The 144,179-nt window shown below is 44.7% G+C and overlaps 1 long non-coding RNA gene across 1 annotated transcript; it reads right to left on the bottom strand.

The window, feature by feature from the left end:
• Nucleotides 1–52,296: 52,296 nt before the first annotated feature.
• LOC138528592 (uncharacterized) lies at nucleotides 52,297–136,671 on the bottom strand. Its single transcript, XR_011284181.1, has 5 exons — nucleotides 136,492–136,671; nucleotides 60,297–60,679; nucleotides 55,653–55,712; nucleotides 55,328–55,381; nucleotides 52,297–54,680 (listed from the first exon to the last, which is right to left on the bottom strand). It is a non-coding gene; the product is annotated as an uncharacterized lncRNA (long non-coding RNA).
• Between the last annotated feature and the right edge of the window lie 7,508 nt (nucleotides 136,672–144,179).

Here is a 144,179-nt window from a genome sequence, read left to right as displayed (position 1 = left end):
AGAGCCTTATATGGAGGTGCAAAGGCGGTCATAACTGTCCATGGCAGTTCAGAGTGTTTTCGGATTCTGAAAGCAACTAGGCAGGGTTGCCCTTTGTCCCCGCTACTGTTTGATTTATTTATTGAACCTCTCGCCGTTATGCTTAGAAATCATCCAGATATAATGGGTATTCCATTTGGGGACTATATGTCAAAAGTCCTTTAATATGCAGAAGACCTCTTAGTCCCAATCTCAAACGCAGAGCAATCATACCCAGAGCTTCTATTGACATAACAGGAATTTGGTAAAGACCCTGATTTTTCCAATTTCCATTTCATGTCATAGGGGGTCATTTGATGTGGGTTGGGAAATGTGGGCTGATTCGGGTCTTAAATATTCGGGTATTGATGTAAATAGAGATATTGAGTCTCTGCTTGCATATAATATTCACCTGAAAATTACAGAAATAGATAGACTCTGCTGTAAATTAGAGAAGTTAAAATTGTCCTTATGGGGTAAAGTTAATGTAGTGAAGATGTTTCTTCTTCCAAAATTGTTACATGTTTTAGTATGCTCCCCCTGCCTCTTTCAAATAATCTATTATTGAGTATTAATAAGTCCATGAATACATTTGTGTGGGGGAAGGAAGCTGGGCACGAATCCCAAAAGATGTCCTTCATAAATCAGTGCATCTAGGTGGCTTTGGTTATCCCGACCTAAAACATTACCACACTGCATTTACGTTACGCACATTAGACCATTGATTGGCAGCTGATCAAATTAACTGAGCAGGTTGGATTAAAATTGAGAAATAATCAATTTCACCCACGCCCTAGAGTTCTTTTGTTCATGGATGAAAGGTTGACAGTTGGTACAACTCTGCCTTTTATAAAACATGTTGTGAAAGAATGGCGTAATGAAATGAGATTCGGGATGAGAAATATTTATTATGTGCAGATTCAAGTCTCTGGAAGAACCAGGCTATGAAACAGAATAACTATGTGTTGTCGTTGGCTTTAAATATAAGCTGAAAGCAACTGAGATTTGTCATTATAATGCTCTACGGGAACAGTTTGATGTACTTTTTCATCATTGAATGCTGCAATGCACGCTCCTCCTACAATTTTATTGATTTCCAAGGCAATGCCTTTGTCTGCATCTACTATATATAAATTGTTACACCTTCTACATCTCAATTAACATCAAAATAGAGGGAATTGGGATTTGGTTCGGAGTTGCTCATTGTCAGTTATTGAATGGAACCACATATGTACAGGTCCAATTAAATACAAAGTTGACTTGAGGTATACGCAACAAAGAATTAAACATTATACTGGTCGCCATGGAAGAGTTGGTTGTGCAAACTGTGTAATGCGGACATTTGTTGGAACTGTAAAAGAGAGGTGGGCACCACGCTCCATATGTTGTGGTTGTGTGGAAAGATACACTTATTCTGGGATGGTGTTTTCCAAAGAATGTAACTAGTTATGGATCTATCTATACCTAGAGATCTACTTCTTGGTGTGTTGGGTTTAATTCCGTTAAGTATTGGATTGTCTAACAGTAAAATGTTCTGGGCATATAGAGCCCTTCTCCTAGCTAATAAGCAAATTCTGAAATTTTAGAAAATTGACACTTCCCCCAGTGTTGATGATTGGTTGCAGAGTTTGTCCCTTCTGTCCAGGAGAGAGAAAGTATCCTTTAACGCAAAGGACCAACTTGATAAATATGAGAGGATTTGGGGTGCATTTAATGATCTTTATGCTTAGTTATTTATTCACATTCTAGGGTTCTTACTTTCTCTTGATTTTGTAATTTTACTCTTCTATTTTATTTGTTCCTTTCACTCTCTATTGCTTTTTCTCTAGCTTTTTTGTTCACATCGACTTCTGTCTTTCTCTATTATTCTTTTAAAGATTGAGCTACTATGTTGTTTTTTAATAGGTATAATGCTGAACATTTCTATTATTGTATTATGTTTTATTGTTTATCTAAAGTACTAAATTAATAAATAAAGTCTAGAAGAAAAAAAATGAAAGCACAATTCCTCCCATCATTTCCCTGCAATATCTGGGGATAGACACTAGAAGCGCTGAAGGAGAATGGAGGTCACAGGAGGGCATATAGTCCTCTGAATCTCTTTGTTTTAGATAAATACTTAGGCCATAGAATGCATATTGATTAATGCACAATGCTTTAAAAATAGTGTGCAGGTGCACAGGGAGCCAGATCAACCAATATCAGGGGAATATTGTCCCTACGACCACTCCCAGAAACTAGTCCTGCTGCAGAGTCTTAAACAATCCTCAGCCGATTAAGCAGGTACGCTGTTCAGGTCAAGGAAAGTGCAGTTGCCATAATCCATAGTCTGGAAGAAATCACAGCCCAAACCTCTTGTGTTCTATCGGCCGATGGGAGAAACGGGAGAATGTCTGAAGATCCATAAAGTGGAAAAACAACTTGTTGCCACTTTGTTTACATAAGAAACAATAGACAAATCCTTATCTAGATAAAATCTCAGATTTCTCACTACATTTGTATTTGTACTTGTTTATTATTTGTATTGCGCACCTAACCCTTAGGTAACTGGTCCAAAACGTCACAAACAGGCTCAGATGTGCTTTCCTTTGGTGCGCCCTGGGGACTCGAGGCGCACACGTGCGTGCCTGCTCCATGCCAAACAGAAATAAAGGTAGGGGGCGTAGTCCACCTTAGAGCCTAGAAAGTAGTTGCAATAGTGAAAGGAGAGCACGCTGCAGTATAATTCCAAAATGGCATTAAAAAATGTTCAGGTACCCTCTACACAGTCCTGACAACCCAGGGCAAAAATAGAGTATGTTTAAAATGTCAGGAATCAGATAAATTATATTATTCAACAAACTTCCATAAATCCATGCCCAACACTTAGAGCTGTGACCTTTAGCAGCGGAACTAACGGTTTGACTATTAAATATGAAATATTCTGTTTTAAAGAACCATATGAAGTTTGAATTTTCATACCTTTTGAAATACCAATGATGGCATACTTAGATGGTGGAACACCTGCAACATTATAGTGGCAGACACATGTTCCACATGTTCTGCGCCCTTCACTCTTTTGCACCTTCCCATCCTTTTATTTACACTGTAGTCCCGAATGTCTCCATTGTGTAGCTTCTCGCTTTCATGCCATCGATTACCCGCCTTCTTTTTCATCTATTTCTCTATTTTCTGCGCCTTCTGATCTTCATCAACGAAAAGGTGCTCATAGCTGCAATTGAAGCCTGCCCCGCGTTCACCATTTATCAGAGAACCGCACTAATCCGTATCTAACTTTAAAGCCTACCCTAAAAAGTAGGATGTTTGACAAGTTGTGGAAGTTTACCGGGATTTGGGTCATGATGCGAAAATCGGGACTGTCCACCAACACCGAGATGCCCAGTCACCCTAACTGCGGACCCCAAACTGTTGGAGCCTGGCAACGGTTTCTCTCTTTAGTGATGGGCTATCAAAGAGGACGCACCACTGACAACACAATGTAGGACTGACTGTGATCCCATTTGGGATTATTTGTATTTATTCATTTATTTAGCTACAAAGCAAAATGTATTCTGAGTTTTTCTACCGGCTTCATACGTTTTATAAGATGTGCAACTAGCGAAACATGAAATAAAAGCTTTACGAGTGCTCTGCAGTATTACTTTAAAGTATGATCATCTTCGTTTAAGCCTCGATGATAAGGTAACAGAATATGCTGTAGGATCATAAATTAGTGAGCGCTGCCTTTGCGAGCGAACCATACACCAATTAATGCCCTTCATGAGTACTTTTATCCTCTAAAAAACATGTATCTGTTATGGCGGCTAAGTGCAATTAGTCGTGCTTTGAGTCATTTCAGAGATGGTGGCAGCTGCATTTAGACCCAAAGAAGCTTCAGAAGACGGCGCACAGTGCGTGTTTGATGTGGAAAATGTCCAAGCGGCCTTTGAAGCTCTTATTTATGCCAAGAAGCTCGGCGCTCGCGCACATCCTTTGTCACTCTCAGCCTGCACAGCTCTCCACATCATGCTCGGAATGTTCCCGTGTACCATCGGATTCAAAGAGAGTGCTGCTTGTGCCATACTTAAGGGATGAGGAGCCATTTCCAAAGGATGCCAAGACACAAGCAAAGCGCATAAGAGGCGGCTGAAGAATGAAATTCCTTTTTAAGATGCAATCTCTGTCTTCTTGGAGAAAACGACAGTAGGACCGTGAATAACATTTGATCAAAAAAGTGACATTTCAAACATATAGGCTAAAGGGTGAAAACCAGCTTAGAAAGAAAACATCTCGCCCACCGAACATCATGCGCCCAATATACGTGGGACCGGTGTAACGTCACTTTTTGGTATCTGTCAGAAAATCCTATCGGTAGGAAAATCTGACAGGAATTGTAATGTCATTTTTTTCTACCCGTCAAAATCCTACCGATAGGAAAAAGTGATGGGGTAGGAAAATCTGGTAGCCTGGCCTGTCATTTTTTCCTACCCGTCAGAAAATCCTACCGACAGCAGGCATTGGGCAACCCACCCAGGGGTAGGAAAAAGTGACGGGGTAGGAAAATCTGACAGCCTGACCTGCCATTTTTTCTGTATCTCTACATATTATCCCCACCAAAAATATCACTGTATAGATGGTTGTTTGTCGTGCCATATGCAATATTTTTGGTGGGGATAATTTTTGGGAGCAGGGGTTGCGGGGGTGTCCCCCATACATTTAAAAATAATGCTGGGCTTGCGGGGGATGTCCCCCGCAGGGTCCATGGCTCAATATCACTGCAAAAATACAGTGATATTTTTGTATTGCGATATTTTTGCATGGATATTAACACATGGAACCATTTTTTCCTACCCGTCAGGAAATCCTACCGAGAGCAGGCATTTGCCCGTGTACCGGGAAAGTGGGGTAAGTGGAGTAAGAGGTTATGGAAACAACTCCTCTTTTTTCAGTTTGATGACATACCAAAGTGGATTGAAACTTTTTGGGTCACCGTACTGCCTCAAAGTGCATTTTTAAGGATGGCAGCTTGCGCAACCTCTATATGCCCCACCACTGCTTTACTATTTTGATCATTAGTATTGCGAAGACAGAATACAATGACATGATTGTTGACGGCGATAAGCTCAAACAATATTCAACTTAGAGATTTGCCAACAGGTTGAGCTTAGTCTCCACCTTTTCTGGCAACATGTCACAACAGTACTTTACATATTAAAATGTCCATATCACTGGAAATGTTATGTTAAAGGTACTTATATAGCGCACCGTTGACAACGGAATTGGTACCCAGGCACTCTGGCGGATCTGTAAAGAGGATGAGGGTGGGTAGGGTTAGTCGAGGAGGAGGGGAGTAGAAGAGTGGGAGAAGTGGTGTGCTGTTGGCAGCTTCAGCTCGGTATACACCGAGTGCTGGGCTTTGGTGCAAGTATCGGATCGGGTGAGGCCTTGTGTGCTGTAGGTTCGCTCTATGTGTTGTTGATGCGGTGTGGTAAAGTGTGTGGGGATTGCTGGGATAGAAATGGTTTTGTGAGTGGGTTGAGTATGCAAAAAATTGAGGGTTGTGTTAGTGGGGTCTTTATCCTGGTCCAGGTACTTCTGGTTCCATCTGGAAAAATGCCACGACCTCCGCACACATAGGGTACATATTTGAGGGAAATATTTACGTCCCTACAATTTCAAAAAATTCACTAGCCGCCAATGGTGCAGCAGGCGATACTGGGCCAAAAACGCCTGGATAAAGTCAGAAGCCTCAGTGAAGCATGTATCCCATTCCCTAGGACGCAGGCCCCATCTAGGGGAGGGGGGCGGAAGAGGGGGCGGAAGAGGGGTCTTAGATCTTGGAACCTGCACCAACATGAAAGATTACTAGTTCTCTTAGCCAGCACTTGTACAGTGCAACATTTGCCATTTTTACAGTCACTTGTCACGGACAGATTTCTCAAAAGGGCAATGGAAGGTTCTGCCCTAGGCAGATTAACCGTAGGGAAGACTTTAATACTGCTTCCCGAACACCATATACCAGATAGTATTGATTGCTGGCTCAAGGTAGCTGGGCTTTAGGCTTTTCACAACAGCTAGCTGTAGTGTTAGTAGCCAGTGGTTAAGAGTACACCCATAACAAAGCATCAGATAGGACAGTGCCAGCACCAAAATCATTTCTCCGATGGGCAACGTTAACATTCGGGTGAAGACATTTTAAATTTGCCAAGTGGAAAAGGAGAACAATGGTCCTCTGTTTTACTACCACTCACTTTCTGCAGGTAGTGTCCATCTCCTACAACTGGCCACTATAGAAAGTGCCAATGTTTGTACTCTCACATCCCCCAAAATAATTACAGAATGTACAACAAGTCAGGAAAAAGCAGGACACATCACAATTCCATACGCCCGCCCTCCCCACATCTCTCCTCGTCAAGCTTAGCCACTTCGCAATCACCAGCTGCACAAATGCCATTGAATTTCCCCCAAAAGTCCCATCCCCTCGTCCTTCACTACATGAACCCCCTCCAATACGAGATGCTACAATCCCCCTGGTCACACATACCCTGACCGCCTAGTCCTTCCAAGTCACACCATAGCTATCTACACACCTTCATAACCCTCCAACAATTCCCTTGATTACTTGTGAACTGATTCACCCATTACCCACCTACTTGGTGCTGGCAGCATGAGCACCTCTAAGACAACCCCCATTTCAGGGAAGCTTCTCTTCAAACCATTACTCCTACCAACCCTCTAGCTAGCAATCACAACTTACAACCATACATACAACCGAAGCTCTCCTCTTCTTCTCACCACCTCCTGCTGGTACCATCCTTCTTGAAATGCATCCACCTGGCCCCTCTTTGTACAACGCCTCCCCTGCCAAGACTGTCACTAACGAAAGGAACATATAAGCCACCTCTGTTCGTCTATCCACCTATACCCTCGGAACGTACCCTACTTTCCATCTCTTCCCTTCATTCACCCTTCCACTTACTCCTGCCAGCCAAGGTACATACAGGCCTCACCCATTCCCTCTTCTCCCCCCCGCTGCCCCCACCTCTGTTGCGCCCGTCTCGTATTCTTAAGCCCACTATTCCAGCCTCCTCACTCCCTACCCCCTCCCTTGTCCCCGGTACACCCCGGCCTTCTTCGCTCTGCTCTTCAGAATGAGAACGTCACCAGTGCAGATATCGCACTTTAAAACAGGGAAAATAAGTAGCGTTTAATGAAGGTAGTCATGGCCCTTTTTTGAATTTGTAACGTTCATGGTAAACCTCGCATATCTATTTAAAATGATATATAAAAGAATAAACTGTCAAGCACCAGCACACACAGGGTCAGCGACGATGCGGGCCCGATGCCACCGAGGTTCGGGGCAGCACCTGGCAGCCCTGTGAGGCCTTCGCCGAAGAGCCAGACGCTCTGCAGATAGCCAGATTTACAGCCCCCACAGAGGTTTTTGTTATGAGCGGGACGGGGGCTATCCAGAGGGCGCAATTAATGCAAAAGTTAGAGAGCAGACCAGACTTTTTGGAACACTTCCTTTAACTTTAATATTTCCAATATATCTTCTATCACACGCGACGCAGAACGGCACCACTGACTGCTTTCACAGGGGGAGCAGGACCTGTGCTTTATTTGGCTTTCAAAAATGCATATACATAGCACATCTGAGCGCCGTTTATTGAGGGGGCGAGCGGAGGAGACTCTGCTATTTTGGGGCCCCTGTCCCCAATGCTTCACTACACACAAACATCACAGAGGCAATATACCCTGGTCTTTCTACAGCACAATTCCAACCATGGAAGTGACTTTTGAATAAGTTGCCATAAGTAAGCAGAATGGGAAACAAAAGCAAATGTAAGTCATTTAATAACAAACTTACCTGGAAAGGCAGCAGCAGTACTACTCAGGGATTCTACACCTTTCACCGTCCAATTCAGCAAACAAAGAGGGCCACTACTCCCCAAACCTGTGCATATAAACATTTCCCTGCCTCCCACTGTCCAGCCTTGCCTCTGGACAGCCCCTCACACCTTGCCCCAGTATTTGGCCAATGTCCTTCTTCTATCCTCTTCACCCCAGCATGCCCTCCCTTTTATCACACTCTCCCCTTTGCCAGGCGCCCCTTCCCCTTGGAGCTGCCTGCATCCCTCCCCCCCAAGCCGGTGAATCTCCATGGCTGGTGGGGGGCTCACCACTAGGTGTTAGGTGTGGGGGCCACCAAGAGGCCAATGTGGACAGGTCTGCATACAGACTGGTGCAGCAGAGGTCCACTGCACACTTTACATAGCGCTACAGGCTTCTGCATTTTGGAGCTCTTAGTATTTATTATATGTCAAATATGAGGAGAAACTGTACGATTTGGTCGCAGAACAAGTGTGTTGATAATTGTCCAGTAATCAGGGTATCTGCAACAAAAAAAAGATGTTTTTGGAGGGGACACCATTGTGTTACCTGACTGGCATACTTTTGTGTTTGTGTTCAGTGGTTTGTGAAAAATGGCGGTAATTCTGCTACCGGCCAAAAAGATATGGCAGTAATGGAATTACCACTTTTTGCTGTGCCACTGAACTTGTAATGAGGCCCTTAAAGTGTGCTGCTTTCAGCTCAGTTGGGTGTGTGTTGTGCTCGGTCGAGCTTGTGTGAGCTATGGGATGCGTGTGTGAGCTATGGGATGCTTGTGTGAGCTAGGGGATGCTTGTGTGAGCTAGGGGATGCTTGTGTGAGCTATGGTTTGCTCAGTTGATGCAGTGGGCGGGCATCAAGAAGATGCAATCTAGGGTGGTGTTTATGTCTTGAGAGGAGCCTGTACTGGGATGTAATTGGGTGCTTGGCTATACAGTTCGGGTGAGCTTATGTGGGTGGGTGGGCTGCTGGCATGAGCTAGGCTGGGTGGGTGCTGTGCTGGGGTAAGTTACGGTGAGGTGCTTGGATGAGCCACGGTGACGTTGTTATTTGCTCTAATGTCCTAGGGTGGGTTGGTGATGTGCTGTGATAAGCTATGTAAGCTTCTTCAGCTGCTGGGTGGCTAGGTTAAGTGGGTTGGGTGTTGGTATGAGCTTAGGTCCAGTGGAATGATGAGGTGAATTAGGGTGGGGTTGGTGGGAATAGCTCTGATGGGTGTGGGGCTAGGGTGAACTAGGATGGATGGTTTGCTGGGGTGAATTAGGATCGGCGTGCTAATCTGTGTCATGCTAGGCTGGGGTGTTTTGCTGGTGGGAGCTACGGTTCGTGGATGTTGTACCTGATGAGCTAGGTGGGTGGGTGCTGTGTTGTGGTGAGCTAGAGTGAGTGGCTTGGGGCTGAGATGAGTTAAAATGTGCACAGTGTTGGGGGAGTTTATGGTGAATAGGATGCTTGGATGATGGGATGCTTTGGTGAGCTTGAGTTGACAGATGGGGTGCTATAGTGATCTTGTGCTGAAGTGATCTAGGGTGCAGGGGGTGTTGCTAAGAGCTAAAGGAGGGTGATTGTACTGCACAGGTGAGCTAGGGCAGGTAGATTATATGCTAGTAAGAGTTAGGGTGAGTGGAATGTTTTTTTGTGGTGAGCTATGTTGTGAGCTAGGGTGGGTGGGTGGTGAGCTGGACAGAGGAAAGGTCGGTAGTGTACTAATGCAAGCTGGGATTGGTGTATGGATGGGTTTGCTGAGGCAGCCTATGGTGCCCTGGGTGAGCTACAATAAGTATTGTGCCACGGCAAGCTAGGCTGGGAGGTTTATGTACTGGAGGGAGCTAGGGTGGATATGTATTGTGCGGGGATTAGTTGGGGTAGATGGGTGGCGTGCTGCGGAGAGCTAGGGTGGGTCATTTTATGCTGGGGAGCTAGGGCAGGGTGACGTTGTTGGGTAAGCTTATGTAGGATGAGGCAAAGTGGTTTGTTGAAGTTTGGTGGGGTGTGTGAGGTCGGGTGAAGTGTCGGGGAGGTTGTGTGACTGGGGAGAATGGGGCGCTGGGGTGAACTCATGTTTTCTGGGGTGCTTTGGCGGTGGTTGGATAGGTGGGCTGCTGGGATGAGCTATGTTGAATGAGTTGTGCTGGTTTATATTGCATTTGCATTGGGGTGCATGCTTAACTGAGCTAGGGTTTCTGGGTGTGGTAGGTTGTGCTGGGGTGAGGTAGGTTTGCTGGGGTGAGCTACAGTTTGCTAAGGTGCGCAAGGGTGGTTGGGTGCTGGGGTGAGCCGCATGTGTTGCAGTGATGTAGCCGATCTGGCAGTGATCCGGGAGTCATAGGGTGTGGTGTGGGGTGGGCTAGGGTATGGGAGTGAGCTTGGGTGGGTTCTTAGGGTGTGTGTTGGTGTGATGCTGCAGCCAGTGGGGGAATTCTAGGTGAGGAAGGGTGGGTAGAGGGTTAGGTGTGATCCTGGGGTAGCAAGTGTGGGTGAGCTATTGAGATGCTTGGGTGAGCTTGGGTGGGTGGACTCCTGGGGTGAGCTCTGGGTGGGTTGCTGGGGCACGCTGGGTTGGGTGGGTGGTGTGTTACTTTGAGGTGACCTAACATGTGTGAGTGGGGTGTTGGGGTGAGCTATGGTGTTCTGGGGCTAGTTATGAAAAATGGGCTGTTGTGCCTGGATGAGCTAGGGTAGGTGGGTATTGTGCTAGGGTAGGCTAGGGTCCTCAAGCTTATGTGCTATTGTTAGTCTAGGTGGGAGGGGTCCTGGGTTCAGTCAGGTGGTGGGGTGATATTATGTTGGATGAGGCGAGCTAATGTGATGAGGTTGGGTGAGCAGGTGACATGGTTGGGTGGGTGCTGTAGATGGGGTGATGTGAGGTAGTGGGGGGTTGGTTTGGTTGAGGAGAGGCGGTGGTTGGGTGGAATTAGGTGTATTAGTGGGGTGATTGTGGGCGGTCTGAGATTTCTGGGTGAGGGTTTAGGGTGAGGTTAGGTCGTTGGGACAGGCTGGGTGGATGAAGTGAAGTGGGGTGGGGTGGGGTTGGGTGTGGTGAGCTTTAGGTTGGCATGTGCTGGGGTACATGGATGGAGGAAGGGCAAAGCTGAGGCAGGTAAGTTGTTGACCAGAACTACGGTTCCCGAGGGCGTTCAACCTACCAGCGCTTTGAGGTCATACCAATGATATATAGAGCGCTATATAAATGGCAAGTAACATAACATAACATAGGACTGGGGTGTGCTCGGATGGTTGGGATTCACTATTGGGGTGATCTAAAGTGAGTGTGTTTCAGTGCTAAGGTAAACTAGGCTAGGTGTGTTTCGGGAGTAGGTAGGATGACCAGACGATCTAAAATGGGGTGCTAGGGTGAAGTAGGTGAGCTGGGGTAAACAAGGGTTGGTTGGTGGGCTAGTGAAAGTTTGGGATTCTGGGTGGGGCTCAGCTGGGTTAATGAGTGGCAGGCCAGGGCATGCTAGGGTGGGTGAGTAAAGGGGGTGCTGTTAGGTTTCACAGCCATTTGGAGCGCTGCAGTGAGTTAGGATGAAAGGGTGGGCGGTAGGGTGAGCGTATGGGCTGTGGTGAGTTAGGGTCGGTGCATGTTGGGTAAAGTGGTGCGGTAAGGATGTGTGGGATGAGGTAAGAGTTTAGCTTTGGTGAGTGGATGGAGTGGGCAAGGTGGTGGGTTAAGGGTGGCTGGGGTGATGTTGGTGAGGTGGTGAGGAAGTGGGCTGAGGTAGCATGGATGGGTTATGTGGGTGGTGTGGGGAGGTTGGGTGGCGTGAGCTGTTGTGCTGCGATGAGTTAGGGTTGTGGTGGGTTGCAAGAGTGCTTGGATAGTTCATTGATGAGGTGAGCTTGAGGGTGTGGGTTGTAGAGATGGAGCAAACCAGGGTGGGTGGTGTTCTGTGGTGAGGTGCACGATATGTGTTTAGGTGGGGTGCTGGAAGATGCTAGGGTGGGGTGGGCATGATTATTAGGGTGGGTGGCCATGTCTTTTAAGCGCTGCTTCCAGGGGAAAGCAAGGCATCAGCTTTCGCACACTCCACCCCACGCCTTCACATGGCAGCGTGAGGCCATTTGGTTTGAGTCTCTCTTAACACGGCTTCACTGTGTTCTGTTATTTTAGTGAGCATGGCTCACATCTAGTTACAGAAACTGCACCCCTGGGACCCCACAAACACAGGCACACTGCATTCCGGCTGTCAATAAATCCTATCCTTTAAGCCCTTGTGATAGTGTGATAGGCGCGCTCTCCCTGGAGCTGCTGCCAGTGCAGGTCCCCACTGTGTAGTGTACCCAGGCTTCAGCTCAATGGGATCACTAGAGCTGGAAGGGCTGGGGCTACTGCTGGGCTCAGTGTATCACTAGACCGGGGGGCTGGGCTACTGCTGTGCTCAATGCTATCACTAGAGCTGGGGGAGCTGGGGCTACTGCTGGGCTCAGTGTATCACTAGACCGGGGGGCTGGGCTACTGCTGTGCTCAATGCTATCACTAGAGCTGGGGGGGCTGGGGCTACTGCTGGGCTCAATGCTATCACTAGAGCTGGAAGGGCTGGGGCTACTGCTGGGCTCAGTGCATCACTAGAGCGGGGGGCTGGGGCTACTGCTGTGCTCAATGCTATCACTAGAGCTGGGGGGGCTGGGGCTACTGCTGGGCTCAGTGCATCACTAGAGTGGGGGGGCTGGGGCTACTGCTGTGCTCAATGCTATCACTAGAGCTGGGGGGCTGGGGCTACTTCTGTGCTCAGTGCATCACTAGAGTGGGGGGCTGGGGCTACTGCTGTGCTCAATGCTATCACTAGAGCTGGGGGATCTGGGGCTACTGCTGTGCTCAATGCATCACTAGAGCTGGGGGTGCTGGGGCTACTGCTGTGCTCAATGCTATCACTAGAGCTGGGGGGGCTGGGGCTACTGCTGGGCTCAATGCTATCACTAGAGCTGGGGGGGCTGGGGCTACTGCTGTGCTCAATGCTATCACTAGAGCTGGGGGGGCTGGGGCTACTGCTGGGCTCAGCCCGTGTGATAGGCGCGCTCTCCCTGGAGCTGCTGCCAGTGCAGGTCCCCAAATATGTATGTGTATGTGAACTAAGTGCATTATTATCATGTAAATAATGCACTTAGTTCAAATACACATACATATACATTTTAATATGTTTTGCACATTTAGTACCTGTGAACCTATAAAACAGTGTCCGCTGCGTTCAGGTTCCTCTGTCCACTGGGTTCGTGCTTTTTATGTCTGTTTTGGAGTTGCTAGTGACACGGCTTCACCATATTCTGTTATTTGAGAGAGCCTGGCTCTCATAAAGTTAACCGTATTGCACCCAGCAGGATAGGATTTTCTGACACATAGCAAAAAGTGATGTTACACCGGCTCTTCCAGAAGGTTCCACGATGCAGATTCTCTTTTGTGGTGGTTTACGAATTCTACGTGCAGTGCCAAACTGGCCACATGCCGGCTACTTTCAAAGCAAATGCCTTATCGGGTACACGGTTCTCGGTTTTGCGGTCAATGCATTGGCTATCCGTTGCCCATGGGGTGGGCACGGGTGTCTAGCAGTTTCGACAAGATAGACCTTACCGTGTACACGTGGGCCCACAAGTCCCTATACAATTAGGCGCATACGTTATGGCTTGCTCCATGCCCATGTTATAATTTGTTACTTTCTCTATTGCATTGTGAAGAATAGTTATTAACTGCTCCCCAATTAAATGGCCCATTTAATAGACAGCGTAAAGGATGAAAGACGGAAGGTTCACAAAAATACCGCAAAATACGAGTTTTTTTGACTGGATGATAGAAATCCCTGTCCTGGGTAAATAATTATTGTACTGCATAGCAGTGATCTACATACAACATTTTGAAAATTCTGAAGCTCCATTTCACGATCGTAAGTAAAAATAGGCTGAAAGGGAGCCATGGTATTGTTAGTTTGTCATTTTGCTTTCCTTTACCTATTCTAATAGAACTACAAGTACCAGAATGCAGTATAAGGGACTGGTGGGGTTTACTCCCAAAACGGACAACTTTAGATCATGCTCTATTGGTTGGACTTCTTAAAACCTTAACCGAATCCCAGAAAGCGTTGCCATAGGCCACCTGTTTATGTTCATTGTTTGACAGGCATGCAGGTTATGAAGGAGTTGCTACCTTTACCCTCTTGCTTTTTAATCTTTTTCCTTGACCTCACTACTGCAAACACTCAAAACCACGCGCACACACTCGAAAGACGTGTTATACATGCTTTGATTCGAACAAGAAGGCACCCTCCTCAGCGGTCAGGAAATCTGAACACACATGAGCTGTAGCCAAAATGGCAGGTTGGGGCATGGGAGGGATTCTTGCCCCTCCTCTACACCCAGTGTACACCAATGGGGGGGGGGGGGTGGATTAACTCAGCACAACAAAATAACCACCTGCCCTTACGCGAACAGTACAGCGCAACTATTAAAAAAACGCCATTGCCAAACTCAGTCTTCCACAGTCTGTAAGGCGCTGCGCTACTCTGAAACAAAGTTTGCGCTATACTTGAATCAAAAGGCAGTTTGCAGGTTTTCGGTGTTCAGTCTGGTATATTTTACTGAACCACGAAAAGGTGTTCAGAAACAAAAATAGCCATAGCACCTGCATCACTTATAAGAGCATTTTTCAATATTCACAATATATACGGTTCTATCATTTTCGTCACACTGTCACTCCATTAAGAGGTACCATGAGTTACAGTAAACTACCTTTTTTCCCCTATATTCTGAGCGGTCTCCGTTCTAAAACGGGCCATAATTCATTGCCCCCCCAACCTGGAAAATGGGGAGTGTACTTTTGGCCGAGCTGCAACTCATGTTACATGTCTAACCGTGGGGCTCGTCCTTGCATGGTCTGTTACCCGAACTGCTACCACGCCTACTAAATCGTATGGTCCCCACAAACAAAACCCACCTAAGATGACGCTGGACACCCACAACATTCTCTTGGTGTTGTGTGTTACACCTTTATTCATCGAATTATGTAGCTCTTGTTCCAGCTGGTTGTTTTGCTGTGCAGCCAGGGAGGAAGTAAATAAGCAACAACCCGTACATTTTCCATAGAGCGGGGTTGAATAAGAGACCCCCCCTAGGGCGCTGTGTGCCTTGATGCAGTGGAAATGGGGGGGCTGGGAAGGAGTTATCGAGTATGCCATCCATTTACCAGCTCCCCATGTCCCTCTCCTGTTGACGGCTGGCAGTGCAACGTCTCAAAGAGCTGCAAAATTACACCCCGGCGACCCCAGAAAGACAGGCACACCACATTCCTGGTGTCAAAAAATCCTATCGTTAAGTACGGACTGAGCATGCGCACGCATGCTCAGTCAGCAAGATAGGATTTTCTGACAGATAGGAAAAAGTGACGTTACACCGGCTGCTTTAAACTTCTGAGGACTCACTTTCCTCCACAGCGAGTCTGTCATGATAGGACAAAAAAAGCTGTGCCAGGTACTTTGGGCTGGGCACAGAACTCACTGCCCTGGCCCCCAAATCAGGATATATATATATATATATATATATATATATATATATATTTAGTAAAAAAAACTTTGTTAAAGGGACGTTATGGTTCAAAGTAAAACCGAAAAACCCCATAAATTCGCTAGTTATGGTAAGCTAAGCAACCATAACTTGCGCCACCAATGTGCATTGCTAAGACTAACACCCAGGACATCAAGGATGACATCACAAATGTAATTGATGACATCACTGATGACATCACATGTCTGACTCGCTCTTTTTTCCTTTAGTGATATATCTTGGCCAGTAATAGTTAGGAACAAAAAATTCAAAAAGTACTATATTTCTACACTTATATTTCTAAAATGTTCTTACAATAATTCACTTAGGGTGCACTCACAGCATATGAAACATATACCTAAGGAAAATACACACTTGAAAGACAGAAATACTTTCTGTGTATGAAGACAATCAGTAAGGTAATCAACACTTTCTTATTGTTTTGCTGTTTTTTTATTACTGTACTTTCTCGGGATAGGGTCATATTTGTATTCGCATTACTTTCTTTAGGGTGCAGTCAGATCATGTGATAGTTATACATAGGGAAGTAGTAGGTTTGAAGCAGCGCAAGCATTTCTGTGCATAAAGATAATCTGTTCGGTTATGAACACTTTCTGTTTCTACTGCTGCTTTTTTTGCGTACTTCACTTTCCCTTTATATACTCATATTTGTATGTATTGTTCTGTCTTTGGGTTTTATATGTAATAATGCAATTATGTAGTAAATGGGTTTTATTAGATACTTAGTTTTGCGTACTGTGCAACATGTAATAAGAAAGCATTTATCATTTCACTATTCAACATGGGAAGATTATGAATATTGCACTTCCATCATGTATGCTGCACACAATGCTTATGATTATACATGAGTAGCTTACTGTACAATAAAGAACTTCATAATAGAATGCTATTTATATCAATGCATTGCTTAATGCACTACATAGCTCATAATATTTATTCCAATGATCCTTGACCCTTTTTTGTCAATATTATAATATGGATCCCTTGTACAGACTTTCATGAAAAGTAAATGAACATGTGATGTCATCAGTGATGTCATCAATGACATTTGTGATGTCATTTTTGATGTCCTGGGTGTTAGTCTTAGCAATGCACGGTGGTGGCACGAGTTATGGTTGCTTAGCTTACCATAACTAACGAATTTCAGGGGTTTTCCGGTTTTACTTTGAAAAATAACATCCCTTTAACAAAGTTTTTTTACTGAATTTCATAGGTTTTTAGTAGCGCAACTTAACCATAATGTCTACGGACATCTGACTTCATTGCACACCTTCCGGAGAATGGCACATGACCATATGCTTGTGCACAGCATGATGACATGTCCGAGAACCCATACGCACTTCACAATAACATCTGTGCTTCATGGACAGTTTGGAACTACATTTTCTACTGATGTAGGAACTTGCAACTTCAACATTTCCCTTGCACAGCTCCAACACCTATTCGTACTCATCCATTAACAATCTAGTGCACAGTACACACTTTTGGAAAAACGGCTATTTACGTTAAAATGACATCAGCTAACGCCATCCCTCCTCCCCAAGAGACATCACCACTGCTGTAATCAAGCACCATGAGAAACACTGCCCCCTAGGCTGGCCAACCCTTTGATAGTCTGTCGCGGGACACTTGGCCACAAGGCTGTGATGATGTCACTTCATTCACGTTTGGGCCACCTCTTTTTGAATTTTTTTTTTTGTTTTAATGGCTCTTAATCCCTGGCTTAATTTAAATACAAATGTTTTGTCCTGGGGAGGTGATGGTCACGTTTTTTTAACTGCAAACATGACCATCACGACCCCAGGAACAAAGCATTAGCATTTGAATTAAGGCAGGTATCCGAGCGTTACAGTTCGACCTGTAGGCTCAAAAGGAGCCAGGGCTGCAGAGGCGCCCAGAGAAAGAAAGCAGCAGGCGGCAGCGCTGTGCTGAGCAGATGGCCACTTGAGTTTGCAGAGTGGGTGTTCTGGAGGCAGGTTGTCCGACGCAAGTAGTTCGTAATTGTGGGACAATCCCGCGAAATCGGGGACACTTGGCCACCCTACTACCCCCTACCTTAGAAATAACACACGCACAACATTTCCCCCTTTTCCATCTGCCCCCCCATATTAGTGTTTGGTGCCTCTTCCCTCATTTCCGTCCCCACTTTTCGTTCTTAGCTCTCCTGTCAAAAGAAATCCATCCAAAAACAAAATAAATGTTCCTTTAGGAACCACCTTTCACAGTTAAAAAATAGAAGTAAAAAAAAACTGCATAGACTCCATCTAATTTGTATTTCTCAGTAAAATACATAGACGCAATTAAGATTTTCCAACATTTCCATTTGCATTTTTTGTTATAGTAATGTGAATATTGTAGCGTTCATGCGCCAGCGACTGGAATGGTGGATAACGGCCCAGTAGCCCTAGTAATCAGCCCAAGCGAAGCCAGGTGGATAACGAGGTCTCTGGACCATTACCCCCATTTCAGCTCCTAAAATTGGGGATGAACCCCATTACCAGCCTAGGTTTCCAAAGTGGTAACCCATGCTGCTAAAAACTAGGATTTCTCGTCCTATATCGGGACACGGCATCCCTGTTTAGAAATAAAATCCTTTTCCAAGATGGCCACCATGGAAAGGGAAAGCGCCAGTTCCATACAGGGCCCATCTTCCCTTTCCATGGCAGCCTCCAAAAGGCGAAACAAATTTCTCAAACCATATTAACATAAGCACATTTTTCTTCCCTTTCAAATCTATCCTAATTGCGTATAACTTTACGACAAAGCCAGTCCCAGGTGGACATGACCACTTTAATACTATGTTTTGTCCCTTCTGGTCATGGCCAGTAGCCACATTGTCTGGATCATGACCTTATACCATGACCCCGACATTCGGGCCACTGCCCATGTCTACAGCCTACCCCTCAGGCACTAAAAAAACCATGCTTCTCGATCCTTGCCAATGAGCCTTACGCAAATTTGCTGTAAATCCACCCATGTTTTATTTTTTCAAAACTGTCAAATAATACACAAATCATTCGTCATATAAGCTGTGTACAAAATTCCAACAAACTTTGTAAAGTCATTCGAAATTACATCTGAAATATTCCAACCATGATCATCACCCCTCACCTCCCCAAACATTATTGCATAAGTTTCACAAGTGCAATGCTCACAAAATATTATTGTCCTGAGAGTTTGACCATGCATTTTTGTACATACGTTGATTTATTGCAAACATTTCCACATCAGCTTACCGCATTTCTCCTCTTTGAGAAACGTATGACATCTGGCCACAGGGCGCGTCCATCTTGTGCTATTGTTAACCATTGCTGCATCGGCCTAAGGTAAACTGGCCGTACGTCACTAAATCATATGCCCCGCCCCTGACCCTCACATAACCAACCCTAGTGATAATGAACACCTTTTTCGGTGACGTTCCTCTTGAGCGTAGCCAAATGCGCCCATAACCACCTACGTGATGTGACGCAGAACCCAAAAATCAACACCCAGCGACTAACAACATACCACATCACAATTCATATTATTAAACCGCTCTTTAAAAGAAAACAATAACAATATACAATTTGTAAAGTACTTTTATTTCACAATAAACTCTCCGAGAACATCCGACTGTTCCCATATTCAATCAAATTGCAAATTTGTTTCTTCGCTCGTGATCGAAAATGTTAATTGTGAGACACACGTTCTTCTTTTTCCATACACAAAGTGTTTGTTTTTGATGAAGGAACCGCTTGGCTCCCACAGTGAATTACAGGGCATCTGCATCAATTTACGCCTCGACCACCATAAAAGATGTTATGTTACTCCTAATCGCTAGTGCAGCGAACGGACACACATGCCCTGGCCGATCGTCCCTCAAAACAGTCACAGTAATCCACCCGTTCACGACTACGTGCACCTGACGAATGAAGAACCCATCAGTTGGCATCTAGAATCCATGGCAATCGCAGTAAGGCAGCATGTAGCTATTTGGAAAACATAACAGAAAATATGTATCGATACCCGACCTTTATTACACTTTATTGCAATATATGTATTATTTTCTTAATTCGGCATAGGGTTTAAACTAACGATTAGCACACACATCAAACAATCTCAAAAAAGACAAAAAGAACCTAGAAACTGATACACAATTTCATATAGTCATACATGATATATTAAAGAAATATTAGCATTGAACCTGGGTGAATCTAGTTATAATGGACATACGACTACATTTTGCACTTCCCATAACCACATAAAGACAACCACACAGAAAAATAGTACTTGAGTTACATTGCCACAATTAATCTTCAGATAATAATAGGTTAAACCTCGTTCCGGTATACAGTATTCAAAAGCAAACTTACATAATATTCACCGTCTCCATTGTATTTGGAAATCAGTCCGTAATGCTCAATCCGCTTGCATCAAAGAATCTTCATGAACTGAATTCACATGTTCCGTACACACTTTTGGAATGCATACCCTTATCAAATGTTCTTTATTACAAACCTCCTCTCTGTGACTCTTCACGAAAAAATTCCTTTCTCTCAATGTCAAAAAACAATTGAACCTTATACTTTCCTTCCCATGCGTGGGCTCCCTTAGCTTGCAACCAAAAAATCAAAGTTGCTGACCTTCACTCAGAATCTAAATACATTCTCACTTTGCAACAACACGGCTCAACGCACCCATGAGAACTCGTATTGTCATACACGTGCACGGCCGCTGTTTCCATCAAACACTGTAGGTGGCTGCCAAAGTCTAGGGGGCACCAATCTGACTCCAATATTATTTTACATACATTGTAACACAGACACATTACTCCTTCACCAGTATCTTACGCACAATATATTGAGGAATACCTCCAAATAGGGTGGCCAACTTTGTCACATTCCTTTGCGGGACAAAAGGTGGTGATGACGTCACAGCGTCATTCACCTGGCAGAATCAATGCATTGCACCCAAAGCTACTAACATGACCGGCCTGCAAGCCTGTCACGTCAGTAGCTGCGGTTGCAATGCAATACAATAGGACTCTTATTTACAGATTAATTGCCACTTGCCAGCCACTGTTATTCCCATTCGTGGAAAATGTATGTACATTACCCCCTCCTCACTCGGCCCCAACCCCCAGCATGACTAATTGTGACTCCTAACTTACTCTGTTAGATCACAAATTGTGCTCGAAACAGAGCAAGTCGGGAAAACCCACGTCCCGCAGAGCCACTCGGCAAACTGCGCAACACAGGCGCCAATTGCGGGACCATCCCGCAAATTACGGGACAGTTGCCCACCCTACCTCCATATAAACCGTATGACTTTTGTGACAAAAAAACACCACTTTTTTGCTTCTTGCTGCCACATCCCGTCCCATCCTCATCAACCCTCACCTCTCCAGACAATATTTGATAAGTTTAACAAGTGCAATGTGGTGTGTTTTTTATATGTTTTTGCAGCGATGTCCGCAGACACCAAAACACGGATCAAAGATGGTGGACGCATCAGAACAATCTGACGCACTTGACATCCTTCACCATCCATTGAGCGAACGCGTCACATGTCCGCGGACATGACGCGCCCAATTACCCAATCAGTGTCCTTGCTGCGGAGTGAACAGGGAAGTGTGTCTGCGGAGCGGACATAGATGTCACTAATTTTTTTTAGACCTACTTTTTGACTGTTTAAAAAAAAACTACTGGATGGATTTTTACCAGATTTACAAAAGCACGCCTTCGGGACCAACCCGCAAATTTGGTGAAAATCCGTCCAACGGTTTGATCTTTGGCTGCAAAAAAATTCAGAGTGGGCCATATACTTTTTTTGTAAAGTTTGGTGAGGATTCGTCCAGGGGGAGCACAGTTATAAGCCACCCAAAAAGTGCTCTTCCCGCAGAGCCACTCGGCAAACTGCGCAACACAGGCGCCAATTGCAGGACCATCCCGCAAATTACGGGACAGTTGCCCACCCTACCTCCATATAAACCGTATGACTTTCGTGACAAAAAAACACCACTTTTTTGCTTCTTGCTGCCACATCCCGTCCCATCCTCATCAACCCTCACCTCCCCAGACAATATTTGATAAGTTTAACAAGTGCAATGTGGTGTGTTTTTTATATGTTTTTGCAGCGATGTCCGCAGACACCAAAACACGGATCAAAGATGGTGGACGCATCAGAACAATCTGACGCACTTGACGTCCTTCACCATCCATTGAGCGAACGCGTCACATGTCTGCGGACATGACGCTCCCAATTACCCAATCGGTGTCCTTGCTGCGGAGCGAACAGGGAAGTGTGTCCGCGGAGCGGACATAGATATCACTAATTTTTTTTAGACCTACTTTTTGACTGTTTAAAAAAAAACTACTGGATGGATTTTTACCAGATTTACAAAAGCACGCCTTCGGGACCAACCCGTTGCTCCTGCCGCAAATTTGGTGAAAATCCATCCAACGGTTTGATCTTTGGCTGCAAAAAAATTCAGAGTGGGCCATATACTTTTTTTGCAAAGTTTGGTGAGGATTCGTCCAGGGGGAGCAGAGTTATAAGCCGCCCAAAAAGTGCTCTTCCTATGGAAACAGCAACTTAACCATAACTACACGGCCACTACCGTGGCCATGTAATATATATATATATATATATATATATATATATATATATATATATATATATATATATATATATATATATGTTGAAAAAGAGGAGAGGGGCGCACTCCAGTTCCCTGCACAGTAAACCTTCTCAGCCACAGGTGTTCTCCTCCGACCGGTTTCTGTGCCAATACACGTCATCAGGGAGGCTGTCTTAACTTGCAGCTCACAGCAAGTGCAGGTGTTAACACTTAGTGATAATTCTGCTGCAAGGACTTCTGGTAGCTGTAGTCATCAGGTTTGCAAGGAACAGACTCACACCCAATCCCATAAATGGGGAAAGGGGGGGAGTAGCCTACAGTGAGGCACTCCAAAGTTGGGCATATATTACCCCGGTGCAGCACCCTATAAGATTTCTGAAGATTCCACCCATATATATATATATGTCACTGAAAAAACGTTCCTAGAGGGGAGTTGTGGTTAAGTTGCACTAACAAAAACCTATGAAATTCATTAAATCTTTGTTAAAGGGACATTATGGTTACAAGTAAAACTGAAAAACCTCAGAAATTCGCAAGTTATGGTAAACTAAGCAACCATAACCCGCGCCACCACTGTGCACTCCTAAGACTAACAACCAGGACATCAAAGATGACATCACAAATGTCATTGATGGCATCACTGATGACACCATATGTGAAATTAATTTTCTATGGGTCTATAATCTTCCTGAAAACTTTATAAGCCATCTAAAAATGTTGACATCTCCCCTCTAATTTAGCCCCTCTTGACAGAATCCCACCAAACTTTGCAAAAACATGTATATCTTGATCCAAAATCTTTTTGCAAACTTCTGTGTAGATTCATCAAATGGCACCACATTTATAAGCCTTTACAATATTTTGGCACCCCCCTCTAATTTAGCCCCCTCTTGACAGAATCCAACCAAACTTTGCAAAAACATTTATATCTTGATCCAAAATCTTTTTGCAAACTTCTGTGTAGATTTGTCAAATGGCAGCACATTTATAAGCCTTTACAATATTTTGGCACCCCCCTCTAATTTTGCCCCCTCTTGACAGAATCCCACCAATTTTTTTCAAAAAATTCATATCTAGATTTAAATCATTTTGCAAACCTTTGTGCAAATTAGTCAAATGGTACCACATTTGTAATCCTTTACAATATTTGGTACCGCCCCTCGAATTTTGTTCCCTCTTGACAAAACAGCTCCACACGTTCCAAAACCATTCATAAATAAAATTCCCAAATTTCATGCAGTTTCATTGAGTGGTGCCAAAGTTATACGCCATCCAAAAACTGCTTTTCACCAACCCTGTAATGCAGAAATAGGCATAGATCCCCCCCGAACATCTGAAGTGTTCGCGAACATCACAGGACTGCACCTGAACATCCGGACTGTTTGCTGACTTTGGGAATGAAAAACACCTGTTTTTTGGCTTGTTATGGCCATATCCCATCCCATTCACCTCTCCAGAGATTGTTTGATAAGTTTTGCAGGTGCAATGTTGTGTTTTTTAATATATTTTTACTGCGATGTTCGCAGAAACCAGCGAAGTGAGTCTGCGGACCGAACCTAGATATCACTAATTTTTTTTACCTATTTTTGGGCAGTTTAAAAAAAAAACTACTGGATGGATTTACACCAAATCGATGAAAGCATCCTTTGGGGACCAAGCTGCAGCTCCTGCTGCACATTTTGTGAAAATCCATCCAGCGGTTTGGGCTGTAGACGTGAGCAACATTTTTTCCATAGCATCTATCGAAAAAACAGACATTTTTGGACCCCCCTACAACTTTGCCCCTCCCCTTAATGAAACCTCACCAAACTTGCGAGGAGAAAAATCAGACGGAGCCATATACTGCTTTTGCAAAGTTTGGTGAGGATTCGTACAGGGGGAGCAAAGTTATAAGCTGCCCAAAAAGTGCTCTTCCTATGGGTTGAGCAACTTAACCATAACTACAGGGCCGCTACCGCAGGACCTGTAATATATATGTATATATTCAAGGAAAAACTTTAGGTGCAGGGAGAACTTAATGCAACAAACCCCCTGAAATTCTGCTAAAGCCACCTTAACTTCACGCCCCCTGTTGCGCAGCCTATGACCACAATGATGACATCACAGACCACATCACTAATGACATAACTAATTACATTACAACAGTAACTTGCATTGACCATGGCCTTCGGCCACGGTCAGTGTGCATGGCCAAATATATTTGAACACATGAATGGGTACTAGTCATGGCCTTCAGTTATGGACAGTGGTCATAACCTTCACCCATGTAAACTGAATATTTGAAAACACTAACAGGCTACCAAACATAGATTTTGGCCTTTACCAGTGGATACAGCTTTCAAGTGCGTCCACTGTATATTATATACACTAATCGGTCACTAGCCATGGGCTTTAGCACAATACTGGCCAGTGGCTACAATCTTTGGCTGTGCCCACTATATATTCTAATACATAAATGGGCCACTAGCCGGGACTGACCCTGCTTAGCTTCAAAGTGAGGAAGCTAAGCAGGGATAGTCCCGGTTACTGCATAGATGGGTGACCGAATGGGCATTCAAATTATTTTATTTTTTTAAACCGTGCTTCTGTCAGTCCTTGAAAATGTTGCACTCAGAGAAAATGTTGTACCTTTTGCGGAATTGCATTCTGGTATTTGTAGTCTCCAAGTCAATAATTTAAAAAAAATAGATATTTTTGCAGCAACAGTGGACTTCCCATCCTGGCAGTAACTGGGACTGACCCTGCTTAGTTTCAAAGCAAGGAAGGTACCAGCCTCCTCCGGCCATGTTGCCTAATAAATGAGCCCACCTTACAAGACCAGTTAGAGCAGCATGACCTGAGAGTGCTAGATCCTTCCTGGCTTTAAAACTAAGCAAGGTCAGCCCTGGTTGCTACATGGAGGGGAGACAGTCCACAGTCCCGAATACCATGTGTTTTCCTAGATTTAAATATCTCATAGCACACAGCATCTGCATAATTCTTTTAAAACCGTGCTACTCTCAGTCCTTGAATGTTTTGCACTCAGACCATTTTTCTGCCCTTTGCTAAATTGGATTCTGGTAATTGTAGTCTCCCAGTCAAGAGGTACGGGGGGGTACATAAGGCCACGAGTGTACACTTCTTACCTTTTTCCGCACTGCTTAAATGATGTTGATTGGAGAACATAACAGAAATGGAACAGTATGGGATTTCATTAGTTATTTCACTGGGTCCCGAGGACATAGCAGGATGTGCTTGTGTATTATAGAAAATTGGATTTATTTTCAATGTCTCCTTGCTATCAATTCTGTTTGACCAGAATATTGTGAAATGCAAGGAAGAACCAAGCCGAATTCATAGTACCATTGTCTTTTGTCATGTTTTCACTTAACTTTGAATAAGGCTGTGATTTAAATAATTTGAAATGAATCATTCACATAACTTATGGTTGAATTGTGACTGAGAATTAACCTCACCTCAAGCAGTCCAGCCACATCACAAGACATGAGGTCACACAGAACTATTGGGATTTATTTTGTTCAAGTAGTTTTTACTTGGCTCCCCGTCAGTCAGAGGACTAGGACAGCTGGGCAGCTGGGAGAGGGCAACCGGCCACACCAGTTGTCTGTAAAAGGTTTCCAGCAGTTCCTGTGATTGCCTGAGGACAAGTGTACCAGATAGAGTGGTAGTGGAGGCAGACCGGTGACCGTTTGTGAGTAGATGGTGACTGTCTTCTGGGCTTCTTCTCACCATCACTGGGGTGTTTGAGTGGGGTTTCTCAATCCCTGCTCAGTTGTAACTCTGTTGGATTTATAATGGGAAAAGCAGACACATTCCCGAAGAAGCTCTCCTTTGAGGTGGGTTCAGCAGCCAAGGCCCCACGTGCCCCAAACCAGCAGACAGACCAGGAACCCTCAGGGGTGGGTCCGTGTGTGGTCGCCCAGGAGCTGGATCAGATATTCAAGCAAACTTGATGCAGCTATAGGTGGGAATAGGAGGCCTAGACTCTAAGTTGGACTCTCTTTCATCCAAGGTGGACATGTTACAACAGTGCTTGGACAAACACAATGACCGACTCAATGAAGTGGAACGCAGAGTGTCAGGCCTAGAGGTCAACACATCATCATTGGTAAACAGGTTGACTGCCTTAAAGGCCCAGCTTAATGTAGTCTCAACTAAGAATGAAGACCTTGAAGGCAGGGCCCGCAGGAACAACGTCGGGCTGGTCGGGATAAGGGTACAACAGGGTCAGTCCAAGATGGAGGAATTCATTGAATCCCTTTGCAAGACAGTCTTTGGCAAGAGTGACCTGTCTTCTCTGTTTGTGGTTGAAAGAGCGCATTGGGTCCCAGTGAAGAGCCCAACGGCGGCCCATCCTAGCACGTCTCCTGAACTAAAGAGATCAGGACACAATCCTCAGGCAGGCACGGCAGAAAGGTAATTTGTAATACGATGGAGACAAGTTTCAAGTCTTCCCTGATTTCTCGCAGAACATACAGGCATCCAGGAGATCCTTTGCAGGGGTGAAGCGTAGACTCAGTGAGAACGATATCCAGTACTCTATGCTTTTCCTTGCTAGACACGGCCAAGAGACGGAGCTCAGAAGTGTGGCAAGGAGGATCAGGTAGATGTCATGATGCCTACCTCCAAGGAGCCAGACCAGGCCCAGCTACCCCAGAGGCAGACATCATGTCCCCGAGGGAAGTCTCAGCAGCCCCAAGTAGGGGCCCTTTGGACTCAGTCGTGGCGCCTTTGGCGCCACGCTCATATTGGACAACAGTCCTGGCGCCATAGGCGCCAGGCTCATAAAAGATGACTTTGTGTTTAAAGGTGCTTGGTGTAAACTTACCTGATGCAGACCATGCTGCAACATCCGGGCCATCTAGAGGCCTGAATGGGACTACTTTCTCTTTGGCGACTACTTAACCACACGGGTGTGGCCGGAGGAAGAATACATACCTGAGAGGAAGGATACATACCTGGAACTACTTTGAAGGCTATTTAAGCCACGCCCAAGCAACAACTCACGCTTCGCGTTGTTCTGCATTTAGCAGCTGGACGTGTCTGCTCCTGCATCCTGACTTATGTCACGCCCGCCAGCATCCTGGAACACCTGCAAAGGGAGAAGAGAAGAGAATAGGAGAAAGAAGAGTCCTTACCTGCTAAATCCGCATTCCGGAGACATTTCGCTGACGATCCTGAAAAGGAAGACATTCATTTTAAAAGCACATCGCATCGATCGCTGCAGCGCCGTATTCCACTCACCTTTACTAGGCGCCTCCATGTTCATCAGCGACCATCTGGATCCGCAACCACATTTCAGCGCCTAGGGAGAAAAAGACAAGAACAAAGGTGAGCTAGGGAAGAGAATAAGAAAACCTTAATTTGCCATCATAAGACTTACCTGTTGGGTCCTTCCCACTTCATTTCGGGTCGGTGCCGCATCCTGGCATTTCCGGACCCCGGCCCCTAAGGGGAAAAAGAGACATCAGCGTTAGTGAGCGAATGCTAAAACATTACCTGAACGCTCATTAAAGACTTACCTGATATCTACTGGAACTGCACCTTTCACTTCGGGTCGGTGCCATATCTCCGGCATTTCCGAACCCCGGCCCCTATGGGGAAAAAAAGACACAAGCATTAGTGCATTAATGCAAGGACACTAAAGGAACCTCTCATCAAACAACTCACCTGAGTTTCCTTCGTCGGTTCCATTGCTCATCTCGGAATCTTTGTTCTGCACCTGAAATAGAGACAACAGACAATTATTATTTCGGGCTCATACTTATAAACAGAATTCTCACAGTACTTTACCGGGAAGGTCAAGCAAACTTGAACTCTCTACAATCCATGATCCAGTGAAGTAACTGGATTACAACGCGCCCCTGCATCAGAAGCAGGATGGAGAGCTCGTCCTTTCAGACCCTAAGGTGAGACTTCACGGGGAATCGCAGAAGGGTTTCATGGAGGGTGAGAAGGGAGTGGGAGGCTTACACATTATCCCGCAGATTGTTAATACTCCCTTTTCACACACAGAAGGATATTTCTGCGAGTCAGACGAGCCAGATTTGAAGGTCCGGTCCTGTCCATCTTCCGAGTCCTGCGCTTCACCATAGAAGAGGCAACGGCACTCCAAACCAGGCCTGCGCCTCCGTGGGAGTCAGGTGAGCGTAACAGTAGACCCCTGAGAGACTGGCAAAGCTGTAAGGAATCACAGGGATATTGCCACCTTGAGGGATCTGGTTGCCATCGTCTCGCCCAACCAACGTACATGGATCATTTTAGGCCACCACATTTCTAGGTCTATCCTTTGTTAGTTTGGGCTGGTCTACACTGGGTCTGGCACTAGCACCTGTGCACAGCTTTATCTCTGTAGTACAATCAAGGGTGGGGGTGGTCTGTACTGGGCATATTTGGGTTACCTGTGGGGGAGGGGTTGGAGGGATGTTTGTTGGGGTTAATGGCTGTTGTCTGTTGGTGTCCATGAGCAAAAGTGTTATATGGACGTTGCAGATGTGGAGACGGTTGTATACGAATTGTTCGTTTTACAACTGTTCGAATGACAATTGAGCTTTTCACAATTGACCGAATTGTGAAGGTCAATTGTACCATATATGTGGGGGAAACCCCCCACAACCCCCCACCCAACGCCAAACCCCCCAACACCCATATGTATGTATATGTGTATATATATATATATATATATATATTATATTCGGTCAATTGTGAAAAGGTCAATTGTGACACTTTAAATTCGGTCAATTGTTCATTCGAACAATTGTAAACGAACAATTTGGGTTATACCGTGGAGACCCCTCTGGACCATGCTGGGAGGAGGTCATAGTCATACACTGGGAATATTTAGCCCCATGAGAAGGCATTCAAAGTAGCAACCTGGAATATAAGGGGGGGGTGGAACCAACCCTCCAAAGCCAGACATGTGTTTCACTATTTGCGTAGACACAGAGGTGAGGTGGCATTCATTCAAGAGACACGCCTGATAGCTGGGACTGAATCTCGCTGGGCCTCTGAATGGGGCTGTCACAGATATTATTCATCATACTCGACATATGCCTGGGAAGTGGCAATATTGATCAGCAGGGCAGTCAAATTTCATATGGTAACAGCTAAACAGGATGGAGAGGGGAGGGCACTGAAAGTCTGTAGTGTTCTGTAGGGAGTGAAGATAACTTTGATTAATACCTAGGGGCCTAATGTAGATTATGCTGATAATTTCTTTGAATGGGTGTTTGTTAAACTGGACGATTGCCACAATTCAACAATTATATGGGGTGGGAGCATCAATACAGTGCTTGACCCTGCCCGAGATAGATCTGGTAATGGGGGCCATCGAACCAGGGCCAGAAAACGAATCCAGGACATCCTGTGTGGTGTTCGATTTGGTGGATATATGGAGGGTACAAAACTGGGAGCAGTGAGATTACACATTCCATTCATGGGTTCATGGATCAAGCTCCAGACTGGATTACTTGTTGATGCCCTGGATGGGGGGATCTCTTTGGGTGTGTGCACGATTGTTCCAAAAACCCTGTCTGACCATTCTCCAGTTGTGCTGGATTGTGGCATTGCAGGGGCACGGACCAGAGTGAGCTCCTGGTGTTTCAAACCTGATGCACTGGTAAACAGTGTTCAACCAGGAAATTGATGAAGAAATTGTGTCATTTTTTAACTGCAATGAGGGCTCGGTCAGGTCACAGGGGGTGCTCTGGGAAAACTTTAAGTGCTGTATCAGGGGTATATGCATGGCTAAGGAAAATGGAATACTTCAGTTAATTAGGAAGGACCGAGCAGTCGCGTATGAGAAACTGAAGGAAATGGAGGGTGACTACGTCACCTCAGCAGATCCTAAGGCACTGACATTGTTGCGGGCAGAGTTGACTAGGTTTCACGTTAACGCAAGTAGGCAGGCTACATTTTTAAGTCAGGTTCACTTGGTAAGTCAGTACGGGAGGGACAATAGCCAGGCGCTCTGTTGTCAAGGGTGATGGCAGCTGAAAAGAAACCCCTGCATACTGAGGATGATCAGGGATTCCCAAGGGACGTCATTTTACGCAGAGAAATATATCGTTGCAGCATTTCAGACATTCTACGGGCACCTTTACACCTCTAGGTATACACAGGACACTGCCAGTTTACAGCAATATCTTGACGTTACTGAACTGTACTCGGTAGACCTACCGCTTAGGGAAGCCCTTAATGCGGATGTGTCATTGGAAGAAATTCAAGGTGCTATTAGAGAACTTCCTGGAATCAGGGCTCCTGGCCCAGATGGCCTTTCAGACGAGATCTACAAAGTGTTTGCACACATTCTGGCCCCCTGGCTGCTGCTCATGTATACAGGGATCCCTGCCTCCCTCATTGTGTGAAGCCTCAATTATTTTACTACATTAGAAGGGGAAAACTCCCAAAGATTGTGCCTCGTACCAATCGATATCTTTGATAAATCTAGACAATAGGATTTTTGCTAAAATGTTGGCCGATCATCCATCCCGCTGATGCCTGACTTGGTGCAGGATTTATACTGGACAGGAATACGACATATGGCCTACACTGCTTCTTTGGGATCCTTCCGGCACTGCACCCCAAATGCAAGCACTGGTGGTACTGCTTGATGCCGAAAAGGCATTTGACTTTGTCGAATGGACCCGCCTTTTCTTTGTTCTCCGGAACCTTGGCCTGAGTGAATGCTTCATCTCACTGGTCTCACTTATTTACAGTGCTCCGGCAGCGGGGATCGTGGCGGGGTGCTCCCGCTCAGAAAACATAGCGATGGGGTGGGCGACTAGACAGGGGTAACCCCTGTCCCCCCTCCTTTTTGCACTCACAATCGAACCCCTGCCGTCAATATAGCATGATCAGCTCATTCGGCGAGGTATACAGCTGGGTCCGCACAGGCTCATAATTTTGATATATGCGAATGTGAAAGTAAAGGTTAGAAAACCTTTCTTTTTCACAGGAAATCTGGTTAAATAAACAAACGTATGACTGCAGGTTCCCAAGGGTTCTGTCTCCTAAATTGCACTCATCATCGTGCTTGCCTTCTTTTTTTCTGTGTTTATGTTTGTGAGTCTTTGTGAGCGCAATGAGGCCTATGGGTGAAAGGCGCTATATGAGAATTTCTAGATAGATATACCACATTGACTGAACCGTACAGTAAAGAGGGTCTGGTGCTCCTGGACCTGGAACAATACTACTGGGTGGCACAGGCACACTTCTTGGCGTTTTGGTATGCCACACATTTCATTTGATCAGATGTCCAGGTAGAGAGGGCACTGACTGTCTCTAACCTTCTATGGTTGCTTTTATAGGTGTACCAAGGGCGGGGCCAGGATCCATGGACATTGTCAGTATTACCTTTGCCATCTGGCACAAAATGGCACATACAGTTGGCACTGATATTTTATTTCTCCACTCCTTCCGTTAGACACATTGCTGATACAGCGATCACGGGGGAGAGAGCCTGCATTCAGTGGGTGGAGAAAGTGGGGATACAAATGTTTGGTGATTTTTTTGGAGAAGGACATGTGTATATCACTACAGCGGGCAAAGGACAAGGGTAGAACCACACCGCTGGATGTGCTCATGTATTTTCGAGTGCAGAATACTTTTGAAATCCGAATTGCCTTAATTCCTGAATCAACCACCTACCTGGATGCTGCTTCACAACCTGATACAATCACACAGGGAGGATTGTTTGGTTTCTCCCCTGTACCGCAGCTTTCAGGCAGATATTCCATGGGCCAGAGATGGCCCCAAGCGGCATTGGGAGGGGGCCGTGGGAAGGGCAATTTCAGAGAAAGACTGGAACTATGTGATGTTGCAGACTCAGAGAGTCTCTGAACTCTAGACTTAAGTTGATCCATTTCAACTTTATGTATCAGGTTTATCATACACCGGCGAGACTGCACAAGCACTTCCCAAATACACCTGTTACAGGTTTCAGATACGGCTGTAGCCTGTCCAACCTTCTACACCTGACGTGGGCCTGCCTGGTAATACGCCAGCACTGGGGGAGGTGGTGCCCAGAGCTTCACGCATTGTTGGGAAAGACTTCAGTTGGAACCTATAGTGGTGCTATTAGGATGCACAGTACCCCTGCCACAGGCAGCTCACCGGTCTCCTTTTGGTACTGGCCCTTAGGAGAGTGGCACTGCCATGTTGGAGGGGTCATTCACCCAGAATGCGGAAATGGCTGGAGGATGTAGCATATTGTTATGACATGGAGAAGGCCTTTATTCGTACTCTGCCTTTGCATCCTATGCCACCAGATATCTAGGCGCAATATGTTTAATACTTACTGAACGCTTGAGATTGTATTTTAAAGAATGAGTGTGTGACTGTAACTCCCAAGGTATGTGCTTCTCTTTGTATAATGCTTCAAGAACATTGTAACGCTGTTTGTTCTGGAGCTATGTTGTTGTTTCTGTAAAATCAATAAATACATTTCTTTTTAAAAAAGAGCAAGGGGCAGTGTTAGATAAAATGCTCTGTCTCCCATTTATATTTAATACCCAGCAAGGTGTCATTTCCTCAAAATCCAATGCATTTTGTATTGTGAGATGCAATTTAAAACAGACAGCATTTTGGTGCAGCTGTCAGGAAAGTCAGGGCTTACTGTTTTCATTAGCTATAAATAATATACAAGTATGAATTCGATAAATCATGTACACACCTACATGTGCACGGATGACACGTGCACATATCACAGCTGCATCTACAGCACATGCACCTACATGTGGCGGTACGACACATGCTCTTAGGGCACATGATCCAATCATACATACTCTTACGATGCACACTTAGCACACACTTTTATGACACCCACTCTGATTACACACACTCCTACAACACAAGCTCCTAAGACATGTGTAGCTACTACATGTCTCCCTACTACACACACACTCGCTACTATGATGCATGTTCCTACAACATGCACTCCTATGCATGTTGTAGGTGCACCGGTTGTACACGTGTGTGTGTGTGTGTGTGTGTGTGTGTGTGTGTGTGTGTGTGCGCACGTTGTAGGAGCGCGTGTAGTAGCTGCACATGTCGTAGCAGTCTGTGTCCTATGACATTAACTCCTACAACACACACTCTTACAACACATACTCCTACCACACGGGTGCCTACTACATGTGCTGCTACGATTCACACTCATATGACACACACTCCTGACACCTACGACAAGTGCACCTAGTACAGGTCCACCTAGAACCATTGCGCCTAGGACACATACACCTATGGCACATACTCCTGCAACATATGCTCCTACCACACACACTCTTACAACACACACTTACCACATACTCTTCTTGCACACTCAAATCACACACAAACTTCTACAGCACGTGCCAATATGACAAGTGCACCTACTACACCTGCCCCATGTACACATAACATGTGGATATACGACACATGCTCCTACGACACATGTTTCCACCATGAACACTCTTAGAGCACATACTCTTATGGCACACACGCTAACAAGGCACACATACCACACACTCTTCTGACACACACTCTGATGACACACACTCCTACAATACCTACTCCTATGACACATGCAACTACTACATGTTCTCCTACTACACACAAACATGCTCCTACAACACATGTTCCTATGACATGTGCTCCTACAACAATTGGTCCTACGATACACACTCTTACAACACATACTCCTACTACACGGCACTGCAATGACATACACAGAATGTATACGTTTTATAGTTTGTATATATTAGAAAAATAACTTCTTCTGAAAACTCACATCAAAGGCAAGTCAGGGCTAAGTTTAATGTCCGTTTTAAGGAGATGGAATAAATATACACTTTTCATACGAACTGTACGAAGAGACATTTCAGTGTCACAGTTCGTACATTACGCAGTTTAAATCTGAAAACTCACATTAAACTCATGGCTGAAATTGGTATTAGTTTTCAGGGGATATAATGAATCAAATGTGTCATAAATGTGTCATATGGACTGTACCATGGGTAGTATGAGTTTCACAGTTTGTAGATTACGTAATTTACATCTTTTTTAAACTGACAGGAAAGTCAGGGTTTACTTTGATGTAAGTTTTCAGGAGCTATAAATTACATACAAGTATGAACTGTAGAAGTCATATACACCTCAGTTTGTACAGTTCAAAGTTTACATCTGAAAACTGACGTTAAAGTCAGGGATGATTTTGCTATTGGCTTTGAGGGGATGTAATAAAAGTACTTTGTTGATATAAACTGTACATAATGACAGATGATTTTCACATTATGTACATTACAAAATGTACAACTTTTGAAAACTGCCAGGATAGTCAGGGTTTACTTTGATGTAGGTTTTCAGGAGCTATAAATTAAATTCAAGTAAGAATTGGAGAAAACATATACGCCTTTTGTGGTGAATAAACCTCCGGGACACCACTGGTCCAGGGATAAATATCAGTTTCTAAATCATCAATCAGCCTGACACCTCTTGTACACCATAAGTGATACAAACAGATTGGAAACACAAGCAAATTATAAACCTCCTTGTCCAATTTTGGTAACGTGGACAGAATGGCAGGCTTATCCCCGAAAGGTTGTAGATCATTGGTTAGTTGCAACACAGCGAAAATACAATTATTTCCCAATGATAAAATGGACTGTCCAGTCAAGGTTTTGTACAAATATCTACTTTATTATTATCACAGCAGACAGTTATAGCACACTACAAAATACAATCCACCTTGTAAAGGAATGCAGAGGACAGACAGTTTCAAAGAAGGAAAAGGGATGCACTCTGGATACTGACAGGAGGGTAGTCGGTATAGTAATTAATCACAATAGTTCAAGGAAACTTGATTTCAACACAAAGGGAGCAATGGGTCATAAAATGTCAGTAGGGGCCTTTGGAGAAGGACATAACTGCAATGTGCCTTGTTCTGTTGGAGGTCTTGGTGCTCGACGGGGTTGAGTCAGTTTCATGGTGCTTTGCAGCTTCTGTTACAGAGTTTAAGATGGTGGCAGGCTGTTCGGCAATGAAACTGGACGGACTGCTGCAGGCTGGCCTACACAGTGGCTCAGGACTCATTGTCCCAGTGCTAGTTGGTGGTGCTGAAGTACTGGTCAAGGCGTCTCAGGTGGCTTTAGCATCTGCAGCATAACGACAGTCAGCGGTGCAACCGGTTGCAGCTCGAGGGGCTCGAAATGGCCTTTAAGATGGATGTCGGTAGATGCTTGGCAATGCACTCTTCCTAGCTTCTTTACTGGGCTTGTGCTGTCTTTCAAGATGGATGGCCCACACATGAGGAGAGTGTTGCGGGCAGCTGCCCGTCCTTGGTTTGGTTCAGAGACTCTCTGGCACTTCCCACCTAGAAAGCTTGCTGAAGACCCTAGCAAGGCATACTGTGTGCTGTCTGGGTTCTGGTTCCAGAACTGCTGGAGGGTTCTCTGGATTCAGCATCTCCCTCTGATCCCTGGGAGATGTTTAGGTGAGGGACCTTGCTTCCCTCTTGGAGGTCCTGGCCTTCCTTCACTGGCAGAAGATGTAAGGCAGACTGTACCTTCAGCAAGGGTCCAATGATGAGTTCTCCCTTCTGCTTATGGTGAAGTCTTCAGATCTGCCAAAAGAGGGGGTCAGCCCTGTTTTAAAGCCAAATGGGGCACAGGGATTGGTGAAGGCTAACCTTACCTTAATTAACTAATCGTGGGTCCCCACCAAGAATCTCCTGAATGCATGAGGTCATAAGCAGAGCGATTTGCAACAGAAAAGGGAAAGGGATGAAAACATGTAATACTACCTCCTTCTTCTCTAACAACACTGCCAAACTCTTCGAAATCTGCCAGGAGCTGGCCAATCCGGCAGCTCTCTCCACCTCTCCTGTTCCCTCCCAGGCTATCTGCATGTCGCTGTCTTCTAACTTCACCAATAAAACTTAAGACATCATGTCCTCTCTCTCCTCTTCCCCCCCCCCCTCTCCTCTCTTGGCCCCTCTCTGGCTGCCTCTCCATCTCCTCCTCCATTCTCTTCTTTCCCCATGTTCACACCTGACAATGTTTCTAGGGAAGTCCAATCTATGAAAGTATCATCCAAGCAGGTGCTCCCCTGCTCCTTCAGAACCATCAAGGACCGCATCAAGACCCTCGCTCCAGCCTTGGCCGATTTCTGCAATCACTCTTTTGCCACGGGAACCTTCCCTCCCCCTAAAGCACCCCTTGTGCACCCCATCCTGAAGAAGCCTTCTGCCAATCCTTCCTCTCTGGCAAACTACCGCCCAATCTCTATCACTCCTTTCCTGGGCAAACTCCTGAAAAAGTTGGCATCTCCCAGTTTACCCTCCACACCAAATCTGTTGGTTGTCTGCATGACCATCAGTCTGGCTTTAGAGCAACCAGAAGCACGGAAACTGCTCTCAAATCTGAACTCCTACTTGATCTTCCTCTGCCTTCTACATGGTCAACCACGCCATCCTGTTCAATCGTCTCTGACAAACTGAGCATCACGGATCAGGCCCTAGCCTGGTTGTCCTAATTTCTCTTGGATGGACCCCCCTCCAGGTCCAACAGGCATCCTTTCTCTCCACCACCTCTCTCTCTCTACATGTGGTGTTCCCCAGAGCTCCAACCTCTCACCCTGGCTCTTCAACCTTTACTTGGCACCTCTGGCCCATCTTATCTCTAACATCTTTCCTAACTTTCAGTGTTATGCAGATGACACTCAGCTCTCTTTCAGTCCCCTCAAAGCCTCCTCTCCTCTCTCGCTCATTCCTGATTGTCTATCTGTGATTTAGGAATGGTGTGCCTCTAATGATCTCTGCCTGAATGCCAGTAAGACTGAGATACTTCTCATTGGGACCCCTGCTCCCGGTTTCACTCTTTCACTCTGGATGCCCTCCTTGGTTACTCTACCTGCTCTATACTGTGAGGCTAAAAACCTTGGTGTCATCTTCGACTCCACCCTCTCCTTCTCGCCTCACATCACAGACGTCTCTAAGAAGTCACACTACCAGCTGCACCTCCTCAGAGGAATTCTTCCTTTTCTCACTTTCCCCCGGAAGCTCACTGTCTCCAGAGCCCTGGTTCTTTCTGGGCTGGACTATTACAACAGCCTCTTTCTAAATCTGCCTGCCTCTACTCTTCGCCCTCTGCAACTAATCCAGAACAGGACTGCGAGAATTGTCCTTGGCCTCAAGCCCAGGGATCGTATCTCTCTAGTCCTGAAATCTCTCCACTGGCTCCCGGTGGCTGCAAGGATCAAGTTCAAGACTCTCTGCATTGTTCACAATGCATTCTGGGGCCGGGAACCACACCACATTCAAACCTCTCCTCCTAAGCACTTTCCTTCTCAAGCCCTCCGCTCATCAACCTCCAACTCTCTGAGGATCTTAGCTTCTCCAAGCTGAAAGTGGAGGGTAGATCTCTCTCCTGGGCTGGTGCCTCCATCTGGAACAGCCTATCTGCCTCTCTCAAACTTGAGCAGGACCACCTCGGGTTTTGGAAGCAACTCAAGATCTTCCTTTTCGCTTCTGCTTTCTCTCTCTCCACTGCTGATGTTCCTATCTGCTGCACTAACTGGTTACCTGGCCTGCCCTTGAACATTATGGGGAACAGGCTCCTTCACGACCAGTAGCCCCATGCACTGCCTCTGGCCTACCATGCACTAGGGATTGTATCTGCAACCCTACAGTCCCCTGCCTCCTTGCACTTACTTGGAACCGGCCACCCCGGCAGCACTTACTTGAGCTTTGCTATTGCACTCGCCATTTCCCTCCCCCTGGCACTTCTCCTCTCCCTTCCCCTGGCACTTGCATGATCTGAATGACACATGGCCTAGTAAAATCGCTTGTTTTGTTACGTTTCTCTTCCCCCTCCTTGTCTTGTTGCACCTAGAAACACTTGTGTACAGGTGCGTTATGAATGACATATCATATCATACTAAGTCCCACCCATCTTCATGTCTGTTGTGGATCAAAGGATGCCTATGGTTAATGGAGCTCTCTTTGGTTCCTGATCAAGGGAGACCTGCCGCTTTGAAACTGCAGCGAGACCAGACTTTCTGGCTCAGCCAAACCACATACTCATACTTTCTGAATGGGGTCCCCCTGCAGGGTGACTACTGTAAACATGGAGTCCCAGACATGGCATTTCACTCCATACAGGGGATGGGAGCTGGCATCAGGTTGTCACAGTGCATATATAAGGGTGTTGGGGTTTCCTGTCTCGTGTGTTAGCCTCTGCAGCCAGACCCCATGTGGATGTGTTTGAATTCAAGTCTGACTGGTATGTGAATGCTGCCACCAGCTACATGGCTCAACAAAAGGAAGGCCTTTTGTCACCAAAAGACATGGTGAGTCCTTGTCCGTCAGGTAAGGACAAATCCATGGAGTCTTTGTTAGATAATTAGGCTGGTCATGGCATGGGGATCGTTTGGCCCTCGTTTGGCCCTCCCCCTTCTGGAGATGCATTGTTTACTCCACCTGTTAGCTCCCAACTAAATAAGACATCCTGTATTATCATAAAGTTTTCATGACTTTACACCACACACTCATGCACTATTTATATGCTATACACTCACATATCAAACACTTATACACCAAGCCCCCAAAAGCCTTAAACCACAAAGTCTAACAACACACACTGTTGAGGCACACACTTCTACAACAGCTACTCCTATCACAACCCCTCCACCGATAGCCAATTTTTGCACACGTGCTCCTACAACACACTGTCTAAAAATGAACACTCTTATGGCACACATTGTTATGACATATGGCACACACTCCTATAACACAGTCCTGCATCACATGCTCCTAAGATGCACACAACACACAATCTTATGAGACACGCTCTTACAACCGAGAACCTCACAACATATGCACTTATGACACATACACTTATGCCATGTGTTGTTAGGCAAAATGCTGTTATGCTACAAATACACTGATAATACATTCTCTTACAACACACGTTAGTATTATGACAAACACTCAGAATCAATAATCATGTAACCATGAAAAAGTTGAAATTATTTAAAAAATTATTTTTTACAAAAAGGCTTAGGTTAAACCAGCAAAAACGTAACATCTACAAGCATCTGAAATAATAATGTTAAGGTAACAGCATAATCAACTTCATCAATAAATTAGAAACATATTATATTAATATCAACTATCATGGTACCCTTAACTGACACACACACTTAAATGCATACAATATTACCATAACATTATAACAATTTTACAAATAAAAGCAAGTAATAGTATAAAATGTAAAATCATACAAAAGTACATTAAATGTAGACCTATAATAAATGTTTAAAGTACAAAATTAATGCATAATAAACTATATACACACGCATAATTCCACCACAAAATTGCAATTAAAAAGATGTATATATTTTAACAAAATAAACCTACAAGAGCAAAATATACAAATGTATGCAAGTGTTTTACTTTACATATACAATCGTATCAATTAACAAGGTACATCTCATTGTAAACATATATTCGTTACTAAAGCAATAGACCCCAAGGAGGGGGGCATTAATGGTCGGGTAAGGCCCCCGGGGTAATAGTTACAAGCCTGAGTGAAGTGAGGGCTTTAACGTTGCCCTGGGGGCATTATCCACCAAGTAATGCCCCCCTCTGAGTTCTATTACCATTAGTACCCCGACACGTCATACCGGGTGTAACGCTCACCTTGAGCAATCCCAGACCAGGCACTGACTTAGTGGGAATGCTTGATTGGAGTCATTAACAAGACCGCTTGCTTACCTTTCTCCGATTTCTTCGTGCTCAGGAGTCCGGCGTGTGCGCGGTAACGCAGATGCGCGTGAACTTCTGAGCATTTCAAGATCTACATGGAAACGTGGGCAGGGCAACAAGCTACACCGCGATCGCCACTGCGTGTACACCTCCAGCCCCACCCTCCCGTGGAACCACGGGGTGGCGGGAATGTTTCCATGGAGATATCTCGTGCCCAACTGGCTGTTGCACCGTACGTGGCCAGTTTTGATTGTTAGGAGGGTTGTGAGGGGTACATCTAAGCCGTACATTCACACTTGTGAATGTGTAAGCAATTCTATTGGGTGATATACTTGTAGCATTATTATCCATCTCTCATATATATTATTACTGTTATTCACTAGGAGAAAATTGTGCATACAGGAAATCTTATTTCCACAAATCGGAAATTCTACGTGGTAATTAAACATACAAAAAATCATACTTAAACAAATCGGAATATCTCTGTGATAAGAAAAGAAAAACTTCCCATTAGCCCAAGTAATGCATTACTTCCAGGGGCTGTTAATGCATATCTATAGGTATCAATTCTATATAATGTCTTTGAACATATAGCTCACATACTGTCCACTTAGAGGAAACACATATAATTGATCTCTTCATTAATTCCTTTCGGTACTAAAGAACTCAGTTTGTCGATCCAGAATGTCTCTCTTTGATCCAGTTTTTTCTGCATATTTTCATGTTTTTCTCTTCTCTGGACTTTTTCCAAAACCACAAATTTGATTTGTGCCAGATTGTGCTTTTTTTCTTCCCAGTGTCTGGCCACTGCTGAATTCGTGGTTTTATTTCTAATGCAGGACCTATGTTCATTCCATCTTGTCTCGGCTGTGTGTTGTGTTTGGCCTACATAAAAGAGGCCGCATGGACCCTTAATCCCATAAATTATGCCTGATGTATCACAGGTTGCATAACTTCTTAATTTGATCTTCTCCCCAGTGTGCGGATGATTTACAGATTCATCTTTCATGATGTAGCTGCAATTTAGACATAGAAATGTCCCAATGCGTTCAGTGATTCTTTTTTTCAGTGGGGGTTTGGTGTTGACCAATTTGTCTTTCAAGTTTTGGCTGCGTTGGTATGCAAAAGTTGGAATGTCTCTGAACAGATGTTCTACTCTTTTATCGCATGTCATTGTGTTCCAATTATTTTTGATGATTCTCTTAATGCGGCTGCTTTGTTGTGAATATTTGGATACAAAGACCAAAGGTGGTGAGGTGTCTTTTTTTTATTCTTGGTTTCAGCAGGTCTTCCCTCTTTTGTGTGGCTATACGTAGCTCTGCTACCGTTACTTCGTCTTGTGAATACCCTTTTTCAAAAAACATTTTGCCCATCTCTTTTACTGCAGCTTGGTAGTCTGTTGGGTTACTGACTATTCTTTTGACTCGTAACATCTGACTATACAGCAAGTTTTTGATCAGACTGGGTTGGTGAAAACTAAGTCTTTGTAATAGATTGTTACGATCTGTACTCTTTCGAAAAACAGTTGTTTGGTATCCAGTTTCTGTGCTGTTGATTTCCACATCCAGGAAATGTAATGAGTTCCGTGAATATTCATATGTGAACTGGATCCTTGGGCCGATGTTGTTGAGATACTAAAAAACTCAAGTAATCGTGGTTCTGTGCTCTTCCATATCCTAAAAATATCATCAATATATCGGATCCAGATTACTAGATCTTGGTGCCAAAAATGATTAAGGAGTACGTGTTCAGTTTCAAATTTATGCATAAAAGCATTTTCATACGAAGGAGCCATGCTGGCCCCCATTGCTGTGCCTGCTACTTGTAGATAGTATGTATTTTGATATTAGAAATATGAGTTATTACTGATGAATTCTAAGCGTGCCATGATGAATTCTTTTCGTGCAGGTATATCTCCTTCCTGTAAAAGTACCCATTCCACTAGCTCTCTACGCAGGTTGTGTGGGATAGAGGTGTAAAGACTCTTGACGTCTATTGTGAAAAAAATGTTGTTGATGTCAAATGGTATGGCTTTTAAATGTTGTAAAAAATGTGTAGAGTCTTTGATGTAGGTACTGGTTTTTTGGATAAGTTGTTGCAAAAAATGATCGATGTATTTACTCTGGGGCTCCAAGATGCTGTTGATCCCTGCTACAATAGGTCTTCCATGTGGTTTTTGCAAGTCCTTGTGTATTTTCGGGAGAGTGTAAAAGTGTGGAATCTGTGGGTGTAAATTAGTTAAAAATGTTCTTGTGTGGTGGTTAATCCATTTTAGTTCATCAGCCCTCTCTAGGAGTTTCTCTAAATTACATTTGATTTCTTCTGTTGCGTCTGTGTCCAGTAGAGCATAGGTATTGGTGTCACTGAGTTGTCTGATACACTCCTGTTCGTAATCGCTGGTGTTCAGTAGTACTGGTCCTCCTCCCTTGTCAGCGGACCTTATTGTTATCGAATCATCCCCATAAACATTTTTGATCAATTTGAGTTTGTGTGGCTTCATTTTGCGGTTTCTTGGTTGTTTAAATTTGATTTTCTCCAGGTCTCTAGTCACCTGTTTTCGGAAGATGTCCACAGAAGGAACCATTATCGGTGGGATGAAGTTGCTCTTCCCTCTGAATTCTTTGAGATCTAAATTGTCTCTGTCTCTGGGATCTTCTTGTTCAAGTTCGCTAAAAAATACCTTCAATTTCATCTTGTGAAGCAATTTATACAGTTCGATCTTAGATTCAAATAAAGTACTGTGTTATGTAGGGACAAAACTTAAACCTTTTTGTAAAGTCTGTTTCTTTCGGGGTTAAGATTCTTGATGGCAGATTAATTACTATGTTTTCTTCTGTTGTAATCTCGTATTTGGCTTTCTCCTTTGTTTTTCTTTTCCCCCTTCATGTTCTCTTCTTCCCTCCCCTAAAAAAGGGACTCTGGCCCTGCTGGGTGTTTCTGTTGTATCTGCTGTTCTTGAAGTTCCTGAGGTGGCTTCTTCTTGATTGGTTGTTTCTCTCTGTGTCAGTGGGAACAAAGGGACACAAGCTCAATTACCCCTCTTTTTGTCCGCCTCGCAGTAGGGCAGGGACAGAGGGATTTTTGGATAGATATATTTCTTGTCTATCTGAGAGTCGCATAAAAATATTTCATTATTCAGAGGGTAGTCACAGTAAAAAACATATTTTAATAGTATAATTTATGCACTTTTGTAGGTGGTTGGTGCTGTCCACCAGGCACCTCCAGACTTAGAAAACAATACATACAACTAAAAAGTCCAAACTAACACATACATATTCTGCTTGTGGTGTCTAGGTTAGTAGAGTGACAATTCTAATGATGCACTTTGTCAATTTTAATTTGTTGACTTTCGAAAAATGGGGAAACTAAGACATTCAATGTACAGCATGCAATTTTAAACGCTGCAAGAAAACACAGTTGTTTCAGTGTTAGGATGTCTACATATGTTTCGGCACATAATATGCATCAACACCATCCCTGGTGTTCTGCTATTTTAGTTGTGGCCCTCTTCAGGACAGAATGTTGTTTTTCGGAATGACAAAAAGTTCAGAAAAAACCCCAGGTGTTCACGTTGTTTTTCAGTGCTGTAAAGGGTGGAAAATATGGAATTTGTGTTAGTGGTGTGTCTAGGACTCAACTTTGCATTAAAAACTCTTCTGATAGAAATTTATGCGACATGGATACAATCTTCTCCACATTCCCACTTCTTACTGACCTTTGTATGCTTTTGCGGTCGGACTTAAGATTATTATTTTTGTTCTAGGCAAGCGTCGAAATCGCTGTCATGCCCTGGATGTCATCATACAGTTGGTTGCCTATATCTTATTTGGGCTTAATGGTTGGTCCTTACGTCGAAGTAATTCAGACTTTCGAGCCTACGGACACAATTGAAAATTTAAAACAAACCGTTTGTTGCGTTTATGCGTGTTGGTATTTCAAACATAGAAGTTGTCTTCATTTTTTACTGACCTGAGAGTATCGTCAGAGGATATAATTTAATTTGGCGCTAGTTGTTTTTGCAGAGATGCATGTCCCCTGCATGTGGGTTCCCAGGGGTACCTTCTTTTCCAGTTTGACAGAACCTGTGGGGGCAGATGGAATAAAACCTGCGTTTAGGAGGCCAAATCTCCACATGAGCCGTAATATACTTTTTTTCCCTTTCGCTAGCGTGGTTTCGTAGTTGTTTTATGAAACATTAGCGTTTAGGTTTTGTTTACCTTCTATTTGATTCGATGAAACGATCTTTACGTATCGTAGTGCAGCTCCTCTCAGTTTCGACGTAGAGGTACCAACTTGTTTGAGTTTGGTGTTTCAAGAGATGAAATATATTACTTCCGTATTGCTTCCGTAGTTGCATATCATGTGACTGCCAAGTACGTCTTTCGAAAAACCCGTTCATTTCTTGGCGGCGCATGCGGCCATCTTGAAGTGTGTAAACTAAATGGTTGATCCTTTCTTTTTTGTAGGTTTTCACATAACGTAATTATGTTTTGTTCATTAAAATAAATATGGTGGTACATAGACACGCCTTGGCAGTGTTTTCATTGTTTACATACAGTATAGCCCGTGTATTTGTTATGGTAGAAACGAAGTCTGGGCTCCAGGGTCATATAGGCTCGAGATATTCTCTTCAGAAGAAAATTCCCCACTCTACTGATGAGTTAAGACCATTTTTTACTGTATCTAGGTCAAAAATCCATTTTTGTTCGCATTTGCGCAGAGCCAAATCACGGTCTCCGCCTCTGTTTGAAATTTGAACTGTTTGAATGATAAACCAAAAGATTTCCACCCTTTACAGCACTGAAAAACAACGTGAACACCTGGGGTTTTTTCTGAACTTTTTGTCATTCCGAAAAACAACATTCTGTCCTGAAGAGGGCCACAACTAAAATAGCAGAACACCAGGGATGGTGTTGATGCATATTATGTGCCGAAACATATGTAGACATCCTAACACTGAAACAACTGTGTTTTCTTGCAGCGTTTAAAATTGCATGCTGTACATTGAATGTCTTAGTTTCCCCATTTTTCGAAAGTCAACAAATTAAAATTGACAAAGTGCATCATTAGAATTGTCACTCTACTAACCTAGACACCACAAGCAGAATATGTATGTGTTAGTTTGGACTTTTTAGTTGTATGTATTGTTTTCTAAGTCTGGAGGTGCCTGGTGGACAGCACCAACCACCTACAAAAGTGCATAAATTATACTATTAAAATATGTTTTTTACTGTGACTACCCTCTGAATAATGAAATATTTTTATGCGACTCTCAGATAGACAAGAAATATATCTATCCAAAAATCCCTCTGTCCCTGCCCTACTGCGAGGCGGACAAAAAGAGGGGTAATTGAGCTTGTGTCCCTTTGTTCCCTCTGTAAGAACCAAGTCCCGTTTTCAGCTCAATCCCCCTTTACCAAAAAATTGGGACTTACCCTCCTTTATACACATCTCTGTGTCAGTGCCTGAGCTCGATGTTTCACTGGTGTAATTTGTCTTTGGTTTTCTTAAGGGAGATCCATATTTATCCATCCAACTGTACACTTCATCCTTCAGATATGTGTCTCTTTTAAATTTTCAGATTTTCTTTATCTCAAGTTCTGCCTTATATCCAGACAATTTATTATTGTCTTCTAAGATAGTGTGAACTTCTTCTCTATTCAAAGTTGCCACTAATTCTTTTTCTATTTCTCGAATTTCTTGTCCTAAATCTTTGAGATTTTTTGCCAGTTCCTGTATTGTGGGAAGTATAAGGTCTAAAGAACACTTGTTAAGAATAGCTTCCCACTTTTTCACAAACTCTTTACTCTCTTTGCACAGAGTGGGATGCAGTTGTATTAGCAGCCCCCTCGGAATTCTTTGACTCTTATCGTATCTTCCTAGTGTGATCGCATGGAGTTTGCGGTTAATTTCTTTCCGTATCAGATATTCCAATTGTTTGATTTGGCGAGTAGGATCTTGTTTGTTGGTACTAGTTGTACCGAATCCGGTATCAGTAATCAGACCAAGTATCTTGTCTGCCTCTTCAGCTGTAAAGCCTAATATTTCCGCTCTGTTTGTCGTCAAGCCTTCTATATCGGCAAATGACATGCTTCCTAGTAAGTTTCTCTGTAGAGTTTCGAAATATGTGCCTCCACCTTGAAAATGCCGAGACCAAGTTCAAGATACAAGTGGGCACCACAATGCTTAGTATTATTGATTTCCACAATAATGTTGTCCTCTTATATATTTGTGTGACTTTGTCCTGGAGCTCCTAGTCGAAAAAGGTACCATGGCATTTGGACCGGAAACTAACAAAACGAAAGAAAATAAGGTGGCTCCCCCTTATTAAGACTAGTGTTCTCAGTTGGCCCCTATTAAGGCTGCGCAAGTAAACAAAGTGATGTTGCTCAATAATAAAGTACTTCAAGTCTCCTTAAAAAGTCGCTCATAGGAAATGTTTATTCACATTCCTGTTGCTGCATACTAATGCCGTATATTTTCACTCTAAATTGCGAGGCAAAACACAAACACATAGGTCGGCTGTATTGCGTACATATGCCAATGCATTTCGGTCATGTACCATCTTCAGGGCAATACAATGTTACGTCAACCATACTTGCCGTCTTACTCCTCACAACTCACTTTGCCCTAGCCAATCAACAGCACACATGTGCTCTAAAAGCATTTCAATATAAACTTTATATTAAAATCATTTCAATATAAAATTGAGATTCATTTTATATCAAAACATATCAAAACACACAAACACACTTTATAACCATGTGAAGGACAGAAATGCATTGTTGAATTGTGCTTTAAAACCTGGGAGCCTTTGAATACATTTGTGTCTGGCGTGAATGCACAACAGTAATATATTCATAGCGGGTGGGCAGCACATCATTTATACTGTCGCACGACCCCCAGAAAAAGTGCTGGTCACCTTTGTGAATCTGTGGACCGGTATACATTACACAGAATCACACATCTGCACATGTGCCCACCTAGCTTTTTCAGTTTCGGTATTCTTTGAGAGTCAGGCCTACAGTGTGTAGCCCTGGTTGCTCCTGCTGCTGGCTTTCTCTCCCTAGGGCCCGTACAGAGTAATCTCCACTCACTGTTGTTAGTGATTTTTGGCCCAGAGTGCTCAGGACCATCGACATCACTCTTAAAAGCAAATACATAGGAACTGTCTTGCATAGCTCTCAACTCACACGCTTTTGGCGGGTGTCACCCGCCTTGTAAACAGCTGACTCACCCGCCGAGCCACCTTCACGCCCATTCGTTTCAATGGGCCTCTCACCCGCCAAAAAAAAAAAAACGGGTGTTTTCACCCGCCTTTGCAACATAAATGGTTGAGAGCTATGGTCTTGTCATTTTAAAGCAGTGTAACTTACAGAAGTTGGTAGCAAATCATTATAGACGGTTTTTGTTTTTGGCAATTTTAATATTACAAAAAAACCATACAAACACCAGTACTTCATACAGTGACGCTCTATGCAAATCCCTTTAAACTATGCCTGTCCTCGTGCCTGCCTTAACGAGACCACGTGTTCCTCCACCTTCTGGGAAGCACACGAAAGTACAATATATCAAATACCACCAATATTGTATGTATTAACAAATTGCAACTCAGTCTCGAAACTCGCTAACACAATATCAGATGTAACCATCTAAGCCTGGAGATTATACAGTTAGCAGGAAGCTTAGTCAAACACTCTTGAGCTGGACCATATAATAACTTAAAGTTAATCATGATTAATTACAATGAAGTCTCTGCTGGATCCTTGTTTTGGCATGGACGCTTCCCGGAGCGTGCTGCATCCTCTCTGCTTCCTGCCAAGGACGGCGGAGTTCCTCGATTAGATGATATAAAAGAGAAACATGATTAAAAAAGAACGATGTGTTACTTCACGTGCTCAGGCGAAAGTGAACATTTTCATTTCTCCTTCTGGAAAGCAGGCCATGGTGAGGATAGAGCATAATTGCATTTCCACAGCAAATGAGGCATTGTTGAGATAATGTACACAAAGTGAATGCCTGCTCATGACTATCTTTCATCCTAATATCAGAAGCGGCTCTGCCAATTAAAAAACGTTGTTATACATAAAAAAAGACCCACTTTAACCTTTAAACCGATGTTTCATTCAATAAACCGTTGTACTGCGGTTGTTGTGCCAAGGAAAAGCAAATAGCAATATGTTTAATCACAGCATAGTTCTGCTTCTTCATAAATGCTCATTAATATTCAAATGTCATAGCAGTATGATCTCCTATTTCTATATTTAAAATATATGCACAATAGATTGTTTGTCTTTCAGAAGCATAACTGTATGGGCTTGTCTCCCCGAGGAACCAGAGAACACCTGTCTATGTGCTGGATAGAGACATGAAAGTTTGCTGGATTCAGTGGAAAAGCACTGCGGGAAGATAAAGAAATAGGAGAACAGGGTGTGAGAGGCAGAGTGCCCTTGCATGGTGCCCTTTCATTTTCCTTCATGCAAGTCTCGGATTTGCTATGTGCACTTGCATCAGGAGGAGGGGTTGGCTGCAGGTGCATGGGACTTGCAGCCAGCCCACCAAGCAGGCTTGTTCACGACAACTGGCTATGCACTGGGTAACTGAGCCTGCATGGGTACGTGGCATCCCCCCCACGCCCTGTCTCCTGAGTCTCCTCCCCTACACAACTGTTCAGGAAGCACATTTATAGTGATGGGCCTTAAGAGATGATTGATTGCAAATTCTAGTTTCACGTTTACATTGTTTGCACAGGCCACCTCCATACATCTGTTATTGGGGTAACCTAGAGCCCTGGGGGTGTTGCTAGGTTTGTAAAAGATCCGGGGCTACTCTAATGTTGGGACTGTCAGGACTTGGGATTAGCTAGCCCTTTGGTTGTAGCCCCTGAGTTTCTATCCGGGGCAACAACCAAAAGACATGGGGCTACAGCCCCGTTAGCCTCCCCTTGCGATGCCTCTGCCTGGATCATAATTAAAGGGGTATTTCTGTCAGACATTTTACTGGCCCAATCGATCAGGCATGTGTCATTCTTAAAAATAATTCCAATGCAATTTCCAAGAGTTTTTCTCACTTTAACACTTGCGAAAATGATGGGTCCCACACCGCCATCTTGTGCTAATGTTATCTGTTGATCCATCGCCCTAAATTCAAGTGCCCTCACAGCCCTAATTCAGATCACCCGCCCATAAAGCTGACTTCACTAGACGCTCACAATGAGTTCCACCTATTTTAATGACGTTAGTGGACAGCGTAACCAAATGTACCCTGTCATCACCAACGTGATATCATTATGTAACGCAGAACCAGGAACATAAACACACACATCCACAACAGATGCAAAACTTTTGTTTCTTTTTACAAAAATTATAAAAAAAAGTGTTGATTTTTAAGAAAACAGCAATAGCCGATAGCATAACAAGTTCTTTTAATTTTGACGTAATGCTGGAAAGAGGTAAGCAAGTCCACGAAAAACATGGCCAACTTTTCCCATTCAAGTTTATAGCTAGCAAACATTGCATGGGTCTCATATTTTGTTTAAGTGTAAACAGTGATCTTATAATGCTGATTCCGTTCATCGATTGATCTCAGTCTGCATTCTTCACAGAAAGTTATTATCTTCCATTGCTGAATTCTAATCAGCGCACCTGTTGTTCCATTACAGAGAAGAAATTAGTGGTTTAAATTTCAAATGCAACACTGTCACATCTGCACGTTTTCACAATATAGACTGCCATGTTGCTGCTTATAACTGCAACCGCAAAAGGACAGATTGGTGTCTGGCGATCATCCCAGATAATAGTTATCACAGATGAGTTGTTGATGATTATTATCCAATTGCAGTTGAAGAAGCCTTCGACTGGTAAACTATACCCATGACAGACACACATCGGTATAATATACCTATGTAAAATCGAGAATGCAAAAATATATTTCAGTACCCAATTTATATTTGTATATACATAGTACATATTTATGTTAACTAGTAATTTAAGTTCCAAATAACATGTACGATGTCTCTTATTTGCGTCAAATTGAACATGCATCCGTCACAACGTTAATGTGCCTTGTGTTTCCATTCTCATTATGTGACGGTTGACCAACCGCTAAGAAAGACAGATCTCAGTAATAGAAAATTAACATTCCTAAGTAAGCTTTCAATATAGTGAATCCTATCACTTCTTTATTTTTCTTTATTTTACTGTGCATTTGTTAGGCGCTTATACAGTAAGTCAATTCTGTTTCAAATCGCCCTTTGTGGATTTTCAACTCATTTTGGTCCTCAAATTGTTAGTGCAGTGGATTCAAAGACATATAACAATGCAAACCTTCATCCAGCATTCACAGCGTGGCAGAGGAAGTTTCGTTTTGGGAACACATGCCACTGAATTGAACAATACTAATGACAAGCTGCGCAGTGAAAAACAACATTTTTCAAGTATCCCACATACCAAAATATTGACTTCCATTTGAACAGTATCAATGCCCATGGTCCCACAATATGTACGTATTCTTTCAATGATGACTCCAGGCGAGGCGCAGACAGGCTCAGATTACCCTATACTTCAAAAGGGCAATGCCTGAAAAACTATAATAATAATAGTGTGGGGCAGTTTTTTGTGCCAAAGTGTGCCACTTCTTTTCTGAAACAAACAGAATTTGAATACAAAAGCGGTGGGTTCATATATAGAGACGGCACAAATGAACTGGGAAGGGAGGGGCGATTTGGCACCAGGCTGGTTGAACTGTTGCAGCCATGGCAACATGTACAATGAGCAACAATAAAAAGAAAAAAGTTTAGCTCACTAAAATTCCAGCATGCTTCGAATGAGTGTAGTTTTGAAAGGCTTACTGGCTTCTGTGTATACCTGTTCCAGCAATCCTATTGATTTCTGATGGATTCATGTGCAGCTGGTTGTCCTCCACATGTGAGCCTCCACAGTAAGATGTAAATGTGCAAAGGCCATGGGCGCATGTTCATAGTGCACTTTGGCAAGACATATTCCTTTGCTCCTTATTTCGTTGTCGGCTAACACTGTGCCCCATACACCTTTGCTCTATTGTTATCTGCAGCCAGTTATCATGACTCCTACTTTCCAGCGAGGTTAGACTTCATTCATTTTATTTATTTAATGGTTATTCGTAAAGCGCATGTACATAAAATTGTGTTTCAAGGTGCCACAAGACAAGAAAAGGGGGGACAGAGTCTAAGTTGGGGCAGAAGGGAAATTGTTAGGATGGGAGGGAGGTGCGGGCAAGAGGAGGAATACAAGTGCAGGGGGAGAAGGAAGGGAAGAAGAGGGCCAAAGGAGCTAGGCAAGTACCAAGGGGAGGTCAGGTGGGCAGGTGACAGGGGAAGTAGGTAGTGAGAACCACATGCGAAGCAAGAGGACAGCGGTGGACCAGGCTTGGTAGGGATGCACAACCTGCCAGGCTTGTCAGGGGGATGCGACCCGGAAGGGCAAGTTTAGGTTGTGCGGGGGCAGGACAACAGGGTGCTGGGGTACACTGGGCCAGGAGGGCCTCGTACCCTGTGGAGCTCAGTAGGGACCAGACAGCCAGTCAATGCGACAGAGGTGGGCATTAGGACGGGGGGAGGGAATGAAGAAGAGAAATGTTGGGTCTTGAGAATCTTCCAGAACTTAAGTAGATCAGGCAGAAGCCTGAGAGGGGCAGGGAAGCCATTTCAAATAGATGCTCCTGCCGAGATTAAGAGATCTATCCCACACTCTATGCTTGGAATTGCATCTGGTCTTCAGATTTTCACCTAGATAACTGGAGGTCTCGAAGAGGGAGGTATTTAGAGAAAGAGTCAGATGTAGTAGGATACCTGACCCCAGAAAGCCTTGTGGGTGATGCAGAGGGTCTTGAACTTGATACTTGCAGCCACCTGGAGCCAGTGGAGATAGTTTTGGGCTTGAGACATGCAGTCCCTGGGCTTGAAGCCAAGGATAAATCTCAGTCCTATTCTGGATTAGTTGAAGGGGCAAAGGAAGGATTTAGACAGATTGAGGAAGGGGTTGTTTGAGTAGTCCAGCCTGGAGAGGACCAGATCACTGGTGACATTGAGTTTCTGTATGTCTGCTGCTCCAATTTTCTTCTTTGATTCTTCATCTATTGTCAGTTCATTACAAACAGGGCTTGAAATTAGGATTGGATAAGCACGAATTACAAGCAGTGCCTGGGTTTCCAGTAGTATCCCCTCTCAAGGAGCTACCACTATTGAACAGGGAGCTAGTTTATAGCATTTCATTAGTTGGTCTGGGGGAGCCACACATAGCTCCAGGTGACTGTTGGTTTTAAGATCACCAGTATCTTCTACATTTGATTTGATTTGAGTCACACAATTGAAATAATCAGACTGACATTTATTGCTCTATTTATATCAATTATAATGATGGTAATAAATACACACATCAAAGAAAAATAGAAGTTTTAAGATATATCTAGTGACATTACTACACAAACAGTAATTCATTAAAGATAAAGGATTCAACAATTACATTTCAAGTGACATAATATTCCATTTATTGTACAACCAAAATATTTTCCAAACACTGTACAAAAGCTTTAAACTTGCTTTGTTATACATTGTGAAGAGAGCCGCACATCATTTGAATCTTGAAGTCAACCTTTCAACAAGTTCAGGTTTGGGAGGGCAATCCTCTTTTGCAATGTTCTGTGGCATAGACTGGGCATTGGAAACAAAATCTAGATCAATTCCATGTGTTTGGATGGCCAGCACATTCAATGTCAGATCTTTCACAAATTCAAAATCCATCTGCTGGAAGATTGGCTTTTCCACACACTGTTTTCTTCTTTTGGTAAACTCTGTGTTGTAAAGCGGCATCCTGAAAATTCCTGCAGTTTTTGCTTGTTACCTTCCAATACTCTCGTTGTGTGAAAATACAGCCAGTCTTGTTCTGGCCTCCATACCATCTATGCTAAAATACAACCTGTAGGCCTGTACTTTAGGCACATATTATGAAACACCTCAAAATCTCCAGTGTGGAAGAACTCGCAGAGCCCCTTCATGTCTCTTGAAAGCTTTTTGTCGTACACAATCTTCTCAAGTGCTATGTGAGGAGGAGAGGCTCGAACCAACCACCTTTTCTTATGCTCCTGCTCCTTGCTCAATGGTCCTTGTGCACATTAAAAATGTTTTACTTTCCAAGATTGTATATTAGAACAATGGTGCATCAATGAACAACATTTCTCAAGCAGAATATCTACAGATCCATCAGAGGTTTTTGAGCTCCACCAGAGATGGTTGCTGATAGACTGTGACCAATGTAAAATGTTTTGTGTAGCCTTTGTTTCCAGGAGCTGTACTTTTTTTCAAAACTGGTTTTGTGACATGCCAGACATCATATTGATGCTTTATGTCTGATAACTGCTCTCGCATGTCCTTGGCTATTGAAACGTGCCTGTCAGTGGCATTCAGGTCTATTTACATTCCTCTAGATTGGCAACAAAAGATGTACAATCAGATACTTGCACGATGTCTACACTCACTATTTGTTTGGTTTCCATGTCTTGGAAGTGGTAAGTGCAGTATCAAGTAGAAAAACCTGAACTGTTACACTGTTCATCACCAGCAAGCTAGAGCCTTTTGCCAGCGAGAGCATTGTCAATTGACATCTGTTCCAGTGTCCATGCCTGGCAAATAGCAGGGAAACAAGAAATGCTTCTGATATTTGTAATACTAGGTTTTTGAAAGGAACGAGTCCCACAAAGTTAGAACAACTTCAAATTGTACTGTACGTTGGTGCGCTAAACAACAAAGCAGAGGAACAAAGTACATTTACAACATTCACTTTTCCAAGTATAGGTTGAGCAGACCTTGAAAATGAGGTATGGTGCTGTACACAGCTACCCTTCATCTTCAGGCTGGTGTCTTTGACTAGACAAGTAAACTTTACCAATGGTTTCTACAAATCCTCCTATGCAATTAATGATCACATTTAATCATTTTCATAATCTTGATCAGGCAGCAGTATAGTTCAATGGCCCTCATTCTGAGGTTGACGGTAACCCACTGGTGCCACTTGCAGTTTGCCACAGAACCAGAAACTGAATCCGCAGTCTGACCTCATGGTGCCACCGGGCCATTACACTTCCCGGCAGCAGAGGAAGTCAGTCAGTAGGTTTGGTAACTCCCCATTGCTGTGGAGTCTCATAGGACTACATGGGAGTGGGGAGACAGAAGCCACTGCACTGTTGCTAATGGTGCCAGTGCTTCTGTGAAAAGTCTGCCTGCAGGGACCATTGCGCCTGGCAGGTCTGACCCTGCCGGGTGCAACAGCCCCAGCAGGCAGACTCGTAATGTGGTGGTCCGGCAACAAGGGTTCTGGTAAGCTTACCAGGACCCTTGTTTCCAGAACGCCACACTTGGAATGAGGACCATTTTGGTTCCTTTAATAGCCAATCGTCCATAGGTAGAGTGGTTTGCGAATCCATGGTGGTGGATAAGTCCTCAATACTAGGAATAGTGATGCCCACTTCACAAGCGCAATAATCGTTCTGTAGCAAAGATGCTTCAGCTATTTCTGTGTGCGATATTTCCAATTTATCCACATGTATTGGGGAAACAGGGAACATTGTCTGTTCCTTAGATAGCCTTTTTTAGAGGGTGTGAATTGTGTGAGCGGTTCTGCAAGCACCTCTGAAACATCTTCTGTGTTGTCTGTTTCTTCTGGGTGACATTGGGTGCTATAACAATGGTCCAGGGTTACTTGCCAGGGGTCACTACTGACATTGAATTTTACGAGGACGATGCTGAGCCTCAAAATGTAGCTGCTGCTAAGTGATAACGGTTTGGCAACCGACATCATTAGTTTGTGTATTTGTCTGAGTCTTTATGCTCCCCTTCTTCCTAGACCTCTAATCGAAGAGAAAAAAAACATGTTTAATGTATAGCACACATACTGTATATATGAAATACAACATGAAAATGTTATATCAATGAAATAACTGATAAACAACAAATTCTTTTAAAACTTTCTGTTATGTTCCCTTGTTTTCCAAATTTTCCTTGAAACCGTCAAATTGGATTTGCCAACTACCAGACCAAGTTGAAAAAACGCATTTTGAGCTGTATAAACCTTGAAATGTGCTCTTCCACATAAAGAATCATGAATACATATATACACATATAACAAAATGTCACTATGGAACCCATTAAAGCAAATTAAATATTACAAAACAGTTAAAATGGAGAATACTTGATATTTTACAATATCTCATGTATACCGGTTGTCCATGTGTCTTCAATTTCGACCACTTCAGTAGTACATTACTTGTACATAACAAATTCAAAGAACATTGATTACATTGTTAAATAATTTAGTGTTAAAATCTTGAATCTCACAAAGTACATCTTGGGAAAGTTGATTTAATGATTGTCGACTTTACAGTATCAGTTAAACTATGTAAAAAGATACGGTTAATCATCTGAATTAAATAAGTATTGACATAAAGTCGAACACAATGTACATGTTACATTTTAAAAAGACATTTGAAAACTGTACCTGATAACCTTCAGGGATGTTGCAGGGAGTTGGTGCCAGATCATCCTGCAAAACCTTTAATGCATTGTAATGTTATTTTGTTTCACTGATTCAATTTTTCGCTAAACAGCTAAAGTTTATAAACAAAAACATACACATTCATATAGTGAAAGGGTCTATGTTATTCAGTGACAAAGTACATTTTTCTGAATGTTTACTTTCATTTTTGCACGTGTTTCTGAGATACATACATCAGGTTTGTTGATCTAATGCTTTGCGATTCGCTGACATTATGGCAGATAATCAATAACTATTAGTATAAATCAATAATTATCACTTCTCATACCTCATCCTACGGACCGGTTGCAGTAGAAGAATAGTACGTTGTTGAAGTTCCAGGCTCTGCCTATATAACAGTAATTGTAATAATAAGATACAACATCAACAAAAACGAATAAATCCAAAAGAAGGTTGATATTGACAAAGAAGCCTACAAGCCAGTTTGTATCAAAAGCTTGCTCCTCACGTCACCCAAGACATCCTTGGTTCTGCTTTCAATTGCAGATGCTGTAAATCTGCAGCTCAAGAGCCATTTTCTTATTATATTTAAATCCTTTGGAAATACATGCAGGACTGTACTGCATGGCTATTATTAGTGCAACCCAAAATGATACAAGAAGGCATTGTTGGATTGTCCCTATGATCTGTTAATAAAATATAACTAAATATTACTATTAAAACATTATCACATTGAGTAAATCAAGCATAATATTCCTTGGATAAAAAACAAAAAAATGTACCTTATAAAAAATGCTACCTAAAGCAAACATACATTGAAAACATGCACTATGAAAGATTACATTTGGAAACAATACTCTGTAATGTTATATGCTAATTACAGAGATAAAAATGCATAGAATGGTTGATAACAGTGTAGTCTTTTTGAATAAAAATAAAATGAGAATAGGGTGCTTTGAGTATAAAGCAATAGAAAGTGGCCCAGCAGAGAACGTTGACACTACAGAAAACAATAGTAAAAGTTGGCTAACCGTTACTTAGAAGAACAGATGAGCCGACTCAGCAAGCAAGGTAAAAAGCGGTGAGCTGGCGATATTCGTTGTCAATCTAACAGATGTTTTCTTGTTAACTCCAACTGTGTTTATAAAGGATCACAGAAGTATGTGTGTATGTGAATATCTGAGGTGTCTGTTCACACCCACCAGGGCTCTGACAGTATTTGACATCTGCAATCCCGCAAGTGCAGCCCCTTTGCAAGTGCACACTCACAGGTGTGCACTGTCATTGATAGCGGAGGGGGTATAGATGTGGATGAGGCAAGCGCAATAGGCCCAGACAAGATCAAGGGACACAGACATGTTGATTGATGGAACAGGGTCTTCAATGGGGAGTCTGGAGACATCAGGTTTGGGGTGGCCATGTGGATAAGGGTCCCCATGCGTAAGAACTCTTTATGGTGTACATGGTATTTGGCACCTCGAGTGTTACCATCCTCGTAGCCCCCTTGCGAGTGCACGCCTACAGGTGTAAACTGTCATTGATAGCAGAGGGGGGATGGGTGTGGATGAGGCGAGCCAAATATGCCTGGAACACAGTCACATATGATTGCAGGGACGGGGTCTTCAAAGGGGAGTCTGGAGACACCAGGTTTGGGGTGGCCATGTGGATAAGGGTCCCCATGAGAAAGAACCCTTTATGATGCACCTGGTATTCGACACCTGGAGCATTCCCATCCTCCCAGCACCCTTGCGAGCGCACTCCCACAGATGCAAACTGTCATTGATAGCGGATGGGGGATTGATGTGGATGAGGCAAGCGCAATAGGCCCGGAACGCAGTCAAAGGCCACAGACATGTGTTGATTGCAGGGACGGGATCTTCAAAAGGGAGTCTGGAGACATGCGGTCTGGAGTGGCCATGTGGATATGGTTGTCCATTCTAAAGAACCCTTTGTGGTGTACATTTTATTTGGCACCTTGGGTGTACTTCTCCTCCCAGCCCCCTTGCGAGCGCACGCCCACAGGTGTGAACTGTCGCTGATAGCACAGGAGGGATGAATGTGGATGAGGCAAGCACAATAGGCCTGGAACACAATCAAAGGACAGAGACATATGTTGATTGCAGGGACAGGGTCTTCAAAGGGAAGTCTGGAGACACCGGGTCTGGTGTGGCCATGTGGATAAGGGTCCCCATGTGAAAGAACCCTTTGTGGTGTACATGGTATTCAGCACCTTGAGTGTTCCCATCCTCCCAGCTCCCTTGTGAGCGCACGCCCACAGGTGTGAACTGTCATTGATATCGGAGGGGTGATGGATGTGGATGAGGCATGCGCAATAGGACCAGTACATAGTCAAAGAACGCAAACATATGCTGATTGCAGGGACAGGGTCTTCAAAGGGGAGTCTGGAGACACTGTGTCTGGCCTGACCATGTGGATAAGGGTGCCCATGTGAAAGAACCCTTTGTGGAGTACATGGTATTCGGCACCTTGAGCGTTCCATGCACCCTAGCCCCCTTGTGAGCGCACGCCCACAGGTGGAAACTTTCATTGAAAGCAGAGAAGGGATGGATGTGGATGAGGTGAGTGCAATAAGCTCAGAACACAGTCAAAGGACACAGACATATGTTGATTGCAGGGATGGGGTTTTCAAAGTGGAGTCTGGAGACACAGGGTCTGGGCTGGCCAAGTGGATATGGGTGCCCATGCGAAAGAACCCTTTGTGGTGTACATTTTATTTGGCACCTTGAGTGTTCCCATCCTCCCTGCCCTCTTGCGAGCACACGCCCACAGGTGCTCACTGTCTTGATAGCGGAGGGGAATGGATGTGGATGAGCCAAGCACAATAAGCCCCGAACACAGTCAAAGGACACAGACATATCTTGATTGCAGGGAAATGGTCTTCAAATGGAAGTCTAGAGACACTGGGTCTGGCGTGGCCATGTGGATAAGGGTCCCCAATCGAAAGAACCCTTTGTGGTGTACATGGTATTCAGCACCTTGAGCGTTCGCATCCTCCAGCCCCCATGTGAGCGCACGCCCAGAGGTGCGTACTGTCATTGAAAGCGGTGGGGGAATGGATGTGGATGAGGCTAGCACAATAAGCCCGGAACATAGTCAAAGGACACAGACACATGTTGATTGCAAGGGAAGGGTCTTCAAACGGGAGTCTGGAGACACTGGGTCTGGCGTGGCCATGTGGATAAGGGTCCCGATGCGAAAGAACCCTTTGTGGTGTACATGGTATTCGGCACCTTGAGCACCATCCTCCCAGCCTCCTTGTGAGTGCACGCCCACAGGTGTAAACTGTCATTGATAGCGGAGGGGGGATGGATGTGGATGAGGCATGTGCAATAGGCCCGGAAAACATTCCATGGACACACAAATATGTTAATTGCAGGGACAGGGTCTTCAAAGGGGAGTCTGGAGACACTGGGTCTGGGGTGGCCATGTGGAAATGGGTGCCAATGCAAAAGAACCCTTTGTGGTGTGCATGGAATTCAGCACCTTGAGCATTGCCATCCTCCCAGCCCCCTTGCGAGTGCACGCCCACAGGTGTGAACTGTCATTGATAGAGTAGAGGGGATGGATGTGGATGAGATGAGCGCAATAGGACCAGTACACAGTCAAAGGACACATACATATGTTTATTGCAGGGACAGGTCCTCAAAGGGGAGTCTGGAGACACTGGGCCTCATTACAAGTTTGGCTGTAGCCATGGAGCTATTAGCTATTAGCTCCATGGTTGCTGCCAAACCGGGCTCCTTTACCGGGTTCCCAGAATGGGGAATTACCGGGCCATTCTGAGTTCGGAGGGCCCGGTAATTCCTCCCTCTGGGAACCCGGGCCCGGACCTTCTCCATTCCCATCTAAGCCCCCATAGGGCTCAATGGGAATGGGAGAGGGAGCTAACAATGGGCCGATTGCGACCGGCCCGTTGTTAGCTCCCTCTTCCCCTCGCGGGACCTGGTAACGAAACCTGGTTTTACGAGGGGACTTCTTAATTTCGCGGAACAGGTTTAACGGGTCCGCCTCCATTAGCGGAGCCCGTTAACCCGTTCCGCGAAGGTCGTAATGAGGCCCACTGTGTCTGGCCTGGCCATGTGGATAAGGGTCCCCAATGCGAAGGAACCCTTTGTGGTGTACATGGCATTCGGCACCTTGACCGTTCCATTCCTCCTAGCCCCCTTGTGAGCGCACGCCCACAGGTGCGAACTGTCATTGATAGCAGAGAGGGGATGGATGTGAGGCATGCGCAATAGGCTTGGAAAACATTCCAAGGACACAGACATATGTTGATTGTTGGGACAGGGTCTTCAAAGGGGAGTCTGGTGACACAGGGTCTGGGGTGGCCATGTGGAAATGGGTGCCCATGCGAAAGAACCCTTTGTGGTGTACATGGTATTCAACACCTTGAGCATTCCCATCCTCCCAGCCCCCTTGTGAGTGCATGCCCACATGTGAGAACTGACATTGACAGCGGAGGGGAGATGGATGTGGATGAGGGGAGCACGATAAGCCAGTAAACTTGTTAAAGCACACCAATCTTTTATGATACTCTTAGTTGTGTAAGTGATACAGAAATAGTTTACTTAAATGATCCAAATAAGTGCATTTCTTTTGTTTGCACTACCTTGTAAAATGTAAGGCTTTGTTATGCTTTAAAAAGTGCCTTTTCATGAAAAGTACTGACAGTATTTTTGAGTTCAAGTAGGGATCAATTAGAAATGTGAAAGCACATTCCAGCAAATACTGTTTGGGAGATACTTCCAAGTGAAAGAAACCTAATTGTTCATACAATAAATCTAAAGATGAACACTTTGGTTTAAGATTAGAATGAGTAATTTATTCCATTTTCAGAAAAATCCTTTCGTCAATGGTCAATCAAAGTTATATTGATGTTGGGGGAAAGGAAAAACATATTATGTTAGCCGTTTAGCTCCTCAAACACACAACATGTATAGAGTGAACTTACTTGTTACTTGGATTACGAGGGCGAACTGTAGCTCGAAGTTTGTGCATAAGGACCATCATCATTCGCAACATGGATCTTGTAAGGCAGGCAGCCCTGAAGTCATGCAGATAGGTAGCGCATAGTGAGTGTTTCTTCTTCGGCAATGTAGGCCAAGCAGCCAGCGTTTTCTCTGCAACAGCAGCAGTTCTCCACTAGAGTAGGCATAAGCTCACAAATGGTACACCAGGTGGAAATGTGTTCCATGCGACTGGGTTCAGGCTCCAGTGATTTTTCCTAATGGCTTTCATCTGATTGCGCATTCTGTAGAGTTTTTTCTCTTTCAAGGATTTCCTCTTCAGAATATTCAGGCTCCTACAGGTAGGGCTGAATTGTTGCCATAGTTCCTGAATAGTGAAGAAACACAGAATCAACAGTAAGGTGACAAAAAAAGTTTTTGTTTGTATACATGAAAAAAAAGAGGTTTCACATTAACATTGAATGTTAAAGAAAGACAAGCAGAGAAACAGCCATGTTACAAAAACACTTCTTCAAAAGACAAGATTAGTAGGCTCAAACTTTAAAAGTTCTCAAGGACACATGTTTAAATATGGTTTGGTAAATGCATTTGTCCATAATATAAGAAATGAAAAGTAAGTATTGAGTTAATTCATTTTAGGCAGTATAAGTACCGGTTCTCAGTGTGTCGTAGATAGCTCAACAGAGCAGAAACAAGTCAGGGAAGCTTGAAATTAAATACACTGAGACAAAGGAAAAAGAAATTCCAGCGTCTTGGCATTTCCATGGAGACACGTCAATAGATTGCGCACAGAGTACGTTGACATGAGATGTGCATTGGCGTTGTGAAATGGGGCGTGAGCGTCTAGTGATGTCAGAGTTAGAGGTGGGTGATCTGAATTAGTGCTGCAAGGGCACTTGAATTTAGGGCGATGGATCAATGGATAACATTATGCAAGATGTCGGTACCCGACCCATCGTTTTTCACATGTGTTAAAGTGAGAAAAACTTGGGTGGGTTGCATTGGAAATTTCTTTAAGAACGATCGATGTATGGTCTAAAATAAATGCCTGATCGTTTGGGACAGTTACATTTCTGACCAAATTACCCCTTTAATGAGACATATAACTGCTAATCAATTCTTTCCCAATACTTATCACTTTGTTTTACTCTAATGAAGGCATTACCTTACCTCCTAAAGTCACTGCATGACCCTCATATTGAAAACAAAATCTCACATACTCCGCTCCACTTCTTTTCTTGAAAACACCCCCACCCTGTAGCTCACTAGAATCTCTGAGCACACACAGCAACATGTGTATGCATTTATGCCATTTATAGAGCACGAACCTTGCTGGGAAGCAATATATCACTGTACCTAGGGGACAAAAACCTGGGCGCTACAAGTAAGGGTGCTGCAGAAGCAGATGGGCTGGGGTGAATAGAGGGAGCAGAGGAAGGAGTAGCTCCAAATGGGGAGATTTATGGTCAATGGAGTGATTAGCAATTGGAGTGATGTTCTTTGAAGACTAGGGTCTTCGGGTGCTTCCTAATTAAAGGGTGCAGGGAGTCATTCATATCTGCTTTGGTACTTTGTTTCAGTGGAAGACTGCAATGCAGGGAAATAACTGTTCCCGCTGTTTCCCTCTTTCAGTTGTTCGTTTCCGGCATGGTGTTGTTGTGGCTTCTGGTGGTGCACTGGTCTCAGCAGATGGTGAGTTTCTCAGCCAGGTTGAGCGGTGCTTTGGTTCTGACTGCCTTTTATTATGATATATTTTATTTGTATCGCGCTCATACACACGTTTTTCAGAGCGTGACGAGGCAATGGAGGGGAACAAAGGAGCACAAAACAACAATCTTACTAGGCCCAGTGACATTGAGCACGCACAAGTGCAGGGGAGAAAGCAGGGGGAAAGTGCCAGGGAGAGGGGAGAGGTGGAAAGTGCTGAGCAAGGGATCAAAAACAACTGGTGGTGCATCCAGCAGGGTGGCAAGTTCAATGTTTAAAGTGCAGACAAGGGGAATGTAAGGTTACAGATACAGACCCAAGTGCAAGGGTTGCCAGGAGACAGTGCGGGTGTGTGGCTGGGTGAGCAGGAACCTGGGTCCGAAATCAGTGTAGCCAGGTGCACGTAGCCAGACCAGACAGATCAGCAGGGGAGAGGAAGAGCAAAGGCAGAAGCAAAGAGGAAGGTCTTGAGGTGTTTCTGGCACCGGAGATGGTTCTCCTCAAGTTTCAGACTGGCAGGGAGGCTGTTCCATAGGGAGGCCCCAGCCGAGGAAAGAGATGTATCCCCAACTCGTTGCTTGGAGAAGCGACTGACCCTGGGGGAGTTGGAGGTGGAGGAGCAAAGAGCTTAAGTGGGAAGTTATTTATGGAGGAAGAGTTGAAAGTATTTTGCACTCAGGCCCCAGAAAGCCTTGTGGACAATGCAGAGGGTCTTGAATTTAACCCTTGCAGCCACTCTGAGCCAATGAAGATATTTCAGGGCTGGAGAGATATGATCCCAGGGCTTGAGGCCAAGGACAACTCTTGCAGTCCCGTTCTGGATGAGTTGCAGAGGGCAGAGAGTAGAAGCAGGCATATTTAGAAAGAGGCTGTTGAAGTAGTCTAGCCTAGAGAAAACCAGAGCTCTAGAGACACTAAGCTTCTGCAGGAAGGAGAAGAAATTAAGAATACCTCTGAAGAGGTGCAGTTGATAATTTAACTTCTCGGAGATGTCAGAGATGTGAGGCGAAAAGGAGAGTGTGGAGTCGAAGATGACTCTGAGGTTCTTAGCCTCACAGGTGGGAGTAGGAAGAGGGCCCAAGGAGGCCAGCCGGAGACTGACAGGAAAGGAGGGTGCAGGTATGCCGATGAGGAGAATCTCAGTCTTACAGGCATTAAAGTAGATATCGTTGGCGGCACACCACTCCTGGATGGCAGATAGTCAGAGATGATTAAGGGAGAAGAGGTGGTGGAGGGAAGCCTAAAAATGAGCTGAGTATCATCCGCATAGCACTGAAAGTTAGAGCAGAGAGCGGTAATGCGGTGGGCAAGGGGTGCCAGGTATTGGTTGAACAGCCAGGGAGAGAGGTTAGACCCATGAGGAACACCACAAGTAGAGAAGGAGATGGAGGAAAGGAAGGAACCAAGTTGGACCTGGGAGAGTCGATCAGAGAGGAAAGAGATCAGCCAGGCCAGAGCCTGATCAGTGATACCCAGGTTATCACAGAGATGGTTGAGCAGGATGGCATGGTTGACTGTGTCAAAGGCAGAAGAGAGATCGAGTAGGATGAGGACAGAAGAGATGTTAGAGTCAAGGTTGGAGAGCAGGTCTTCGCGGATGTTCAGGAGAGCAGTTTCCATGCTTCTTGCAGCTCTGAATCCAGACTAATGGTCATGGAGACAACCAGCAGAGTCAGTGTGAAGATTAAGCTGGGAGATTGCCAGCTTTTCCAAGAGTTTGCCCAGGAAAGGAGTGATAGAAATCGGGCAATTGTTAGCCGGGCGAGAGGGGTCGGCAGTGGGTTTCTTGAGAAGAGGGTGCACAAGAGATTGCTTCAGAGGGGAGGAGCAGGCTACAGAGGCAAAGGAATGGTTACAGAAGTCAGCCAGAGTCGGAGAAAGGATGTCAATGTGGTCCTTGATGGTTTTGGACGAACAGGGAAGAACCTGTTTTGACGAGACATTCATAGATCGGACATGTCTTGAAATCTCGTCGGGGAGAACAGAGGAAAAGATGAGAAGGAGGGAGGAGAGTTGGCTGCAGGGTGGCCAGACGAATCAGAGAGAGAAGGGGGGAGGAGAGGACAAGAGGGTGAACAGGATGTCTTGGGTTTTTGAGATGAGAGGCCAGGGCTGTGCAAAGGGCCTGGGAGGCGACAGGAGAGGTAGAGACTGCAGCAGGTTTGGCCAGTTCCTTGCAGATTTTAAAGAGTTTGGCGAGTTTTAGAAGCTGCAAAGACTCCGTCTTGGATATGGGCTCTCTTCTTAGTGCGGACAAGGAGCCGGTATTGCCTTTGGAGTAGGCTGCAGGCCAGTTTGTAAGAGGATGCGCAAGAAGCCCGCCATTCCCTCCCAGCCACCCTACACTTACGTTTAAGGGTAAGTAGGTCGGAATCATAACAAGAGTTGCACTTGGCTTTGGGCTTCAAGCGGATCCTCATGCCACAGGCTTCAAGATCATTGAAGCAGCAGTGTGACGTCTCGGATGTCAAGGATTGTATCCACTTCTTTAGGATGCAGTCGTCATCTTGTCAACAGGCGCGGTCACGTCTATTGTCAGTGCATTCAACTGCCAAGATCGCTGAAGCAGCAGTGTGATGTCTCGGATGTCGAGGATTGCATCTAACAACGGAGTTTAACAACGGAGTTTACTTTACATTAATTGATGCTTTAATGTTGACTAATGTATGAAGAATCTCATGCGAACAGTGTTTAGTTTTTCAAACTGTGTTGGTGAAATTTGTGTTGAAAACCTGTTTGTTATAATTGCTTTACTGAACTGTTTTGGTTAATGGTTTATTAACCACTAAAAAACATCCTCTTTTTGAGAATAACAATTGAAGTTGCAATTGTTACTTATTTATTGATATGCTCCTAGAGCCTATTGGAAGTCTTAGACAACTTCAACACTTAATGTTTTAGGAGTTTTTACCCTATTGTAGTGCTTATAGGGACTACCTGTCTGCACCTGAAACATACCTACTTGTTACTATTTGAATACTTGAATTTTTCTCTGTGACTTTGAAGTACATTAGATTTACCCCTTGGAACTTAGTAGTGCCCCTCTCCTCCCCCTCAGCCATTTTTAGAATACCAGAAGTAATCAAGAATTAAGGAAGGATAAGAAAACAGGCATAAGTGCAGGCTATTTCAAGACAGTTTTGTATAAGTTGGGTGAAGAAGAAGATCTTCTGGAGATATGGCTCAGAGTCAGGTGTGAATGGTAGTGAGTAAGCATTGAGTATGCCCTGTACGTAGAAGTGGTATTAAGTTAGAGGGGGTGGTTGGTGGTGTAGGTGAAACCTCCTTGATAGGGTAGGAAGGTGCTGGTCAATTGTTATCCATGTGGTCTTGATTTGTAAAATCGTTTTGCAGAAGTGTGCAGCAATCTGGTTGCATAGTTCTTGAGTCAGAGTTGGAGTTGTGGTGGAGGCTGCCGCATCTTTGAATTCTTGATTGATTTTAAACATTTCCTTTTGGTTGTGTCGTGCTAATTCTATGCATTGGGAAAAGGGCACTTCCTTGACTTTGATGTTTTTTTCCATGTAGAAACGTAGCGTTTGATGGTAGGTAAGTTGTTTTACTTCAGATTTTCTCCGATTTCCAATGTTCTTCTTACACGTGATTTAGTTTGGCAAGGAAACATTTAGCAAGTTTCTACTTCTGTGAGCTTTTGAATGTTTTTATTCGGTGCAATGCTGTCCAAGTCAGAGTTAAGCCAGCTTTAAAGGTGTTGAGTTACTCATGTGAGGTACTTCTGTGAGCATTCACTGTAATGATGTGATTGTTTTTCTTCATGTCTTTCCAATAGAGTGTTAATTATTTCTACTTTACAGTCTAGTCGAGGTTATGGATCCCATGGTTGATTCTGCAAGTGGAGGTGCCTTTGTGAGCATGGTGAATGTGCTGAGAGATGGTCTCCCCAGGAAAGTTGGACAGTGGAGGTGCCTTTGTGAGCATGGTGAATGTGCTGAGAGATGGTCTCCCCAGGAAAGTTGGACAGTGGACTGGGCAGTAAACAGTGATCATGTTCTCATTGCAAAAAATGCCATGCAGCATTTGACCAGCTATGTTGTTGGTACTATTAAACATGTGTTTATTAGCTGTGGGATATCTTGTGGTAGGATGGTCTCCTTTCGCAAGCCAGACGTTGAAATCTCTGCGTATTGTCAGATACTGGTGATCCATATATAGGTTGATGGCAGTATCTGCAAGCTTGTAGAAGAAGTTTGGGATGGTGGTCTTTGCATAAAAGGGAAGCTTAGTGATGAGATGTGCAAGATGGCGCGAATAAGGGGGAGTGCTTCACAGTCCAGGATGTTGTCAACAGAAGGCAATGACATTTTGATGGAGTCTCCATGCACCAGTGATAGCCATCCAGCTCTCATACTGGTACAATGTGTGCATTTGATCGTGTAGCCTGGCCGGATGCTTTCATGGATAACTTTTGATTGATCATCAGAGAGAAAGGTTTCCATGATGTATGGGTACATTTATTTTGTCCTCTGAGATGAGGTTGAATATGTCAGAAGTGTGTTTGATGATTGAGCATTGTTTGATCAAGATAGAACTGTTACCCACCATTTCATGGTGGGTTGATTTAGTGGAAGGAGTGTTGTGGGTCATTTGTTCTTGCTTTCATTGACTTGCCTGACCTTCAAGTTAAGATTTTCAGATTCAGAGAGGCTGAGGGGATTCTTCTAGGGGTCTGGCTTATCATGGTGTGTCCTTGTGGGGTTGGAATTGCTGTTGTAAATTGTCGTGTGATGAAGGATGGAGTAGGATTTGGTGTGTGTGTTATGGCGGATCACTTGGTTGCTGGAGTGTATAAGGGTGAGGGTGTTGGTCATAGTTGTGTCCTGTTTCTCTTTTTGCTGTTTCTATCTGGGGGCTGATGCGTTGCTCATGGTAGCTAACCTTGAGTGAACGCTTCCGTAGGTATGTGGATATGAAAGTCGTTAGAGGTCTTCTGATGTGTTGAAGTGGGATTCATATATCATCTCTGGTTGACAGATCTGAAGAAGTTGCTTGGGCAGCATCCATCACTTTTCTTCTCCTTTCTTCCATTCTGATTCTGCCCTCTACTGGTTTCTTATCATGTTATGGGGGGATCTTAGTGGATGAAGAAATGTAATGACAAAAGTGTAGGAGGGGCAGGGAAGAGTGGGAAGATATGTGGAAGTGGAAGGGTGATGCTTACCTGCTCATTTAGTTTTAGAAGACCTGAGCTGTGATCAATGTATTATCACACTCGCCTTGAAGTTGAAGAGTGCGATAATTCTAGAGGTTCCTTAATAAGAATTGTCCAAGATTCAAACAGTTGGGTTTATCACTTGACTAATTTAGCTATGCAATGGATTCACTGGTAGCACAATGAATGAACCTAGGTATGCAATGGATTAGCTGTCAAGACAATGGCTGAAACAGTGAATTATTCTAGCTATGCAATTGATTCACTGGTGGTACAGCAAGTTAATCTAGCAATGCTTCATTTGATTGAATGATGACACAAAGAATGTAGCAATGAATTTCCCAGTCTGTACAATTCATTAATTGGTAGCACAATTAATTAATCTAGCTGTGCAGTGGAATCACTGGCAGCAAAATACATTTATTTTGCTATGCAAGGTGTTCAATAAATGGTAGCATAAACAATCGAACAATTAATGGATTTAGTTATGCAATGGATTCACTGGCAGCACAGTGAATGGAACAGTGAGTTAATCTAGCCATGCAACATGGTCACTGGTAGCACAATGAAGGGGATACTTAATTAATTTTGCTATGCAATGGATTCCCTGGTAGCATAATGAATAGAACAATTAATACATCTAGCTATGAACATGGTTTTCTGGTAGCACAATGAATTCATCTAGCTATTCAATGGATTTGCTTGTTGCGAAACGAAGGCTGCAATGTTATTCTACATATGCAATGAGTTCACTGGTGCCACAAGTAATGCTAAACAATGAGTTAATCTGGCTATGCAATGGGTTCACAGGTAGCAAAATGTATGGCACCATGAATTAATCTCGTTATGCAATGCATTCAATTGTAGCCCAATTAATTAATCTAGCAATGTAATGTGTACACTGGTAGCTCAATAATCTAGCTGTGCAATACATTAACTGGTTGCACAATGAATGAAACAATTAATTAGCCTATCTATGCAGTCTGTTCACTGGTAGCACAATGAACTGAACAATCAGAAAATCTAGCTATGCAATGCATTCACTGGTAACACCACGGCTTAAACTATCTATTTAGTGGATTCACTGAGAGTACTATGAATTAATCTTGCTATGCAACATGTTCACTGGTTGCACAATGAATTGTACAATTAATTATTCTAGCTATGAAGCAGATTCACTTCTAATACAATGACTTCATCTAGCTATGCAGTGGATTCACTAGTAGCACAATGGGCCTCATTACGACCCCGGCGCTAAACCATGGTGCTATTAGCACCATGGTCCATGCTGGGGTCCGCCATGGTGAATGGCGGAATTACCGCCCCATTCCAAGGTTGGCGGGGCGGTAATTCCCCATTCACCATGGGCCCTTCCCCATTCCCATTTTTGCCCCATAGGGCTCAATGGGAATGGGGAAGGCACTAAGTACAGGTGCCGCAAATTGCGGCACCGTACTTAGCACCAAGGTCCCTTTGCGGTACCCTACTTTAACGGCTGGTAAAACCAGCCGTTAAGGTCGGGTCCCGCAAAGGGACCTCGTAATTAGGCGCTAAGTGTTTGACGGCACCGCAGCCTTTTACGGCGCCGTTAAACACTTAGCGCCTGGGTCATAATGAGGCCCAATGCCTGTAAACGCAATTCCTGTTCATTTCATCTCCCACCAAATTGATAGTTTAGCGTTGCTACATACCCGGCCCATTCTGATTGATTTTCCCCATCCCTTCTCAATTGCTTAAACATTGATTGTCAACAAATATTTGGGATGTTCCATCTGCCAGTGCTAATTTAGGACCCATTCTCCTTTTTAATTCTCATTCACATTCTTGTTTTCTAATGTTATTTGATGTCACTTTGGAAGAACTCCCATCACAAGCCCTTTACCTCCTTAAATGAATGCAATGTGTTTGCAGAAGTCTGCCAGCTTCCACACCACTCAAACATATCAGTTCCTACCTGCAGTGGCCAAGTTCCAAGCCAACATAACTGCTTCTTTTCAAAGAATCAGTCCTGCCTTTCACTAATTCAACTCCTAATGTATTACAGCTCTAGTCTGTGGTTTATATGTGTCACAGTGCTGCAGTGAAACCCATTCTGGATGTTTTAAATCCAGAGAAAGCCAACAAACAAACAAACATATCACAGAGCCAGGAAGTAAAAGAATTACATATGACACTGGCCCTCATTACAAGTTGGGTGCAAAATTCAGCGAAGATTCCGGCGGCGGTAACAGTAATTCCATCTTAAATCAAGTTTGGACAGTAAATACACCTGGCCTTGGCAGAATTACCATTACCGCTGGTCAACATGGCGCTATTTCCACTGGCAAAATTACCACTGGTGGAAATATCATCATTACAGGAACAGGAAGTCTGGCAGCAGCCATCTTTAAATATCCAATGCTGCCTAAATCTCCCATTTACTCCCTGCCCCACCACATGTACAAGTCATATTGCCAGTCCATCAGCCAATGAGGCCATGCATGTGCCATGTACACACTCAGCAGACACTATTCTCACCTTGCGTGAGCCATTCTCATTGGCCTGCAACGGTCCCTGCCCATCAGAAGAAATGTGTGTAGGATGACCATTAATCATGCTGCAAGAGTGTCTTGCTAGCCCAAGTATGCATGATGACTGACATCAGGTCATTGTGTACTCAACAAGTTCACAGTCGACTCTGACTAATGAAGTGGGGCCCATTACTTCCCAGGGGACCTCCAGTGGTAGCAGCACTTCAGCCTCCACCCCTGAACAGGTCAGCCATGGCAAAAGCAGGAGGAAGAGCAGGACCGATGCACCAGGGATAGAGCACAGCAGCGCGAGGGCAGCCATGCCAAGTGGTGAGACGGGCACTATCCCCACAAGTGTAACCAGTGGCCCCTTTATCAGCAGTGCACATGGCACGGCTTGCACAATTGTTAACTGAGGCACACCAGCCACTGAAACACATCACCCAACACCTGCATCCATCCATCTGCCCCCTGATACTCCCTCATCACATGAGGCAGACAGCCATTCACAATGCCAGAGAGATCTGGATACAGGGAGTTATGGCAGTAAAACACCTGATGCAGAAGACACTGGGTTCAAGTCCTCCTGCTTCATCCCTGGTACTCTCTATAGCCCACAGGCTGTGATGAAGAATTGAATAGAGGAAATCTGGAGGAGGCTGCAAGCCATGGAGTGCCGCCAGATGAACATCAAAAACATGGCAGAGATGCAGGTGCCATATCTGCAGGCCATAAGGGACTCTGTGCAGGGCTCCCCAAGGTGAATTGACAGATCATTTGACTGCCAGTGCCGCCAATGATCAATTGTGACTGTTGCAAATGCCGCTGTGGCCAAGGGGGTGAGGGAACTCACTGAGGGCATTTCTATGCACACCAACATCCAAACAGGTGGACCCCTGCCCCTCTAAAACCATTAAAGACAATATTGACTACCTCACCCCAGCCTTGGCTGATCTCTGCAATCTCTCCTTTTGAGCTGGAGTTTTCCCAACTGCCCTTAAAGGAATGGTTCGGTCAGAAATATTATTGTCCCTATGGTTCGGCCATGTGTTTTTAACCATAAGTCGATCGATCGTACAAACATTTCCTATGCACCTTACCCAAGTTTTCGTCTCTTGAACACAAGCAAAATCAGACAGCAGGACGTGGCCATCTTGTGATAATCTTATCACTTGCTCCATTGCCCTGGGTGACCTGCGTTTGCGGCACTAAATCATATCCCCCGCCCCTGAGCCTGACATCACTGACGCCCATTTCACAATGCCAAAGCACGAACCGTGTCAACATTCTCTGCACTTCAGCTAATGACGTGTCACCATGGAAATGGCAGGAAGCCTCTTTCCTCGATAAGTATAAACACACTGTTTCACAACATACAACAGCAGATATTCTTTTCCATTCCTCTCACTGTTTTTCTTTGAGTATTCTGTGACTCGTTTCTGTGCTCTGGTCAGCAACTTTCGTTGCTTGTAGCCCGTGTGAACAGATACCAGTACCACCGCTATAAATTATTTTCGTTTGTTTACCACACAATGGCAACAATAATGCCCTACCTGTACGAGCCCGAGTATTCTGAGGAGGAATTACTGGAAAGAGAAAGATAGGGAAATTATGGGGCTTCGGACGACAGTTGGGAGGACGATTCAACAGATCAAGAGCCTGGGCCTAGTCACACGGACGGCATCTCCACCTGGCGTACCTGCAATCGGTGCACGCTAATGCCAACCGAGTTGGAGAACTGCTGCTGGGGAGAAAACTCTGGATGATAGTCCTACATATCGCAAGGCGATCGACAGCCGCAATACGTTACTGAGCTGCCAGACTTCAGGGCAGCCTGCCTCACACGTCCGTGTTGAGGATTTTGATGGTGCTTATGCACGAACTTCGCGACAGTTTGCCCTCGTAATCCAAGTAATGTGTAAGTATAGTCTGGTTGTGATGTCAGTTAGGCCACTACTATTTCATGGTTGTGTCCTATTTTCTCGTAACTTCAATATATCATTGTCATATCAGTTTAGTCTTGCAATTCTCTAGTAATAGTCGCATAAAAGTCGTTCAATATTGTGCAGTGTCAAGTTAGGATTTGTCCTGCCAAAAATGCCATTGGATACAAGAATTGTCATTAACAACTAAGGTTTAATACACTTATATTGGTCATTTAAAAACAGTTTCTATCTTTCTTTTTCACAGGTGGTACAGGCTGGTGGCCTATCGTTCGTTTACATGGTGGCTTCATGGGAGGCTTGGACACCGCGTTCAACGAGTAATACCCGCCTGTGTCATTGGTGCCATTAGAGAAACTTTCCCCAGTGACAGCGGTCAGTACAGGGGATTTTCCCTCGCTGTGCTGCAACCAGACCTTAACAATGTGTAGTAGATTTTAGCCATCAAAATAACAAACCAAATAAAACACAACATATTTTTTATCAATGGTTGTTTAAGTTTTTAAGTGAATCAAGTGTGTTTCCATTCAGCAGTGTTCCGGTGCTTTGTGTGCACGCCCCCGGCCCATCCATCCCCCCTCCACTATCAAAGGCAGTTCGCACCAGTGGATGTGCGCTGGCAAGGGGTGCTGTCAGGGGCGCAAACGGCCAAGGTGCCAAGCACCATGTACACTTCAAAAGGTATCTTACTCCCAGGGGCCATTATTCACATGGCCTCCTCAGACCCTGTGTCTCCCGTCAGGCTCCCCTTCAAGCAGGCCACTCCCCTGCAATGCACATAAGTGTGTCTCCATTCAGCAGTGTTCCGGTGCCTTGTCTGCATGCCCCCGGCTCATCCATCCCCCCTCCACTATCAAAGGCAGTTTGCACCAGTGGATGTGCGCTGGCAAGGGGTGCGGTCAGGGGCGCGAACGGCTAAGGTGCCAAACAGCATGTACACTTCAAAAGGTATCTTACGCCCAGGGGCCATTGTTCACATGGCCTCCTCAGACCCTGTGTCTCCCGGCAGGCTCCCCTTCAAGCAGGCCGCGCCCCTGCAATACACATAATACCACGACATATACACGTCATTCATTCACAAACACACCCCTTTTGTTATTCTTTATAAACCACTTCATATTTATCATGAGAACATCTTTAAGCACTGCAAGTCTGTGACCGCTTCGAGTGAACTCATCAGTGTGCTACCTTTGAACATCTCCCTGTTCTCCTGCCACTAACTACTCTTCTTGCTGAATCTAACTGTTTGTTGGTCAAGGTAAGGGCATGTATCCTAATCATATCTCCTTCACTTGAAAATGTATATCTATTTCGAAGTAGTATTGAGTAGTGCTATGTTAATTTGTTTCATTGCTATTGACTTGAGTTGCTTTTGTTATGTTATCGATATATCATTTTTTATCAGTGTCAATTGGCATTGAATTGCATCCTTCACGGACCGTGTCTGTAGTATAAGCATGTTTCCTTTTCATGCATGATAGAACATTCAAGGGACGAGTAACATGTTCTGATTTTCAACAAATCAATGAATTGTTTGTGAAAGATATCCTATAATACAGCCGCCCACGCTGCACTGGTTTTGCTGTGGTGCCCAAAAGAAAGTGTGCAATGAACAATGTATGGTCCAATTCCTTCTTTCTCACATTTTCATGCAAAATAATTTTCGAATAATGTTGACCTTTATTTTGCAGAATTTACAACAATGCCTGCATGTTCTATTTTCGGTTGCCCTTCGAAGACCCATGACAAATCTGAAGGCATTACAATGCATGTATTCCCTAAGACTGTTGATCAAATAAGAGAATGGGTCAGATATTGCAGATACCCACCGGAAGAGCTTGAAAGTAGAGTCAAACAAGTCTTGGAGGACAAGAGGGGTCATCGATACCGCATCTGCAGCCTGCACTTTACCCCGAATATGTATGACACATCCTTGTACACAAAGAGGAATCAACTGAGAACAACTCGAAAATTGCTCCCAAACGCTATTCCGACTTTATTCATGAAAATGCTGCCACAGGTGAGTCACGCTTCCGGATTTAGATTTACGCCTGTATTTTCGGTGTAAATGTCACTTGTAATACTTTCGATCTTTATATGATTGAATAGCTGTTTAAATAATGACTATTTTGCTAAACATCAGTCCTTGTTTTTGAGAACCCTCATAGAAAATTGATTTATGGGCACACATAACTATGCTATATTATGCATTTACATTAGCATCATTTTTTCGTATTGAGTCTCCTTACATGCCACTTTTTAATGTTGCCATTTCTAAATCAAATAATACTTTCCCTTTACAACTCCATGACTATCCACCGAATATGAAGCAACAAGATTCAACATCCATGTCTTGCCTGGAGTCATCAACCACTTCGAGCGCGTATCAGGTAATCTTACCTAGCTATTCTGTTCCAGACTGGTTTTATGCACAGAATTTTAGATAATGTGATCATATTTTTGCAACGTATCATTGCTTTACACAATGTTTATCATGGTTTGATATTGATATGTACCTTTGTCCGCGTCCCAATGTGTGTGTTCAATTTCCAATATTTTAATCCTTACTAATGCAAGTACTGTGTTTCAGGGAGATGCTGAAGCGTCCACTACAATTACAACATCTCTCATATTAGATCCGGAGCTAGAGGTATGGGTCTTGACAGTTCGATTGGATGAGATAATTTGATCATATTTACATATCGTGTAATTGTTTTACACAATGTTTCATTCGTACTTTACTATTGATATGTACCTTTGTCTTTACAAATTGTGAGTCCAGTTTCAAATATTTTAATCCATACTAATGCAAGTACTGTGTTTCAGGGAGATGCTGGAGCGTCCTGTACAATTACATTCTCCCTTGCAGTTGTTCCGGAACCAGACCTTGTAGTTGATCCGGAGCCAGAGGTATGCGTACTGACAGTACGCTCTAATGAAAGAAAGTCGGTCTAATTATGTGTAATGCAAATGACTTATTTTAAATGGATACTATTTTTTGTAGCGATGTATACAAGATCTGTATATTGAATGGGAGGCACGAAGATCTGAGTCGGTGCGCCAGCTTGCTGATGGTGATGTTAGAGTAAAGAAGGTTTCAAAGAAAAGAAAGAAAAATAAGGTTAGTTATAAACAGTTTATATTTTTGGCAATTGTTTTGTGCTGAGGCCTTCATTATATGCTTTTTTTTAAATGTAAATTGTACAACACTATGTTGGATTTACACTGAACATCCCTTTTCCTACCTGTCCTGTAGTTGCCCGATGGAGTACGGACTATGCAGGCACAGACAGCGATACAAATGACAGATGCTGCTTGCCAAACTGTTTTCACCATGGAGGAACTATTAATTGAGGCGCGGTCTGTTCACTCTCGAGATGCCTATGTCCAATGGCCAGAAAATGAATTTAATGTGACTGGCGAATCCAGCAAAGTGTTTTTGGACCATTGCTACAATGCGCCTGCTCTGCCAGATGAAGGTGAAATTGAATTTATAGATGATAGTTTTACATTACTCGCTGAGCACTTAACACAATCGACACCCGCCAAAAAAATGCCCCCCAAAAAACAGTCGACATTGATGTTTTCTCCTATCCATGGTCAAGTAACAGATGTTGAAATGACAGAGACCGAAGCATCAACACTATTGACCAACGAACTACACCAAGATATCAACTATAGTATGTCCAGTTTGTTTGGTATGTCCACAACGGTTCAGTCCAAAACAACAGGGTTGCCGGATGACAGTCTAATAAAAGAGGCCAAATACATAATATTCGACAGCAGCTTGATGGAGATTATAAAGATGCTGAAATGTGTGCATTCAGTGGGAGGGGAAGTATGTGGGAAGCCATTGGTGAATGTGACTTGTCTAACACAAGGCAGTAACCTCAAAATACATGCCACATGTGAAGAGTTACATAACACATTTTCATGGTCGGCTCGACCGATGCTGGGGAAACTGCCAGCTGGCAATCTACTGTGTGCAGCAGCTTTACTTTTCAGTGGCTCTAGTTTCACGAAGTTATCCAGTTTCTTTCAGTTTGTGGTACTCCATTTCATTTCTAAAACGCAATACTACAAATACCAACGTGATTATCTATTCCCTGCCATTAGTGAAGCTTGGAAAATTGAACAATTGGCTAGTCAAAGTACATTCTCTGACAAACGGTTCAGGCTAGCCGGCGATGGACAGTGTGACAGCCCCGGATTTTCTGCTAAGTACTGCACCTACCATTTTCAGGACATGGAAAGTAAGAAAATGTTGAGTTCGGTGGTCGTGCAGGTGTCCCAATGTAAATCCTCAGTGGCCATGGAGAAACTTGGTTTTATAAAATCACTGGAAGATCTAAAATCGAGGGGAATGCAAATCGACCTCATAGCCACGGACAGACACATTTCAATAGCCAAGACAATGTGAGAGCAGTATCCAAATAATAATTAATATGGAATGTTGCTAAATCAATCAATAAAAAAATCTCGGCTGCAGGGAAAAAAAAAGGTTTGGAAAGTATTTCACAATGGTCCCAGTCTTTCAGCAACCATCTTTGGTGGTGCTCCAAAACATGTGATGGGTCTGTGGAAATTCTACTGGAAAAATGGCGGTCACTAATGCACCATTGTTCCAACGTTCACCACTGGACAGAAAACCAACATTGCCACCAATGTGAACATGGCCCTTTGTCCTCAGAGCAGGCACGGAAGAAGAAGTGGTTGATCCCATCTTCACCTCCACACAAAGCCCTTGAGAAGATTGTGTTTGATAAAACTCTATCAAGAGATCTGAAGGGACTCAAAGAATTCTGTCACACAGGAGATTTGGAGGTGTTCCACAATATGTGCCTAAAGTACAGGCCAAAGAGATTGCATTTCGGCATCCAAGGAATTAAATCTAGGACTTTACTAGCGGTATGAGCGCATAACGAGAATGTAAGCCGGGAACAATCTAGGACTGCAGGAAATTTAGGGATGCTTCGCTACACTATGGCCTTTACGAAAAGAAGCAACAAATGGGTTGTCAAACCAGTATATGAGAAAATGGAATTCGATTTTGTGAAAGATCTTATTATTAATGTTGTAGAGATGCATACTCATGGAAATGCGCACAAATCTGTTCAGAGCACACATGCATTGCCACAAAACATTGCCAATGTGCCATGTCCACCCAAAGCAGAGCTCGTTGAACTGTTCAAATCCCAGTACAAATGATTACCATCTGTTTTTATTTTTGCCAAAAAATGTTTTTATAAAGTGTCCAAATAAAGTATGCCATTTGTGTTTTGAAATCTATCCTCTTAGTCCATTTTTTTAAAAAATAGTACAATTATTACGATTGCTTTCACATTTCACAGTTTAGTCGAGCTAGTGTGGGACCTTCAATTTTCGTGTTAATGACCAATGGATAACAGTGTGTAAGAATCTTTGGGTTTTGGCAGTTGCCTTGCCATAAAGTTCCCCAAACAGCTGAATATTTGCTCATCACACAAAAGGGATTCGACCTAGGCTACATAACATTCTAGGCACGCAAGAAGTACTGACAATGAAAACATGCCATGGGGTACGAGGCCATGAGATAAGCAGAGGTGGGCCTATTACTAGACACATTTTGTGTTACATCAACTATAAGTTGGAAGTAGGGGGCATTCTGTCATTGGCAAGTTTCCCCTACCCCTCAGCAGCGCCACGAACAACGAGCAGTGACAGCCCCCAATGTTTTCCTCCTGTGCCCGTGCTTCAAAATTTATTTTCTCATGGATGCGTTGACACGGGATGTTGCAAAGTAAGAAAGTATGTTCATTGTGAGTGAAGGTCAACAGCTTTGAATTTTTGCTTGGGAGCTGGGAGGCACACACGTCCCACGCACTGTATAAGGTCCTATTGTTTTTTGACCTTGAGAGACAGGGACCATTCTGAAAGGGATTAAATTGAAGGGGGGTGTAATAACGTATGATATGATAAGGTTGTCCATTCCAAAACTGGACCTAGTTACATGTAGGTTCAGTTTATGAAAAATCGTTGGCACGAACGGAGGAGTCTGCATTACGGTCTGCATTACGCCAAGAGAATGGAAATGCCGAATATAATGTAAGTTTCTCTTTAGACGATTTTATACCAGAACTGGTCGAAATACGAATAGCTGACCGTTATTGCTGGGTCACATTGTACTTGTTCGTTCTGTGAGTCATATTGCAATGAGGTGCTAGTACAACCTTTGTGTGCTGGGCTATCTACCAGGCACATGGGCAGGCCAGCATCGAGACTCATGTAGACCACCACTGGTTCCCCTTGGTTCTACGCTAATAAATCATTACATTGTGTGTGCACCTCGAATTGTCGCCCCAGTTTACGCATTACGTTTAGAGCTCAACATACTCCATTGCACTATCCTCGGAAGCAAATAGCGGAGTACTTTGATATTCCACGTTGTATTCTCTCAGTTCACATTGTATCACCTCTGCGCTAATGAAGAAAATGATTAATTGTAATAAAGATCGGCTACTGAGACATATTTCTATTTTTATGTTTTGCAAACAGGTACATCGTGCCATTCTGCGATTGTCAATTATTGCAGACCCCGACAGATGGATTCTTCAATCACCAGCTGCAACTACATGTCGATCACTGGATCTACTTGACCATTTTTTTGGGACGACAGACAAGGTCCAATATGCCTGTAGGCGGTACCAGCGATTAGGAGCAACATAACAACCTTTACGGTGGTCTAGTGCCAAGTTGATGCACCAGCCTTGCAATTCACTGTGTGACCGCAGTGCTTCATTTAGCCAAAACGAACACCCTGTGTACCAAAAAGGAACAGCTCGTGACTCACGATAAACATTTGCGGATTGAGAGCAAAGAAAAAAAGCCCCATTTTGATTGAATATGTCAGACGCCGAATGTTATCAAAACATTTAATGTGAAATAAATGTACTTTACCAATTGTACAGTCTTGCTGTTTCCTTTTAAAGTACAGTTTCATATTCCGAATTTTGATGCACTGTGCTGTGAGACGATGTGTGTTGTTTTCCGGGTTCCGCGTCTAGTTGCGTAGGTGACGACTGGGCGCGTTTGGCTGCGCTGCCCAGTAAAATCAAGGAGAGCGGCGGAGAATATCAATGATTTGGTGATGTCAGGCTCATGGGCGGGGGATATGATTTAGTGCCGCAAACGCAGGTCACCCAGGGCGATGGGGCAAGTGATAAGATTATCACAAGATGGCCACGCCCTGCTGCCTGATTTCGCTTGTGTTCGAGAGACGAAAACTCGGGTATGGTGCATAGGAAATGTTTGTACGATCGATTGACTTATGGTTAAAAACACATGGCCGAACCATAGGGACAATAATATTTTCTGACTGAACCATTCCTTTAAGCACCCTCTGCTCAAAAACCCTCTGCCGAGCCCTCCATTCCGGCAAAAAACCGCCCTATCTCCATCACTCCTTTCCTGGGAAAACTCCTGGACAAGTTGGCCATCTCTCAGCTGTCCTTCCACACTGAATCTATTGGTTGCTTTCATGATCCTCATTCTGGTTTTAGAGCATCCAGAGGCACAGAAACTGCTCTTCTGAACACCTTTGAAGACCTGCTCTCATATCTTGACACTAACACTCCCTCTGTCCTCATTCTCCTTGACCTCTTCTCTGCCTTTGACACAGTTAATCACAACATCCTGAATGTCTGTGACACCCTGGGAATCACAGGTCAGGCTCTGGCGTGGTCAACCTCCTTTCTCTCCGACCACCATCCCAGGTGGAACTCAGAGCCTTTCTCTCGACTATCACTCTCTCAACCTGTGGTGTTGCCCAGTGATCTAACCTATCCCCTTGGTTCATCAACATCTATATGGCTGCCCTGGCATGTGTGATTGACACTTTCTTCTCTAACGTCCAGTGTTACGCGGATGACACACAACTCTCTTTAAGGCTACCCTCAGTCGCCTCCTCGTCCTTGCTCATATCTGTCCGCCATTCAGTCATGGTGTGTTGCAAACGGCCTCTGTCTCAACGCCAGTAAGAATGAGATTGTTCGCATTGGGACTCCTGCTTCCGCTTTCCCACTTTCCCTCTGGCTGGTCTCCCTTGGCCCTTTGCCCAAACCCACCTTCGTGGCAAGAAACCCTGGGGTCATTTTTGACTCCACTCTCTCATTCTCCTCTCATATTTTGGACATCTCTAAAAAGTCTAACTATCAGCTACCCCTCATCAGAGGTACTCTACCCTTTCTCACTTTCCCCCAGTGTCTCACTGTCTTGAGAGCCCTGGTTCTCTCTAGGCTGGACTACTGCAACAGCCTCTTCCTCAACCTCCCTTCTTCTACCATGCGCCCTCTGCAACTCATCCAGAACAGAACCACAAAATGTATCCTTGGCCTCAAGCCCAGGGACGGAATCTCCTTGGTGCTGAAATCCCGTCACTGGCGCCTCGTGGCTGTACAGATGAAGTTCAAGACCCTCTGCATTGTTCACAAGGTTTTCTGCGGCCTGGGACCTAGCTACCTGCAATGTTGCCTACCTAAATACTGTCCCTCACGAGCCCTCTGCTCTTCTACCTCCAGCCTTCTGTGAGTGAGCCGGTTCTCCAAGCAGAGATTTGGAGGGAGATCCTTATCCTCAGCAGGCGCTTCTCCCTGCCACCCTCCGTCTTGAGCCTGATCTTCTTAAGTTCCGGAAACTCCTCAAGACCTTCCTCTTCTCCTCTTCCTTCTCCCTCCCTCTACGCTGCTAATCTAGTTTTCTGCTCTTTTTCCTCTCTCCCTCCTCTCCCTTACAGCTTGCTGACTGGCTGCCTGGTGAACCTCAGAGTCTCACAGGTTCAGTCCACTTTTGCACTTGCCTGAAGGCCCCACACCCCACTCAACTCTCTACACTTCAGAAATAACCTAAGAGGTAGCTCTCTCTGCACTTACCCCACTCTCCACCGACCGGGTGCACTTGGACCCCCCTTCCCTCTGACTGTCTGCGCACTTGCTCGATCCGTATGCACCATGCCTGAAGATTGTCTGTCTGTTCTCCCTTGTCTTCACCCCTTAATTGCCCTGTCAAAACTGCAGAATTGCTGTAAGGCCTATTTGCTGTATCCCATACTGTTAAATGTATTTTACGCACTTACCCTGCCTGTGCAGACTTTTATCATCTCACAAATTCAAGGGCTCTGAGCAACTGTTGTTTTTTCCCCATGGTCCCACCCTGCTTGAGTTCTTTGAAACACTTGCCTGTGTATAGGCGCTTTAGAAATAAACAATACGATAGCATAACATGCTGCTAACCCTGCAAAACATCCCGGCCCAGGAGTCTGAGTTTTCCACCTCCATCCCCCCCTCTGAGGGGTCATTGGCTGGTAGCCCATGGTGCCGCTCCTTCCACAATGTGGCCAGTACATTGCCCAAGAAGACTGGCAAGGGCAAGAGGCCACAAAAATGACTCCTATGATTTTGAGACTATTTCCCTGGGTGGGCATGGGTATTGGGGATGGGGGAGGTAGGTTTGGTATCATTTTTGGGGATGGGGAGGTGGGTGGTTATGTGTGTTGGGGATGAGGTAAGTGGGTGTATTTGCATTTCACAATAAAACATATGTTCACTTGAACAAATGCAAGGACAATAATTTGTGTGCGAAGGTGATATATTCAAAACGTGGCTATCTACAAAGGTGAGAAGCAGGTGAAAAGTAATTTGTCTACAAATAATTGGCAATTTGATCTTGCCGCACCAGACATCCATCCCTGCCTTCCTCATACTCACTGTGTAGCAGCGCTTCATCTGCAGACAGTCCATCATTGTCCGCTGGGGGAGGCATGTCCTCATTAAGGGGCAGGGGTGCTTTTTTTTTGCCTTAGGCAGATGTTGTGCAGCATGGCACAGCCAACACATATATGTTCAACCTTCTATGGCCTGTATGTCAGGGTCCCTCTAAATGCCAAAGGTCTGCTCAATGCACAGTCTGGTCCTAACATGTATCTTATTTTAGGCCACCTCCCGTGCCGTATGTGGATTGCACACAGGTGTCATCACCCATGGGTGCTGGGGGTAACCAGAGTCACCTGCAAGTGCAAAGTTCACAAATTTCAGTCACGGTGCATTGAGAATGCGAGGAATGTGGAGCCAGCACAACACAGCAAATCCTGAAACACTTGCTCCCTTTCTTTTCCTGAGTAAGGTTACCGAAGAAGATATTGACTGACCAGAAAGCTTATGGGGGAGGTTAAACAACTGTTGCATATCACCAAACTACGAACCTCTGTGTATCATCCCCAGACATATGGCCTTGTGGAAAGATTTAATAAAACCCTCAAAACCATACACCAAAAGTTAGTTGAATAGGATGATAGGAACTGGGATTGAATGATACTATGGGCTTTGTTTACAGTTAGGAAAAACCCACAGGCCTGAACAGGATTGTCCTGATATGTTGAGAGAAATGTGGGAAGAGAGAGAAGAGGGCCCTATTCCACTCTCCAAGACTGCAAATAAGTTGAAAGAACACATGACGGCAGTAAGATCTTTATTACAGACTCACATGGTTAAAAAAAAAGAACAACAAAAGACTTCCTAGGATAAAAACATTTCTCTCAGGTCCTTCTCTATGGGTCAAAAGGTGCTTGTCTTATTAGCTATTTCAGAAAATAAACTTGTTTCCAAGCGGCATGGACCATACGAAGTACTAGAGCAAATGGGTCCATGTAATTATAAGATCTCACAAACAGACCGCCATCTTAAAACCAAGGTTTACCATATAAACTTACTAAAGGAGTGGAGGGAAAATCCTTCAGAGTCCCAAGCTATAATATTATCATGCCTACTACTCGAAGACATAGATAACCAAGCTTTGACCTCACCTGACCTTAGTAATAAAACCGTTTTCGGACATATTTCGAGAGGAGTCTGGAAGGGTGAAAGATAGTTTTCATCATATCCACACCTCTATAGGCAAAGTGGTACACCTAAAACCGTATCGCTTACCTGAGGCGAAAAAGTATACCATCATTCAGGAAGTTAAAAACATGTTGTAGGCTAACATCATTGAACCTTCTAACAGTCCATGGACCTCCCCTATTGTGTTGGTGGCAAAACCCGGTGGGAGTTGGAGATGTTGTATAGACTATAGAAAGGTCAATGCCATTTCAACCTTCAACGCTGCCCCAATGCCCCATATCGATGATCTGATCGACCGGCTTGGTAATCCTGTCTACCTTTCAACAATAGATCTAATGAAAGGGTATTGGCAAGTTCCGTTGTATGGTCTGATAAAGGGAAAACTGCCCTTGCCACTCCCCTAGGTTTGTTTCATTTTAAAGTCCTGTGTTTTTATCTGGATGGTGCTCCTGCACCATTCCAGAACTTGATGGATACAATTTTACAACCATACTCGGAATTTTGCAGAGCCTATATAGACGACAATGGCCCTCATTACAGGGTTGGCCGTAAAACCCACTGTTAACCGGCGGGTCGCTGCCAACCCCGTAACGCTGTTTCCGTCACCTGACATCCCGATGCTACCGGGATACCATACTCCTTCTCTCTGCACTTATGAGCCACCCGCTGGCTGCACTTGTGAGTTAACTGTACTTCCCCCTTCCCCTCCGCCCCCGCACTTCTCCCTTTTCGTCTTCACCGCACACTTGCAATTTGAAATGCACAAGACCTAGTAAGATCGTTATTTTGTCCTCACTTTGTTTCCACCTCCTTGTCTTGTTGTGCTTAGAAACACTTATGTACAGGCACATTATAAATGTCATATCATATATCATATCATGGGAATGGGAAACCTGAAGCACCTGCACTGTTAGTAACAGTGCCCGTGCTTCAGGCCTGATTGTTTTGAGGTGGTACAAATGATCTTCCCATGTCCTACCATGTATCACAATGGGCCTCATTACGAGGTTGGCAGTCCAGAACTCAGTTTGCGGGACTGGAAAGGAGGCGGGTACGTTGCTAACAGCACCATAATTTCCAGAACACTAACCTCATAATGCGGCCCACTGTGATACATAGTAGGACATGGAAAGATCATTTGTACCACTTCTACACAATCATGAGAGTGTTAGGAAAATCTGGGCTGAACGCTAATCCCACAAAATGCAAGCTGGTCCAATCTGCAGTTAAGTATTTGGGGTTCTTTGTGGGTAATGGCACTGTTCAAACACAGCAAGAGAAGGTGAGAGCTGTTCTCGATACCCCCACTCCAAAAACTGAGAAAGATCTTAGGGCCTTTTTTCAGACTAATCGGGTACTACCGCGGGTTTATTCCCAATTTTTCCAGAAAAACATCTAGATCAGTGTTCTTCAAATTGTGGGGCACGCCGCCCTGGTAGGGTGTGGCACCCTGCCAGGGGGGCCCAGATCCCTCAGCTTGAAGAACAATTGACAGCTATTTATCAAAGGCATTGCCTGCCTTTCAGTCGGGCCACGCTTTTCAAGAAATAAACACAGCGTGGTGCAGCTTTTACTACTTGAAAGGAGCACCCCGATAGAAAGGCAAAATGAAAAGGCAGGGCTTGCCGTAACAGAACCACTTATCAGCTGTTAATCAGCTCTTCTACAGCAATCACTGCCTTTGCATTTTGCCTTTCAGTTGGGTGCCTGCCTCCCTTTCATGAGTGTGCTGCAGATAGTAAACACAGCACAGAAGAATGCTGTGTTTACATTTGTTTACCTGCAGCACACTGCTGAAAGAGAGGCAGGCTCTGTAACCTGTTCCCTCTCCCCACAACATGTTTAAGCAGGACTGCTGCGGGTTAGGAGTTATGGGGGATAATCTTCCTTAACCCGCAGCAGTCCTTCTTAAATATGTTACGGGGAGGGAGAACTAGTTACAGTGCATGGGTATGCAGTAATAAAATTGTGCCAAGAATGTCGCCTTTACAATAAATTGTGCCAAAAATGCAGTGGTTTGACCTGGTAAAGGTGTACCTCATTATACCATTTAAGGGGAGCGGGGGTTGCGGGGCAACTCCCCTTAAATGGTATAGTGGGTCTTCTGGGGGATGCAGGGGTGTCCCCCGCATCCTTTACATGGATGGCAGCGGACAAAACCACTGCCTTTTGCTGCGATTTTATTTGTGTAAACGGCCATTTTTGCCACGATTTTAACACATGGAACCAGTGCATGTGAGCAGGTGCACACCTAGGCAAACATTTCAGAGGGGTGGGGCGGAATAATGCTTTAAATGGTGAGAGGGATGAGAGGGATTAGCTTTAGAGACTGCAGTAGGAGGGGCAAACATACTTGTGCAGGTGCACATTATCTCTTTACATATTCTGAGGTGACTCTTTTAGTGCAGCTTAAATGTTTAAAGCTTTTAACTCTCTCTGTGTCTGAAACACACACTTAACTTCTGTGAGAATGAGCTGTCTCCTTTCCCCCCTACCATGCTAATCACTGCCCTAACATGAAAATACTATCATCCCATCACAATTTCCATTGCCTAAAAAAGTACGCACACGAATGCAGGCACTAACAATGAAGCGCTTTACATTAGTAACTGCCGGGCTTTTGCTAACAGTGCAGCCCCAAGCACTGTTTATTCTCTGTGTCCGGTCCTGTCCTGCCAGGCTCTGTAGTTAAGCAAGCTCCTTTCAACATAACCCAAAATTTCAGATGGGGGGTGCGGGCAGGGGGCTAAAGCCTGGTTTACATTTGAAAAAGAACAGGACGGATACAAAAAGGGGTAAGACAGAAAGGGAAGAGAGCAGTGCCATGACATGATGAGTTAAGTGGAAATAGGCCCACAATAAGGCTGAGGGGGGAATGAGAAGGAAAACAAGGATGCTAGAGAGAAAATAGGACCAGGGAGATAACCTAAATGTCAGACAGCAGAGAAGAGAGAGCAGGAGGAGAGTATGAGGGAGTTCAGGAACAGAGAGGGACACCCACAGAATGACACAGGACAGGGGGACAGAATGGTTTTAGAGAGGTGGAGCCGAACTAGTAAAGGAGGACGAGAATGTGAGGGACAGAATAAGAGAGAAGAGGAGGCAGAAAGTGAGACAGAATAGGAGGTAGATGGAGTGAGACAGAATAGGAAGGAGTGAGTGAGACAGAAGAGGAAGGAATGAGTGAGAGAATAGGACTGTGTGAGTGAGAGTGTAGGAATGTGAATGGAAAGAACACAGATTGAGAGGGAAAACAGTGTGTGGGGAGAACAGAGATAAAAAGAGAGCGACGGAATGGGCAGAGAACTTAAATAGGTGATAAGAGGACCGAACATTAAAAGATGAGAATATGGAAATGAGAAAATTAGACAGAACAGTTGGTACAGTAACGGAAGCAACATCCACAATGTGAGAAAATCTAAAGGACAGAACAGAAGGGGAAAGAGATTCATTCAAGAGCATAGAGAAAGAGGGAGCAGAAACAAAAGGAGGGAGAAAAGGAGAAGACACACATCAAGAATGATAAGAAGTCAATAGACAGAATGAGAAGTTTGGAGAGCCAATGGACCAAATGGGTGTAGGGCTAGATAAATAAGACAGAAATTGAAGAAGAGGAAAAACTGAAAGAGAGGGATGAACGGAAGGGAGAATGGACAGTGGGGAGTCTGGGCGGAGGAGCGATAAGAGACTGAATTGAAGGATGAGAAGGAAAAACATGTTGCAAGTGGTAAGGTGCGATAACAAGAGAATGGCAATCAAGCCCAGAGAGGAAGATGGGAGACAGAACAGGTGCAATAAAGAAGAAAGACAACAGCAGAGAGTTAAAATTAGGAGAGACTGCGTAAGGGAGAAGTGTAATACAAAAGGGATTAAAGGAGAAGCTTCTGCCTCAACCCTCCCACCACATAACCAAACTTCTCAACTCTCTCATGTGGAAATTCAAGAGTTTGGAGATGAGTGTGGGCATACCCCGTGACCATGGGTAGATGGTCTCCGGAAAGCTTTGTCCTCCTCTCATCCATTAAACCCAGTGACCTGGGGGTTAGGGTGGGTCAACTTCAAAACATTTTTCTCAGGGGGGGGGGCCTGGCATGATAACATTTGAAGACCACTGGTCTAGACAGACAAATTGATCAGATGGGAAGAGGAAGATTAAGTCTGTTATACGACCTTGAAACAACCCCTATGCCAAAGTCTCATTTTGAAAGTTGCAGATTTTTCGAAAGAATTCATCCTCCAGACTGATGCTTCCCTAATGGGATTAGGAGCTGTCCTATCACAAACCGAGGATGGTTTGGAACATCCAATTCTGTATATTAGCAGAAAGCTCTTCCACAGGGAAAATAATTACTCAGTCATCGAGTTAGAGGCATTGGCAATCAAGTGGGCCGTGATTCACCTAAAGTACTACCTTGTGGTTCATAGGTTTTGCCTAATAACAGACAACTCTCCTCTAGTTTGGATCAGTCAGAGGAAAGAATCTAACCCTCGGGTAATGCAGTGGTTCCTGTACCTTCAACCTTACTTTTTCACAATGGAACACCGGAAGGGCCAAGAGCAAGGTAACGTAGACTTGCTCTCCCGGTTTCCCTGTGAAGCACATTGGTCCAACACCCATTGGGGAAGAGTATGTGAGAAACCTGGGGGTATCCTCACTCCTACATCCCCTGGATCCTCTGCTCGGGTGGTCAGGGAAAGACCATCGCTCTTGGATCCCAACCCTGGGAGTGGAGGAGCAAGGGAGGATCACCTGGGTGGAGGGTCCTTGGGGATTGGGAGCAGGGTAACCCCAGTCAAGACATGGTATCCCCTTTTTCCATGTGAAAGCCAACCTAAACCTCTCCCAACCTTTATGGGCTATTGTACAACAGTTTCTCTCAATTTCCCTCATGCAACCTACCACAGTACTGGGACGAAAAAGAGGTGAATAATAGTAACCTTTCCATTCTATTACTGGGACGAAGAAGATGCCTGCAGAGTATTTCGAAGGTCAGGCATGTCGTTCTAATTGCAGTCAGGCCATTCTAATTGAAGACTCACACCTGCATGCTGTCAAGTGGTTGCAGATGTATAAAAAGGGAGAAACCAGCAACACAGGGACCAACAAGGAGGCCTGTGTGGGAGAGTCCAGCAGGGAATTCAGTTTGGAGGGAGGCAGCCGTGGTGCGTCCTGCAGCGCAGCCAGGACACCGGCAGAAGACCCAAAGGATTTGTAGTGTACAGGAGCAGGAGGGCCATGAAGGAGCCGCAAGGAAGGAAGGAAGGAAGGAAGGAAGGAAGGAAGGATAGAAGCTGCCAGAGCAGAGCTGACAGCAAGTTAGCGAGAACCAAAGAGTCACAGTGAGCAAAAGGAAAACAGTGAGTGAGGCTGAGTACAGGCAGTGCAGCTGCCCAGAAGGAACTCAAGACCGGCGAGTGAAGAAGGCAAGTCTGTGGGTAATGAGAGGCGAGCGCCGAACAAGTGAAACTGTTTGAAATTGATTAAATGAACCTGAAATGAACCCGAGGCCGTGGATTGGATGAAATAGAAATGGCAAAGCAAACAGAAAAAGTATTGAATACCACACTGAATTAAACTTTTATGAGCAAAGTTATAACACATAAGAAATGCATATCAACTACAACTATTGTTTTGTAAAAGCCAAGTAAGCGTCAAGAAAGTTAAGATTGCGAAGGTGGTAAAAGAGTGAAATAACCACCAAGTGAACTTTTGTAATTGAATACAGTGTGGCAAGGACAAGAATGGGTCCAAGTTGTCTGATACAGTGTGACAAGGCCAAGGAATGGTACAAGTTGTGTAACACAGTGTCGCAAAGCCAAGAGGTTGACAAGGAGAGGCCAAGTGAGTGGGAGTTTCCACATCGGAACAAAAGCAGAAGAACCTGTTTGTGTCAAAAGGACTAAGGTGCCTGGTTGTGCAACCTGTAATGGGTGGACCATGTGGTCTGAAAACTGTGCCTAGACCAGGGAACCCTCAATTTAAGAACACTAATCCAGAGACTTTTGTGGAACTTTCTTGAACTTGGGGAAGGGAAGTTGAAAAGGAACTTTTGTTTTATCATCATTCATTTAGTTATTGACATTCCTACACATTGTTTAGCTTTAGAGACAGACAGACTTTTAAGTTGAACTTTCTGACTCAAACTTAGCTTAGTTTTGTTCAGGTAGGGAAATCCCACCTTAGCATAAGGAAAGTTAGGCCTTCAACCATCCTGACATTTGAGTTAATAAATCCTTTTATTTTGAACTTTTAATCTTGTCTGTGTCTTGCTTCATGATGCCTTCAAAAGACTCACTAAAGATGCTGGGGCAGCAGAGACACCCCTCCGCTAGTCTTGAACCATGTCAAGTATCGTGCGCTACGACCATTTTGCTTAGAACCCAAAACCAGACCCATGACAATGGCATTCCAACCACAGTCTTCACAACCACTCACCTGCCCCACCCTTATCGCCCTCCCCAACTAGCAGTGTAGCCCCACACACCCTAAATATTTTTGGATATCGCCTGGGGGTACCAAGAGAGCCAAACTCACCAGGCCTGAATAGAGGCACAGGCACCCACAGCAGCTCAATCACTTAAACCTAAAACATGGGCTAATGCGTTACATTGCTGAAACGGGTCACGTGAGCCAGTAAAAATGCAATACAAGAGTCCAGCAGCAGGCATGCATAGCATCCGACTCAGAGTCAAGGTCTCATGGGGGTGCCTCCACCCGGACCTCCGCTCGTGAGGTCGGAGCAGCGACTCCAAGAAACAGTGCACCACTTCAGGCTTAAAAAGGAAGTGTTTTTTGTTGTTCCACACCACTCTGAGCCAGCAGGGAATCGCATAGCATAGCATATTTAACACCCCGTCCCTGAGTCTACTCTTGGCTTTTTGATTGTACATGGTTAATTCTGGATAGTGGGAGATGCGAGCTTCTTGATACCACAGATCTCCCAGCACTTGCGCCCTGCATAGTTTATATCTCTGTCTCTGTAATTAAGTATGCGTACAATTAGAGGCCTAGGGTTTTGACCTGGCTTCTGGGCCAGACCCAGTGACCTTTAGGCCCTCTTCTGTAGGAACTGGGGAGATGGGGAAGGAGCCAGTAGAATGTCCCTAATAAAGGACTTCATGAATGTCTCCTTGTTAGTAGATGAGACTGACGCTGGCAGGCCCACCACCCTCCCATTATGTCTTCGGGACCGTGCATTCAAGTCCTCGCTTCTGGCCTGCACCTCCCTGATCTCCATTTGCAGCATGTGGCCGTCTTATTTCATGCGCTCATACCCATCCTCAAGTTGTCAGATCCTAGATTCGGCCTCTGTAATACAGCCACTCTCCTTGTCGATCCTATACTGCATTAGGTATGCCTTGTACACTAGACTGTCAAGTTTGAAGTTACCTGAGTGGAAACCTGCCTTCATTTGCGCCAGGATCAAGCCCATGTTGGTCGAGCTGGTCTCTAGGGATCTCCAGTCGGAGGCTCTGGGACAGGGAGCAGGTGCTGCCATCGTATCACCACAGGCCTCTGACAATGCCCCACTCACCGATGGCTGTTCATCCAAGAGGATGTCGTCCTTGTTTCTGGATTGCCTGGCAAAGGTCATTTGACCCTGGTGTTTCTTACCCTTCGCCATAGGCATAAACACACCCCAGGCGTGTAGGCCAATCGACACCAGCTTTCTAGATATACACGAGGCGCAGTTATCCGGTCGCTCTGGGTCACTTACCCGCCACACATGGGTACAGGCCACCCCCTGATTTACTGGATTTCTGGGCCAGGAAGACTCTTTTTGTCCAACAAGCAGGAACCGGATAAGGTAAACCCGCTCCCAAGCATGCAAGCAGAGGCAAGGTCCTACTGATCAAGTGGCAGTCGTTAGTGTCCCAGATGTTAGGCTAACACTGGGCCAGAGGATCAGGCATTACAGGCCAGCAAAATATCAAGGATCAGTGCTGTGCCTGGATCCTAGTTCCCGTTCATGGATTCCCAGTGCATCAGCCACCCCCGTCGGGCACCTCAGGGCTGCCGACGAACCCTTGGCTCCCAGTGGAGCCTCTCAATCCTGCCTCCTGACTTCTGCTCCTCTTATGAATAGGGCAGTAGAGTGGAATCGCTTTCACCCCCAGTCTGGGGAGTGGGCGGTTCTCTGGCCCCTGAATGGCCACGAGAGCTGAATACTTATCTAGGGCCCACCCACCTAGCTGATACACGGCAGGCCGCTGTACTGCAATAAAGGTCACCACGCCCTTCTGGCTCCTTACTCGCCGTCTGGCTCCACTACCAAGCGAACCGCGCTCAGCGTATGCAAGTCACCCCCCCCACCCCACCCACGTAGCAACTGCGCTCCTCTTTCAGCATGGGTAGGCAGGCAGTCACCTGCCAAAGTGGCATAGCCATATAAACACTAAACGCCAATGGGAGTGATATCTAGGGACTTCCTTGGAAGATGAGTTGTCTAGTCGAATATGTACATATACCCGCAAAGTGGTAATAAGAGCTAGGTCTAAGCTTATACAACATCAGATAGTACTGCAGGCCTATATGACCGCTGCGAGACAGGCAGTTACAATTAAAAAATATATATATTTATATTAGTTAAAGTGTGGTCTGGTGTTACCCAATTCAGCACTGAGCTCAGAAATAAATCACTAATTTAATCCGTTTGGATTAGAGAATAGTTTTTTGTCTTTTGACTGTCATTTGACTACTAAATTCAGGATGTCCTAGTTGACACGTGTTTCGGCATTAAGCCTTTCTCCAAACCGGACATAACATATCCCAATCAATATGGCTTGTTAGCATAGTTCATTAGATTCGAGTTCTCTTCTCAACATGTCCAATAATGGGTTAATCTCCGGCCGTTCTGTTCTTGGAGAAATCTCCCTCCTGTACATGTTTGTGACGTTCCAGGTAAAATAATCTGGACCAGCGGCGCAGTCCCAATCTCCATAATACCCCAACCTAGTACATACCTCTATTTATGTTAGCACTTTCTTAAGCTAATCAAATTGGTTGGTGTCACTACTTATAGTTACGCAGATGCCACTCTGCTATTTTTTTTTTGTCCACAAAATAGTTTTTCAGACTGACTCATAGCCATTCATAGTTGGATGGAAGGTAATAGCTTACAAACGAACCAAGCAAAAACTAAGCTGATGGCCCTAGGAAAGCCATCTGGCCCCTGAGAATTAAGATCCTCGGGTCCTTTAAGCACCCCCCCTCCCCCCCCCCTGTCAATGGTAAAAAAAAAAAAAAAAATGTGAATCCCACTGCATGCTAAGCAACAATGATACCGGAACTGAGCGTGGTTGCACAAAAAGGGTTTTTATACCTTAAGGCGTCTCAATGCCTCTAGCTTGGGGTAAACTCTGGCGTTGTCCACCGGTCAGAGAGGTGAACAGCCCCTCTCCCGAACTAAGTGCAAGCTCAGCGGATTCTCATTTTCGAAGCCGCTGGCAATGTCAAAGGCCTCCTTCCTAAATACACCACGCAATGCGGGTTGTCAAGCAAAGTCACAATCCTTGAAATACCACGGACAATTAAAAGATCTTTGACGCTGTTCTAGCTGCAAAGCGAGGTGTGCTTCAACAATCTGATATTAGCCAGGGATCTACGGTATAATACCGAAAAGAAAACAACCGGGCTGAAAACACCGCATTTTTTAAAAACGATTTTCGAAAATGCCTTTTCATTTTTTTGCACTTTTTTAAAACTTAAATGCGGGGGGAGACCCCCGCAGCATCCCACTCCCACACATTAATATATTCACTATCCCAAACCCCATCTATTTTTTTTTAAAAAAATTGCAAAAATACCGTACAAATTCGATGTAAAAAATGTGGTGTTTTCTGCCTCGTTATTTTCGAATTCGTTTTTTTGCTCCAATACCATTAGCCAGATCTACTTAGGCATCATAGCACAACACAATATCAGCAAGAGATGGGGACGCAGATGAAAAACTCTTACTTGCTGGTCGAACTGCAAGGAAGGAGCGAGGGATCATGTATGATCATATAGACAGGGCTATGGAGGCCTCGGAAGCAAGAGGGCATGTGTTGCCAGGTGAATGTTTGGACTCGTTTTTCCATGATATGTTGTTTCGTTTGTGTATTTTCCTGCTTGGGGCTAAGTAAGGAAAGTTCAGCATAGTACACACGTTGGAATCAGTATGTGTGGGGCGAGGCTGTGCATGTGCATAGGAATGGTTGCTAAGGGGGATGTTGCCATGGAGAATGTGACACTAGTACATTCCATCTCGCACACGCTGGAGGACTGCAAACTATCTGTTATTTATAAGCTCCCTTGCCAATGACATGCTTGTGCAGGCTTAGAAATGGTCTGACGCATGTGCCACATTAACATGCATTGGCTGCATCGATGATGTAGACAGCCCCTGAAAGCAGCAGGGTGCCGTATATGTTGACATTAATATCCAAAGGGGAGACTAGCACATTTAAGAGAAATTGTCAAGTATTGTGTGATAAATCAGACACAGGAGACGGACAAGAGGACATGTTTGAAAAAGGTGGTTTATTGAATACATTAAAGAACGCCTACTCTAGTTCCTATTTCAATTAGGGATTCCCTACACTACCAAACAACCAATGGGGACATCTCACTAAAAAAACTCTGTCTACCATTAAAACCTATACTAACCTAACATCTGCCCTACCATTATGGAAAGAAAGAAAGAAAGAAAGAAAGAAAGAAAGAAAGAAAGAAAGAAAGAAAGAAAGAAAGAAAGAAAGAAAGAAAGAAAGAAAGAAAGAAAGAAAGAAAGAAAGAAAGAAAGAGTAAGCTTAGTATAGAGTTACTCCCCATTGGGTAAATTGGTGATGGCTGGATTTATGACCCTCACCAAAGAGTTCCAGATCTCTTCCAGCTCTTGGCTTCGTATAATGGTTCCAATAAAAACAGCTTTCTTTTTTGGTTAAAGCAATGTCCTTGTTAGTTTCTAATTTATCCCCTCCTGGGATCTGTACTCCTGACCTCGGAAGGTCACTAATCACAACAAAAACAAAGTTCCCTCGTTGTCCCTCCTGGGTTGTTCACACTCTTGGCCTCTCAATAGCTACAGGACTGGTCGGCCCTGCTTGATTTGTCCCTTCGTTCACCCCCTCGTGGGATGGCTTGTTTCCCAACCCAGTGTGACATACGCACTTGCTCAGCCCTGCTGTGGTTGTCACTTCTCTCACCCCCTCCTGGGGTATTCATACTCTCAGCCCAGTGTGGGCTATGAGCCTGTTTAGCCTGGCATGGTTTGTCACTTCTCTCAGCCCCTCCCTGAGGTATTGCGATTTGCAGCCTGGCATGGGCTACGGGCCTATTCAACCTTGCTTGATTTATAGCTTCCCTCACCCCTCCTGGCTGGGGTATTTTGATTCTTAGCCCAGCGTGGGCTACAGGCATCCTCAGCCCTGCTTGGTTTGTTTCTTCTTACACCCACTTGTTGGGGATTTGTCTTTTCAGCCCAACATGGGCTACGGGCCTGCTCAGCCCAGCTTGCTGCTTCTCTCACCTCCTAATGCGGTGGACATATTTTCAGCCTGGAGTGGGGGAAGGCTCTATTGGCCTGGCCAGCCTGGCCGGGTTTGTTGTTTCTCTAACCCCCTCATGGGGTATTCAGATTGTCAGCCCTGGGTGGGCTACAGGGGCAATAAGACCCTGAGTCCCTTGTGGGCTCCGGTTCTGCTCTGCCCGGTGTTGGTTGTTGCTTCTGTCACCTCCTTGGGTAATATTCATCTTCTCAGGCCACGTGGGCTTTGGGTTTGTTCAGCCCAGATTGGTTTGTTGCTTCTCTCAGTGTCTTGTGGGGTATTTAGATTTTTAGCCCCAGGTGGACTACCGGGTTGCTCAGCCCTGTTTGGTTTATCGCTTCTCTCACCCCCTACTGGGGTATTCATATTCTCAGCCCAGCGGGTGCTCGGTTACGGCCTCAGTGCCCTTCAGCCGCTCCTGACATACTGCTGCGTGCCTTCTCTCCAGTTTTGGTGCTCGCTTGTGGAGGTGGTCTCACTGGCCCATGCGCACCCACATTCTCGCCTTGGCTCTGGTCTGCACAGTCGGCTGTTCCACAATGCTTCTCTTTTCTTGACTTCGGCGTTGGCACGATAGAATGCCATTATGTCTTGTTTCCTTCGGTTTGGCTTCATTCCTCAGCTGACACAGGCCCACCAGGGTTTCCGCCTTCGTCAAAGCAGCAGCGTTCCATGGGCTGCCTTGGGTCTCCACCCACCACACTGACTGCATGACTATCAGCTCCTCCTATGAGGGAGAGGCTCCCTCCTCTTTGTTTCTGCGCAAGCCAGTGTTTCTTGCTCTCCAGCTGATTCTCTCCCTTGCAGATGGCATCCGATTGTATTTAGGTTCCTCCCGGGAATGGAAGGGAAGATTCCATTGGTTGTGGTTTTCACAAAGAGGGGGCAACAAATGCAGGTCAGAAACCAAGCCATCCATTTTAAAGGGTCTCTGTACATGATTGCTATGTTCACTACCGATATGACCAACAAACAATGGGGACTTTGAATTGAATGGAGGTGGGATGAGTCTTGATTTGGGCATTCCTTGTTGCCGCTTGCCCTGTCCCATAGAGATGGTATTGTGTAGCAGGCTCACCTCCCTAGTGCCCAAGGTGTTAGCTCCTCCTTTGGGAGAAAGGAAGAATTCCTTGTATTTGTCACAATTGCTATAAAAGATCACCGACATGAGCAGTAGGTGACACTCACAAGCATCTGTTCCATATCGATATACTGCAGCATGCACAACCTGCGCAGGGCGGATGACATAAACTTGCTTGACACGTGCAAAATGTTTAGTTAATGGTATTTGCCATATATTGCAATTTAGATATATCTGAGGCTATTACTTTGTGCAGGCTACATCTTGCATGGGTATCTTTTCTGGAAACTGGTTTTCTTTACAGATTTGAGTAAAGGGTCTACAAGTGCCTGCATGTCAGGTGGAATGGCAGGAATGGCATGTCAAAATGTTACACCTCACATGCCACCGCTTTGCAGCAATATGAATTAGGTTGCACCCTAATCTTCACATTCTCAAACTCCAACAAAACAATAATATCAATGAAAAAAAACAGAAACATTGTTGAACACAATTCAACCTACTCCAATATGCGTGTGTATCCACAAAGGAAAAGATGCCTGTGCAAAATAGGAGCAATACAATGTAACTCTACTGTTATACCCTGCAGATGTCAACATCTTCCAAATTACCTCCAACCAATCATTTTCCAGTGACCACAAAAGGTTTTTGTTTTCCGGCCAATGCAATGTACTTACAATGCATTTAGGGGACTCTCGTCATTCATTTAATGTGGGTTAGAAACATGTCCTTTCCTACAGCATGTGTAGGATTTACGGGTGGGATTTATAAAGTGTAAACCTAGATGCGAAGCAATGGTGTGCTGCACAGGTCATGCACCAGGAGGTTACAAGTAAGGCTTAGGGGTAGCAGATGAGCTGTCAAGGGGGTACTGTGGATTGACAGCTGTCTCTAGGATGGTGACCAGGCCCTGTTAGTTGCAGCATTCTCCCCTATGTTTCCCTCATCAGCAGATCATTAGGTCAGTATGTGGGGTGCGTTTAAAGGCCCCAAAACAGAAGTCCCTTTCACATGAACAGCAGCCCTTTAAACACTGCAAACGAAAATGGCCTGGCTTTTGCTTTCCCTGTCACATGAAGCGCAGACATTCAAACAGTGCAACAAAAACGGCCAGGCTTTTTCTTTTGTTTCATGTACAGTTTGAGAGCCATGTGGAAAGGGGCCTACCCATCATCATCAATGGACAAGCAGCAGTGTAATTCACCCAAGAAGGAGGAATCAAAGAATCCTGTGACCTGCAAGACAGGATTTTTAAACATTAAAAGCAAAAGCGGCCTGCACATGTGTTTGCAAATAAAAATGGCTTTAAAAAGCCACAAAGGAAAAAGATATCACTGCTTACACAGAAAATGTCAGGCAAGCAGAACAGGGTGTGAGGGGTGGCCAAAGCAAATGTATATTATGTTTCACCCACAAAACTCCATTCACATTTGAAGAGACACTTACTTCAGGAAAAACCTGTTTTGGCTGGAGGCAGGAACTTCACAATGACAAGCCCCACTTCCAGCTGGATATCACACCTCTCCTCTAATAACCCGCAATAAAATTGCTGCTCATGAGGGCGTCAAAATTCCCTATACCGCAGACATGATGGCAGGAAAGCAGGGACTTCAAAGAAGGCCATCCGTGGCTGAAGCATGGCAAAAAGGTGTGAGTCCTTGCTGCACCCACTTCAAAGCGCATACTGTCAATTTCAAAGAGACTCATACAAATCTCTGGTCACAGGCTGACCCAGGGGAACAGATGGATGTGGGGGATGAAGCAGCCATCCCATTTGCTGACAGACACACTCATCATTCATATGAAAAACTATTTCATTTTTAAGCATTTTGCGCAGTAATCAGACTGAAGATTAATTTCATTTTTATGCCATTTTTCATGTAATTTCCAGGGGTTTCTTAAAATATAAATTGCATTTACATGTGACTATGGGAACTGTATTGGCCAGTTAGATTAGGTTTCTGGCGGATCTGAATATGTGACAATTATGAGATTTGATGAAAAGGTGGAAAATGAAATTAGGAATATGCTTCATAACTTACATATTCGTCACTGGTGTGCATTTTGTGAAAACAACACAAATGTGACACATGGCCATGCTACATCATATGGATTTGGTGGTCGGCTTATCTAATTCCCCATGACAAGCTAAAACTGAATATCTGTTTCATATGGCAGTTGCTAGTACAATTATGAAGTTATGATACATAACTTGTTTTTGTCAAAAATTTGAAATGAGAACAAAGCATGGTAATAAATGGGAAAAGACTGAACTACACGGGCAATTGGGGTTTTCAATGGGAAAGATAGAATGCACTGCTACAAAAATGAAGGGTTTATGCAATTTAGGTCTGGGGTTATTGTGACTTACATAATAAGTCTTGGTTTAGGATTCAGGAAAGCCAGCTGGATCTCAGGACACTCTGGACAGATAAGGCACGGGGTCTGGTCACTTCATCTCAATGATGGTAAGGTTCAGCAGCCTTCTCTCCGTCTTCCTTTTTCTGCCTCCCTGGTTGTTGTCTATTCCTGTCCTAGTACAGTCCCCCTTATATAGCAGAAATAACATCACTAACTTTACAATCTAGGGGGTGTACCCTTCAATAAGCCCTGCAGCGAGGATTGGACAGTTTCTCTCTCTCCCTTTGCCCCCAGTATGGTACTGTTCTAGAGCACTGTTCCTCCAAATAAGGGTTATAAAAACTGGGCAGCCACCCAGAATACAAAAGCATAAAGTGTTAGCCAGGAAAGGTTATTAGGTAGCCAAATTCATGACTGTGGAACTTTAGTATTGAGGCTCATAATTCCAGCTTTGCAACCGTACAGTACTGTGGTCCTGGACAGATAATTATATCACACTATGTAGTACTGTTCTGTTTTCTGTGAAAAGGGTTGCCTTCTCACATTCACGCGGCATTATTTAGCACATTGCTTGCTTTTTCTTTTTATGTGGGCAGTTTGAGCTGGAGGGGTCCTCGACAGTAAGAGCGCTAAACAAATGTCACAGACCTCTGGTGAGCTTAGTTTTACATTAGCTCAACTGACACAAAGACAGTTTGCTTTTTTGTACCACTACACATGTTCATCTGCACCTCATGAATACGTCTGTGTGTGTTGGGTGGATTTAACCTTTAAAATACAGTGTTAACACCTAGATGAGATTTTTTAGCTACATGTAAATTGGTATTCTGGTATTTGCATACTTCCCTTGAATATGGAGAGAATGAAACTAGACGCGTTCTCATTTTTCATAACATGTGTCTAGAAAGTTATTTTTAAAAATATTGTCCTGTTGGTTTATTGTGTGGTTAGTGTACTTGCCAGCAAGGTCTGCATAACAGGGTTGAAAGGGAAACATTTGCAAATAATTGCCATTGCTGTAGAAAAAATAACTAGGAAACAATATGGTCAACTGCAGTGCACTCTAATCCCAACTGCGCCTGTGATCCTGGGGAACTCATTTAATCTCACATTGGGTAACCTGTCAATTTGCCAGTCCCTAAATATTTCAAAATTCAGTAGTGAACATTGATATATTGCACACCATAAAGTCATTTCTTTCTTTGCTCACCAATGGCAAATCCATGTGAAAACCATAACCTTCTTTTAATCTCAGTCTGTGTTTGGATACATACACCTTCCCGGTAGATCCTACTCCGTATCCTTTGACTGTTGCTTTGATCTCCCCTCCCCGCCCCCACTCGCCATTTTAAGCCCACTTCCTCCCCCACTTCCCATAGAGTTCTGGGAAGTAGTTAAAACAAACGTGGACCTGGCTGCAGCAAGCAATGGTGTCATACAGATCACGCTCAACAAAGAATTTTTGCTGACTATTGAACATTAGTATCTTGATTATATGACCTTGTGTTGGGTTAATAAAGTTCTTCTGGTGGCTATCAGACAAATACTGCGAGTCTGGAAAACTAGGAAAAAGCCATGTATTGAGGAATGGTTAGTGCATGTGCAGCTCCTTTCACGCTTTGAGAAGAATAAATGCCGTAATTTACACAGAGAAGAAGTCTACAAAGAGCAATGGAGTATATTTAATGAGTTTTACGCTTGATATTTTGCCAGGGCATTTTTCACTTTATCTGACAAGTTTTTTGGGAGGTGGGGGGGCTGAGGGGGCTGGTGTTTGTTGTGTTTAGTGTCTTGTGTTTATGTCAAAACTGTATATACTGCTGATGTTATATTATTGCATTATTATTTGTCAATCGGATGATCTATGGATATTTCTTTTATTGTTTGCTATTTTTAAGATGTGATTTTCAATTCTAGATATGCTAATTGACTTGTTTTCTGGTTGTTACCTTATATATGATTGTATTGATATGTTATTGTTATTGAAAATCTAAATAAAGTGTTAGAAAAAAAAGATAAGAAATCCAGCTGCACTCCTTTCTGGGTGTATGGAATTCTATGCCAAAGGCCCTGCACCATTTATTTGAACTCGGCTAGTACATCGCTTAGCAGTGCACGGTGGTGGCACAAGTTATGGTTGCTTAGCTTACCATATCTGGCAAATTTCTGAGGTTTTTCGGTTTTACTTGTAACCATAACATCCCTTTAACAAAGTTTTTTCATTGAACTTCATAGGTTTTTATTAGTTCAACTTAACCATAACATCCATTTAACAAAGTTTTTTCAGTGAATATATATATCTTGATTTATCTTGCATTAAAAATAAATGATTTCCTTATGTTTTATACTCCGTAAACATTTTTGGCTTACATGATTGGCCACCACAGTATGACATAAAAACAATATAAATGCAGTTGAATACCGAGCACATCACTCAGTGACAGAGTGCCAACATGACGCTACACTAGTCGAAATGATACTAGTTAAGACCCTGTTACAAAGAGCAGTATTAGAGAACCAAATCTGGACTGCTTTCCATACAACCAACATGTTTCTGTTCTTATCATTGAGAACATTCTTCAGGCAAACAATCATCAATCAAGGTTATTCATCAGTCAGATTCAGCACTTGCAAAACATAAAATGATGCAACCAAGATATACATCTCTGCAACACATATTTGGTGCCTTACTGCCGTAGCAGCTTCTAATCTAATACCTGAATACATTTTTCTGTGCTTGAATTCTCTGGCCTTTTCTGCTCTAAAAAATGTTGCTGCCTCCACCACACTGTAGAGTTTGTTTCAGGCCCTCAATTTGGATCATACCCATCAGGTAGTATGTTGACCCATTGCTGCAGACCCTGTTAACTGTAGCCACTGCCTTCCTGATATCTGAGCTTCCTTTGGTGCTTGGAGTCTAATCACTGCTCAACTCCAGAAAAAGGTCTGGTAGGTATCCAGCGCTAAATGAAAAAGACATTGTTTAAAAGGTCTAGCTTTGAAATAGACACCGCACAATAACCTGTTCTCTGGGTTGGCTCCCACAGAGGAAGGTCTACAATCACGTTTTAGCTCACTGTATCTTTCACAGAGGAAAAATATCCAATTGCATATCAATCTGAACCCATCCACATGGACAGTCCAGCACTGAAATGCTAGGCAATAATATTCCTTTGAACAAGAGTACCATCAGCAACCCCAGACATGTTTTTCTGCCTTGGGCAACATGCTCGCATTGGGAACAAAATGATACATTGCATCATGGGATTGATCCCCAGTCCAGCGCTTAGAAGCTGGAGGAGTCTGACATTAAGCACGGATTAAATCACCAATAATAAAAGATCTGTATCTTAAGCATGGGGAAAAGCATAAGAGGAGAGAGGACAACACAAAGAGGTAGTAACAGGCCATATGGGGAACTCTCAATTTAAACATACCATTAAGAAATACAAGCAGCGTTGGCAAAGCCAATAGTTTTGTCTTTTGCAGTTGCTCGTTGCATTATACACTTTTATGTGTGAATTTGTGTCAGCCCCCTAACAACTGGCCCATCTCAAAGCACATGCAAGCTGAAGGCCCAGTTATAATGTTAGTGTTATTGCATGAGCTGTTATCATTCACTGGCTGATTAAATACTTCTAACATTTTACATTGGCAATTGAGGGACAAATTCTACAGATTTTAGATTATGCTACAAAGGCCCATAAAATGCTCTAAATCTCTGAATCATCTGGTATGGCATCATCAATAATGTTAAAACTCACTTTCAAACCCCAGTTACCCAGGGCCATAAATAAGGTCCAAAAAATAGTGCAATCTCTAACAATCATTTCATTAAAGTATCAAAACAAAAAGTAGGACCACACCACTTCAAAATACAATACAGACATATAATATATAAGACAATATATGTGTACTGCTTGATAGCTATCATTTGCAGTAACATGGGAATATTGTGCTGCACCAATACCCAGCACCAGTTTACCAGCCATGCAAAGAGGGCATCAACACTAACGTAACCATTCTTATTATAACTGATGTCAGGAAGATCAGTTGGCCTGATGGCCATATGCCAGTTTCTACCTGATAAATATTTAAGCAGCCATCATGCATTACCATTTACTTCTAGGACAACTGAAGCAGCTGTTCTGCAAGTCCCATGTATACATTGAAACCTCCAACCAAGCAAGGCCCCAGTTGCAAAATATATAAATTACATGCAAATCCATATGCAGGCGTAGGGGGTGATTATTACAGCATAACAGAGTGATTTTCTTGTAGATTGCATCACATGTTATACTTTCAATTTCTAGCCTCCTTTCAAACTTTACAAGCTACATTTAATTGTTTCTTCAGCTGCTCATGGGTATTTCTACACATTCACGTTAAGCTTTTGCTAGATCACACGACTACGGGATCCTCTGGTAACAGAGAGGTTACCTAACTGCACAAGGTACTCCCATTCTCAATGCACCTTATGTTGAAGCACTGCTTATTGCGATTCTGCTACCTGCCGTATTGGCCATTGTCAAGTGCAAAGCCCACACGACTTTCTGACAGCGCCCTGCATGGCCCTCAGGCTCCTGCTTATGTGCTGATGTTTCTCCTATCATTTGAGGACCCCCTAGCATCTCTTTCCGTCCTGGCCTACCAGTTATCATAAACTCTGACGGCGGCCCCCCGGCTCCCACAAGATACCCATGAGAATGCCAGTTATTGTGCCACCTTCCCCTGACCTCTGTAACTTACAACTGAATGATGATCTGGTTGTGTCATATTGCAAAAGACTAATGCTTGTTGTCAGTTCTCACTTACAGCCAATCCAAGAGGCTCTGCCTCGACCGTCTGAAAGGCCGTGCCACAGCCTCCTGTCGGGGGACTGGGTGGTCTTGAAATGGCATCAGTGAAAATTATCCCTGCATCCTCGCTAGAAAGGTCCTTTCCAGATCCTGCTGACAACCCACACTGCACTCCACGCCAGCCAGTGTGTGCAAACAGCACCTCCACTTGATGATGGAAAACAGCAAGTGGCCCAGGACAAAGACAACCCGTCGTCCGCCATCATCAAAGACACAGCCAAGCTGAAATCTGTTTGGGTACAGGAGAAAGAGACCCCTCTTCAGCTGCCCACTGGGGCCCCAGAAGCTAAAACCCAGTGATTCTGCATCCAGCACTCCTCCACGATGAAGTTCTGCTACCTGTCCCAAGGTACAACATGTGGAGTGCGGCCACCATCTCACCTGACGTCAGCAGGTGAACCATTGCTCTCAAAAGTTTGCTACTCTTGTCTCATATGAGTGGCGCATTGCTCCAAAAGGTTTATGCGCACGTGGAGTTTAGGTGCATAAGTCCTCCAGCGAAAGGGGATTTTGGAGGCCAACTGAGTGTGCACAGCACGGCAGTTTATTCCTTCCAGCTCTAAGCATCTGTCATTGTCATCCTGGCAGGGAGCCTGAACTTTCACATCATCGTCTCTCCTGTCTAACAGGTCCTGTAATGACTGGAAGTGTATGGAACCTTTGTGCATAAGGCCCCAATCCACGTATGGTTGGACTGTTTATGCTAGGAATAGTGCTGCTATTGCATTAGTAATTGTGAAGTATTTGCACCATGTTGCTGTTCATTACCATTGTATTTGCTCTGCCTCACCCTACATCCACCATCCAACACCCGGACACCAACACCTTCCTCAACTTCTCTTGGGCCTAATCTGACCTAATGAATGCCTCTGATTGCTATATATGCTCCCACTCTCCTATGTACACCAGTGGGGGATTCCTTTCATCCCCGTCCCATTCAATCTTGCTGAATGGTGTTATGACCTCTTGATCAATGACTCTTCTTTTCCCAATATGACCCACCGCTTTCCCCGGTGATTCTTCTACCCCAGCTATGCCAATACGTCACCTCCCAAGAGACCAACCACATTTGTTTCTGCACGCTCAGATCTCTTTCACCACTTTCAAACACATTTGGTTCATTAGGCTCTTCTATTCTACATGGTATTTTAATCATTGTTAAAATTGTCGCCTTTGTAATTATAGTTTTTCTTACTTGCTATATCCTGTCATGCTGTGCTAAACAGGTGTCTCACTTGCCCACCGAGGCCAGACTGCTGCCACCTGAAATAGAGACATCTCAAATTACGGAGGACGCCTCAAAAGACACCTCCAATGAACTGGAAATGATAGATGTGTTAGGTCAAATGTCCAACACCGAATGGGCTGAATTTTTGATTTTGAACCTTTTACTCCCATGATCTCTGTCTCTAGAACAACATCCTTTCAGTAGCAATCACTGTGCCTCTCCACCCTATCCTTATGTCACCCATATACCTGGGTATCTTTGATTGAGATTATACACCAATCCTGCTCCCTGTGGTTTACACTCAAACCAAACGGGGGTTGATGTGGTAGGATTATAATGCTATGCTATGTTATGCAAAGCTATGTTATGTTATTCAATTGTATTGTTATGTTATGCATTTCTATGCTATGCAATGCTATGCAATGCAATGCTATGGTATGCTACAGTAGGGTCTTCCATACAGTTAGGCCTCAGACCCTCCATGTCACCTCTCTCTGCCTCCCTCTGCTTCCTCTGCACGCAGCACCCCGGACATGCCCAAAACCTGCAAATGCCACTTATCCATAATAAAACACGATGTCCCTGCAGGGCTGCGTCATAAGGTCACAAGTGAGATGTTGACAGTTCTTGCCAAATGTCTGCAATATTGTGCCAAGTAACACCCCTCATTTTGAAAGTGCTATAATATATCAGTGTTTGCCTACGATATGCTATATAACCGGCACTCCAGGGATGGGCCGAGAGAGCTCCGTGTGCTGACTGCCTGGACAATTGTCCTTCTGTATTTTCCTGCTTCTCTGCTGATAATGTCCCTGTTTGCTGTGTATTTGCTATCTAATACAAGAAGCTTGGTTTACCATCAGTCTATGTCTCATCGCATTATTTGCTGCAAATTGAGGGTGATGCCGAGGGGCCATTTGGAAGGGGCCTGATCTTGGCCACCACAGGGGTGAAGAAGGAGAAGGACTATGGTAGGATGAAGGAGATGAACTGAGATAAAGGAAAGAACCAGAATCAGAAGATTGGGGCAAAGTAGATGGTGAAGGCCTGGAGCAAAGGAGAAGGGTGGGATGAAGGAGAAGGAATGGGGTGAAGGAGAAGGTGGGGGACTGAGATGAAGGAGGAGAAGAGGACTGGGCCAAATGAGAAGCAGGAGGGATGGGAAAAAGGAGGAGAAGAAGGGCCAGGATTAAGTAGAAGGACTGGGTAAGGGCTAGGTTGAAGAAGAAGTAGAAAGACTGACAAGAAAGAGATGACAAATAATGGGACAAATGAGATGACCTTGGCTGAAGTGGCAGAAGGACTATAGTAGGTTAAAAGAGATGGACTGTGACAAGAGATGCTGAGAATGACTAGAATGAAGCAGAAGCAGAAAGACTGGAAAAAAGAAAAAGAACCAAGCCAAAGGGCAGGGAGAAGACTGGGAAGAAAGAGAAGACTAGTGATAAAGAGAAGAACCCAGAAAAAGGAGAAGGACTGTAATGAAGGATAACACCCGGGTTGATGAAGAATGACTGGGAAGAACGAGACTTTCTGGGATCAATAGAAAGGGAAGGGCTGGCATAAAGGACAATGGCCCTCATTACGACCCTGGCGGATTTTTTCCGCCATCGACGGACTTTCCGGCCATGGCGCAAAGTCCCTTTACGCCATGGCGGATGGCGGACTTACCGCCCCATTCCGAGGTCGGCGGGGCGGTAAGTCCCCATTGACCCATTTACCCTTCCCCATTCCCATTTCGGCCCCATAGGGCTCAATGGGAGTGGGGAAGGAGTTAATTACGCCACCGTAAAATACGGTGGCGTAATTAACACCAAGGTCCCAGAGCGCCATGGATTTTTCCGCCCGCAAAAAGCGGGCGGAAAAATGACCATGGCGCTCCAGAAACTCGTAGTTGGCGGTAAGGGGTCCGCGCAGCTAACGCTGGCGCAGACCCCTTAGCGCCAGGGTCGTAATGAGGGCCAATGACTGCGAGTGATGGGGAAGAGCTAGGAAGCTAGGATAAAGGAAAACTGCTAGAACAAAGGGAAAGGAGAAGGGCTGGATGATGAAGAAGGGAAATAACTGGGATGAGGGAGAAGGAGATGGATGGGTTGGGAGGAGAAGAAGAAGGACTTAGACAAAGGATAAGCAGAAGGACTGGAAAAAGCGAGAAGGACTGGGATAAAAGAGAAGAGGGAATGGACAAAGGAGCAGGGGAAGGACTGGGACAAAGCATAAAGGGATGAACTGAGACAAAGCAGAAGGACTGGAATGAAGGATAAGGAACACTGACGGTAAAGAAGGCTGTGACCAAGGAAAAGGAGAAGGGGGACCTGGGTGAAGGAGAATGACTGGAAAGAAAGATAAGGTGTAGGACTGGGGAGAAGGACCGGGACAAAGCAGAAAAACAGTTATGAGGGAGAAGGAGAAAAACGTTAACAATGCAGAATGCAAAGGGCTGTAACTAAGGAGAAGGAGGAGGAGGACTCAAATGAAGGAAAAGAGGATGATTCAGATGAAGGAGAAGAACTTGGATTAAGGAGAAGGTTTGAGATGAGAGACTCATTAACATACCAATTGAATGTGGTGTCACCAGAAATTAGCATATCAAGGAGCCCTCTAAAAAAAGTGGGGGGACTTCTGCAAAAAGTGGGGGGGCTCCATCCACCCGTGTGTACCCTCGACTTGAGCAATGCATTGAACACTGTTCATGTCTACTTTCAGGAGTTATGCATCAGGCATAAATGCATCCGTAATTGCCTTCACTATTTAAATGGAGACATCAGAGCCAAAATACCTGAGATTCAATTCCAGATATATGCAGAGTCGCCAGAAGAGGGCGCCACTTCGTCGATCGTAGACCACACATTACCATTGCTGTTCTGTTACTTGAGGCAGCCATTTCAGTTACATAGTCGTTAGCCTCCCTAGAAAAATCCCCTTTAAAATTCGGCAACAATCCTGTCACTCCCGTACTTAAATGCTTTATCATTTTTAGTGTACATACATGTTAGAGAAAGTGTGTCAGAAACCTGCGACCTATTATGTGCACTCATGCCTGGAAAAATGAAAGTGTTTATTGCTACAGTGTGACGACACCCTTCTCAGACACACGGCCAAACATTGCACTGCCGACATCAACCGGTGCTGCTGCTTTCTAAAGTCTCTGAAAAAATGTAGTCATACATTGTTGTCTTTAGTATGTTGTTTCCTCACCGATCACTGACTTTTTTAAAATAAATGGCTCAAAACCATGGCAGATTACGACTTTTATGCCAGTGGGTACCAGTGTGTGTGTGGCTTCTGAGGGGCGCACCGGTATTGTAAACAGTACAAGATCAGTGTTGGCTAATGAATATGTTCAGTGAAGGGGCATTACCATCTCCTCCGAATTAATAGGGGAGTGAAGATGCACTCTCCCACCATTGTTTTAAAATAATGGTTTGTATTTGTACATTTTATAGTAGAATTGCTTTAGAAAAATGTGGTAAAAAGTCATATATTTTATAATTGGCACAATAGGATAGGAAACAATCCAATACATTCAAGGTCATCAGCAGAACACAGAAGCATTTTACAATGTTTTCATTATGCATGTGTCCACAATATATGCCAGCTTTGCCATTGTAAATCACTTTTCATTTAGCTGTGCCCAGAATATTCCAGAATGTCCACTATATCACATTCATGACACTGTGCGCACATTTCTCAGTATTGCCATTGTAAATTGTGTCCATGAAGTAGCACTCAAAATATGTGCCCACATTGCCCCCGCACCTAACGTTCATGATGCTGCACCCACAATATATTCCAGCTTTGCCACTGAATATCACTTTTATGATATTGCACACACAATATTTTCCAGGATTCTACTGTAAATCACTTTATGTCAGCAATGTCACGCTAAATCACTTTCGCATAGTTTCACCCAGAATATATGTTGGCATGACTACTTTAATCACTTTTCATGGTGTTTCACTAACATTATATGCTGCTATTGACTGTAAATTACTTAAATGTTGCGGCCAACCCAGCCCTGCCAAACAAACGCCTGCATGCACCACAGTTCTGCATACACATGCACACAGTGTTGGACACATATACAGTGACACAAACAAACAAATAGAAACATGCATGCGCAGGTACAGACCACACATTCGACCCATATTAAATTCAAACAGGCCAGCACAGAAAGACTTTTTGTTTTAAAACACTTACTTTATTTGGGGGCATCTGCAGTTTGAGACTACTGTTGGATGTGGGAGCAAGAACCAATTCATCATCAGACAGCATCCTGGGAAGGATTGCCACATGAAGGGGCTGGCCAGGAACCTCAGCTTGGTTGTGTATCAAGCTTGGGAAAAGGCACACGGCCTACAGGTGCCACACTGCTCACAACAGGGACTATATAAATATGTTTTTAAATGAGCAGTCTGCTGTTGAAGAGGGCCAGCTCTGCAGGAGTAGGGGGACACACCAAGCACTGCAGTGGAACTCAAGAGGGGGGCGAATGCCCTCCTTGCCCCCACAACAGGCTCTGAAGACAAGGCACATCAGAATCATTCTTATGGTAATCACATCATTCCCGTACCTAATTTTATTTCATTGTATTCAGGTGGCAATACATCTTCTATGATTACACAACACTTTAAATGCTTCTTGAAATCAGAAACTAAATCAGAGCATCAACTTGTTGGTAAGACACATAATCGCAGTGTAGTGCAACCCTGTAGTCCTATCTCGCTATATCTTTCTAACTGTACCCTATATATTCTATCCTTCTATTTGCATCGATAATATCATCTCTTGTTCTACTGCGTGCAATTGCTTCCCAGCTGGGTTCGCACTTTATAAAATCCAATGCAAACATGCATTTCTAAATGCCCCTACGTTTAGCAAAGAAGGCACCTTGGGAAAAGGGAAGGAGTGAATTGGCTGTGAATTACCCAATGTGGCGAAGAAGCCAGGATTAGAACCTAACTCTTCTGAACCGGTTCCATGCCATTTCAACGAATACATTACTTTGGTTCCATGTGTTAATATCCCCGCAAAAATATTGCGATACAAAAATATCACCATTTTTTTGCGGCAATATTGAGACATTGACCCTGCGGGGGACACCGCAGCAACCTCCGCTCCCACAAACGACTATATGTACGGCGATATTTTTGGTGGGGATAATATGTAAAGATACCATTACTTTGTGGGTATTACTTTGAAATGTTACTTATATTTTATTTTGTGGGCGTCCCCCACGTCCCCTTCCCATTCATTACCACCCTGACCCCAAACCCCTTCCCACCGCTCTTTTACCCCTCACCCCACAAATACCTATATTAAAATTTGAAGTATTTCGAAGAAATACCCACGAAGAAAATTACAACGAAGAAATGTATTTCGTGGAAACAACAGGATACCTCTGTGATATTGTAAAACACTGCACGAAATTATAGATTTTGGTTGTTTCGTTAAAGTAGTTAACTAGTTGGTGGGTTTGCAAAATGCTTTGCGCTTTTAGAACAGACACAACTGATATGTGTAAAATCCCCCAACAACAGTTTGTTAGAAAAGCGATTCAACGGAGAATTTGTCTTGAATACTTCCCAATGCCTAAGGGCTTCAGCCAAGTTCTTTCTGCGTCAAGTGGCAATAATCTCTGGAGGCCAGAGCCATCCTGACCCGTTTAACTTTGGGGCTGTAATGAAGAATGATCTGAGGCATGGTGTTGTGGTTGGCAATAAAAAGGCTGTGTTTTTTTAATTGCAAACAGTAATATCATAAAACAATTGGTTACATTTATTTATGCAAACAAGTACAATGATAAACAACTGTTATCTTTTGGGCGCACCGGGCCAGTGGCATCTACCCGGCCCGTGCCGCCACACCTGGATGGGATCCCAGCCATCCAGGTTCCCCCCAAAAGTTGCGGTATTATTTGCAACCTCTTGTTGCTAGGTTTCCAATTATTTTGTTGTGAACTTTCTCCATTCCTTTGACCGATAGGTGGACTCCGTCTGGGTGGAACAGATCGGGGTCTGCCAGCGTGATTGCTGTGTGCCGTATAACATGAATTCCCCTTGTAAAACTTCTCTATGCCTCTGTTGAGCTTTTTTCTCGCAATGTCAATTGCTTTATTAGAATTTGCCTTGCGTCATGATTTCCTTGGTAGCATGACTGAATAAAATATGTCTGTGTCTCTCCAATTGTGCGCAATTCCTGCCAATGGTGCGCATGTGTCAGCAAGCAGTTTCTTCCTGCCTTGCGCCACCAGATCGTTGCCCTCAAGTGGATTATTAAAAACTCAGGTGGTTCCATGAAGGCCATCAGATCTGCTAGCCTGTCATGGATTTCCTTCCAACCTAAACCCCTGTAGCCCCACCAAGATATAATGGTGTTCCTAAATGCCAGCTTCTCCTTTGTCTCTTCGGACCGTCTCCCTGTCCTAAAAACGAATGAATGTCCTATAATCCATGCCGAATTGAGTGGGCCATCACGTTCTGTTTGGATAAAAAAACATTGTTACATTAGCTCTGGCCTGATGTATCGTTTATAACAATCAGATTCCCACCCTCTTATTTTCTTTACTTTCTCTTCTCCCAGACCCCATTTCCATGCTGTTGTGGCTACCCCTATTCCAAATTCACTGCTGTCCCAGTCTGCTCTGTTAATGGTTGCTTTGAGGACTGCTTTAAATTGGTATTGGATTAGGGCCTTCCCGCTAATGTGCACTAAGAAACATCCTCCTGTTTTGGGACGGAGTCTGAGATACTGGTTCGTTATGCAGACTGGGCAATACCCACTGCCCTCAATGCAATAAATCTTGTATGTCCTACTGCACCCAGTTTTTGACATCTGTATGTCCATTGCCATTTATTCTTTTGCTACCCGTACTTCCAGCATGCCCAGGCCATCAAACGCCTTGATGCTTGATGCAATGAGCTCGCTGATCCTGAAAGCCCCAAAATATGCCATGGAGAAATTTGTTTTAAAAAGTTGTACCTCGTACCCATCGGTGCACACTGTTTCAAGTAATTTCAACAATATTACTCATTTTTCAAAATGTAGTGGGCGTCTCTTATTCTTTTGGTTGCCCTCTGATTTTTCCCACCCTTTTAATGCATATGTTACAGTGTACTTCGAGTTGGGTCTGCATCCCCTTGTATTTTTGAAACGTATGCTACCGCTGCTAAGTGTCTCTTTGCCCATTCTTTTTTCATTTTTTGGTTGTAAGCCCATCTTAAAAATTGGTTGATATTATTTGTTGTTAACATTTCTACGTGTTCTATCTGTGTGACTTTTAGAACGGTTTCCAGACACTTGTTATACTGCCTTGCAGTATTTGTTGCTAGTGCTTTTTTGGCCAGCCCTATTAGGAACCCCGTAGCAGAGTCTCTGCCACCATTCTGTGGTGTGCTAGTTTTGGCACCCGTTGCCTATTCTGACATTTTGCTCAAATTGGTCCCTGCCATTCGCTATTGACTTGTATGAGTTCGCCATCATTGTGTCAGTATGTCCCAGCATTCCTCGGGTATTTCTGTCCTCTTGGATTCTGCTTCTGGCTTCAGTTTGAGAAAATTGTCCCACTGGAAGCAAAACAAAGCATCTGCAATGTTATTGTCTGTGCCCGCTATGTGTTTTGCTCTTACATCGATATTGTTTTTCAAAGTTATGACGGTCATTGCCCTCAGAATTTTTAAAACTGACTGACATGAGGTTGTTCTTCTATTTATGATTCCAACCACTGCCATGTTTGTCCATGCCGTTAGTTCTGAATTGGCCAAGCGCTACACCCATATTTGGAGTGCCAGCATTATTGGTATAAGCTCGAATAAAGTTATGTTCTTGGTCACCCCTTGTGTGTGACAATGTTCTGGGCATGGGCCTGCAAACCAAGCGTTCTCTAATATAGCTCCAAAGCCTTTGCTTCCAGCAGAATCCGTAAACATAACCTGTTTATTGCTGGTGTTTAATGGCGTACGCCATATTCTTTTTCCGTTGAATTCTTTCAGAAATGTTTCCCATACTTCTAAATCTTTCCTCAGTTCTTCGCCTAACCTTATGTGTAGATGAGGTTTCTGTGTGCCTCTAATCTTCATTTCCACACTTCTTGCCAAAACCTTTCCCTGTGGTATAATCTTGGCAGCGAAATTTAAACTGCCTGCTAATGACTGTAATTCCCTAACTGTACCTTTGTTTCTTGCCTTATGGGCTGAAATGTTTTGAGTAGCTCATCCCTTTTTGCAGCTGGGATCCTGCATTCCCTTGCCCTTGAATCTATTTTGATTCCCAGAAAAATTATGTTTGTATTCAGGTGTGATGTTTTCCCCTCTGTTAGAGGGATGCCCCAGTGGTTTGCCATTGCTATCATTTTTTCTAGCGCTTTCTCACATTCATGTGTTCCTGGTTGTCCTACTAGCAGGCAATCGTCTACGTAATGGATTGCCTGTGCACTTGGGTTTTGTTTAAAAACGGAAAAATTAACTGAATTGATTAAACAGGGCTCATGATATGGAGCACGCCATGGGTAAACACGTGTCTGCATAACATTTTTTCCCAAACCCAGCCAGGGCTGTGATCTGGGATGTACTGGTAATAGACTCAACACTGATTCAATATCTAATTTTGCCATTCATTTGTTTTTTCCTGCCTTAATTATTACTATGAGAGCTTCTTGAAAGTGTGTGTAAGATACTTCTGTCTCTGTGGTGGGTATTCCGTCATTTAATGACTTACCCTTTGGGTATGATAGGTGATGTATCATTCTATACTGCCCTGGTTCCTTTTTGGATACTAGCCCCAGGGATTAACATATATACTGTTGAAAAGGCATTTTTCCCCAGGGCCCCAATTCTCCCCAACTTTAGCTGTTTTTGTATTTTTTGTTCCACTAGTGTGGGGTTTTCTCTGGCAGATTTTACACTAGCTGGTGTTATATTTGACCCTTGTCCTTTGAAAGGGATGCTAAACCCTTCAGTGAAACCTATCTGTAAGGACGGGCTTATTCTGTTGTCAGGGTAGGCTTCCAAGAATTCCTTGAAATTGTTTATTGTTATGGATGTTTTACCTAGGGTCATTCATAATTTGTCTGAGTGGCAGGAGTTTGCCTCCTCCTGTAGACCCCTTTTTTGCTTCTATCTATTTTATGGTTCATCTCTCCTTGCGTTCTTACTGGGTAGTTTAGTGCCCCATTGCTGCTGTGCTCGCCCCCGCATTTGGTACATGCATGTCTGTACCTACAGTCTTTGCCCCATGAACAGTAACCCTTTTCAAACTTCCAACATGTGACATTGCTTTTATTGGTGTTATAGTTTTTGGTATTGGTCTGATTACGGGTATTTGACCTAGCCCCCGATGGCTGTTTTTTACAAAAGGACTGTTTTCCCTTGCTCTTTTGCTCAGCGTCGGTGGCCTTCAAACTGTTATTGTGTGCGCTCTTCGCCTGCGCTGAGTTTTTGTCAGCACAGCATGGTCATTTGGTTTTTAATACTTTGTGTATATATGTTTGCCTCTACTTGATCCCATTCTATCTCTGGGTGGGTCGCTATGTTCCTTCTGAACTCGTAATCATAGATAACCATGCCTCCCCTTCAAATGACTTGTCGGATTTTGTCTTGGTATGCGAAGAGCGGCATGCCTGCATTTGGACATTTTTCTAATATGACAGATGCCATGATGTTAAATGCTTTACACCAAGTATACGCCACCTGGGCTTTTCGTGCTAAGTTCTTCTCCTCTATCTTTTTGGGATCCCTCTAGACACCATACCCCCTTTTTTCTACTTCTAGTAAAGAAAATATTTCAATTAATTCTTTTCTCCATATTTTTCCTTTGGCTACCTGGTCAATGTTCCAAGCTAGTGATCTCTTGGACTTATATTACTTTGCCTTCTCAATGCGCTTAATTCTTGAAGGTATTAAGGCCTGTATCCCTGCACTCACCTCTAACGGTGTGTAGATGCTAATCTCGCTGGCACTGCTGCCCCTAATGTTGCCATGCTCTGCTCTGTGGTAGGTAGCCCTATAGACCCTATTGTGCTTGCCCCCTGTTCAGGTTGCTGATTATTACAGTTGGTGTGAGTGCCATGTCCCCTTCTATTGCATTTTCTCTAATTGGAGGTGCTATGAGTGTTATGCACTCCCAACCATGCCTGCAGATGGGTGGCCCATTCTTCTCTGGCTGTTCTACCGCCTTATGTTTCTCCCCCAGCTCTGTCATTAAGTTTGCAATTTATTCAAATTTTGCATTCACCATAACTTCTTGTTGTGCCATATATTTGTTAGCAAACATTTCCATAAATGCATTCGTATTAGTCACATTATTACCTTCATTTTTCTTGTTTGACCCGTCACTGTCTGCTACTTCTGCTGAGGTTGGCATCTCCCCTTCTTTGGCCTTCTTCCTTGGAGGCTTGTCCTTGTTCAGTTCTACGATGCCGTCCTCCTCTGAATCTTCATCCAACCTCTTGTGCAACCATGGCCAATCATGTATTTTTTCTGCTTCTGCTGTCCACTCTACCAGCTTCTTTCCACGTTTTGCAGCTGCTGTAAGTGTTTTGCCTGTTGCTGCATTCTTCTTTTTACTTATATTTGCCATTTTGCTGGCCTTTACTATATTTTCGTATCGTTCTTGCTGTCTGTCCGCGTGTCTTTTCTCTCTTACTCTTTCTCGCATTTAAATTGCCACCCTTGTTGCTTTTGCAAACTTCATTGAAGGTTCCTTATCTCTTTTGCTGTGCATCTGTGCCCTTGTTTATTTATGCTGTAAAATGTTTATCGTGCCTTGCCTTTTCACCCTTGCATGATCGTGGCAGCTGAAATTGACTTATTTCGCACTCGTTGCTAAGGTCTGCCTAGTCACGCTGGCCCGGGCTCACTGTCTCACGAAATCGTGTTCCCCGGTAATGCAGCTCTGTTTTCCTCCGCCGGCTGCCTGATACACTTCCCGCTCGCTTTTTTCTCCTTCAGGTCCTGGCCTGCTGCTTTCTGTCAGCCCGCGTCCCCGGTGTGTCGCTCCTGCTTGCCTCATCCTCAGGTAAGTGTTTCGCTGTACCAAGCCTCCTTCTGTCAGTTCTTCGCTGCTGTGCACATTCCCACGGCCCCCTCAGCAAGCCGCCTTTCCCATGCACCCAAGCTGGTATAATGTATAGCTTTTGCTTTCCCCCGCTGTGCTAACGTTTTGCCGCTTGGGTCAAGGCAAATGTTTCTGGGTGAAATCTCGGCTGCCAGTTTGGCTGGAGCAAGGCAAAGCTCACAGCATAGCTTTTCGGTAGGGTGATTTGAAATTGGCCGCAGTTTCTGAATGTCGCGGCCTCGATACTGTAGCTGTGTGGCCTTTGGTGCCTGTCAAAGCTTCTTGAGTGGATTCAATGTTTTAGCACAAACTTGGGGAAAGGCAAAGCTCATGGGTTTGTACTGCTTGTGATGACCGGAGCAAGGCAAAGATCACGGTGCAAAGTCTGGCAGGGCAATGCCAAAGAAGAGTCTTCTGCATTCACAGATTACTGTTGGCACTCAGTGCAGCGTACCAAGGAGAACTGGCTTTCCGTCAGCCAGGCCTCTGCTTATATTCTCTTTTTGCACTGCCTGAAGGCATGCGACACTAGAGGCTTCCTGCCCCATGGCCAACTGGCGCTGATGGCCATTCACGCCTAGTTTAGTGGCCTTGTACCTCCCTTCCTGTTTTGCACCTTGCCCCTCATGTTCCCCTTTTGTTGCATCCGCCACTCCCTGTGGTGTAGCAAGTGTTTTGGGAGGGGGGTGATAGGCGAGGCAGCACCGGCTGCCTCCCCTAACCTGTTACCTGCAAGGGCTGCCCAGCAGCCCTTGCCTGGTGTTCTGTTCCCTTGCCTTGCACCCCCCGCCCCCGATTATTCCCCCATGCCCTTGAGCTCCCTTGGTGCCCAAATTCTTGGCACCTGAACACAACTGTGAGAAATATGCTAAAGCGGCATCAGCAGAATATATGCGCCAGCAGATGGAGAGCAAACAGTTGGCTACTTTGAATGAACCCATGTGATAGGGATAATGTACCGCACCTGCAGTCCGGGGTGTCCCGGATTCGGGGAGACGCTTACACGGTCACAGTGCTAGAATGCAGACAGTCTGAATGAGGCTCTAGCGCCTTCATGTACCAAAGCCATCTACCAACATAGAAGGAAACTCCATCTCCTTCATTCCAGCCCTGACATTGCTTTCATGTCTGAAGATGCAATGATGCTCTTCGGATACTATGTTCAAATATTCCTCCCCTTAGTGCAGGGGAAATTATGACTTTGTTCTCCCTGCGCACTTAGGGTGAGGAGATGTTTGCATTTCTTGCAGGGTTCTGAGGGTGACTTCCTCTATGTGACTGGTTGTGTGCTTCTAGACTCTTCCCACTTTGCCAACCACTTGCTTGAAGATCTTAAAATTGGAAGACCGCTACATGCAAACCTGTAAAATCAAATTGCTCAACTGCCCATGCATGTCCCCTGATTGCATACCTTCGGCCTGTTCCCCGTATCTGAGTGTATCACTACACCTGCCGCTACTCAGATTGAAGGGCTGGGTATCACCCGCAGTGCTATGCGATAGCCACACCCTTGATGGAGGTCCCTAGGACGGAAGAAGTGTCTGTTCTTAACAGGCACACTAAAGAAACTTGGTTCCCTTTGGAGGGTGATGTTGCCACCAAACTTGCATGTTGCGCATATGGTTTGGATCACTACTGATGATCTGTGGGCACTGTTGGGCAGAATGATGGAACATCTTAGTATGATAGCAACCTCGTCTGTCTCCTCCCCTCTCCCTTTACCTGTCCCCCCCACACCTCCTCCAGCACTATCTGAAATGGCGTCAGGCCTAGTACAATAGTAGCTTGTTTTGTTCCTCCCCATCCTTTCTGCACCCCTCTCCCTCACCGTTTGTTTTTCTCCAGCTCTCCCAGAAATGTTAGGCCTAGTACGGTAGTTGCCTGTCTGTATCCATTTCCTTCCCACTCTCCCCCTCCCTTCCTTATCTATGTCTTAGCTATTGCACTATCTGAAATGTTGTCAGGCTGAGTACAATAGTTAATTTCACATCCTTACTGTTCATGGCCTGTAAGAATGTCCTTGTGTTTTCCTTCGTTCCCTCTCTTGCCTTGAAGCGCTTTGAAACACATTGTGTATACGCGCTATATAAATAAACTATCATATCATATCATATCTCTGCAAAATCTCAATGGCATGGCGTGGGTGTTATGTTCTGTGCATCGTTGTGGAACTTTACATATGCTTTAGTGACGTAATGGCAGAAAAGACCAAAGGTGTCTTAAGCTGCTTAGTTAAAAAAAAATACTTGAAGCAATATTAAATGAAATATTAAATATTGAAACATCCACAATATAGTTAAGGCAAGTCATCTGAACGACTGCACTGGTGTAGCGAGAATTAATTTGTATTTGTTTTGGACTAGACTTTTTTTTACTTGGGACACATATCTCAAGCAGGATGAGTGTCTGTAGTAGCCTTCACATTCTATTTACACATTGCAGGTTGCTACAGATGCGGAGTGAATGGATCATACGGGTCAGTTGAATAATGTAATTCGCATGCACATGCGAATAGTGGAGCACGTGTAACCAAAAACATGAATTAAAGTCACAACCCGTTTTGGCAAAACAATGCTGTGTTGAAACTTGGCTTTGAGTGCAGGCCTGTATATTACGCATGCCTAACTGTGCAGGAATGCTTCCTTGTGGAAAAAGCGGATGCATTCGCAGTGTGAAATAATAGACTTTCAGTTAGAAGGCTGAAGGGTACAGAAGGAAGGATATGGGGGCGGGTAGTGTCGCGAAAGTCAATCTGCGGATCCACAGCTGTGCTCCAGTAAATCTGTATTTCTGTGGGTTTCACACGACTTGACCTTACTAACTGCACTGCTGAGGGATTCGCTTTCTTCCAATCTTTTGCTATTAGAGGAGGAACAGTGCCCTGCCTTTAGTCCATCCAGAGGACATCAAATGCAGCAAGCCATTAAGAAACCTGCCTCACTTTTCCCCACCTTTTCCCGTACCTGTTTAGCAGCTGTAGAAAAGCAACAATGATATAAGTGTTGAGGCGTTTCTGTTTTTTAAAAACAATAACGGTTGATATAATTACGGTATGTAATGTGAACATTAACAATGGAACTTTGATTGGTTATAATATTCGATACTGCATGCAGCTCGAATCGAGCAGAGCGACTTTGGAATGTCTGTATATAATTTACACTGTAGTGACTGTTGTGGCCCGCTCCTGGACAACTGGAGCGGCCAACAGCTGATGCCGGGATCCCCCGACGGAAACCTTTGGGACTGCGGTCACGCAGCTGACAACAGACAGGGGGCACCCTGTACTCTCCTGTACTCTCCAGTTTCGCGCCTTGAAACACTTGTGTATAGGCGCGTTACAAATACCATATCATATCATATCATATCATAGATGGACATGTGGGCTGGGGGCACCCAACTCACCGCAGCACGGCTCTGGGAGCACTGAGGCCGGGGTTGCATGGAGGCCATGGTCACATGGCCCATACCACAATGGGGGATGGTGTTGCCAAGCAGGGGCACCGTCCCAGTGCAGGGCCCCGCCATTGGGCCTGATGCACTCGGTGCAGCACCAGCATGGTGTTGTAACGGCACTGGAGTCAGTGCTTCGCTAAAATGACGAGCCGGATATGGCTCGTCCCATTTATTGAGTTAGTCACATGGCTAGTGCCATGTGACCTATTACACAAGTCCTGGGAGCTACCATGCTCCCAGGAGGGCTGACATTCAACACTCCTCCTTTTTCATAACGAACAAACCAATTAACATCACACCTCAATATACACAATAATACTAGGACTATACCTGCAACTAATCTTCACACACTTAGGAGCCCAGGTTACTTCGGGGTGACATTCAGGATTGTTGAGCTACTGGTGACACGTTGGAAACTCCACATGCAAGCACACCCTTTATTAACCTGGGTGAGTGGATCTTGCACCACCAAAACACCACCATTGCTCGCACCTGGCATCCCTCACTACAAAAACCCCACAAATGCAGGAACACAGTTTCAAACAGTACTTTGGCTGAGCCAGTTCAGGTCTGCGGGCTAACAACCTTGATGTTCGTGATTCCGGGCCCACTTGGATCACCCGCAAGTCCGCAGGATAACAGTCTGACTACCCTTGATACTCTGCCAGACAATTTGGAGTTCCAGGGCTGGTAATGCCACACCTGGGGGCACCAGGGACCACATCGGCCTAGTCCTTTGTGGTGGGGGCACAGACTGTGGGAGGATGCCAGTGTTCCAATGATGGGTCAGCTCAACTTTCAGGGACAGCAAGACGGGTGCACAAGCACTTGTGAGGTTTGCAACCCTCCTCCGCACCTTCTATTTCCTCTCGGGGTCACTGCCACCTGGCTCGGAGGTGGTGACCACATGTTTGGTATGCTGGTATGGGCCTGCCCGGGCATGGTGAACATGGGCAGCCCCCGCCCTTTCTTGCCTGTGCAGTTGAACATGATCTTGCTCCTGGCTGGAGTCTGCTCTCGCCGCTGCGGGGCACTTGAGAAGCACCTGATGATGCCCAGCTAGCTGGTCTTTCACTGAGGGCACACGAGCGCCCCTTGGGGAGCCGCTACCCTGTTGATCGGCAAGAAATGCAGCCCTCCCCGCATGGCAAGCATGGAGTCCTCTTTCATGCTGGTCTCTCCTGACGGGCTTGCCGGGGCCACCCTTTGCGATCATGCGCCACCCTCCTTACTGGACGGGCCTTCAGGGTGCACAGGACAGTGCTCCATCAGCCAAGCACTGGGTGCAGGCCTTCACCTGTGCCCTTCCTTTTCTGTGAGGCACTGCTCCTCCCCCATGCTGTTGTGGGCACCACTTTCATTGTCCTGGGGCTGGAACACCCCAGCCTTACCTGATTGATGCTAGTGCGCTGGCGAGAAGGCCATTGTGGATGCCTCATCCTTTTCGGGCCGCCACAGGCTTCACTGTTGCCTTTGTTGTTTCTTTCCTTTTCTTTTATCTTTTTTTTAATCACCGCCACGGGCCCTGTTATCTCAGGCCACGCCCACCTCCTTTGTTCTTTTTCAGGCCACCGCAGGCCTCCGTTTTCATTTTCCCTCGTTGATCGCTGCGGGCCCAGTGAACGGTCATAAGAACCGGCCTCTAAGACTAGGACAAGACCCAACATCATCTGCACCGGGGTTGAGTCAAAGGCGAGGCAGATAACTCATCAGCACTAGGATGGGGAGCATAGCCACCCACCAAAGGGTATTCCTAGCAGACATCTGACCCTCACAGGTCTATACAAACCACCTGGGCACCATCAAGAGTTATAGCTATGCACACCTGGAAAGGTGAGTTCCTATGCAACTCCCTCTAATTGCTCTCTCTAGACTGCCCACAGCCAAACACCAAGTCATCCAGAACACGATTTGGAGGATAACATTCCGCTGTAAACCCTTAAGCCACTCAGGCATGGATGGAACTTTCTTGGCTTCTGATCTCATCCTGGTTCACCTTCAAACCCCCTCTGCCTCACTGTCACATGCAGGGGTCGTCGTGGTAGCCTGTGGCATCATATGTAGAGTGTACGCTGTGTTTTCCGCTATTAGAATTCCAATGGCATCCCATGTGCAATGTCATTTAGTATCAGGTTCTTAAAGTTACAGGGATCTCTCCAATTCAGGGATGTTTGATGCCTTAAAATGCTATTTCCTTGTTTGTGCTAAGGGACCTTAGGCTACCAGGTCCATTATGGATTCTGAATACTTTCTTATTGTCACGTGTTTACTCGGCTGTTTCCATTACCTTATTATGAGGGTTATTGTTATTATTGAACAAGGAAATTGGGTAATGGGTGCACACCACTATTTAAGCCAGACAGTATTCAATCTTTCAGAGTTCAGCAATGCTGGGCTCAAGAGTTTGAAGGTGCGGGGGAGGAAAAAAGGCCTTGGCACAAGGCCCTACTATACATAAGGAAAGAAGAAAAAGTATCCAAATCCGGAGTCCTCCCATCCCCTGCACACTATCTACATACGCCATACGTAGTAGCTAGTACATAGTATGTACCTTAGGAGATAGCGTCTCCTAAGGTACATACTACGTGCGGCTTGTTTAATGAGCCTTTCTTTAGAACTTACTGCTCAAGGAGACTGAACATGTGCCCATATCCTTTTACATGCAGATAACCGTGTTTAGTTCATTCATCGCCCCATGAGCCACAGGGGATAGCTTCCATCAGACCGCGCTCGAAATCTTATTTCAAGTCAGCGTTCGCTGCTATGAATTTTATAATGGTGAGTGCCGCCTGCTTTTTTACATCTTGTCGCCAGCTGAGCATACAACCAATATGTGCCATATAGATATTTCTAAAATGTGTTCCATTACTCATGACAGACAGAAGCAGAATTCGTCTGAGCAGTCGGACCCCTGTTACTGTATATACCATATGGAATTTTTATAGACGCACACAAATGGAAATATTGCACCGGTTGGTGTGTGCATTTTCCACCTTTCTGTTAGTACTCTCTCTCAGAGCCATCATGACTATGACTATGATCTCCTATATGTTATGTCCCTCTTCTATTGTTACCTCATTTGAGGTAAAGGAGCCGAGTCTCCTTTCTATTATTTTGATTGCCAGTGGGCTGCGACCCACGTGTCATGCAGAGGCGGGGTTACCGCCAAAGAAGGCAGTTGCTGTTTAATTAAAGAGAAGTTCATATTCCTGATCTCCGTGTCTCATTTACATGCGTCATCTTTGCATGCAGTATTCCGGCCCTGTGCCCTCAACTATCAGCCTTGCCGAGATTCGACCTGCGACCTGCAGATCACAGCAGTGAACACTCAACCCACTGAGCTATCTTACCGACTTGCATGAGCGTTTAAAAGGTATCTGCACAAAAATAGAAAAATAAACTGGTGAAAACAACTGATGAATGCAACCTGTGGTATATTTAAACTGTGACTGCTAACCGTTGAACTATTCAGAGTGTGTGCAATGCTAAAGGAGACGGTGATAAGCAGTAGAGATATGCACAATAAAAGTAATGACATCCGACAGACCATAAAAAAGGGTCCAATTAACCACAACATACAACCCAACAAACCTAACACGGAACCACAGCACAAACTCCAAAGCTTTCCTGAAATATCAGCAGAGGCATTTGCAATGCTGGTAACATGAAGCAAGAAAGCGAGATCACCCATGGACCCCTGTCCCCCAGACATCTAAAAATCAATCCTAGCGCAAGGATCGCCAGCAGAACACTACAGAAACCTTCTAAATTTATCACTAGCAACAGGAACTGTACCGAGGATCTTCAAATCAGCATACATCAAGCCACTATTGAAAAACACAAGTGGTGACGTAGATGACTTTTCCAACTACAGGCCGATCTCTAACATCCCCTACCCAGCAAAACTACTAGAAACCTACGTATACAAACTACAAACTAACCCAAGAACACGTATAAAAACACCACCTGCTGGACTAAGCTCAAATCGGTTTCAGACCAGCAAGAGGAAAGGAAACAGCACTACTATCCATCTGGGACGACCTCAAAACTAACGCAGACTCAAACACTACCTCAGCCCTTATTCTGCTCGACCTCTCCACAGCCTTTGACACTGTTAGCCACGACACCCTGACCAAAAGACTAGAAGACATAGGCATAACAGACACAGCACTACGCTGGACCAAATCATTCCTAGCAGACAGAACAGAAACCGTATGGATCAAACCTTTCAAATCCACTCCACGAGTTAACGACTGTGGAGTGCCACAAGGATCCTCATTATCTCCACTATATTTCAACATCTATCAGAATCCGGTCATCAGAATCTTCAAAAAATACAACATTACATGTTACAACTACGCAGATGACACTCAAATCATCTACAAAATCAAAGACACTGATGCCGACCATTCGACCCTAATCGACTTTCTAAAAGAAGTCTTCAACTGGATGGATGCCAACAACCTGAAAATCAACCCAGGAAAGACAGAAATCATGATCATATCCAAAGACCAAGAGAACGAAACCACCATCCCGTGGCCTACGGAAATGGGAAACACACCGACTCTATCGAAGGTACTAAAAAATCTGGGAGTCCTAATGGACAACACCCTAACCCTAGAACCACAAATAAATGCAACAGTGAAGAAATTATTTATCCTCCTCCACACAGCAAGAAGAATTCTACCTTTCCTCTCCTTCACGCACAAAACACTCACTATCGTCGCCCTAATTATGTCAAGAATCGACTATGCAAACAGCCTCTACCTCGGAATACCAGAATACCTCCTGAAGAAACTGCAACAGATCCAAAATGCAGCAGCAAGACTACTCCTCAAACTATCCAGAAGAGACCACATCACTCCAGCCCTAAAAACACTACACTGACTCCCAGTAAAACATCGCATCGCCTTCAAAACAATGTGCATAACGCACAAGGCAATCAGCGGACAAGGAGCAGAATTCCTACAAAAGAAAATAACTGTCTACAAACCAACAAGACCCCTCCGATCAAGCAACGAAATCCGCCTGGAACTCAAACCATACCTCAAAAAAAAACTTGGAGGCACCTTCTTCTACCACTTAGCCGCAAAAACCTGGAACAACATCCCAAAAGAAATAAGAAACACCGAAGATCACCTAAAATTCAGGAAATCGCTAAAAACCTGGCTCTTCAATACCACAGATTAAAAACTGTAAACCGAAACAGGACTAAACTGAAAAGGACACGGACAACCCGAAACGACAGGGGAGCTCCCGCGGCACCTGGACGGGTGACACCGGATAGACCGGAACACAGGCGACACGCACGGAGACTGAGTCAACTACCCCAGCCAACCCCACCAACACTTCCAGCACGCCCGTTAGCTACCGCCAGGTACCACAGTGTTGTGGAATTGTCGAGATATTGGCAATCCCCACACTACCTGAGATGTTTACATTGGCAGGTGCACCGGCCACAGGAGTATGAAGGTAGGACAGGGGAGCTATGAGGGAAAGTGATAGAGGTGGGGGCCAGAGGAGTAAGGAACCTTGTATGCCAGCCGGACCCAGATAAGGACAGAGGTGCATCAGGGGAGACTACGCAAGCCGAGTGCCTTAATTCAGGACAGAGATGCAAACCAACCAACCCTGCTAAGAATTTCCCTTTCGAGGGGATTGGGTCCTCCGACGTATTCCATATCTATGACATGTAATCACCACAGCTGTGCTGCTTCGGAAACTTTTTTCGGCGTCTGCGTCCTGCGTCGATGACGTCGATGCGCCGTTGTCGAGGACCTCCTCCGACGTCTGACGTCATCCGATGTGATAAGTAGGACGCACGACGCCCGTAGCCTCAGTTCCGTTTTTTCCGCGAATGTGTTGCTTCGTGAATCTCATTTAACGCCTCGACTCTTTGGAGTTCTGTTCTTCTTGGTTCTTCGAACATGTTCGTTTTTGTGAAAATCCTTCGTGTGAAGATGTCTTCTACTTCGTCTTCGACCCCGCGTCCGGGCTTCAAGAAGTGCGGGGAGTGTGGGTCCAAGATGTCGGTGACGGACTCGCACAACGCCTGCCTCTGGTGCCTCGGGGAGGCCCACGACACGGATGACTGTATCGACTGCCAGTCGCTCACGTCCAAAGCCTTACGTGAACGTAAGAAGAAGTTGTCGGTAGGTCGGGTGTCCAAGCCCCGGAAGTCGAAGTCTGCGGGGCTTTCGACAGATGATTCGAGAGGAGACTCTCCGCGTCATCGTCGGAAGTCTCGTGGGTCTCCTTCTAGGAGTCGGTCTCGCCACTCCTCAGCCTCTTCGAGGCATTCTCGGAAGCGCCGACACCGGTCGTCTTCCAGGTCCTCTTCGGAGGACTCTGCCCGGCATGTCGCTTACCCCACCAGCCGTGCGACGCCGGAGGAATGGGCTTCCTTCGGGAAGAAAAGGCTGGCGATTCTCGAGTCGCAGGGTACTAAGCCGTCCGCGCCCCCGAGAGGGGTCAGTCGTGAGAGGTCAAGAGACACCGCTCGCAAGAGTAGTCGGCGCGAGTCACGGGAGAGGTCCCGTTCGGACAAGGGGACTCGTTCTCGATGTACCCGTTCCAGGTCCTGGTCCTCGACGCGTTCGAGACCGTGTGCACCTGTGATGTCTTCGAGGAAGACATCAAAGTCTGAGGCGTCAAGGGCATCGACAGGCTTTCTCGAGGCTCCGGCTCCGAGGAAGTCATCGAAGCCGTCGACGCTAAGGTCGTCGAAGGACACGCTCGGAGCTCAGGCTTCGAGGACTGTGTCGACGCCGCCGATGCTGGCGGCGCTGCATCTGACGTCGACGCCGATTTCCTCGACGCCGATCCTCTCGGCGCCGATGCCTGTTCTCTCGACGCCGGCGCCGATTCGCTCTACGCCCTCAACGCCTTTCGTGTCGGAGGTACCCCGTGGCATGGGGGAACCCCCTAGGAAGGCTCTGGTTAAGAGCAAGCACTCTCGGGTGCCTTCTTTTCGCCACCTGGAATATATTTCAGAGGCGGATGAGGATTCTGATGGCCTCCTTCCGACTCACGTTCCAGATGAAATTGTCTCAGGCATAGTCAGTTTGACGATTTGAGGCAGTCACTGCATGATGCCAGTGGACTGGACACCTCTCCGGAGGTGGAGTTTTGGCGGCCTGAGCCTGGCTCTCATGCCGATTCCTCGTACCGACGCCTTATGGCTAGGGTTTCTGAGTACTTGGGATGGTCTGCTCCCCCAGGGGAGTTTGTGCAGGATGATCTCACGGACATCCTTGATGTTGGTCCCCCAACTGACCCGGTACTGCTGTTCCATATGGCTTTACAGGGAAGGGTGGCAGCGGCTTGGACTGCTCCGGAGAGTCTCCCGGCGGTGGGCAGGTCCTTGTCGCGAAAATACCGTCCAGCCAGTAGCGACCCCTGCTACTTGACCAGGCACCCCACTCCGGAGAGTTTGGTGGTGCAGGCAGCCACGGCCCCGGCAAAGCAGGCGTCGTACCCTACCATCCCTCCTGATAGGGACGACAAACGTTTTGATGGCTGGGCGAAGAAAGTGTTTTCTTCTGGTGGTATGGCGCTTCAGGCGGCCAACTCCATTTGTGCCTTGTCTCGTTTCACTCACACTCTGTGGAACTGTGTTGCGTTAGCGGCTGAACATATTCCCGAAGGGGACGAACGGGATGGTTTCCTTGCTATGGTCCAGGATGGTAAGGATGCCATGTGTGAGTCCGTTCAGTCGGGTTTGGACTTGGCTGAATGCGTCAGCAGGTCCATGGCGGCGAGCACCGTGATACGCAGGTTTGCGTGGTTGCGGAAGTCTGGGTTTGCTCCTGATGTGCAGTCCCGGCTCCTCAACATGCCCTTTGACGATGAACACCTTTTTGGCAGCAAGGCTGACGAGAGCCTTGAGAGGTTGCAGACCTGAAAAGCTGCAGCAAAGTCGTTGGGCGCTGCAGTTCACCAACCTCCGCCTTTTCGTCCTAGGGGACAGCAATGGAGGGGTGGTTCCTTTCGCTATTACTCGTCCTTCAGTAAAGCGAGAGGAGCTGGCAGTCAAAGAGGCCAACGCAGGGGTACCAGAGGTGGACGATAGGGTACCCGTGGTGCCAAGGCCACTCGGGCAGTTGCCTCTTTGCCCTCAGGTAACGCCGGAGCCGCTACCACTCAGTCATGAGGCCATGCCCCATGGTTTGCCGGTTGGGGGAAGGCTGGCGCAGCATCTTGTAGAGGGGCGTGCCATTACTTCAGATGTGTGGGTTCTGGAGATCATAACCCACGGCTACTGTCTTCCCTTTCGGCACAGGCCTCGCGACAATCCACCGGGGAACCTCTCTTTGCATAGTCCGGATCCGCTCCTTGCGCAGGAAATTCAAGCCCTGCTGGAGAAAGGCGCCATAGAACTGGTGCCTGTAGCGGAGAGGAACAAGGGATGGTATTCCCCTTATTTTTTGATTTCGAAGAAAGACGGGGGATTGAGACCCATCATGGACTTGCGCGGTTTGAACAAACTCCTAAGGAAGGACAAGTTCAAGATGGTTACTCTCTCTCAAGTCCTCCAGGCCCTTCAGCTTCAGGACTGGTTGGTGTCTCTCGACCTCAAGGATGCTTACTTCCATGTGCCGATCCATCCCAAGCACAAGAAGTACCTGAGGTTCGCGGTTGGAGACTCGCACTTTCAGTTTCGGGTCCTGCCGTTCGGATTCACCTCCGCCCCGAGGGTTTTCACCAAGCTCATGGTGGTGGTGGCAGCGCATCTCAGGCAAGGGGGGATTCACGTCTACCCCTACCTGGACGATTGGTTGATCAAGTCCTGGATCATCTGTCCATCACCTGCCAATCCCTTCACAGGCTGGGCTTCTCCCTCAATTTAAAGAAGTCCCATTTGACGCCAACACGGCGGCTCCAGTACATCGGAGCAGTGCTCGACACTTCCCTGGGGCAGTGTTTTCCTCCCCAGGTGAGGGCTCTTCACATTCAGCAGATGGTGCACAAGTTTCAGCATGCCCAGACGCTCCCAGCGTTCGAGTTCTTGAGGTTGCTCGGCCTCATGGCATCCTGCATTCTTCTGGTGCCAGAGGCTCACCTGCGGATGAGATCTTTGCAGTGGGCACTCAAGATGCAATGGTCGCAGTCCTCCGGCAGGATGTCGGGCCCGGTTCAGGTGCCGCCCTCGGTCGCCCGGGACCTTCTGTGGTGGGCCGTCGAAGGCAACTTGATGAAGGGGGCTCCATTTTAGCTTCCCTGGCCGGAGGTGACGATCGTGACGGATGCATCCCTCACGGGATGGGGAGCTCATGCCAACGGGCTGACAGTCAGCGATCGTTGGTCTCCGTCGGAGTCCAGACTCCATATCAATCTGTTGGAGCTGAGGGCCGTCAGGCTAGCCCTGAAGGCTTTTCTGCCGACTGTGCGAGGAAAGAGTGTCCTGATCCTGACAGACAACACAGTGGCCATGCACTACCTCAACAAAAAGGGGGGGGGCAGGGTCACTTCCTCTGTGCAGGGAGGTGATGCAGCTCGAGTTCTGGGCCATCCAGCAGGAAGTTTCGATCTCGGCAGTTCATCTGGCCGGAGACAACAACGTGACAGCGGACGCTCTGAGCAGGCAGAGCACGATCTCTCATGAGTGGGAGTTGGCTCAGGAGATTCTCCTGGAGATCTTCGCCCTTTGGGGGACCCCTCAAGTGGATCTCTTCGCCTCCAGTGTCAACCGGAAGTGCAAAAGGTTTTGCTTGCGGGAATTTCCTCCAAAAGGAGCCTTAGGAGACGCGTTCGTGGTGGAGTGGTCATTCCCGCTGCTGTACGCGTTTCCTCCAGTCCCCGTCATCCCGCAAGTGCTGTGGAGGTTACGGAAGTTCGGTTCCCGGATGATCCTCATTGCTCCGGCGTGGGCTCGGAGGACGTGGTACCCGGACCTTCTCGACTTATCCATCTGCCCTCCACGTCGTCTTCCCTACCGAGACGATCTGCTCTCAGTGGGGGTCAGGTTCTCCATCCAGAGGTCAGATCCCTCAACCTTCACGCTTGGCTTCTGAAAGGTTGAGGTATAAGGATTGGGACCTCCCTGAAGACATGATGGAGGTGTTGCTTTTGGCCCGAAGGCCAGCAACAAAGTCTCTGTACCGTTGCCGTTGGCGTAAGTTCTGCGACTGGTGCAGAGTTCAGAATGTGGATCCTTTTGCATGTGACATCCCCATGGTTCTGTCCTTTTTACTTTCTTTGGCCCACAAGGGCTTGCAAGTGGGTACCATTAAAGGTTACCCGGCGGCGCTGTCCATCTTTAAGCTCTCGTCTGAAGAGTGTTCTTACTTCAAAATCCCTTTACTTTCACAGTTTCTGAAAGGGCTCACTAATGTGTTCCCTCCGTCACCTTTCCTGGTGCCCGGTTGGGATTTAAACCTTGTTCTTAAGTTTCTTATGGGTGCTCCGTTTGAGCCTTTACATTCTTGCCCTTTGAGGCTGTTGACTCTGAAAACTGTGTTTTTAGTTGTGGTTTCTTCCCCTCACAGAGTGAGTGAGTTACAGGCACTTTCAGTTAAACCACCCTTCACTGTATTTCACAAGGACAGGGTTGTCCTTAGAGTTCGTCCTTCTTTTCTCCCGCAGGTAGTGACGGAATTTCATTTGGCCCAGAAGGTTGTTCTTCCGGCATTCTATCCTCCTCTGCATCCTGGTAAGGAAGAGGAGAGGCTCCATAGGCTTGATCCTAGGAGAGCTTTAAGCTTTTATGTTTCACGCATGTCCCGGGTAAGAGTGGACGATCAACTCTTTATTGGTTACGCTGGAAAGCGTTTGGGGCAAGCTGTGACAAAACAGACTTTGTCTCGCTGGATTATTTTGGCCATCTCGGAGTGTTACCGCTTGGCGGGTAAGGACCCACCGGCTGGCTTGCGGGCCCATTCTACCAGGGGTATGGCTGCATCTACTGCCCTGCAGAGGGGTGTTCCTATTCGCAACATCTGTGATGCAGCCACCTGGGCTTCAGTACATACATTTGTATGTCACTATTCCCTCGATTCCATCCGAGGACAGGATCTGGCCTTTGGCAAGGCGTTCCTTTGCTCTGCTATTTGATTGGCAATTCTAAATTTTGATTCTAAATTCTTTCCTTCCTCCTTGCTCTGGTACTGCTTTGGGAGTCTGTCATAGATATGGAATACGTCGGAGGACCCAATCCCCTCGAAGAACAAGTTACTTTCTTACCTGGTAACGTTCTTTCAATGGGATGGTCCGACGACGTATTCCATATCGCTCCCTCCCTGCCTTCCCTGCTGCAGAATTTCTTTTGCGATTGCAGCTTACGTTCCGCAAGGCTTTATGTCTGACTGGCAGTTGACTAATGTCACACGTTCTGGGGGAAAAAACTACAACTGAGGCTACGGGCGTCGTGCGTCCTACTTATCACATCGGATGACGTCGGACGACAGAGGAGGTCCTCGACGATGGCGCATCGACGTCATCGACGCAGGACGCAGACGCCGAAAAAAGTTTCCGAAGCAGCACAGCTGTGGTGATTACATGTCATAGATATGGAATACGTCGTCGGACCATCCCATCGAAAGAACGTTACCAGGTAAGAAAGTAACTTGTTCTTCTGCATACACCTCTCAAACTCCAAACCAAACACAACCAAAACCTACAGCACAACAAACCGCACAAGCTTCACTACATTGCAACAACAAAACAAAAAAACACACATAGACTCGCACAACAGTACACGATGACTACCGGCCGCAAACACCCCAGGCCCAGCCAACGACCCACTGGGCTGAGGCCGCCAACAGCACATCACTGCTCTCTTGCACTTTTCCTGCTTCGAGACACTAACTCAACTGCCCCTCCGCTTTCAGAGCCGCCAGAGCACCAGGAGACCACTCCGGTGGTGATAGTGCGCGGTACAAATGTCCTTTAACATTAACATTAACATAATAATACTACACACATACACAAACACACACACGCGCGCACACACAGATATAAACCAACAGGAACACACACATCTATATCGGTATTATAGTGTGGAGTAAATGGCATGACAGATTACACTCTTGTGAGCATGACACAATTGTCTCACATGTTTTGCTTTCCCATATGATTCATACGTCATGTAGAGGTTTAAGTACCGCTCACAAACACACATTCAAACCTGGGCCCTGAAGCCTAGGCCATCACATATCACACAAGCAAATCAACTAAGTAATGCATAAAGACATCCCTGTGATATCACCCATTCACATCATAGACTGAACCCTTGCATCACGACTAAAAAGTGAGGAGCCCAATTGAAAGAGGCTTTCTCAGGAAATCTTCGTTGGAAGTTGTAGCAAAAAAGAGTGCTGTCTTTTTAAGGTCCCCCTTCACACTGACATGAAGCAAACCTTTTAAGATTTAGAATTCAGCTGCTATAGAAGGATCATAGATTGGGAATAGCAAAGAAAACATCATTACCCGCTTTAACTTATTTGTTGTTTCATTATGCTAATATATTGGAATGTACTCTTTAATAATATATTTATACAACAGAATTAACTTGGTTGGTTAAATATTGATAAGGAGATAGACCAGAAGTTCTGTGATGATATAACCAGTCTGGGATTACAGGTTGGGGCACAGCCTGGCCAAGCCTCAGAGGTCAAAGTGAATGTGGAGCAGGTGGTTGTGGCTATTACAGGTTTGGGTGGTGGAAAGGCTTCTGGTCCCAATTGCTCACCTGTTGAGTTTTTCAAAAATGAATCGCCGATATGGGGCCCTGTGATTGCAATGCTGTGGTTACAACAGGCCCAGTCCCTGATTGTCCCTGATAGCTGGCAACAATGCCGTAGTAGTGCCAACTTTTAAAAAGGGGTGTAAGGATCGACCGGAAAATTACCGGCCAAATTCACTCCTAGATGGGGTAGGGAAATTGCATGCCAAATAAATCATCGGCCATATGGGTGGATTCAACAGGTATAATCGATCCATTGCAGGTGGGCTTCCAACAGGGAATGGGAACTACTGAAGAGTGTCTGAGAGACAGCTTACTTGTGGAAAAATACACACACCTAATTAACAGCAATCTATACGTGGTCTTTGCTGATTTAAGAACAGCCCTTGAGTCTGTCCCTCGCGGCAATATATGGCAGGTCTTACAGGGCTACAACATCCCTCCAGGTTTCTGATAGTCATCCTGTCTCTGTATTCTAATAATAGAGCTTTTTTAGATGGGGATCAAGTGGCGAGAACACCGAGAAATTTGATGTCAGCGGAGGGGTTAGGCAGGGCGGTGTGCTCGCTCCACTCCTTTTTTGTATTTATATAAACAGGCTAATTGAGGTGTTGGTGACTAGTGGTAAGGAAACGCCTATGGGCATAAGACACACTGCGTCAGTCTTTGCAAGGACTTGTGTAAAGCTTGGCTTGAAGATTAACAAGAGCAAAACAAAGGTTCTAGTCTTTAGAGGTAAAGGGGCTAGGCACGTGAAAGTGCGTGTGGAAATAGAAGGGGTTGAACTGGAGCAGGTCACAGCGTTACATTATTTGGGTCTGTGTTTTGCAGAGAACCTGGAGAGATCAGGTCTCGAAAGCTGCTACGAATTTGACAAAACACAGTGGCAGCATTAGGAGGTTCTATTGTACACATAGTAAAGGTGCATTGATACCGCCCTGAAACTGTATCGGTCTAAAGCTCTAGCCGCAGCAGTACAGTGCAGAGGTCTGTGGCTGTGAAAATTCGGTAAGCCTGGGTATAATAGAGAATACATTTTTAAAGTCAATAATGTCACAACCTACCAGTGCCCCGAATGCTACTTTGCATCTTGAATGCAATGTACGAGCGATGGAGCACATAACATTCTCTAAAACCCCTATGTTTAGGGTCCTGCATTTGTTCATCACCAGCCCTACACATGTTTAAAAAAGTTGGTGGCAAAGTCTTTGCCCCTAGAGGGTAGCCGCACAGTTCCTTGGCTGTTGCACATTAAGACCTGGTGCTCAGCATTGGGCCTTGATCGATACTGGGAGCGGCCAGCTAGTATAGGCCTGGAGTGAAGGGAAGTGATCAAGGAAGCCTGCAGAGAGCACTACCGACAGGCCATGGTGGCAACCTGTGCAGGCCTTTCTAATAGCCAGCTCTATCTGCCGGCAAAGGGCTCATTTGGCTATGAGCGTTACCTAGGCGTAATCACTCTATGTCTGGCCCGATCGTTATTATATGATCTAAGAGCAGGAACTCAGTGTGTAGCCTCCTTCATGAATGGATGGAACCACTCAAATTGTTCGGGGTGTCAGTGTTGTGGAGCGCTGGATGAATCTGTCATTCATTTTATGTTGCTATACACAAGATATAATGATCTAAGGGCGATGTATTTACTGCCAATTTGGAGATTAAAAGGTATCAGGAGGGTGTCCAAAGCACTGGAACTTTGTAAAAAATGTGAAGATCTTAACATGTTGCACTTTATTGCAAAATATATCCATAGGGCGTGGATATATGTCCTTTGATGTCCTGGGTGTTAGTCTTAGCAGTGCACGGTGGCGGCGCGAGTTATGGTTGCTTAGCTTACCATAACTGGTGAATTTCAGGGGTTTTTCGGTTTTGCTTGGAACCATAATGTCCGTTTAACACATTTTTTTCTTCGAATTTCATAGGTTTTTATTAGTCCAACTTAACCATAACATCCCTTTAACAAAGTTTTTTCAATGAATTTCATAGGTTTTTATCAGTGCAACTTAACCATAACGTCCCTTTAACAAAGTTTTTTCATTGAATTTCATAGGTTTTTACCAGTGCATGCTATTTTCCTACAACTTACTATTATCATACTTACCCAATATAGCAATATTTGTGTCCAATTTCCAAAGTTTCACCTTAAAACTCTGCCATTTCACACCATCTGGAATAATTTTTAACACTTCTATACACTTCTTGCAACTATTTCAACTAGATCTGCATCCGTAGATGTCTACGAACATCTGACTTCATAGCGGACCTTCCAGACAGTGCCACAGGACCATACGCTGGCGCGTGGCATGATGACTTGTCTGAGAACCCGTCCGCACTTCACGATTATACGGAATATACATACAAAATTTCATGCAGTTCCATTAAGTGGCGCCAAAGTTATAAGCCATCTAAGAACTGCATTTCACCAACCGTGTAATGCTGAGGTGTTCGCGGAATTTTCAGGACTATTCGCGAACATCCGAACTGTTCGCAGACTTTCACGGTAAAAACCATCTGTTTTTTTGCTTCTTGCAGCCATATTCCATCCCATCCTCATCACCCCTCACCTCCCCAGAGATTATTTGATAAGTTTGACAAGTGTAATGTTGTGTTTTTAAAATGTTTTTACTGCGATGTCCGCGGATTTGGTGAAAATCCGTCCAGCGGTTTGGGCTGTAGGCGTGAGCAAAGTTTTTTCCCATTATGTGTATCGGAAAAAAAGACGTTTTGGGACCCCCCTATAACATTTCCCCGCGGACCAAACCTCACCGAACTTTACAAAGAAATCCAGAGTGGGCCATGTACTTTTTTGCAAAGTTTGGTGAGGATTCATCCAGGGGGAGCAAAGTTATAAGCCGCCCAAAAAGTGCTCTTCCTATGGAAACAGCAACTTAACCATAACTACACGGCCACGGTATACAATGACTGAGAGGTGTGTCTGAAGGGATACATCAATCATCATCATCACACAATAGATGCCACACGCAGCTATCCTAAAATGGCATAGAGAAAGGTCACACACTTATACATGGAGAATATATTTATTCCATCACTACATAAATAGTTAAAAAACATCAAATAAAATGTAGAGTACTTGAAAAAAGTGCTGATCATACGTTATATAAGAGCCCAAATGTCTAAGTTGATTGCTGCGCTAAATGCGCTCAGGTCTATTGTGCAATGTGTGCATTAGCACTCATAACAGCTCTGTGTAAGAAAACATCAGTAACATATAATTGTCTCCGCGGAAAGCAACATCAACTTATATCAAAGCATCACAAAGTTCAACAATCTCAAGTCAATAAAAAGATCAAACATCTTATGTCTACTAGTTGAGGCAAAAATCAGTTATTCATGTTGTATTCATTCATGTGAGGTTCAAAGGTTTCTAAATTAATAAGATGCCCAAAAACTAGTTTTGACGGGCACTCGATAATGTGAAGTGCTGTGTCTTCTTCAGGACTGAGTGTGCATCGGAAGACAATGAAACAACATACATCAGAAAAGGGTGTGAGTTTTCTCCATCTATAATAAAACAAAAATATGTCTTACCCGCTATAATCTAGCGGTGCCTATCAATGCATGTTGCCGTGGGTCGTGCAGTTACCTTGGGATGATAAGCAAAGTTCATATATGGTCATGAATAAATACTAATAGACCTTTTTGAGGACTGTAGAAGTGATCATCATGCATGTTCATGAAGCCTAGTGCATTGCCTTTAGCCAGTGAGAAATCACTGAAACAAGAAGAAATATCCACTATCAAAAATTGAACATACACTGCCTGTGGTGCTGCACCTTTAAGGGCTTTGGCACATGGCGGAGTGACATTGCTCTCTGCCGCATGCCTTTAAATAAAGGGGGCGTGCCTGAGTCGCGCAGTGCGACCGGGGAGCCTGAGCCTACAACACGTCTCTGTGTGAGTCTGTGCCACTGGGGGATCTGGGGGCTCACAGAAGATTGCTGGGGATGTGGGACACCACACAACACTACCTATCTACGCATGTGGCAATAGTGCACTGTCTGGCCGCAATGGAAAGATTGACAAATTACCTGGCCGGCGTTTATGTATCTGTGTAGGGGCTGAAGTAGACTCATCTCCTGTAACTGCTTAATGTAAACGCTGTGTTGTTTCGTTGGCGTCGGACGTTTGTGAGCGTTACTTTGCTGAAATCGAATGATGTGACACGTGATGCGTGCTAACGCAACGTGCAAGGCGGCTGTCGAACACGAGTAGAGTATTGACTATAGCACTATAGATGTGTGCAACACCGTCTCATGTGTGAGCAGTATCTCAGTAGTCAAGAATAACTAAAAACACATCACAACCTTTTACATAGAGTGCTGTTTGCAAAAGTGCTGTGAACTAGATACAATGTAATCCACATGCATCAAAATGCCCAAGTGTTCATAACATGTGAAAAGTAAGCTGGTAATGATATGATATGATGTGGCATTTGTAACGCGCCTATACACAATGTTTCAAGGCGTGACGAGGCAAGGAAGGGGGAACAGAGGGAGGACAGAGACAGCGATCTTACTAGGCCAAGTGACATTGAGATTGTGCACTTGCAGGGGAGGGGGGAGGGGAAAAGTGGCAGGGGAAAGGGGAGGGGGCAGTGCTGTACATGGGATCAAAACAATAACAAGAAGTGTGGCCAGCAGGTGCAAGGGTAAGTGCAGATAGTAAGTGTCCAAAAGTGCAGGTAGGTGGACTGTAGGGTAACAGATACAGATCCAAGTGCAAGGGTTGCCGGGAGGCAGTGCGGGTGTGCAACTGGGCGGGTGGGGACCTGGACCCAAAACGGGAGGGTAGCCAGGTGACCAGTGCAGTATCAGACAGGAAATCAGCAGGGGAGAGGAAGAGAGAAGGCAGAAGCAAAGAGGAAGGTTTTAAGGTGCTTCCGGAAACAGTGATGGATCTCGTCAAATTTCATAGAGGCAGGGAGGCTGTTCCAGAGGAAGGCCCCAGCCGAAGAAAGAGATCTCACACCAACCCATTGTGTGGAGAAGTGACTGACCCTCAGGGAGTTGGAGGTGGAGGATCAAAGATAATGCAATTATTAGATTAGATAGAGCCTAATGGATGACACTCCTCTTGGTCATTAAGGCCACCTCTGAAACCTTGTAAATGATATATCCCAAACTGTTCTCTCAGTTTCTTCTAGTTGTTGGTTATATGTAGCAATAATTCTTTCAATTGCCCACCACTTTAATTCTTCTTGCCTGTGATCCATAGTGACAAAATGTTGCACTATTATAGCTTTATCAACGTGCATCAAGGGCCGTAAGAGGCGTTATGGGCCCTGAAGACGGAGTTAATGGCCTGATCGAAGTGAGGGCCTTTAACATATTATGAGGGACCATAACGCCCGGTAAGGCCCTCACTGCAGCTCTATTAAGCTATTACAACACCCTCAGTGTTTAATTAAAGTACAATAAATGAGACATGTTTATTGAAGAAGAAAACATTGCCAAATGATACATAAACGTTGCAGTCACATTGACTCGGTTGTGGGTTTTTTCATAGGGTGGTGGAAGGTGATTGGGTGGGAGGAGTATACTATCAAACATAAATCAGGTGTGGGTATGCCTGCCCAGTGTTTCTCTTAAGGTAATTTCAGTTTTTGTCCCCCTACACAAACTTACACTTCCAATTACTGCACACTTAAAACACTAACAAAACATTCCCAAGCAAACTCTGCATGTATATTTACTTAGCATGTAATTAACTTACATTTCTCTGCTCTGCTTTTCCATTAGCCTTCCCATATGATGCAGGAAACAACCAAACATCATGAGGTGGTGAGGGCAAGGTTCCCCCTGACTTCATTGCACCAAACAATCATACATGCCACGTTTTATTTTAAACAAACATGCCGCTCTTCCTCCTCGGGCGATTAAACGCTTGTTTAAATGCTTTCCTGGCGAAGGGAAAGCAGAAGGCGTTTCTTCCGCCTTGATTCAAGTGGGTGGGGCTGCGTTGCACACGTTCGTCTTGCAAAATGTAATTGGGTACGGAACGTTAACTCTTTCCCTTCCAAAATTACATGGAGACCAATGCAGTAACTTTCCAGGCTTCAGTGGGCGCCGGCAGTGGATCGGGAACAGGTAAGCAATTAGAACAGTAATTGCAGGCTGTAATCAATCTGCAGGCTATACCTGTTCGTATAGCCTGCAGATTGACCAATCACAGCCATCAAACACCCTCTAGGGTGTTCTAATGGTGCTGACATCGTTTTAGTTGTAATTTTGGAATGATGTTCCATGATGCACATTTTTACTTGTCTCAACGTCTTGCCTGCACATAATTTAAGGCATTGGATAATGTATATGACATTTGTAGTGTTACAAGTGCTGTGAGTGTTAAGTGACCAATTTCTGTCTCCTACTTGAATGGCATGTTTCACTGATGAAAACTTGCAGGTGCTCCACTTGCCGCGAGGGTAATAGCCTTTAATAGAATCTATACCCCAAGAGTCCTAAGGTTCAGCGCTGATGGAGATAACTTCCTATCAGCACTAGTTAATGCTTGTCTTCGAGTTTTGCCCTTGCGAAAGGCAAACAGTGTTCTTTGCAGCTCAGATTCATTGAGCTGGAGAATGTGCCAATTTTTAAAATCAATCTTTTAATGGCATTGCTCTGAGGGACAAATGTTTTAACACAACCCAATCTATCCATATTTTTTTATTTGTTGTTACCTTCGAGTAAGGTGCTCCTGTCCTTGCTTATAGCTCTCTTTCTGGCCCATCTCAACAAATGTTTCGAATTGCCTCTTCCGTGCATTCTGTCTAAAATGTCTGCCTCCTCATAAAAATCTTGCAATGTGGTACAATTATGCTGCGCTCTCAGGAATTGCCCATATCGAATATTATCTCTCAGGGCCTTAGGATGAAAACTGTTAAAATTAAGGATTGTGTTACAATCTGTGGGTTTTATGTATAGTTAAACACCCAAATTGCCACCTAGATCTTTGATGGTAAGATCCAAAAATGATATTTGCTGTGAGTCAATAGTAGAGCTAATTTCAGATGCAGTGGGTTGAGCCCATTCATCTACATGAGAAAGCCATGCATGTGTCCATCTTGCGTGTGCCAAATTATCAGAATATCATCGATATATCGCTTTAGCCAATTAATAGATTGAAAAAATGGATTGGAGTCCATCAGAATAGCAAGCTCGTCAAACCTAGCCATACATACATTGGCTAAATTGGGGCAAAAACTGACACCTTGGTTGTAACTTTAGTTTTGTAAACAGACCTTATTTTTGAAGCTGAAATAGTTCTTGGTCAAAGCTATATTCAACTGTTCCACAAGAAAGTCCAAGTGTAGAGTGTGTGGTGCTGCCCTTAGGTCCAAAAAATCTTGGATCACTCTAATCGACTATCCTTGGGGAATATTGGAATAAAGGGATTCTATGTCCAAGGTGACCAATAACTCAGTCTAAGAATTGAAGGCTATATCTTCAATATCGTTGATTACATATCTGGAATCTGCCATAACAGTGAGAGTCTCACAGGCAAGGGGTTTAAGAAAGAAATCGATTAACTTACCCAGAGGTTCTAGAACTTTCCTGCATATGGATACAATCGGTGGGCCCAGTGGATTGTGTAATGCTCTATGAATTTGAGGTAAAATGTACTTGACTGGGTTTCTAGGATTGGATAGTTTAAAAAGGCATGTTCTTTTTGGCTCAAAATGCCTCCCTCCAAACTTGTTGTGTTACTTGTGCTATCTGGCCTTGTATGGAAGTAACGGGATTGCCTCTAAATTTGCAGTAATGACCAGTGCTGTTCAAATTTCTCAACACTTAGGCATCGCATTGGTCAGCATCTACAATCACGATGCTGACACCATTTTTTCACCCCTCTAATGACTAGGTTGGGGTCACTGCTGAGTGATTTAATAATGGTATGGTCTAATCTAATGAAATTGTAATGCATAGGTTTCTGATGGTTATCATAAATCTGATCGAAACCTTTAACAATAGCTTTTTTCAAAGGTCAAGGTTTCCTTTGATACCATGTTGTTAGACTGAACAAGCTCTGACTTAGGGGCAAAAGGGATAAGACCTGTGTTAGGTGCTTCCGCTGTGTTGTTACTACCAAGGAAAGTGAAATGTGGACTACCCTCATAAACACGTCCTTGTTTTGATGAGGAATGTCAGGAGTGATGTTGGAAGAAGTCTGCCCTCAGACCTCCTAAAGTGGCAACTTCAAAACAAGTCAAGGTGCAACACATTACCTAGAACCCAACCGCACACTGAATGATTGTGGACCAAAAAAGGTTCCAAAATGTTATAAGGTATAGCTAATCAAAATGTAACACAAAATAATCAACATCACAATCAATAAACACATAAGAAATATGGTCATCAAATGTAAAAGAAATGTGACCCAATCTGGAAAAATACAGCCAGTTAACACGGGTCCGTCTACAATCTACACAACTCTAAATATACAAGAAAGTGTCAAATACAAATACATGAGCAATTCAACCAAATAATAAAACAGAATTTGGCATGTAAGATCTCATGTTTATACGTATCAAGTTCATTCAGATAGAGGGCATAAGACCCTACGCATTTCAGGATCCTTGTCCCTTCATCAGGAGTACAACCCTCATTGAATTTCCTAAAGAAAAGAGGGACAGCGAATAGCAACATATTAACGTGCATCTTCGTTTGTAACGAAAACATCCAATCTAAACAAACATAGCCATCCTAGATGCAAAGATTTTTCTGACCTGATCAACAGATGTGATCCTCACCACAATGGCAGGTAAAGAACCCCTCGGGTGAGCAATGTTTGAAAGAATTAATACGTGTCCAATGTGTGGGTAGTCGAATCTGTCAATGAAGTAAGAACGGGGGGATTAGTTGTAAACCCATGTCACCAAACAAAGTAGCACTAATTCCATAGTGACCACGACCAAAGCTAGGAAACCTTAAATACCTTCTTCAACACAAGATGTCAATACTAATATATAGAAAATAGTCAAATAGATGTCCACTCTTCAACAACCCTGTCAAAAAGATAGTGTATATTAGAGAACCAGTATCGCCTGCATTGGCAACCATTATCACCAAAGAAATGTCACGTCTAATCTAGGTAATTAGAGTATGCCCTGCCGCAAGCGGTTTGGAAACCTTCATATTGTGCTTGCTCTGAAACAAAATAGATACCTGTTTGGGGCTGTAGTTCGTACACAGTAATTAGCACATGTTATACAGAGAACCCATCGCTTTCCATAGCATACCTCTCAGGTGCCGTAACTTCCCTGTTGATATGCAGCCGCTGTGAGTGTGAACACTAGGCACCCATCTCTAGAACTCCAGACGGGCACCCCATGTGACACATGAAAGGGTAGCCGCAGAGTCCCACCCCGTTGTATGCAATGTGCAAAGGTTGAAGCCATCTTGGAAGAGGTCTGCTACAAAGATAAGTATGGACTAGTCTGGTGAAAAGCAACGTGTAGTGATAGATATATCCACGAATACAAGAGAACCTGTGTGACAATATTTAGTATATGCCGCCGAAGTATTTAGGTGGACCGTGATAGAAGTGTGGGTGTACAGTCATTGTATAAAGTACAGTAGTGTTTTATCAATGCCCATATCATCCAGCTTTTTCCAAAGGATTGTACGTGAGACCAGGTCGAGCGCCTTACTAAAATAAATGCAGCAAAAATAAAGGTTAGGCCTAAATTTGTCTTTTTTCATTTCCTGGCTGTACATCCTAAGTGTGTATTGCACTGTGCGGTGGCAATGTTGCTGGAGATAAAATACTATTAGCTTTAATATCATATACATCAATGAACTGCATGCAAGGGAGTGATTTTGAGCAAACAACCAGGATTCTTACCAGGTTCTTTGTATGTTGAGATTAATGACAAGTACAAACTAGAAAGCTGCAAAGGTAGGGCAGCAGGTTGAGTAATTGATGCTGAGATGTTATATGTTCGGTTTTGCCTAGGCATTCTTAGGCATTTTCCACTCAATTCTTTCTGAAAAATGTACTATAAAATCTAGTTTTATTCCGGGTAGGGTATCAGGCTCCCTTGATTCATTTGGTTCCTTGCTTATATTCAGGGGAGGGGAATTTCTGCTACCATAGTGAAAATCAAAAAGGTTGGCACCCATGGTTCTGCATGTTCACTTCACTGCACCCCTACGAGATTATAACAGAGTAATTAACAGGAGGAAAGCTCCAATTCAGAGCTGTCTTACCAGTGCCTGAAATTGAATTACATGCCTCATTTCCAAAGCCAACACTTAACCTCGCACAGAGATAATGCTTTCTGTTGTTGCAGCAGGGATGCAGGGCCTGGTGATGAGAAGTGTATGTGTCTGGGAGAGCTTGTACTGTGCACAGTTTGTATATTCACAAACAAATAAAGCTATTAGTGTACCTTAGTCCGGCAGCCTTTGCGAAAGATGCGGGATAGAGTTGGCCTGACATCGTCCTTTATTTTCGGTGCTTTAAGTGTGGTGGACCTGGACAAATATGGTGTCAGAGCCCTGTGGGGGAATGTAGTACAAAAAGAGCTACTAGTACTTTACAAACACAAATTGCCAGCATATGACAACCTAGGATCTCAAAAAACATTTAAAGAAAGGGAGCTTTTGTCAAATCTGCTCCTTAAAAATGTTTGAACAAGGCAGGTCTTGCAACCCCATTGTGTGTGCTCACTGCACAGTATTTTGAGAGCACATGCCATTTATTTCTTATATGTTTACTTTTGTTGAAAGCACCGCACTGCACAAGAAATTGAATATGGCACACACAGAGTAAAAGTGTAAGTGTAACTGTAATAGTGCACACTGCACAGTGATGCATAGGCTTGTCCTTCTCTAATAGGTACTTTGTATGGCACATTTAAACTCAATCACCAGTCTCCATTTGGCTCATGCTGACTTAAACTAAATTTAGTGTATGCAAAAAGTCAACTTCTTGGTGCTGTCTTATTTATAGTGTGAGTCTTGGTGAAAATGTGTGACTTTTCCCGGCAAAACATTATTTAAGACAATAGCTAAACAAGTATGTGCTATCCTGCGATAACCACGGTATACCGTAATTTCATTGGAAGGATATCATACAGACAAAAAATCAATACCATGAAACAACCCTGGCTTTCTTTGATATGCTATGTTCGCAAAGGTGCAACTGGAGATTAGTGTTTGTGTATATAGGCCAGACAGACTAGATTCCCAAGATGTAGAGCTTCTCATTTATAGTCAACTTGGTTGTTTTATGTTTCTGAGGCCTATAATTTTTTAATGCAACAATACTCCACATTTTGATGTGACTGTGGCCTAGATTCACCCATATCCCTGTAAAATAGTTGGTATTGTATCAAATTTTATGTGTAGCACTTCAGGTCTGAATCTGGATTACTCCTGCTACTAAGCGCTGTAAATATAGGTGTTATTACTACGAAATGTAACAATTCCTATTGTATTAACCTGAGAAGGATGAAGGGCTGATTTATCCCTGCTGAAATATGAACTTGTAAAGTGCAGCCTAGCATTTGTCAGAGTTCAGCTTTAAACCCACTGAGCTATCCAATTGCGACACAACGTGCTGTTTAATCAATTGTGCAAGAAACATTCATGACGATATCTACCCACCACCCTCTACTGTCCTTTTAAAAAAATATAAAGCACAACTATTATCAGGTTTACTATTGGGCCATGACATAGCCCTGCTGCTTCTAAGCACTGTAATAATAAGTGTTATGTTAATAAGAAGTGTAGCCACCACAGCCGATGCATTACCAAATGCTGTGGCATGCACATTTAAGGTGAAATAGTTGGTGAGATAGCTCAGTGGGTTAAGTGCTCACTGCCGCATTCTATGTGTTCTACAGGTCACAGGTTGAATCCTAACAAGGACAACTCAGTCACATATGCCACTGACCAAATAGGTTAGACATTTATGGTTAACATCATATATGAGTACAATTCCATGGTGTCAACCTCTTGGCCCACCGGATGAAGATCCATGTACGGATGAAAATGTGTAGTGGCGTCATGGGTTCCCTTTCAGTTTGCTTGTTATGAACTTTTGGTTTAAAATTTGATCAATGATACGAATGTTGCGGTAAGGCAGCAACGTGCCGGTAGTGCTACCGGCACCGTTGTTACCATGCCGCAACATTACGAGTTTGCTCGCGGGGGCCGCTCTGCATGCCTGGTCAGACCAGGCGTGCAGTGCGGCACCCGCAAGCAGACCAGGATGGTAGCAATGGTACCGTTATGAACGGTACCGCTGCTACCATCCTCCCCATTCCCATTGAACCCTATGGCGCCTCAAATGGGAATGGGGACGTACCAGGTTCGGGTCCTGCAAAAGGGAATTACCAGGCCCTCCAAGGTCGGAATGGCCTGGTAAGTCCCCTTTTGAGGGACCCGGACCCGGGTTTGGGGGTAGCCATGCCCTTACTAAGGGCATGGCTACCTCCAAACTCGGAATGAGGCCCATTGTTTCTGAAAACCTGACCTTGAAAAGACTTTGTGATAAAAATAAGAAATAAAGGCCTATATGTTTCCTAAAAACAGTGTGTGGGGTTTTGTGTCAGTTGTCTATTCCTCTGACTTTATCCCATATCAGGTGTATGGGGCCTTAACTGATATTGGGTGGCGTTACTGCACATTTAAGGATGCACTTGACATATGAAAGAAGCAATGGGGTATATACATCTCTAACTTACATATGTTGTTCATACCTAGGCCGTAAGGCTATAACAGACATGATATGGCAGTATTATCAAAGGCCACAATAGCCATACAGTATTATTGCAGTGCCTGGAAATGTGGGGCTTCACTTGGCATGCGATTATTACACCCGACATATGCAGCAATAGTTGGCATAAATTGGCAGTAAATTGCCATATGAGGCTGTAGTGGCATATGCATGGCAGTGCCGCTACTACCACGTTGGTTCTACTGTGTCTACCCCGTCATAACATGACCCCTTCAAGACCATATTTAAGTAGCAGCATAGTTAAAATATATTTTGTTATCTAAAGAAGTATTATGTCTGCTTTAGTACCGGTTTGGTATTTTATGAAATGTAAGCATTTTGCGTTTTTTACACCTTTCAGTCACTTATGGTGATCACACCGGGGGTTAAATGTCATGTGATGTTATTTCATGTGATGTCATCAGGTCAAAGGTCAAAAGATATAACTTACTGTGATGTCATGAGGTGTGTGTGATGTCCCTTACACTATCCATAGGATTTTGGTGAAATGACGTCCCTGAGAATGACACGCATTTAAAAGCATATTCTTTCACTGTGTTTTCTTCAGTCTTGCTAGAAATGTTGTCAAATACAGCATTGTGAAGGGGAGGAAAACAAGTGCGGAGGGGTGGCGGTGAGAGGGGAGGGAGCAGAAAAGGCGGTAGGGCAGAGTGAACATT

The sequence above is a fragment of the Ambystoma mexicanum genome, chromosome 7q, assembly GCF_040938575.1.
Source record: "Ambystoma mexicanum isolate Mex_15411 chromosome 7q, UKY_AmexF1_1, whole genome shotgun sequence".
NCBI classification, from domain to species: Eukaryota; Metazoa; Chordata; class Amphibia; order Caudata; family Ambystomatidae; genus Ambystoma; species Ambystoma mexicanum.
The sequence above is the reverse complement of the archived record's forward strand: the minus strand, read 5'-3'. Positions and strand labels throughout refer to the sequence as shown.